Here is a 144,179-nt window from a genome sequence, read left to right as displayed (position 1 = left end):
AATGCAGGACTACAATGACGGTTTCTTTTACACCTATCATCGATTGAACTTTAAAAAATAAATTTCCAAATCGGCAACAAAAAACTATTAGACGAATTAAGTTTTGAAGAAAGATTGCATGTTTATCAAGGAAAATAATGACCTCACACAGGTCATTATTTTATGCCTTTGAGCATATTTCAATGAAACATGATATCGTCCGGGTTGATTCTGAAAAAGAATGACCTGTCGTTCTGAAAGAAAATAACTCCATATAGGTATATAATATTTAATACCGTTCTTTCGATAACCTCCTTGTTGTTTAAAGTAAATTAAAACAATTAAGTGATAAATACTCCACGTGCTTGACATAAAATGGGAAGGTTCACAATGGGAAATATTACGTCATCTTCTTGTCGAAGAGTAATTGTGTCAAAAAAATCTTACCACCTCTGTCAATGTGTACACCAAGGTTACATATGATAGTCAGAAACAGACAGATTCTTTAAGAAAACTTTGTCGAAGAGTAATTGTGTCAAATAAATCTTACCACCTCTGTCAATGTGTACACCAAGGTTACATATGATAGTCAGAAACAGATAGATTCTTTAGGAAAACTAGACAATACATCTTAATGTTGACAAATTTATTTCAGTGCAATAATTATCAACCCTATGATCATATGACATTTCCTAATCAGAAGCAATAGTCGTTGTGTAAAGATAGGCACCCATATGTTTATTTAATAAAAAAACATATACGTTAACAAATAAACTAAAACAGGTTTTATTAAGGAGATTGCCTCACTTACAATAAAGCATAATTGTATCAAAGAAACATCACAAACTACATTACACTAAAGCGATTTGTTATCTGTTTGTCTAGAGAAAAATGTAACTGCTAATTTTAATGACTTCATTTATCTCCATTATGTCTTCTGAGAAATTCTCCAAGTTCATCTTTGATGGTATGTAACACTGTCTGATTATTAACGGTGTCAAGGATTTTTCTGAGTTAAATCAATTTCAATGGATAAAATTTGAAAAATATGTATTAAAAACCCGTCTGAATCTTAATAGAATTTATAAAACAAACAGAGACTATTATTTGTGTATCAAACATCGACTCTTACAAAACAAATTAACACAAAAGAGAAAAAAGTACCCAAAAGTATAACTGAGATCATCCAAGTTTTTGAGGTTCGAGTTACTTAGCTTTTAGTTTTCTATGTTGTGTCTTGTTTACTATTTATTTTATGTGTTGTTAGATTGATCTCAGTTACTCATTGATTTAAATTCGATTATGACGTCAAATGTTCTTGCTCTAAACTTCCTTTTGTGACTTCCTGAAATAAGGAGACCATGCATGACTACGTCACATAAAAAGAATACATCTTTTTGCAGATCGAAAAAAATTATTGCGTTTGTCTACATATAGTTTAAAAATCATAAGAGAAACAGATTGCATCAACAAATCTTGTGCAAAACGATAATTATCAACTTTCGACAGTTTAGTTTTAAATTTTTATAAATGAAACTGTCTTGAGTGGATGAATATCATATCACACTCGATACAGTGGTAGAGTCTCTCTCTCTATATATATATAAACCATAAGACAAAAAAAAATTTACTAATTTTTCCATAGTCAATCATTGATAAAACCATCATTATGCATTTTAGACTCAGAAAGGTATGTTTCTTATATAACTTACCTGTTGTTAACTTTTCCTATTCAGTCTTAACGCGTAGGCATAGACTGTATTGTAGCGACAAAAAAATAACAGGAAAACAAAACCTTTTATTTAAAGGTATGCTAGTAAGTGCACATGACAAGTACTTCTGGAATAACCTTGGTCAGATGCATTTAAAACAAAAAGTGGAAGAAATACAGATGATCAGTATTTAGTTTCTTCGACTTTTTTTTTTATACAAGTAGCAATTGTGTGTATAGCAACACACAATACAGTCATCAATTCAAAGAGAAGTTAAATACTATGATGTATCGCATTGTTAGATGAAAGAGATGACAGAATATTGTGACTTGGATGAAAAGTTGTTTCATTGGCACTCATACCATATCTTCTTATATTTTCCCAACACTAAACCAAATAATTCAATTAAAATAATCTCATCATAGATACCAGGATTGAAATTTTATATTTAGTGTACCTGATAATTGGTCCTCACTCAATATAAAAAAGAAGATGTGGTATGATTGCCAATGAGACAACTATCTCTCAATGCCTATCATAAATAATGCAACATAAAAATGACTGAGGTTTCAGTGAAATGCACCTTCATACAAATAAATCGTCGTATGTAAAATATAAGACATACCAAACTTTATTACTAGATATAAGAAGATGTGGTATGAGTGCCAATAAGACAACTCTCCATCCAAGTCAGAATTTTTAAAAGTAAAAATTATAGTCAGAGTACGGTCTTTAACACGGCACCATGGCTCACACCGAACAGCATGCTATAAAAGGCCACTACAAAATACTAGAATAAAACCATTCAAACGGGAAAACCAACGGTCTAATCTATATAAAAAACGAGAAACGAAAAACACTTATGAACCACATTTTTCCCATTTCACTGCAAGGAATCATTAGTAAAACCATCATTGAAATTGATAATAACTGTGTCATTTTGGTCTCTTGTGGAGAGTTGTCTCATTGGCGATCATACCACATCTTCTTTTTTTTTATTCATCATTCCAGACACCGTTCACAATATGAAACATTAAGCATTTTTTTCGTAACGTGATTCAGTCAACGAAATATTTTCTTACTTAATCAATGTGTATATCGGGATTATAGACGTGTACCAGTGATCAATTGTAAATAAACCGCAACTTTAAGTCTGACGTGTTATACTGAAGACTTTCCGTAGTGCTCTACTAAGATCATTTCACAACGTAATCAACGTGTACACCAGGCTTAGATTTGTGAACCGGCAACCGTATAACGCTAATTCGGGATTAGGTTGTTCAAGAACATTGAGACAATCAATTCTGATATTAGCAAATAAAAACTTGTGTGACAGTAGTACACACTAGGCGACACAAATTATTATAAAACGAATTTCAAGTTGTCCTGTGATTTAGAGCATCCATCAATGAATCATATATGTAGAATCAAAAAAACACACTAGAATTTATAAAGGATATTGTCTCACTTAAAATGTAGCATAATTGTTACAAGGGAAACGTCAAAAACTACATTACACTAACGTGATTTGTTATATGATTGTCTAGAGAAAAATGTAATTGCTAATTTTAATGACTTCATTTATCTGTTATATCTTCTGAGTAATGTCTCAAGTACATTTTTGATGGTATGTATAACACTGTTCTCAGAATAAAACACGTAAATCTAACTGTTTGTCTATTAACGGTGTCAAGAATGTTTCAGAGATACATCAATTTAGATGAATATCATTTAAAAAATGTGTAATAAACGTCTGAAATTTAATAAATGTTGTAAAACAAACAGAGAACAGTTAGAGAATTAGCTAGCTTTAAAATCAGGATCAATCCACTATTTTCTATATAAAGAATGCTTGTACCAAGTAAGGAATATGACAGTTGTTATCCATTAGATGAATATCATTTGAAAAAATTGTAAAAAAAACGTCAGAAATTTAATAAAGGTTGTAAATAAGCAGAGACAGTTAGAGTTTTAGCCATCTTTAAAACCAGGTTTAATCCACTATTTTGTTCATAAAAAATGCTTGTACCAAGTAAGGAATATCACAGTTGTTATCCATTCGTTTGATATGAATGAGATTTAGATTTTGCCATTTGATTATTGACTTTTCTTTTTGAATTTTAGTATTTTTGTGATTCAATTATTTGCTTTATGTATAAAAAACCGACTCGTAAGAAAAAACCACGACAGAGAATAAAGTACTCCAAGGCTTAACTTCATTCTACATCAATAGAAAATTATACTTGGTCATTTGTCCTCACTCAATGTCTATCACAAATAATGCATCATATCAAAAGATGATGTTTCACTGAAATGTTTATCTATACAAGAATAAATTTTGTATGTGATCGGTTATTAACAGTAAGACATAAAACACGATGATTATTTTCCAAGTGAATCATTGTAAAAATCATCACAAAGCATGAAAGATGCAGTCAGCTATGTGGTGACAGAAGATACTATTTAATCACAATGAAATTATAAAAACAAATCACCTGTAGCAGAATCGTAATTATATGTTTATTTGAAAATAAACTTGTTGTTAACTTATTCTTTTCAGTCTAAATGCGGAGACTAAAGGTTGTATTGTGGCGACGGAATGAAAATAGGAAAACAAAAACCTGTAATTTAAACATATGTTAGTGAGTGCACATGACACGTTCGTCTTTGTCAAATGCACTTGAGACAAAAAGTCTAAGAAATACCATAAAAGGTTCAGTAGACGAAATAAATGCAAATTCTATGCTAAAGTATACCCTACACGGCTTTCAGCAACTCGGTGTTTTGTCAGGGTCGGAAAATCATGTATAGTTAGTTGATTGATATAACAAATAACCGAATAAGGTCAGTACCCAAAACACCTTTACATGACTATCTCCATCTTCTGTAAATTTCCAGACTAATGTTTTCCATAGACGGCTTTCGGTAACTCGTCGTTTCCTTGTCTGGATTGTGGACTAATGCTCTCGATGAGATATGACTTATACAACCTTGGCTTTCAAATGTTTGTGTTTGAGAATAACTGATGAAGGTTAACCAAGAAAAGTACTGCGGATGAGTACAATTTTAAACCTGTTTTATTGAATACATAGATGACATCTGTGTTGATATCAGAACAAGAACATTATTTGTTGTAATACTAAAATTTAATTTCAATTGCCTAAAACATTTTAAATTCACAGAATGCTTTGAATTTACGTTCTCATATACTTAATACTTTTCCAAAAAGTCGAAAGTTTTCAACTTGTAAAAAAAGATAAAAACAAGCTTTTCTATTAGCCCATGGCACTTGAAATTTAAATAAAGTTAATATCACTATAACAACATCAACTTTTCTAAATTGGTTTGCCGTTTATTTTCAAAACTTTGATATTTAAAAACAAAATATGCTATTTTCTAACAAAGTAAATGTGATTGATTGTGAAGGTGAAGATAAAAATACTTTTAATTTACTATATATTTAAATATTTTATACTATATTTTACCAAATTGAAATATGATTGAATGTAAAGGTAAAAATAAAAAAAAGTGATGAAAAGTAATTGCGTCACATTTACTTTGTGATTGTTACACTCTTTAACATAAATAACACTACAAATTACTCAACTACATATAAATAGTAACAAGTTCAGTACACTCTAAATGATCGCATATATATGTTATAGTGCAATACCTATATTTTAGTCCCAGATGGTATCACGAACTCAGTAAGAAGTTTCTCTAATATCGGTTCATCACACAGGCTGCCACAAAACTGACCGATGGTATTTTAGCTTGATAAATCGTTAAGATTGCAAAAAATGAGAGACGAAAAACGACATAACACAAACGAAAATACAAACCACAGTATAGAATTAAATTGATTTTTAGTGTTTTAACGCTACTTTTATGCACCGCATTTAGGCTATTTCGTGGCGACCAGTTGTTATTGGTGGAGGAAGCCGGACATCCGGAGTGCCTGGAGAAACCACCAACCTTCGATAGGAAAACTGACAATCCTAGTCAATTAAGATTGGAGTCGAGTGCACCCGCATGAGCGGAGTTCGAACTCATAACCTCAGTGCTGACTGGCTAGTGATTACAATAGTAACTACTTACACCACTCGGTCACCGGGGCCCCACACAGTATAGGAAATCAAAGATTCAGCAACACGAACAAATAAGAGTTAAAGAAAGAACACAAAATGTTTTTCTTTCTTTCTGAAAGTGCAATATTTTAAAATGAATTAATGGAATAACTTGATGAATTTACAACAGTAATCCACTATTTTCTACAAAGGAAAATGCCTGTACCAAGTCAAGAATATGTCAGTTGTTATCCATTCGTTTTATGTCTTTGGGCTAATGATTTTGCCATTTCATTAGAGACTTACCGTTTTGAGTTTTCCTCGGAGTTCTGTATTTTTACTTTTTAATAAAGATAAGTTCTACCTTAGATAATAACGATAGTGTTAACTATCATGAAAAAAGAAGTTTCATAATCATATTTGTGTCGGTATATTGTTTATGTAAGTAATTTCATCAATAAAAAGATATCTTAAGCGGAAATATGAAACTGAAACAGTCGGAAGTGGTTCAAATTGATATCAGACTTCAACGATATAAGCTGAAGACTGCAATATGTAATTTTGAATGAAATCCCATGAAAAATAAAATAAATAAAAAATGACAGTTTTATATTTCTGTTTATTGTAACTGTTACAGTGATACTAGGTCTTCACAATAAGCTTAAAAACATAAACCAATTTCCACAAGGTCATGGAGACACCTTGAATTCGATATGAGCATGAGGGTCGTAATGGGGTACCTTTGTAACGAATAACTGTAAACATTCTTGCCAAATCGCGTTAACGGTAATTTTTGGTGTATGACATTAAAATGTACACTTTCTTTTAGACGATAAAAGCATCGACTGATTTTGACGAATCACGTTAATTTTTTTTTACCAAAATGACGGTAACGATAATTATATGACACCTCTAACGAATGACGATCAGGAAATTTGACGATTTACCGTAAAATTTTAACCAATCTGACGCTAACGGTAACCAAAAATTACTTTTTGACGTCTGACGGTAAAAGGCATTACATCCCTCATTTCACTTGTTTACAAGTTAAAATTTTAATCAAATACACTTATAACTTAAGTTAATTGAGTTCATAATAATTTGTGTATATCAATGGTAAAATTTAGTTAAAATTCAAAGCAACTTAAGATATCGAAAAATTTAATAAAATTTTATCAAAAAGGTCGCTATGTGAAATGAAGTTGCATTGAAGCTTGTGCTAATGATGAACAAATAAACTCATCATAGATACCAGGACTAAATTTTGTATATACGCCAGACGCGCGTTTCGTCTACAAAAGACTCATCAGTGACGTTTGAATCCAAAAAAGTTAAAAAGGCCAAATAAAGTACGAAGTTGAAGAGCATTGAGGACCAAAAATCCTAAAAGTTTTGCCGAATCTAGCTAATTTAATCTATGCCTGAGGTAGAAAAGCCTTAGTATATCAAAAATTCAACAAAATGTCATGTTGCTTTAGTATTGACTTTCGATCTTATAGTTTCTCTTATAATAAAGTGTTGTTTTAATTATCTTTTATCAATTACTATGGATTCATTAATATTCGTTAGATATCAATTTTTGTTGATTTCGTGGGAGCAGGAGAACCACGAATTTAAATGTTCAACGAATAACACATTTTCTGAAGGAATGAATGAAGACTTTGCGAAAAGCACGAAATTATATATATCCACGAATATGCGAGTTTTTCTCAAACCACGAAAATTGGTATCCACAAAAATAAATGAATCCAAAGAAGATAGATAAATTGAATTGATATCAAAAGTATGAGACCGAACATAGTTTGTGTAATACAAATAAAACAATAAATTATAATGTTTGTTGTTTAAATACACAGAAAGCTTCAAACCTAAGCTCCTGTTCATTTTATAAAAAGTCGAAAATTTTGAACTTGTAGAAATAAATGAAACTAACTGCTTTTGAATAAGTTCTTTGCTATTGAAAACACAATAAAGATAATAGCACTATTATAGCGTCAACGTTTTTAGATTGTTTTGTTTCTATTTTAGAAGTTCTATTAAGATATAATTAAGACTTTTTTTCTACAAAATTGAAATAAGAATAATGTAAAGGTCAAAATAAAAAAGGGGGTGGAAAACAATTACGTTTTACATTTTTACTGTGCTTGAATATTTTAAAAGTTCAATAACACTTCGAAATTACCATACTATATAATAAAATTGAGGATGGAAATGGGGAATATGTCAAATAGATAACATCCCGACTAAAGAGCAGAAAACATATATTTGAATAGTAATACTGTTATGTTATTTTGTGTTAATGACTGTCATAGCATCGACATCCTTAGAAAAATAGAAAGTGTAAAACAGAAAAAAATCGAGAAGTTTAATAATGATATTTGGGTCGTTATATGGATTATAAAAAATAATCTAATATAGTGGAATTAAAGATATTTGTAGACGGAAAATATCAAATTGAAACAATACGGAACGATTGAAACTGCATTTGAACCCAAGCATTTAAAGCAAAGACTGCACATATAAATTTTGAATGAATTTCTCAGGAAAGTAAAAAAAAAGTGACCCAATTATATTTCTGTTTGTTGTTATGTTCTGCAGGGTCTTCACGATAAGCTTTAAAAAACATTAACCAATTTCCACAAGGTCATGGAGATATTTGAGATTCAATATGAGCATTTTATTTTTATTAGTTTACAAATTAACATTCTCATCCGATTTCATTTGTAAGTTAATTAAATCTATAATAATTTGTTTATATCGATGATTCAATTAAATTACAGTTCTAGGCAACTTATAATAACGAAATATTTAATAACATTTTATTAAATAAGTCGCTATGTGAAAAAGGGGAGCATTGATGACTGTGTTATAGGTGAACAAAATACCATGTTGTTTTAGTATTGACTTTTGATCTTATAGCTTCTCTTAATAATGTATCAGTATCATGGTGCGTCATGATATGTACTGCATCATAATACCTACCTACAATAACGTCAAATAATAATGAAATATATTAGAAACAAAATTTAGAATATTTTTGATAACAAAATTCCATAAGTGCTAGTGATACAGCAAATACCTCTGTAGGTAATTTGTTTTATTCAACATTTTAATGTTTACACTTTTAAATATTCTTATTTTTGGATATTGAAGTCACATTAAATATTAAGATTTTCCTTCAGCTTTATCCGACGTGATTTAAAAAAACTCAACATATTCCGATATGTGAGGCTTCAAACACACTTAGTGATTAATTCCCTTGCATGTAATAAAACTACTGACACATTTTATTAAAATTTATTGCACTGAACGGATTTATTCTACTGAATTCAATCTTACTAAATAAAATTGAATGATAACTGCACTAACTAGACCTTATTGTTAGAATGTTTCATTGAAATACATTTACTCGGAAAAATAATCATAAACGGTTTAGACTTTTCCTTTTCTTTTGTTGATTTACCTGTACTGGTTGATGCTGTTACGTTTGCAAGGGAAGAACAAAAAAATTGCGAAAGCAAATTTACAGATCTAACAGTGTTGGGCTGACGTTAAAAAGTAAAATCACAAAAATACTGAACTCAGAGGAAAATCAATTTGAAAAGTCCATAATCACATGGCAAAATCAAAAAACAAAACGCATTAAAAACGAATGGACAAGAACTGTCATATTCCTGACTTGGTACAGGCATTTTCAAATGTAGAAAATGGTGGATTAAACCTGGTTCTATAGCGCTAACCCTCTCACTTTAATAACAGTCTCATCAAATTCCGCTACATTTACATGATGCGTTAAATAAACAGTCACAATTAATAAAATAGTCAAAATATGGGTACATCAGTCATCATCGTATAACAACTTAACAGGACACAAAAACATCTACTATCTACGAACACATGGATTGATTTGAGTGTCTGACGTCAGAAAAATTATATACGTCACATAAATTTGTCGTTCAATGTGCATACAATAGTTATCAAAAGTACCAGGATTATAAACAATTTTAAAATTTACATAGGCAATGTACGCATACAGGGTTAAAAAATCAAAAGTATGTAAGAATAAATTACAGAAATAGACCAGATTCAAACCAGTCCAAAAGTTATACATAGAATTTATGAGAATCCAAAACTTTTAAAAGGGAACAATTTAACAGGACACAAAAACCTATCTATTAAATTGGTGCAAACTTGATAACAAAATTGTATCATAAATTTAGAGATTTATATGAAAGTTAGAATCAACCTGCAGGAATTGAATCAACGTGGTGTTTTGCGTTTATCTTTCGATATTAATAGTGTAAATAAAGCTAAAAATCGTTAATCTTCAAATCTTTCTGATGGAGTTAACATAAAAAAAACAAACACGCCGAACTTCACGGAAAATTTAAAACTCAAAGTTCCTTATCAAATGGCAAATTCAAAGCCCAAAACATCAAACAAATGGAAAATAATTGTCATATCAAAGGGTAAGAGAACATTTCATCAGGTAAAGTAGATTGAGCCGGCATTCAATAGCTGTGGATTTTTTTGTGTTTTGTTATTTTTTAGTTTGTTTGCTGTCTTATATATTTAGATACAATAATTATCATATAACTATACTTTTTGCCAATTGTGTATTATTCCTAATTTAAACATTTTGAATGAATGTATAACAATAGGCGCTTGGTCTTTTTATAGTACATGCTATTCTATTAGTTTTTTGTAACCTTAATTTTTCTTCTCAGCCGATTTATTAGATTTGAACTTCGGTGACCTACCGTTACATAAAGTTATAGCGTTATGGTCATTCCTTTATATTTTTATTTTCATATACTATATGTATTTAGACAACCAATGTCTAAAACAAATACCACAAATATTAATATACTTTAATATCGTTTTGGTAGCTTTTTTGATAGATCAGTTTGAGAATGGAAACTCATGCATAAGAAAAGCAAACATAAAGAATGAACACAATGTTGACTACTATTCCCAAATCGTTTTACATTTAAACCTATTGTGTCTGTTTGTTTTGTTCATACATTGATATCAATAGAATTATTTGCAAATGTCATACAAGTTAGAGGTTTAGCTAGCTAAAAAATAATAACAGATTCAATCCTCCATTTCTTAACAAAAGGAAATAGAAGTACCAAGTCAGGAATATGACAGTTGTTTCCCGTTGGTGTGAAGTGTTTGTACTTTTTATTTTGCCATTTGTTAAGGTAATTACCGTTTCAGTATCATGTGCCATATCCTGAATCTTGTTTAGACAAATCTTTTGAAAAAACTTATGGCTAGACATTTGTTGACTGATAGGAAACCAATGATGAAATATGTCTTCAATGTTTTCTTATTGTAACTCGTTTTTTTTATATTTAAACGTCAATTACAAAAAAATATTACATCATAAACAAATAAATATTAAAGAATATATAAGTGGCATCAGTTTCCTAAACAACAAGATTAAATATGTAAGAATCTAATTTTGTCTAAGAAAATCATGTCCTCAATATTTAATTTATTAAAAATTGTTTAAAACCTTTCAATTTACTATTTTCGCTTTGATCTAACTAATAGAAAGGTTTAAATCTTGCAGAAACAGTTATTTCATTTTTATCTTACTCATTGAGTCTTCTCGCTAAAACGATAGATATAAAAAATGAAGATGTGGTATGATTGCCAATGAGACAACTTTCCACAAGAGACCAAAATGACACAGACATTAACAACTATAGGTCATAGTACGGCCTTCAACAACGAGCAAAGCCCATACCGCATAGTCAGCTATAAAAGGCCCCGATATGACAATGTAAAACAATTCAAACGAGAAAACTAACGGCCTTGTTTGTAAAAAAAAAATGAAAGAAAAACAAATATGTAACACATAAACAAACGACAACCACTGAATTATAGCCTCCTGACTTGGGACATCCACATACATAAATTATGTGGCGGGGTCAAACATGTTAGAGTACATTCATACCTCTTATCGTCTATATTCATTTTCTTTCATAAAAGTATCGATCAATAAGGATATGTAAAAGTACAAAATCATTACAGCTTTATGGTTACATGTCATATATATAGCTGCTGATATCAAGTGGCAGTTAATGATTACTTCTGCTTACATCTGTTATCGCTGATGTACTTAATGTAAAAAAACCATAGAGGACAAAATATGAATCGAGACTAATAGAAACGTACATTATTTATGTAATCATTTCAGTAATGTTATTACTGGGGAAATTTTTACCTATTTAGTTAGGTGACTAAAATGAGAATATGAAAAATATTTGAATACTTTGATACTTGTTAAAATGAAGTCTATGTTGTTTTTCTTCATTAGCATAATAGCAAGATACGTCACTAACCCCATTTGGAAGCATACACGTTATGGAAAATATTATGAGATTGAAAGATAGAAATTACTTTTAGAAAATACAAGGAATTTGGATTAATCGATCAGGTTTTCTCTCAACGTTAAGTAGTTCGCACAAAAAAGATCTACGGTTCAATATACGATATCATAACCTCCAAACCTTATCCAATTCTTAAAATGTCTTAAAATATTAATACCTAAGGGAGAAAGTATAACTAAGACGCAACATGATTTGTTTAAAAATTGGTTTTACAAAACAATTTAATAGTTTTACTATTCCAGAGATAACCATAAATGATATGGCGTTATAACTTTTGATTTATAGTAAACGGCCTTATAGCTTATGATATTCCAGAAGGATAAAAAGTCGAAAATACAAAAATATCAGTGATGAGATCTTAATAAAAACAACAATACTACCACAACATGCACAATTACGATTTTGAAGTTTTGTCAAATAAATGTTTCTCTCGGTCTGTTTTGAAACAAAATGAAAATATGGCAGCTATTTAACGGTCGTGTTTTGAAGCCGAAGTTTACCAATTGTTCCCTAAGTAAACAATCAGCAAAGAAGTATAGTAATTGAGCTAAGCAAGCGTTTAACATGTAAATTAAATATATAGTATACAATGACGGACCGATGCGTATTGCGACCAGCGGATTTTTACGTTGAGAAAGATCACGCTGAGATCACACAAAATCATTGATACTTCCTAAAGCAAAAAGCTAGTTTTGTTGAGAAATTCAAAATTGGTTAATATGGCCGTTTCTATAGGTTGCACTATGTAAATACAGCTGTTTCTCAAAACACGCCTTTTTGGGGGAGATCTTGAATATTCATAGAAAATTAATTTTGTTTACATACTGGTTCCCAGTTATGCTCTCTGTGTTCCATCTCACAGAGACATAACATGGGAATGTTACCAGTAAATTCACATGTGCATATTTTTTACATTGAAATCTGTGGTAACCTTTCATTTGAGGTAGGGGTAGTCAAGACAATTAGTGTTAGTTTAAAATCTGAGAATTTGAGGGCATAGAAAACGTTGAAAATATGCCGCACAGCACTATATTTTGACCTTTGAAAAACATTGTGGTGCAAAACCGTGCATATGAACTTTCAATTCTAGGATAAGATTTTTTTTCAAAACTTCATAGTAAAAGTGGTACAGTTTTAGCCGTAAAAGGAGTTCCTATGGGAAATTGCATTGTAAATATTTTTACAGAATTGCAACCTATATAGGGTGAAAAAGGGGACCATTTAGAATTTAACCAAATTGCTTTATTTCACAGATTTTACATAAATTAACTCAAATAGGAAGTTTTATAAATATTTAGTGAAGATTGATAGAATCCTGGGCCTTAAATATGATGACTCAGCATAAGTTCACAGTTAACAGTGTGCATAGTTTACTTAAAGTCCTGGATACAAAAATAATTTATAATATATGCATATTTGTAAGTTAAATTGTTCGGAAGTGCTTATATTTACTCTTCGCAGTCATTGAAACTCAAAGATCCTTCCTGAATATTATTTATGGGGTGTCCTTTTGATAACCCAAAAGTAAGCCGCAACACCTAAATCTGTATTTTTTTATCACCACGGCATAATAAATACAAGCTAGAAAAACAAAAATATCTCAACATAACTTACAATAGTGTGTTCTATCCTGAATGTGTACTAAATATTCCAAATTGCTAGAAACAGCAGAATGATATAGGGAATTTGAGGCCCCAGGGGAAAAACAGAGAAAATTGCCTACCCCTTGGGTCATAAAACAAATAATTTTAGTTGTAAATGCTATAATTTTATGATTTTAAAGTTCTTGAAATAGAAAACAATAACTATGCTTGGAAGTTATGCAAAAATCAGATGTTAGCAGTCATCTCTATAACATTTTAAAGTGAATTTATATCTCAGACTGGTATCTGCATACATACAACTATTGCAAATATGGCTTTGTTGGAACACTTCTAGTATATATATTAGCTAAATTGTGTGAGATATATGGTTACAGATGATACTGTTGTGACAAGAATTCGAAATTGACCATTTGAAGCAGAAAATGTGTATTGTTTTTCTGTGTGTTACATTTTAATGTTGTGTCGTTGTTCTCCTCTAATATTTAACGCGTTTCCCTCAGTTTTAGTTTGTTACCCCGATTTTGTTTTTTTGTCCATAGATTTATGAGTTTTGAACAGCGGTATACTACTGTTGCCTTTATTTAATTGACAAATAGGCATACAGTAAGATGTGAACTGGAGACAGAGGCTGGATTGGACACTTTACATAATCTTGAATGTTGTAATGATTGACTGCTAAACATTACATTTATAGTATTCTGATATGCTTTCAATGTGTTATCAAAACAGTTTTAAAAAGGTTCAATGCATTTTTTTATCAGAAATTATGCAAATAGGGTAAGCTGGCAATAATTAAAGTCTTGTTTTCAAATTCTTTAAAATAGATTAAAACAGGGGAGGGGGTATAAAATGTACAGTAAAGAAAAAGTTAGAGTATACACAGTGCTTTCTTTAAGACTATAATTCTGATAAATGAGTATTAATGTGAGAAAAACTGAATTTAGAGAGTTTTATATTTGAATAAATGTTTGTATAGGTTGCACTATGTAAATACAGCTGTTTCTCAAAACACGCCTCTTTTGGGGAGATCTTGAATATTCATAGAAAATTAATTTTGTTCACATACTGGTTCCCAGTTATGCTCTCTGTGTTCCATTTCACAGAGACATAACTTAGGAACGTTACCAGTTAATTTACATGTGTACACGAAAAAAAAAAAGAATATAACTTAAAATTCTAAACTTGAAATTTTTCTGCCAGTATCGCTGCCTTTACATGTTGGTAAGCGAATAGATGTAAATACATGTATGTTGAGTACCACACTCTAGATATAAAACATCTCCACATGATCAATATCAAATAATCAAACGTATCACTGTTTGCTAGTCATTCTATTTTATATACCCTTGATTTAAAGATGAATCAAAAACTGGTTTCGATATAATCGTTTTGGGCATAATTGCTAAAAAGACACCACGGTGACATTGTACAGGTTGAAACAATGGTAACTTTCGAAAAAGCAGCGAAAAGGTTCAATATATAAAGACATGTTTTACTTATTCCAAATAACCTAGATAATGACGCGTACGCGACCGAGAAAAGATCCCTATTTACAGCCTATATGCAATGGAATGAATATATCAACTATCAGAAATTCGAACAGTAAGTATACAAACAAACCATATTATAAAACATTTACCACGTTCTCGATCAGTAGACCTAGGAGATTGTCTACGTATTAAATATCAGACGAATCTAAAATTGTGTTGATTAATTTATAGAACTATTTTGTCTAGAAAGTAACTTTTAAATCAATCTTTGTTTTTTCATCATCTTTAGCAATCGTCAATCGTTTAGGACAAAATATATAAACAAATGAATGAGACGAAAATTACACAGAATTCATGTTGGAATTGGGTCTTGAAATATCCTTTAAATAATTTAAGGTTTGACCGTCTAGGAAAATATACTGCCTAATTAGAAGACAATTTATAGGCTGTGAAAAATAAAACCTGATAACAAAAACATCAATTTATTCATTGATTTAATTAATTGTTTGTTTATTTTCTTATATATATCTTTTGTTTGTTTTGTAACTTCATTGTTGTTTTTACTCAAAGGAATTTGTCTAATGCTTAGTCCGTTTCTGTGTGTGTGTGTGTGTGTGTGTGTGTTACATTTTAATGTTGTGTCGTTGTTCTCTTATATTTAATGCTCTCCCTCAGTTTTAGTTTGTTACCCCTATGTTGTTATTTTTCCATGGATTTATGAGTTTTGAACAGCGGTATACTACTGTTGCCTTTATTTATTGTATTTTAAGGTGTTTTAAAAAATATGGAGTATGTTTTTTTGAAATGTTTTCTCCATAAAATTTTACTATACATTTTTGATTAAAATATAGTTAATTGAAAAATATACTTGTCCCTTACATTGAGTTTGGTCACATTTCTCTTAGTAATTTCACATTTGAAATTCATTCTTTTATTCAACATTGAAGTTTGCGAATTATAATGATAAAGCCTAATTTGGGACAGATTTTGTTGAATTTAGTTACTGCTTCAATAATTATTGCACATTTATGTGATATGGCAATTTCTATATGGTGCCTTACTGATGTGTACTTTTGGTTAAAATGTGTTGATGTGCTGCTGGTTGATTAATAACAAATCTTAAACCTTTAGGTAATATGAAACAAATAATATTATAAAAATCTAAAATTATTTATCTAAAAGTAATCTGGTAATTTTGGTTATCAATTTTATTAGCCTTGAAACACGAACAACAACATGTTTTCTATGAAACATAAACGGACAATTTGCACAGGAAAATAAGATTTAACAAGACTTTCTAAAGTGTAACAACATCAATTAATCATATATGATACTAATTAACCAGATATGCTTGCAGTCAGTTTTTCGGTTCTAATAGATGTAGAATAAGCATCCAATTCCCTAAAAATAAAATGAAAAACAACACGATATTAATTGTATGCGTCCGAAGTACTTTTCTGGATTTACCTTTATTAAGAACGCTCAAGGCCGAATATTTGAAATCCAAGGATATAAGGACTGACAACGTTGAAGAGCTATAAACCAGAAAGACCTAAAATATACATAACCAAATCCATATAAAGCCAACTTTGCCTGAGAGGGTTGAAACCGTTGTTTCGGTATAATTTAAAAATGTATAGTAATTTGTTTCGTTGATAAACTTTGAAAGTAATTCATATGGATAAGTCAATCCTGGGTATATATGTTTTGGGGTATATATGTTACAGTAAATAGGTGAAATTAGGAATTACACGTAATTACTTAACATTTCAGTAAATACCTGTAATCACTAGCCAATTTAGTAATTACATGTATTTACTAGTTGATTCAGTGATTACTGGTATTTACTGATTATTTATGTCATTTTTACAGCTATTTACTGACTAAGTGACTTGATTTTTTGTTTTAAAATTAAAGACATAATTCAAGTTACCAAACAAGAAAGTAAAGGGATAGGGATTTTTATGGCTTATACTTAAGGATCAAGGAATATAAGCATTGTTAAGGCACATCAAAAGTGCATACTCTTTAGAGTTTGTGAATCGAAACTGGAAAATGGTGGTTTAATACGTTTTGAAACTCCCTTAAAATCAGCATGCAAGACATTGATATCAATCCAAAATTTAGACAGACATTTGTGGGAAGTTTGAAGTGATATTGATTTGAAAGTTGGTAAAAAGTTTTATCCAGACAAGTTATAGATGACGTTGCAATTTTGTTTCAGGCTGATGATTTTGTGCAGAGTTGTGGTCCTTGGACTTTAAAAATTACCTACACACTTACCCCTTATGCTTGTAAATATTGATTTCAGAATTGGTATTAAGTTGACAAATTGCAGATCAAGTTCAAATTTAGTTTATATCTGATGATTTTCTACATAACTTTATATATTCCTTTTGTGGCATATATGACACAAAAAAAAGCAATGTAAAAAAACACTGATATACATTATAACTTTAAAACATAAATCATGATTGATGAATAAATTGAGTTAAAAAAAATCAGGTGAGCGATTCAGGATCTTGAGAGCCTATTGTTTATATTAATTTTGCTTTTCAAGTTGCCCAATGACAAAAGTTAAATTCCTTTTTCTAAATTGTTCATCAGTTTTCCTAGTTTCTCGTTTTTATATAGGGGAACTCTCCTTTTTTCCATTTGAATGGTTTTACACTAGTATTTTTGGGAGGCTTTTATAGCTTGCTGTTCGGTGAGTCAAGGCTAAGTATTGAAGGCCATACCTTGACATACAATGGTTTACTTTAAAAAAATATGTGTTACTTGAATTGAGAGTTTTCTCATTTGCATTCATACCACATCTTCCTATATCTATTAACTATAAAATTGAGAAAGGAAATGAGGAATGTGTCAAAGCGACAACAATGACTTATTCTGTCAGACATTTGTGATGAATCTAGTCACCTTAAAATTTCACCCCTTTTGTTGACATTATTTTCATTTTTGTCGAGCATGCATGTGACTATTATCGCAAAAACGCGAGACATAGCGAACCAACCTATGTTCCGTCATCAGCGGCTAAATTTTGATAACTTTCTTAAATTATCCTGGATTTCTACCAAACTTGAAAAGAAGCTTGTTTATGATCATAAGACAAATATTAAGAGGTAAATAAATCATGTAAAAATGAAATCCTTTTTTTCCGCATTTTATTATACATGCTATAATGAACATGTTTGTAGTTTTCATCCCATTTAACATTAACTTTTCACTATGACTGGGTTTCCATCAAACTTGGACAGAAGTTTGTTTATGATCATAAGATAATATCTTGAAGTTAAGTTTGTAAAATAATACTTTTATCGTATAATACTTATAGTTGATCTTAGTTTTTTCCAAGTTACTATTAAATTACATTCAAAGAGGTCCAATTATTAACTTTCAAGTGCACAACTTATCAACCATGTTTCTCAGCATATTTAACAAAATAGACCCAGTTAGATTGCCTGCTAAAACTGAATTCTAATTTCATTATAATTAATGACTTAACAGCACAAAAATCATATTTAATTTGCTATATATTTATATATTTCGTAGCTTATACACCAATAACAAGAAAGAACATTTTAGGTTGATCACTTTCGAATAGTATTCACTGATCTTCGAGTAGGTATTACCATAACTTTTGATCAGCTGACCATATTACAACATTGTTTTAACAGTTAGTAAATAGGTGTAAAAAATCATTTAAAAATTAGTAATTACTGGTAATAACTGGGCAGTTTTAGGAATTACTTGTATTTACTAAGTGCATCGGGAATTACATGTAATTCCTAAATTTTAGTAATTACATGTCATTCCTAATTTCACCTATTTACTGTAACATATATAAAGGCAACAGTAGTATACCGCTGTTCAAAACTCATAAATCTATGGACAAAAAACAAAAACGGGGTAACAAACTAAAACTGAGGGAAACGCATTAAATATAAGGAGAACAACGACACATCATTAAAATGTAACACACACAGCAACGGACTTAGACAAAATCCGATGAGAATAACCAATATAACATCAAAACCAAATACATGAATTTGGGATAGAATGAAAAGTACCGTGACACGTCTTATAGTAATGTGAATTCACCATCAAATATAGGAGAAAACAAACGACACAACGGAAACACAACGTAAAAATGTTACACACACAGAAACGAACTATGATATAACAATGGCCATTTTCCTGACTTGGTACAGGACATTTTTAAAGAAAAAATGGTGGGTTGAACCTGGTTTTGTGGCATGCCAAACCTCGCACTTTGGTGGCATTGTTGAATATAACATTCAAATGACAACAAAATAATACAGGACTACAATACAAATAAATAAGAGAACGTATTAGGCAAAGAAACACATGAATAATAGATAACAAAAGACATCAGGTTTAAAATTATATACGTCAAAAACGCGCCTCGACCACACAAGACTTACCAGTGACGCCCAGATATAAAAGTTCGAAAGTAAAAAAAAGGGGGTACAAAGTTGTACAGCTCAGAGGATCAAAAGTTGTAAAAGGTTGTGTCAAATACGGCTAGGGTTTTCTGCTTGTGATGAGAACATCCTAATCATATAGAACAATTTATGCTATCAATGTTCATATTTATTCTCATTATAAAAATAAGAAGATAAGGTATGGATCAATAAATGCCAATCAGACAACTTTCCATCAAATGACATAAAACAATTATGTAAACTAATTATCATTTGTGCATTTCGATTTTGTAGAATGTTTGTTGTGTTGTGTTATCTTGGTAAAAGAAATAAAAATATCATTGCGAATGCACCAAATTTTTAAATTGGAAACGATAAAAGATAAAATTTATATATGAATCGCTATTAACTTTATCTTTACAGAAATTAAAAAAACCGAGGTTAACGTCATGAGATGAAACAATCAAGTCAACGCTATGAAAGAGGCAACAGATATCATGATAGAAAACACAAGCACTGGAATATCGTATCGACTGTGATATATATAGCGCTGCTGGAATGTTGCTACATAGAAATGGAAAGTGTGCAATTGGGAAGCTTAAGTTATCTTTTTTTCCACGACGAACCAGCATTTTAAATTTCTAGATGTAAGTCAAAATATGAGACAGACTTGACTGTATCTTGTATACTTTATCTAAAGTTCGATATAAATGCACTTGAACATGTTGAAACTAACAACTAAACTAACCCTTGAATGTGTGCTCTCTTATTACCAATTGGATTTTTTTTAATGTTATCACTTAGATTAAGAGTACAAAAAATTACCATGGCTTGAAGTATTATTTTCATTTTCTAGTCCATAATTAACGTGAAGGTTTAAGTAGCTGAACATGTAGCTAAGATTTTTTTCTTCGTTATATACTGACTTTATATTATGACGTTATTCAGACTTCTTTCTTCACTAACTGACGTCACGCATTTGACTATTTTTACAGGATACCATATGTGGTAATATTTTTTCATGAACTTTAAAATTTTACGTTTATTCTATAATTTGTTAAAAAAAATAATGGCAACAGTAGTTTACCGCTGTTCAAAAGTCATTCATCGATTGAGCGAAAACAAATCCGGGTTATAAAACTAAAACCGAGGGAAACATATCAGTATTTTTTCTTTTGTTTCTGTCCAATTTTAGTCTTTTTAACTCTGTATTTGTAATTCATTATAATTCTTCTTTCCAATTCCAGTACTAATTTGTAAAATTGAAAAATTATAAGTATTTTAAAATATACGTATAAATTATAATACCGATTTCAGTGCGTAGAATATGAGTTTCTGGAATAATTTTCATTAGGATTAGAACACAAATTTTGGACTTTGATAGTCATTTTGATCTTATAACAACAAAGCAAATGTTTTAAAATATTAGTCTAGTTTATAATTAAAGAAATTTTGTGTTTTTACATATCAAAACATTATTAAGCTGACCATCGTAGCAAAACCAAAATTGATTATCTGAATTTTTGCCAATGTTAGATGCAACTCATTAAATAACTATAAAATATGTATTCTATACTGATATAAATCATTCAAATATATATGTACAATATGTTGGATAAATGCTACATATACACTAGAGAATTGACTGTGGTAGTTAAGTATACACTTGAAAAAGATTTTATTCGAAAATAAAGCATTAATATCAAGTGTATTATATACTGCGGACGTATCTATTTACTGCTCATCAGTTTTATTGCATTTATAAAAGTTAATCTAATGTATTAAAAGACGATTGACGGTTTGACGATCCAAAAAGGTTGTTTTTGTTTTACAGAAACATTGTATTAGACTTCAAGGAATTCATTTTTTAGGGGAAATTTGTTAGCTAGTTTTTTTCTGTCAACCATAATCTACCTATCTGTTTTTCGAGATTTTTAACATATCGAAAAGTACCTTTCGCATTAGTTTGCATCACAACCACACCAATACAAAAACAATTTATAATAATATATTTAGTAGATTTGATATAGGGTCAACGGTATAAAATTATCTGTGAAATCATACAAGAACATGAAAATATGGGGCTTTTTGAATGTTGGGCCTTCTATACTCCTTAAAAGAGGGGTGAAATATAACAAGGGCATTAAAACTCATAGATCGAAAATAAATTGACAACGACATAGATAAAAAAAGAAAAAGACAAACAGACAAACATAAGTTCACACGACACAACATAGAAAACTAAAGACTAAGCAACAGGAATCTCACCCAAAACTGCTGGTAGACTTTAAAACCTCGTACTTTATTTGGCATTTTGAACATTTTTGACAGGTCTGTCGTGTTTAATTTCAACCCGAGTACCTAAAGTGGTTTTATTAGTATGTACTTATTGTTTTGAGGAATCAGCCCAAAATCTAAAACAGATAAAAGGTTATATTGAAAATTGACCACAAAAAATACATTCATCGGTGTGATAGGCCAAAATTAGGTATTAGTAACACATAACTTAATAATGCCATTTCTAAGAATGCATCCAGTATTGAAAGTAAACTCAGCAGGATATACATGTAGGTATGCATATCGTTCTATAATTCAATGAAGACTTGACGATTGTACTTCAGAGTAGATTTCTACGGCAATCTATAGCTTGTATGTAACAGAATAACTGCACCTCAGCACCTGGGTTATCTTGACTGCTTTTTTTCAGTTACTACGTGTTGAGGAATTATTGTTTTGTTTGTACTTGTAAGTGTGTTTTCTATTGTACCGTTTGGTTGTAATGCTATGTAATTTTCCTGAACTGCTTCTTACTCTTTGCTCTTTTATGTACCTTTTGTTGCTATTGATAGATATTCAGGTTAGACAGTTAGATTTAAATAAATTAATTTTTCCTCACCACAAGTTCACGTTCCTGTCCAAAGTTGGATTTTTCGTTAGTTACTGTGTTTTGTGATAGCTTTCTAGAAAGTAAAATCAACAAAATACTGAACTCAGAGGAAATTGAACTGAAATGACAAACATAACGGTAAGGCAGTTGGAATAAGACGGAATCTTCTGTCCGTAATCTGTTTGGTCATTGCATTCGCTTTATTTAGGTCAAAAATACTGTTCTAACCGTACATATAATTTATGCTATGTCTTGTAAGTTTGATTGCTACAATTTGTAACTTGGTGTGTAATCTTTTTTCACGTAGAATAAATTATTCTAGCTTGAATGCATTTCTTTTATTATCCCATATTCCGTGAACTTGGGAAAATCTATTCCCGTTACATTGAGGGCTCGTCTGGTGTATTCAAAACAGAAAGTCCCTTAACAAATGGTAAAATCAAAAGCTCAAACACATCAATGTTAACTGTCATATTCCTGACTTGGTACATGCATTTCTTATGTAGAAAATGGTGGATAAAACCTAAATATAATCTAACCTCTGGTTATCTCCTTTAATTCAAGTCAAACCACTTTTAAGTTCGAGAGATTTAGAATTTGTTATTTTATTAACCCGTGCTATCGTTAAAGATAGTATGTTGGATTTTCGATTTCTTTTGATTTTATTAATGACTATTTATTTATACCTTCAATGACCTAAGTAAAACAGTCAAAATTGATTATGTTCAAATTTTTATTTAAATCATTCTAGTACTTAAGGTGTCTTCCTCCATCTTGGATTGTAAAAAACAGAGAATCAAAGGTCCAGATTTTCCATCAAGTTAGCAAAATTTGATGCTGGAATGCAGATGTTTAATGTACATTTTCATTTAAAAGTACCAATTTATAAGAATATAACTTCTAAATATTGATATTTTTGCAAATGTTAATTATTTTTGGTTGTTTTTATTTTTTTTTTAAATTGGCATTTTAAGGGGAGGTAACTCTAAAAAAGTGCATTTTCTGAAGGATTCTGTATGGAATTTTCCTATTTTGTATTTTAGCCGGAAAAAACGTACAGTGACCGTATCTTTTCTTTTGATATTCTCAAAGCAGTGTCTGAAAGCTATCTTTTCCTGAAGTATTTAACAATTCTATCATTTTGTTTAGTTTCTAATCACAAAATGGTGTTTTTTCCTGTATAATCCATACAAAATGTGTCATTTTGTCTCGTCCTGTAGCTTGAGAAAATGCGCGGTGACCTATCATTTTTATTATATTTTTCAACATGTATCAATAGATACAACGTTTTGGCAAAGTATGAACAAATTCTATCATTTTTATTTTAGACTCCCATACCACCTTAAGAACGAGTTTGGTATATGCTACCTGTACCCTCGGGAACTGATATCAGTAGTCATATAAGCACACGAAAACAGTATCAGTTTAGAATAAAACAAAAATAAAAACAGTGTACTATATCCCTTAGAATTGTTGTTTACCATTCAGTAAGTTAATCTATTGAGCAGATGTAATTTAATATACTAAAGGACGATTGACCTTTTGATGACTGCAAAAATGTTTTCGTTATATATAAACATTTTGTAAGACAAGTAGGCATTCAATTTATTTGTAAGTGGTATGACTGATTTTTCTTTTCCTGACAAAAGTAATTACTTACTTGTACTGACTAAAAGCAGAAAAACAAAAAGAAAATTGTTTTTTTGAGTTAAATCTGAAGTGTGTAAACGGCACAAGAAATTATGACACGAGCAGGAATATGAAAATAAATTGGGATACATAAAATTATGTGAACACAACTCACATTTCCTAACTACATTTGAATTAATTGCGACCAGTGAAATTACTATAGGAACAAGATAACGTCAGTAAGAAAAATAAACTTAGCTTTATATGCATGATATCTATGATAGATGACCAAAACACAGGTATAAGTGAAACTAAATAATCGACGCAAATATAAACAATATTGCGCAAAACTTAACATAGAATCGTACCAAGACTCAAATGGTGAATGCAAGTGCTTTAGAAGGGTAAGCAGGCCCTGCTCTACATTGAAAACCCATCGTATCTCTCCTATTACATATGTTGGTAAAATATATCAAGTGATTATGCGTCACAGAATACCGGTTCTTGTATATCTTTTTCACGCAACATACCGCAAAAAAAACGTAATAGCATTTAAAACTAAACCAAGAGCATTACGAATTCATTTTTTTACAAAACAAGAGTTGATCTCAGATGCTCCAGAAGAATAAACATATCCTGCTCCACATTTGGTACCCTTCGTGTAGCTCATGTTAGTACAAACCCGGTGATAAGTCTTATTTGGTAGGTAAGATTCCAGGGAAAAAGGACGGGATTGTGATTACAACAATTGGAATAGATGTGTCGTCATCCTTGAAACAGATATTCATAACGGAAAGCCAACTCTTGGTGGCGTCCGTTAAGTTTTAATTCACCACTTAAAACTTTTGGTTCAATACCTTTCGTGTTAGCAGGAACCCTCTACTCGAGAAATTGTGATAGAACTTAAAGTTCTGGAATTTTGTATCATTTGGTAGATATATATTAAACATAAAGGTGCTGCTAAAATGTTGTCACATTGTACATATTTACTTTGGTTCATATAATTTTCCCATTGGCGCCAGTTAATGTACTAACAACGAATTGATATCACTGTTGGTGAATTGTTTATCCACATGGTACTGACATGATTCTTAATAATAAGTAAAATAACAAAAAAATACCGAATTCCGAGGAAACGGCTGTTATCTAAAGGCAAAATCAACAGCTCAAACACATCAAATGAAGTGATAACAACTATCTGAAAATAATCTAATTTTGGATGTAACGCGTCTTCTGATTGGCTGACGTTATTTTGTTATCAGACCATAGACATAATTTAGTCATGTGACCGTGACGTCATCAATGTTTTTTCAAGGTATTTTACGGTTTAAAATGGAATTTAGAATCAAATTATAAGAAATGACTGTAATATTTTTTCTGTCTATTCGAAATAACATAAAAAATGTGGTGCACACTGTGTGCATCAAATTGTTTATGTTATTTCTTCATAGACAGAAAAAATATTACAGTCATTCCTTAAATATTTTTTTTTTAAATCATCTGATGATGACTTAAGAAAATATTAAGACATAAGGTTCCATCTTCCTCATGAGAAGGTGACCTTAGATGACGTTCTCTGTTTTATAAGGTCTCTTCCGGTCATATAATTCTAAACGTGTTCCGGTCTTATATCATTACACTACAAACATTTTAGTTTGAGCATGCCGGATAAGTGTTTAGTTTCAGTAATCAAATCAACAAAACAAAGTGGTTTACAAATGTTATTATTACACGTTATCTGTGGGTTTTTTTCAAAGGAATATGTTGTACATGTAGATGAAATATTTTACAATTTGCTCTTGCACATTGAAAACCACTGTGTATAATATTAATTTGTTTTCACACCATACCTTGAAAATAGGGACATCACATTTTTACATGTTGCTAAACTTTTAGAATAGTTGATAATAGTTATCAAAAGTACCAGGATTATAACTTAGCACGCCAGACGCGCGTTTCGTCTACATAAGACTCATTAGTGACGCTCAAATCGAAATATTTATAAAGCCAAACAAGTACAAAGTTGAAGAGCATTGAGGATCCAAAATTCCAAAATGTTGTGTCAAATACGGCTAAGGTAATCTATGCCTGGAATAAGAAAATCCTTAGTTTTCGAAAAATTCAAAGTTTTGTAAACTTCACGAAGGATACAAACTATTCATAAAGAGAATCTAAAATCAGTCAAGGGTTTATTAACTCTTAGTAAATTGTCATAACAAATTTGCTTAGACACAATTTATTGAAGGCAATAACAATCAAAACCAAAAAGTAAACAAAGACTCAAAAAACGAAAGGACATTTACATCAACAGTTATAAATAAGAAATAAGAAACAACACGAACTCAACTAAAAACCTGGAGTGAAATTAGGTGCTCCGGAAGAGTAAGCATTTCCTTCACCGTAATCGGCACCCGTCTAATAATTGAACAATTTCATAATGAACGTAAAACTTTACTCCAAGAATGCAATTTAGGAAAACTATAAGCTTGTATATAATTTGCAAGCTTAAATTAGAGTATTAATATCATGGTATTTGTTCGGATTCTACCTCCAATTCTTTATTTGAGTACAACGAAACCAGGGTTATTTGATATACAAAAAATACAATCACAAAAATACTGAACTTAGACGAAAATCAATTCGGAAAGTCCATAATCACATGGCAAAATCAAATAACAAAACGCATATATATTTTTGAGTGTGAATTCACATTACTATAAGACGTGTCACGGTACTTTTCTATCCCAAATTCATGTATTTGGTTTTGATGTTATATTGGTTATTCTCATCGGATGTTGTCTAATGCTTTGTCCGTTGCTGTGTGTTACATTTTAATGTTGTGTCGTTGTTCTCCTCTAATATTTAATGTGTTTCCCTCAGTTTTAGTTTGTTACCCCGATTTTGTTTTTTGTCCATAGATTTATGAGTTTTGAACAGCGGTATACTACTGTTGCCTTTATTTATGAAACTATTAATAAAAAGAATCTAAAAGCAAGCAAGGGTTTGTTAACTCTGTAAATTGTCCTATAAACTACTGCAAACTAGAGAATTCAATAGCAATAAAGGGTTTGTTATCTCTTCAATTGTCTTAAAAACTATTGATTTTAAAAACATTGTATTGACCCACTTCATAATTAACGTAAAACTAAGTTTAATAATATAATTTGTGTTTGGATATAAATAAACTCATCATAGATACCAGCACTAAATTTTGTACATACGCCAGACGCGCGTTTCGTCTACAAAAGACTCATTAGTGACGCTCGAATCCAAAAAGGTCATAAAGGCCAAATAAAGTACGAAGTTGAAGAGCATTGAGGACCACAATTCCGAAAAGTTTTGCCAAACCCAGCTAAGGTATTCTATTCCTGAGGTAGAAAAGCCTTAGTACTTCAAAAATTTAAAATTTTGTTAACAGTTAATTTATAAATATAACCATATCAATGATAATTCATGTCACAAAAGTTCTGACTACTAGGCTGGTGATACCCTCGGAGAAATAAATCTCCACCAGCAAACGAGTATCAAACTCTACGCTGATATGTAATTTGCAAGCTAAAATTATAGTATTAAAATGTTATTTGTTCGAATTCTTTCTCGAGTTCTACATTTAAGTGCAACGACGCTAAGGTTATTGGATATATGTGTATTTATAAAGACAAACACAATTACAAATTGGTTTAAAGACATAAAAAAAAGATACTGCAAGGAAAATCAAATTTATGTATGCAACAGACAACAATTTAGTCCAAAGAGGTAGGCAGTTCACAAAAAATAAGAACATAGAAATGAAGCAACACGAATCCTCCTCTCGTAGCATATTGTTCCGAAAAGGTAACTAAATCCTGCTACACAGGTTCAACACATAGTATTGTTCTTACCAAGTAAATACCCAGAGGCAAGTAGCAATTGGTGATCCTCAATATCGAGGAGAAGAAGAGGTCATAAACCTTTATACGTGTTCCGAACTTAAATATCATTATCCTTCAAATGATTTGGCTTGAGCGTTCCAGATGAGGCAAATCAAGAAAAGTGCTTCAGTTTCAGAAAATAATCAACAAAATAAAGTGTTATCTTTCAGGAATCTTTGGTACTCAATGCTCTTTAATTTCGTACTTTATTTTTTCATTTTTTAAAACATTTGTTTTATTCGAGCGTCACTGGTGAGTCTTTTGTAGACGACACGCGCGTCTTGCGTCAATATTAAATTTCAATCCTGGTATCTATGATGAGTTTCTTTGATATAACATTATTTACAAATGTTATCATTACATGGGATATGTGTGATACCATGGCACATATTATAGTTGAAAATATTATTCAATTTGTTCTTTCATAATGCAGACATATATGTAAAATAAATAATAAACCTTTTTATTCTTTTTTTTCAAACCTTAAAGTTAACTTGAAAATGGGCATTATCACAATTTACATATTGCTTTACTATAAGAAAAGTTAATAAACTTCAAGAAGGAAACAAACTATTCATAAAGAGAATCCAATAGCAGTTAAGGTGGCTCGTGGGTACAAAAATTTCAGCAAAAAGTTAAACCTTTATATTTTCATTACGAATTTTATTCATTATACTATTAGTTATTACTTTATGATATGGTACAAAAATCAACCCAAAAAATCGATTCAGTTGGCCCCCGCTGACTTTTAAAATGTTTATATCATTGAAAAAGCTCCAAATTATCTCCCTTTGGTGCAAAAATGCCATTTTTTAGCATTAAATTTGAAATATCTTTTTTAACTCATCGTTGACCTATATTTTTTATTATTGTTTTCAAATAAGCTGTACATAAACTAAATAATTGTAAAATTTAAGCGATTTCTGTAATTAGGTTATGTTTTTTATTTCGATATTACCTCTATTTCTCCTATTAGTTCAACAGAAAAAAAAAGGACATTAACAAAAATGTATGCTTCATCCGGAGGCAGATTGTGAGCTTAAATGAACGGCGACCCCAATTTTTTATTTCATTTTTCTTTTAAGTATATGATAAAGTTTATTTATGAAAAGATATAGCTAAATTTTATATTAGAAAAAAAAAAAGATTTATACCCAGGAGCCCCCTAAATGGTTTGTTAACTCTTCGTAAATTTGTATTTAAACTAAATAAAAAATTGCTTATTCACATTTTATTTACCATTTTATAGTGAATGTACTTTTTTTTTACATATTGCTTAACTATCACGAAGGATCCAAACTATTCAGCAAAAGAATCCAATTGCAATAAAGGGTTTGTTAACTCTTAGTAAATTGTCACATATACTACTGCATAGACAGATTTTATTGACTCATATAATAATGAACGTAAAAACGTAACTCCAATAATGCAATTTGTTTTAAGAAACCAGTTTTAAACTTTATGATGGTATGTAATTTGCAAGCTGAAATTAGACTTTAAGATATTATTTATTCGGATTTTCTCTCAAGTTCTACTTTGAAGTGCAACGACACCAGGGTTATTGGATATATAATGAAACAATTCATAAAGAGAATCTAATAGCAATAAAGGGTTTGTTAACTCTGTAAATTGTCAAAAAACTAGATAAAAAAAATTTGCTTAGACAGATTTTATTGACCCACTTCATTATTACTGTAAAAACTAAGTCAAATAATACAATTTGTTATAGGAATCCCAGTATTAAACTATATCATAGCATGTAATTTGCAAGCTAAAATTAGAGAATTAAAATGTTATTTGTTCGGATTCTCCCTAGTGCACATGTTAGTGCAAAGATACCAGGGTTAGTGCATCAATCTATTTTAATAGAGACGAACACAATATCAAAGGAAAAAAAAAACAAATAGATACCACAGGGAAACTCGAATCCTCCTCTATTAAATCATGATATCCCGTAATATTTGAAAAAGATAATCAATGTTTTATAAATACATAGGTTCTTCGTGCCCAGTAAATTCCCGGAGATACATGTAAGTGCAGTTGGTGATAGGCATAATCGAGTAAAGAGTAACGTTGACAAAGAAATGTCTCATACATGCAAATACCGGTCTACCAAGTCATGTTGTCAACCGAAAACTTTTTGTAGAGGTAGTTTCAATTTTACTGTTGAGAACCATTGGTCAATTGTGGACTTATAATAAGCGATTAAGAATATTCTGATAGGAAGCGCACGCTATGAACGATATCAACTTAAAATATATCGGTGAGGCTTCAGGAAATCTTTGTGGAGACCGCGTGCTGTTTCTGGGTAATTTTATTTCGTTGCGCAGAAGTATTCAACACACATAACGTGGACATATACACGGCTGGTAATCTACACACGCAGAACTTTGGTTGTGCAATGAAAACCGTGAGAGGATTTTCCGGTTATGCTTGAGTGGAGCAATTGTCACCGCTTCGAAAGGTATATACATTTCTATATCACAATTTTCTTATTCGACTGATCAAAGTATTGAAAATTGGAGAATGCTATGCTGTGGTGAATACTTAAACAAAAAGATACATGTATCATTTACTGTTGTACGTGGAGTTGAACTCCTACAAAATCAGTTGCCGCACGAGAATTTGCCTAAAAAAGTGACATTTAAATTTTAAAATGGTTCTAATTACACACCCACAAGTTCAAATTTACTTTTTATTCGGTCAATGGGTATGAATGTCGTTTTGGAAGGCGTGGACGCTGTCCGGTGTTGATCGACATCTTAATAAATCTAAAAACCTCATATTTGCATTATGACATGCGTGAGGGGATCGGTTCTGATTGAGGACATCGTAAATGCGTGAGGGGACGTGAAACCATAATATTATATCCAAACTATGAGTATTTTAAAGTTGCCTAAATGTGGTCAGATTGTTCATGAAAAAACACATTTGTGTGCATAAACAAAATTAATGAGATAGAATTTTGAAATACATTTTGGGAAGATAGGTTTTACGAACAATAAAAGGAAAAATTTTGTCAACGATTTGTTTCTAGCTACAAATAAAAGTTGAAAAATTTCTTATCAGCCCAGTATATATTTTTTACGAAAAGAGTTAACTCCCCTTGTATTGCGTATTTAAAAAAAAAATGGATCGCGAAAACACAAATTTTGATATTTAGTTGAATATTTTGATTTATACAATACATCACAAAGTTTTCTGTATATGAATAAACAGTCTTACCAATAAATTGCAAATATGTCTCCAATAAAGGCAACAGTAGTCCACCGTTGTCGAAATTCATAAATTGATTGAGAAAAAACAAATTCGGACTACAAACTAAAACTGAGGGAAACACATCAAATATAAGAGGAAAACTACGACACAACAACAACATAACTTTTAACTTTAACACACACAGAAACGAATTACAATTTAACAATAGCCATTTTCCGGACTTGGCACAGTACATTTTAAGAAAAAATGGTGGGATAAACCCGATTTTGTGGCATGCCAAACCTCCCGCTTCTTCGGCAATGGTAAATATACCAGTTAAAGACAACATTACATGACAGGACTGCAATACAAATAAATGATAGAACATATAGGACAGAGAAACACTCCAAATATAGCTAACAAAAGGTACCAGGTTTAAAAAAAAACACTTATATATCAGACGCGTCTTTCGTCAACACACGGCTTAGTAGTGACGCTCAGATGAAAAAAGTTTGAAAGCCAAGACAAGTACATTGAGGACCAAAAGTTCCAAAAAGTTGTGTCTAATACGGCTAGGGTTTCCGCCTGGAATAAGAACATCCTTGTTATTTCGAATAATTCAAAATTTTGCAACCAGTGATGTTTTATATAATGACTATAAATAGATATACATGATAAAATCGAAGTGGTGACTGACTACACAATATAAACGGATACATAAAATTACCTAAACCAGCAAATAAAAATTCACAGCCGAGATAGCCAAAACCATAAACGCCCAAAGTGACGTAATATATGAATTTCTTAAACAATATCCCAAAAATAGGATAGACAGAATTCAGGATTAGATTTGCAATACTGATTTAACATTTATCAATAACAATTAAAATTACAATATTAATTAATATCAAATTGTGGTAGTAAACTATCGATTATTTGCCCAAATCCACGAATTTGGACAAGTATTTGAAATTTATTGGTTAGACTTTTATTCATGAAAAGAAAACATGGTCATTTATTGTTATTTCAAAATTCTATCTCATAATTTTTATTTATGCACACAAATTTGTTTTTTCATAAACAATCTAACCATATTGAGGCAACTTTCAACGACTGATAGCTTGAATATAGAGAAACATGTATGATTTCAAGTCCCCTCACGCATTCACGATGTCCTCAATCAGAACCGATTCCCTCACGCATGACAAAATGAAAATATGAGGTTTTTAGATTTATTAAGATGTCTATCAACTCCAGACAGCGTCCACGCCGCCCAAAACGACATCCATACCCATTGACCGAATAAAAAGTAAATTTGAACTTGTAGGTCTGTTAATAGAACCATTTCAAAATCTAAATGTCACTTTTTTAGGCAAATTCTCGTGCGGCAACTGATTTTGTAGGAGTTCAACTCCACGTACAACAGTAAATGATACATGTATCTCTTCGTTAAAGTAATCACCACAGCATAGCATTCTCCGATTTTCAATATTTTGATCAGTCGAATAAGAAAATTGCGATTTAGAAATGTACATACCTTTTGAAGCGGTGACAATTACTCCACTCAAGCACAACCGGAAAATCCTCTCACGGTTTTCATTGCAGAACCAAATGTTCTGCGTGTGTAGATTACCAGCCGTGTATAAGAATTCTTATAGTTTTAAAATCGAATTCATCTAAACTTTGCCTGTATTTGTCAACCTATAATGAATAAAGTCATACACTATGAGAATATATGTTCATTTAAACATACTTTACATATAAACACTATGTAAATTGTAAATAAACTTGAAATTGTAATGTTGTGGCCAAACCGGTTCTTGGGGTGAACACCAAATTTTCAAAAAAATCTTGAGGCCTGCAAGACGACTAAATTTGCTTAAAATTGGTATGGACGAATACTGTTACATGTAATGCAGATGTTTATGAAGTGTCCTATATTTTGACTTTAGTGGAACCTTAAGCCTGACAATTGATATTTTAATGTGTGTTTTTCAATGTTGTGATGTTATGCTATTATTTCAGAAAAAGGGAGGAGAAGGTTTGGATCCATTAAAACGTTTTAAATCCGCTGCAAATGTTTGCACCTGTCCTAAGTCAGGAATCTGATGTACAGTAGTTGTCGTTTGTTTATGTAACTTATACGTGTTTTTCGTTTTTTATTTTATATAGATTAGACAGTTAGTTTTCCCGTTTGAATGGTTTGACACTAGTAATTTTAGGCCCTTTATAGCTTGTTGTTCGCTGTGAGCCAAGAATCCGTGTTGAAGGCCGTACATTGACCTATAATGGTTTATTTTTTAAATTATTTGGATGGAGAGTTGTCTCATTGGGACTCACACCACATCTTCCTATATCTATTAAGTTTTTTCTTTGAAGTTTTCTTTAGATTACATGTGCATAAAGACAAGTACTTGACCAGAGTTACCCATAAACTATTAAAAAGTTATTTGAAATTATATGTATGTTTAAATTTATAGTTGAACTACAGTACCATTGTAGATTCAATAACTACAAATACAACATTAAATGATTAAGCTTACACGAATTGATCGATTGTGCCACATAAGACACATCTATATTACATCGCTTGGATTAACTGACATTACGAGATTGGGTTGATTCAAGGGAGCAGTTAAAAGCGTATCGAGTATATATCAATATACATGATTAATATTTGAACTCTAGATACATTTTTTTTGGTACTCGCTTTGAACTAACTTTCAGTATCTGCGAGTTCTCTTGCATCTGTACTTTGTGTTATATTATGGATGAGAGATAGATAAATACCTGGCCAAGTCCAGTCTGTGTTTTTGTTAGATGTGTTTTTGCTTTGTATCGATCTGATGAGTTCAGCCTTTTTTCAACTGATTTTTATAGGTTGTTCTAATGAATTTTTACGCCTCTATATTGTTCGATTACAGCATTTCCCCAGGTTAGAAAGATGGTTGAACGCTCACAAACATGTTTAACTCTGCACACATTCTTTAAGTTCATGCCCCAAGTCGGGAGACTTATTCAGTGGTTGTCGGCGGTTAATTTCTGTCATATTAGTTTTTGTATAAACCCGTTAGTTTTCTCAATTGAATTCAATGACACATATTTTTCATGCCGTGGCCTTTTATAGAAGATTATATTTTTTTCTCTCATTGTTGAAGGCCGTACATGTACCTATAATTACTTCCACCCACTTCATTTGAACTTTTGTAGATAGTTGTGTCCTAGTCAACCATAACGCATCCCCTTACTTTAACAGAGAATATTTACGGAAATTTAATAAATAAAAGAGGCTAGGCTGAGTGGTTTCACCTCAGGTAAAAAGGCTTAAAACAACGGGTGAAAACGTCATATACGAATCGGTTCCGGATGAAAGCAGGTATTAGAATAATTCAGAATTATGGACTTCCCATTTTGAATTCTCGGAGTTCGGTATTTTGTGTTATTTTACTTTTTTATTGACATATTTCACAGACTTTACATCCATTCTAAGTGAAAAATATTCCTTATTTTAAACAAAGTCTTAATATTATCAATCATATTAAACAAATAAAACCGATTTCTCAATTTAGATTTTATCTATTCAAAGTGAGCACCTTTGAAATGATAATGCGAAAATATTGTGATTCTCAGGAAATTAAAGAAGAGCTTTACAAAATACGGATTTTTTTTTTGTGTTATTAAAATTTGCTGTCACAAAATGTTAGAAATTATTATAAATTAAGGAATGTATCTCCCTCATGCAAAGCTCTGATTCCTTTCACGGATTTGGCTATACTTTTTGAACCTTTTGGATTATAATAGCTCTTCATCTTTTATATAAGCTTTGGATTTCAAATATTTTGGCCACAAGCATCACTGAAGAGACATGTATTGTCGAAATGCACATCTGGTGCAGGAAAATTGGTACCGTTAATGTTATTACAACAATACTATTTTAAAAATATTATTCTCACCGATTTCACTTATTCATAGCCAGTAAATACGACGAAGAAAATCACATTAATATGTGTCATTATTTTGTGGAATTGTCTCAACCGCAACAGAAGTTTTGCAAGCTGTTGAATATATTAATACTAATGATATTTCCATAAAAAGTCGTCGCAATCCTCTTTCTTTAAATCGTGTCATTCAAAACAGAAAATAGCAACGATCGATACATTTATCAAATTTTATTGACAAATGCATCGAAGTTGTCAATTTCACTCAGGTAATTAATTTACCTTTACCATTGATTTGAAATGTAGTTTCCCCTGAATAAAAAGAAAATGATGCCCTTAAACGTGAGTTACGGGACGATTTATTTTGTATTCTGATATTAATATCGATAAGGAAATTGAAAACAAATATTGCATGTATCTAGAAATGTGATTTCATTCTATTCATTATATATAATTATTGTGACACCCACCACTGTTCTATGGTTCATTTATTTATTGAGAACTGATTAACTTATCGCTCTTTCATCTTTGCTCTGCATGGAATCTATCCAGCTGCAGTGCTGTAAAACATATTCAATAATATTCCGAGTACATTCTTACGGCTGTAGATAAAGCCTAATCTGAATTCAAAGTCATAAAATGGAGTTTTGTTGTAAACCCTACACGATACCCGCTCCACGCACTCCTGAAAGATACATTACCCATCAGACCGTAGCCATGATTGGATTTCAATCAGTTAAAATATTGACTGAATGTTAATTTCAAATATGAACAATATAGTACCTGTCATTATTGCTGAAACTGATAGGCCGATAATCCAATAATTAAGTCGGTTCGTAGGTGTAGAGAAAAATATATTCAAGTGCATGTAAATGATAAAGAAACGTTTAAATACGCTTTTGACTAACCAACAACGAGATCTTTATTGAATTATTGGTAATTTACACTTAACGATATTTGGGGTCCGGTTAGCGTTATATTATATGAACATATTGAAATATTTGCTTTCATTTGCTACAGGCTTTATATACTGCTCCGACCACACGAGGATTTTTAACAAATATCAATAATGAAGTAAAACTCTAGGAATTGGTTTTCAATTGGAAAAATATTTTATTGTTGACTTTTGTCGTATTGACAGGTGTTGCGCTATGAAACACGGAAAAATGTACTAATACTTTATACACTGAAAAATGAATTGTAAAATTGTTACTTTTAACTCTTAGAAATGATTTGTGAACTTGGATAAGGATATACATTATGAGATACTATATTTTGTGTTTACTTGTCCTATTTCAAGGTAAGTCTTTGCTCATTTTTCTTAATTTCAAAAATTGTCGACAAAATGACAAAATCGATGGATTGTTTTATGTTTTTACTTCTTTTATGTATGGTATTGCACTGAAACGTCCTATGATTCACTGAGTTTCATTAATTGCATTCAAATCATCACACCTGAAAGACTTCGCATGTGGAATTCTGAATAAATAAATTGTTTTGGAGGATATTGGAAATATTATCTATAAAATTGAACACGCAATGCAAACTTGATATTAGCTACATTGTACTCGTCTTAAATTCATGTAATAACACATATAGTTTTTAAATAGTAGCTTTGTCATACGCCACACACACACAATTCCGGGAATTTATTGACGTTTGAAGTCCAGTGGAATACCAACGTTTTTAAGTCACATTTTGATTTTTAAGGCCTCGGTGACCGACAGGTCTTATAAATTGTAGTCTATAATGTATACAGTTATCTCTTTAGGTTTGTCAACTCTGGGGTTTAGAGTTGGAACCCCGTTCGTCTCGAGTTGTGTTCGACTACGATTTTAATTGACAAAGATAGCCAGTCTTCTTGTTCAAAATCGGGGATCTTTCAAGGTACTATGGCTTCCTAATTTTACGACAAAAAATGTCCACCATGGTATTGCCGTGGTAGCTAAAAGTGCTGTCAATCACCGGCGCACACAGATATGTGTTGTAAATAATTACTTTCTAGTTCAAAGTCCACATGAGTTTCATGATAACATCTTCTAAATACACTCATAGATACCAGGATTAAAGTTTTATCTTTACGTCAGACGCGCGTTCCGTCTACAAAAGACTCACCAGTGACGCTCGAATGAAAAAATGTTAAAAGGCTAAATAGAGTACGAAATTGAAAAACATTGAGGTCCGAAAATTCCTAAAAGTTTTGCCAAATACAGCTAAGGTAATCTTTTCCTGAGGTAGAAAAGCCTTAGTTTAAAAAAAAACTGAGTTTAGAAATGACATAACGTTCAAATTATAGTCTTTCACGACAAGAACATTTTTTTTAGTTTACTCGAGTGTTACTGGTGGGTGGTTTCTAGGAAGATATGAAATGTATTTGTACTGAAAAACAGAAGAAAAGCTCGTATAGCCGTTTATACAATGTAGTTGTCTACTCTGTTTAAATATAATTTTAATCCTGCAGTGTTTCATTGAGTTAAAATATGTATTTTCCCCCAAATCAGCACGACTTTATAGAAAACCGCAATTCCAAATTGAACTGTGATGTAAACAGTAATTTGAGCATATTACGTTCGCTCATGACAGAAGCGGGATACCAGCAGACTGTGAACGTATATTTTACTTTTATCGTTCCATGCCATCTGTCACCCTGTATTTGTTCAGGAGAAAGGTCAATTGCAGGATAAAAAAAGATATCAAATAAACAAATTCAAAATCTTCCATTTGGACAATATTGAACTACTCATTGGAATTGAAAAGAAAACAAAAAACACATAAGCAAAACATGTTACCGATCCAAATACAAACTTATCATTTCGGATCAGTTACCTTTTTTTCTTAAAATGCTAGCAAATCATTGCATTACGGACAACTTTCAGAATACCACAACCATGTGGCGAAAAAAAGAACAAACTTGTAATACTTGTAAATTAAGTTGAGAGTCTAGCGCACGTACCATGTGCGGGGTTCGAACTCACAACCTTAGTGTTGATAGATGATGACCCACTTAAACCACTGCCATGTTGTTAACTTTTTTTGTTTACTATGTTTAAATAACGTGTCATTTTTTTGTAAATAGTTTGGCAACCTATTAAATAAGACGAATAAAATATTCATTTATTTTGCTATAATCTCATAAATGGTACCATTTATCACAATGTCTCAATACCCTTAAATGTGACATTGATTTGAAACATTGACTTTATGGATTCAATGCGTTTATGAAGTTAAGTATACTTCCACGGAAACGGTAAACTCATTAATACGATTTCTTATTTCTAAACTTATAAAGAACAAAATAAGGCAATTACAAATAGAATCATTGGGAACTACGTTTGAAAAATAACACTTGACCTTAAGAGTGTCTCGAACTGTTCATAAAACAAATATAAGATTCATCTACGTTTTGGAATAACTCTCCATTTTTAAGTAGGCAATTGCGAACAGATTCGTAAACTTCATTAGCAACTACGTTTGGAAAATAACACTTGACCTTAAGAGTGTCTTAAACTAATAAAAACAAAACGAACATAAGAGTCTTCTTTTGCATGATCACTGGTGTCAACGTGGTGATTGTAACTGCAATTCCGATCATCCCAATATGGCGGACCATGATTATGTAGGTGTTTCTTGTTATGATATAAATCTGAAAGTAAGTTGTTAACGTGGAGAAATTGGCCATATAAAATTTACCTGAGTTTGCGTCAAGATTCAAGATGTCAAGATTTTTTATTTCTCAAACACCATATTGGGATGCTCGTAATTGCAGTTTCGATTATCACGTTGACACCAGTGATGATGCTGTTCAATAACAACACAGTCGATGAAAAAATCATCTGCATACCATTCTTCAATCAACTGTAACAAATAGTATTAAGTCCCAAGGCAATACTTAAACGCACTAAGAAAAAAATGAAGGTATTATATATTTTATGTATTTGTTTATTTGTTGGAGCTGAATGTCATTTCGTAAAATATGGCGGTAAATTGTGCACTATGAAAAAAAATCAGATGCCTTTGTATTAAAGTTTTTTTTAAATTTATTTGTTCATTTGTATTCGTTAAATATGAGGGTATAATTTTCTAAGCGAATAAACCAGAGTGCCCAGAATATTGTTCGACCTTAAGACAGACTTAATTCTAACCTTATTGGTAAATCTTTAGTAGCTTGCCATTTTTGTAATGATCGTAGAGATAAAAGACTGGAGTTAGTTGTATACGCGTACGTAAATTAATTCATCTCCAATTACCGCGTGAACTTTGAAACCTTTGCGTATCTCTAGTCATGCTAGAGTACTCAGGAACGACAACATACATTTCAAATTATGATTATAATAATCTGATATTGCACCAAAGAAAAAAGTAAATTTAGAAGTTAAAGGATTGAAAGAGGGATTTCTAACAAACTCAGTTTACTGAAATTTTTTATTAAATATGTCCTAAACAATTAAAATGGCATAAAGCCCTCGTTCATATACAATCCAAAGTAATAATTAAAATTGAGATAACTTTTTATCATTTTGTCATAGTGAGGCCTTTTATAGCTTACTACACTCAATTGGTTTGCTCATTGTTGGAGGCCGTATGGAAACCTATAGCTTGTATACTTGCTTACACCCGCTTCAGTTGGAAATAGATAGATAGTTGTCACATTGGCAATCATACTTGTACCCCATAAATTATCCTTATTTCATACCACAGAATTGACATACCAATAAAAGGATTGACAAACACTAACCGATATAAAATAGATCTAATACTAATCTTTAAGAGTTCACCATACGGTATCCAACCGTCTATGTACAGATGTCTTTACAGTATTCCAATATAGAAACCGCATCAATAAAGCATATGTACTTAGAGCTAATTTCCTAATGCATGTAGAGTAAGACTTTGGTTAGATGACTTGTTTTCTTTGTATATCGTACAATTGTAATTTGACAAGATTCAATCAAATTCAAATATAATATTTATATACAGGTTAAACTGTCTATCTATATTATTTGAAGATGTCAATTCTTATTACGACGATTGAGCTAACGTTTATACAAACAAAGCATGCAAGCCAGCCAAAGTGTTACTCTTCAAGCATTTTGAAATTAGCTCTAAACACAGACATACCAGAATTGATCTTAAGGAGGTTTGCTACTCAGTTTCAAAATAACAAGCTTTTTATATTGAAAGGGGATTATTAAAGGAACCAAAAGAGCAAACAAAATATATTGATCACTGTGCTTGTTTTCGAGATATTAGCCATTGAAATTTTGGCGGGAAAATGTTCTCTCTTGATTTTTCATAGCTTTACCATTGATAAGTTTAAGTGCTCAAAAACTATTGAAAAATAACAAGGATGTTATTAGATTTTTTATAGATGGCTTATAATTATACATGTAAAAGATTTATAAAAAGAAAAATGGGGGTCAATGGGCTTATTTTGTAATGCACTCAAATGGTTAAAATCAGAGGATTCCGAAAATCTGACAAAAATTCCAAAGCATGACAAGCGAACATCCTTAAGTAACTTTGTACGTTGTAGCGTTCTTATGGTTTCAGCCCTTTTGACTTGTTTTTATAGTTAGCTCTTAAGTTGTACTAGTATACGACTGTATAGAAGAAGGTTGGATGCCCCCAGACACGTTTGAACCTGTCAACATTGTGTAATAGGGCATGTTCTAAGTCAAGAGCATTTAATTTAGTGGTTGTTATTTGTTTTTCATTGATTGTTGTGATAAAAAATCAGGCTGTTAGTTTTATAGTTTGAATTATTTTACCCTTGTTCTTTCAATGACTTTCTAGGCTTTATATGTGGTATTTGTCAAACAAAACATTGTTGAAGGTCTTGTCTTGACCTATAGTTGATTTAATTCTACGTCATTAGGTCTCTGGTTGAGAGTTGTCTCATTGGCTATCAAACCACATCTTATTCTGTTTTAATTACTTTTTTTGTTTTTGTTTATGTTTTTGTGACATTCTCGCAAATGAGACAAACGTAACAGACAATTCTGTAGATTCAACGCATGTCTCAGCATGAATGAATAAATCAAGATAAAACCATTCAGACTTTTATTCGTAGAGATTCGATTCTAATATTGTATTCATTTGTAGTGGGAATAGGTCAATTAAATCTGGAGAGCTAGGAATATTTTACCATGCTAAACAAACAGAAAAACACAATTAGTTTAACATGTCAAAAGATAGCATGTAAAAATCGTAATAACAAAACAAATGCGTTGTATATAGGAATCTAAGAACGGATGAAGATAATTATAGATATTCCTGTACGTAGCGTGATTTTGTGAATTTATCCAATCTACCCTAAATATAGTACATGTAACTGGCAGCGAACGCTGTTGTTCTTTTATGTTATGATAAATTATAATTTCTCTCTTTTGAAATCTATATAAAGGTTTATTCTTAGTAACAAGATGATGAAAGTTGACAAAACTTTTAGAAAGACATATATTCGTTTATAATCTGAAGACCGATTTGTCATTAACAATACAAGTAAATGGAAAAAATTCCCTTGACATTTCATAAAAGTCGATGACGGAAACGAACACGTAAATATTTCTGTAGAGTAGTTGACAGCCTTCCAATAAATATATGCCGAGTCAGACTTCAAACGAATGAGGAAACGATAAATTCGTTGCAGATCAAGCAGAAATATAATTGACTTCCATAAATAACAAAAGTTTGAAATAATCTAACATGTTATATGGTGTTTGCTTTCACTGCAACGCACATAAAAAAAAAAACCGTCAAAAATTTATAATTATAATTGCCGCCTTTTACAATTGTACTAGCTCTCCATCATTGTTAGAGGTTTTTACTTTTCGAAATAAAACTTACCACTGTCTAAACGACGTAACAGTTCCCTGGAGTATCATTTTAAAGACATATATTTAAGTGCATTTTGGGCATCCAAATTGGCAATCGCATGTATATATGCAATAACCGTAATCAGTAATATTAAAGACAAACAACTGTAGTAGCTCAGATTGTGACAGTATACACATAAAGATGTACGATGTCGATTTTAGTGCATGCGCACAACAAAGATTGAGTTCATTACAAACTGTTTTATAATTGTTTTTTTAATTACTATGATGTAATAAAATTTTTTTTTGTATAACAGACAAACAATATATATATTTTTTGAAATTTAATGGATCTTTTTGAGATCAATTTGGTAAACATACAATTACAAATTGTATGCATGCTATAAAACACTCATTACGAAGGTGAAAACAGCAAATACCATACAAAGAAAAAATCGAAATTGTTTTGTCAGTTTAATAAACAATCATGACCTCCCTTAACAGTTAATACCCAAAATTATTACTGTTTGGTTGTAAAATATTTTTTTGTCTAAATTAGAACTGGAACCTAATATCATGTAGTGATTGTTGAAACTTTCAGCAGACGACAACTTGTTATTGTTTTGAAGTGCAAAGGTGTGCCATTTTAAAAAGTGTTATCATTAAAGAGTGTAAAACTCCGAAACAGTGGATACTTTTCCTCGCTTTTTTAAAAAGTATAAATCAATCGTCACAACTCGGCCAATTCCGTATCTCCATCTAGATGAAGAGAAGCGGAATCACCCGAGGTTTGCCGATTGAAGTATCAAAGAATCGTAGCAAGGAGGACTTCATCACTGTTTCGAATTTTAATAACGTGTACGTTTCCAAACATATCTTTTGCCTACGCATAGTTTACCACAGGAAAATGGAGTTATATCTACTACGTGAACATTCCTAAACAGTTTTTTTGCACAGTTTCCCACGGGAAATAGGATACATTTTGGTGATCATTTTATTAGTGCTTACTGCTATAGTAAAATGCAATGACATAAAATCTTAAATAAACCAGTTCATAAAAAAAAACATGGTATCCCTACAGATCTTAAATTCAAATTAAAATAGGTTATCCGTGGCATCTATAAAAATATATTTACAGTTTACTTCTTAAGATTATCTATACATCTTTTATTTAGCTTAATATTTTCATGTTTTGACAGAAAAATGAAGCTAAAAACGTCAGATTAACTAAGGGATAGGTGTAAAACGAAAATGTTAAACGTTAGGGAAAATTACTTACGAAGTAGGAAGTTAATTTTCTGAGGAATTCAAAAATCAAGTACTTTCTGGTACTTTATGTTATAAACACTTTTGTGCTGTGCATGCGATTTTATTTGTCATTTCGAAAATCAAATCTTACGATGAGAGTCCTTACTTGAGCACCAACAATTTACTGTATTAACTTACTATTAACTTTTCTTGCAAGTTTTGAGTTGTTATTTTTGACGAAAAGAGCGACTGTTGCTTTTGCACATCCAAAGAGCAATTTATTAATTCTATGTAGCATGCATTGTTTGCATCTGTCCTAAGTCAGGTTCCTGATATTCAGTGGTTGTCGTTTGTTGATGTGGTTCATAAGTGTCTTGGTTCTTTTTTTTTATTTAGACTGTTGGTTTTCTGTTTGAATGATTTTACACTAGTAATTTTTGGGGCCCTTTATTCATGTAGCTTGCTGTTAGGTGTGAGCCAAGGCTCCGTGTTGACAGCTGTGCTGACCTTTTATTGTTTACTTTTTACAAATTGTGACTTCGATGAAGAGTTGTCTCATAGGCACTCATACAACTACTCTTATCTTTTTGACATTTCGAAAATCAAATCCTCACTTGATCACTAACAATTTAGTATAGAAAATTATGCTCAATTTTACTTGCAAGTGTGTTGTTGTTTTTGACGAAAAAAGCGAATGTTGCGTTTGCACATTAGAATAGTTACATTTGTATGTATTAATTTTTCGAAACACGCATTGAATAGATAATTGAACTACACCGATATATATGTCTAACTATTTTACATTCGTGACCTTTATGCAGCTTGCATTTTATCGTACAGTGTTTTTATCACTCTAATAGATATGTTCTGCCTCACGCAATATCTGCCATTACTCAAATAACAATGGCCCCATGCGACTGTTGTGCCATGCCATATATAATAAATACCAATAAAGTGTGGGTGACTCGTTAGGATAAATAAGTTTTTATTGTTGGTAAACCGAAGTGGGAAGATACTATATAATTCGAAATATAACGAAACAGTAGGAAAATTGCTTAAATGGCAGAGATTGTTTTAAACATGCATTATAAAAGTATATAAAGATGTGGTATGATTGCATGTCAATGTGGCTACAAATAAAGACCAAAGATCAAGGTTATAACAACTACCAATAACCGTACGACATTCAACAACTAACTAGCAAAGTACATATTACAAAACCAACTCGAAGTGAAAACAAACGGCCTGATTAGTTCCACTTAAATTAAAGATCAATGACAACCCGCTGTGCTATGGTTTGGTCAATGTTTTGAGTTCCTAAACTTCGCTTTTCTGTTACTGTGTAGTCTCAATATAACAGTATATAATACCACCAGCCAAAAGTGATTGTTACATGTATACATGTATGACGTCTGTATGTCAAGTGTCGTAAAATCCCTATTTCTATAAAGAATGTTGGTTACCATCGTTATTACGAACATTAGGGGCATATAGATGACTTTTAACTATCATTTACTTGAAAGCAACACACACGATGTTCATTCAGGAAAAGAAATATTACATTAAAAGACAAAATTACATTATTTAACAAAGGGACACAACTCTCACAAAATCACTACAAATTACAAACAAGCATGAGCCAAGGCTCCGTGTTGAAGGCCGTACATTGACCTATAATGGTTTACTTTTATAAATTGTTATTTGAATGGAGAGTTGTCTCATTGGCACTTGTACCACATCTTCCTATAAATATATACATGTATTAACCTCCTATACAAAAGAACATTTCCAACAAAAAAAAGTGCATGTGTTTTGTTCACTTACAATCTCAAATATTATAAATAATGCGTTTATACTTATAGCATACAATACAAAATTGATATTGAAAATACTTAAATCACTGCAATATCAGACAAAATTGTGTTTTAAACAATTCTTTGAAGTAATGTGACTAAAGCATGGGAAACTGAACATTTCAAACGTACATGCTAACATCCATTGGTTTACGAATCCGTATCTACTAAGCATGACTTGTACGTCACAATACAAAAAAATGAAATCCGAAAGTCTGCACTGGCATCTCGATCTCCCCCTCAGGTCCGTATGGTTTCATTAATTCTACCAATAACATTTTCTTCACTACTCATATGCATTTGATACTTTTACTCGTTGTCCCAAATGGATCATACACAATGTTCGAGAACATAGCCATTAATGCAGTTATATCAATAAATTGATTGATAATCATTAGAGACCTGTAAATTTTAACAATAATAAATATTACTTCATTTCATATTTTTAGCTTGTCAGTTAAAAAAATTAAACCAAATACTTCTGCCTCTCTGTCATTTTTCATATCTCAAACTCCACAGTCACTCACGCCAAAAAAAAAATGATGAAACATGCGATAATTATGAAAAGTTCCAGATATGACAGTAGCGACATATTTAGCTTTATTTACAACTTTCATAACATCGCTACTGACATTCTGCTATCCATTCACAGCTGTGAATGTGACTATTTACTTCAACTAAGTCATGTATGTACTACAAAAAGTTAAAAAAAAAAATGGAATTAATTGACTTCATAGTACAAATATAATAGTAGTAATGAAAAAAGGTTCGTGTTTTTCTTTGTATCTGGGTCCTGTACATCTAGATTAATCCCCTACATTGATTTATTGTTCCCATTCTGTGTTTGAATTTCTAACTTTTCAGAACACGAAATCTGCCCAAATTACTAAGTAACAATTTAAGAAGAGATAGGCTATGAACCTCAAAAATAATACGTGTTCTCTTCCTTCTTCCATCCTTTTAGCCGCGGTGGTCCCACCTCTTTTTTTCTTCTTTTCATTTTCGAACTTTTTCAAATACAAATTTAGTTATACGTGCCTCTCATTATACTTTGGTAACAATCTTTGAGATAATATCAAAATACCTTTTCCTTTTGCGCACTGTCTTAACGATTTGTATTGTGCTTTTCTATGGCTTTGCAAACCCGACGGACACTTCACACGGCCATACTTTACAGACGGACAAGACACATAGTATTAATTGTTTTGCTGAAGGATAAAAATGAACAAATTACGCAGACTGGATGGCTATTTATTTCTTTAAGACGAGACGACAATTCTTCAGACAGTTGTAATTTCAGAACTAATCTCTCTTTCTTAAACATTATACTTAAAAGTGTCATGTCAGCATCTTTCATTGCATTGATATTGTATTTCTACTTTCTGCAAACGTATTGATTTTACTGAAATTTACACCTGCATGTTCATGATAAAAAACAATTATTTGAAAAAGAAAAGTGCACCGAACCAAGATATTTAAAAGCATGATTTTCCATGTGGAGAAGAGATAATAGCAGGTTGTGACAAGTCGATTGATTTCTAGACATAAGCCGACATATAACACCGAACACTCAATAATATCTAAAAACAGTTGGCTACTCGTTTTTTTTTAACTTAATTCTTAAGTTGTCCTATCAAATTTGCTTCTTACATTTTCAATCAATTTTTCAATGAATAATGATCATGCAACAAACCTCCCACGCTATTTTTTTCTTCGAATTCATTTTCTTCTATAATACTAGACTTTGATTTCATGATTGTAATAATACCTGATATATTATTTAAAAGGACACTACTATTGATAATCATTTTGGATGTTTCAAGAACTACAGTGTTAATTACCACAAGAAAAGTTTTGTAATTTGGTTAGGTTTGAGCGTTTCTAATAAAGATAATTTCAGAGAGCACTTCGGACGCACAAAATTTATAAAAAAAAATATTTTTCCATTTGTAGTAGGGAAGCGTTCTTCTACGGTATAATTTATCTTAAATATCCAGATTATACCTGAATGCAAATTAAGGCAGCTACATATATAGTTAAGAGCAACTCTTAGTCATTTCAAAATTCTAGCTATTCTATTGTAAGTAGTTTGTATGTACTTTACCTGCTTGAAAAGAAGTTTTGAAAATTTTACTTTGCTATGATATTTGCCCCCCCCCCCTTTTTTTTGTTGGCATGGTATATTGATCCCCCTTTAACACCTCCAATTACGTAGACTGTTTATAATTCCCACTTATAAGTTTGCGTTATTGACGCCACCCCCCTTTTTTTTTACTTTCATGATTTGCAATTACGTCTGTCTTTGAGGGATGTTTGAGAAAAAACAACATCAGTTTTGATTGTCAAAGTCTTACAGAAAATGTCTTGCTATGGCTATGAGATTTTTGATTAATCATATATTAGTATAAAAAAGATCGGGATACTTTCAGAGTTGTTGTAATAGTCGATAAATCGGTCAAACTTTCAAAAAACTTTCCATAAACCACAACAAAAAATAATAAATGCGTTCATGTAGTATGTGTAGCAACAGTTGGACAAACCAAATAACATAAATATTTTCGTAAGTTCTTAGAAGTTGAATATGAGCGATCAATAGTTATTATTTTGTTTGTTATATTCTAACACAGTAAAATAAAAGGTGTTTTTATCCTCTTTAAGAACAACAGGTGGGCTAATCCTTATGAAGTTTAATCAATCTATATTTATAGCTATTTTCAAATTATTATTCATAAGATTGTTTTATGATAACCGTAAATCGTAGTTGTAGGTGGTACTTGAAACAAGAATGCTTGGGGTTTGATTAAATACTTCCAAAACTATTTTGAAAGAAAGAAAAAGACATTATGTTATCTGATATCCTTAAAAATACTTTTTTTTCTGCATATGAAATCAACTTTATAGGAAATGACAACTATTTATGTATTTATGAGTATGTTAAGCATATACATGTATGTATATCAACGTCATGAACAGTGCAGGAAACCTAATTTCATATCTAAATACATATAATTTGTAACAGGCGTAACACCAATTACAATATAAAAACATGTACATGTATATATTAACCGATATGATTTATCTTAGTATGTGCAAGCCTTCTGAACATAATAGTGTGTAAATGACAATGCGCAAGAGGCTGCTTTACATAGTTAAACTCAGCATAAGTTAAAACTGAGTGCATTTTTCTACATGGTTTAAAAATAACTGGGTTAAAGAAACGTTAAGAAAATATCAAGAGGCTACGTAAAAAAGATTATTAAGGGAACGGTAGACAACACCATGACGAAAAGAAAAGACAAAAGGAAAAAGAAAATAAAAAAATCGCATACTGTTGAATAGAGATATATTACTATAATTATTGTACTTCACAGATTTATTGAATGAAACTATAGACGTCTTATTTTCTCTTTTAGTACTAGACTTCATCAGACAAGCCCAATTATTGAAATAAACAATAAGAGTGGGTCTTTTATTACAGGAATATACTGCTTTTTCTTCACATGATGCATTTAGTCAACTTGAGGACGAGTATACAAATTTCTCAAAAAATTACAAATTCGTAGCCTTAATTGGAGACTTTAACGGACGAACGGCCAACGACGATGATTTTTTACATTCAAAAGAAACGCATGGAAACAATGCGGCGAATTTTTGTAGAAAACGATGTTTTAACGCTTGACTTATTGCATATACCACGAAAAAGAAATAGTTTAGACCCTATAAGAAACAGGTACGGAAACAAAATTTTAGATTTTTGCAAAGGAAATAACTTATTTATTGTAAATGGTAGAATAGGTGAAGACAGAATGACAGGAAAGTTAACATGTAAAAATGCTAGCATTGTAGATTATTGTATAAGTTCTACAAGTTTATTGAAATATTTTAGAAATTTTTCTATACTTGATTTTAGTCATTTTTATTCAGATGTTCATTGTGCACTAGCAATTTCATTGTCGGGGTTATCCCTGAAAAATGTAGAGGAAATGGGGGAGAATCGTAATGGTCAAATATTTTCTGAAAAAATTAAGAAATGGGATAATGAAAAATGTCATGAATTTAAAGATCAGATTGAACAAGGCAAAGTTGAAGAATTAAAGATACTATTAGACGAAGTAGAAAGTGGACATCTAGATTTTAGTAAAAAGTACTCGTCAGTTGATAAAACAAAAATCAATACCTTACTTGACCATTTATGTTCAATATTCTGTAAATCTGCGAAATCCACATTCGGGACATGTAAATTTTCGAATTCTAAGAAAAAAGGTAAAAAGAAACTTGGAAAATTGAAAAAAGAATGGTTTAATGACGACTGTCACTTTGAGAGACAAAATTTCAGAAAACGTAAAAGAAAATTCAAAACATGTAGAACAGATCAAAATTTTCAAGACTTGAAACAAGCTGAAAAAAGATATAAAAAGGTTATGGATCAAGCTATTCTTGATCACAAAAGAAATTTGTCAAAGAAAATTAAAAATTTAAAATCAAATAATTCACAGGAATTCTGGAAACTATTAAAAAGTGGGAAAAACCGGGAGCAACCCGACATTCCCATGGAAAAACTTTTTGAATTTTTTAAATCTTTAAACGAGGAACCAAATGACAAGCAAGACATTAACATACCATACATTGACCCTTACGATATTAATCGTCTGAACGAAAGTATAAATAAAAACATTTCAAAAGACGAGATTAAAAAATGTATTAAAAAACTAAAAAACAATAAAGCCGCGGGAGAAGATTTGATTGTAAATGAATATATCAAGTCAACAGAAACTATATTCTTAGATATTTACGAACAACTATTTAATATCATTTTTGTAACAGGTGTTGTCCCAGATGGTTGGCTGATTGGAAATATTAAACCGTTTTTCAAAAACAAAGGTGACAAAATGGACCCAAAAAATTATAGACCAATTACAATTTTAAGCTGCCTCGGGAAACTCTTTACTGCAATTTTGAGTGAACGATTAACTAAGTTCTCAGACGAATTTCTTATCTTGAACGAAAATCAATGTGGATTTCGTAAGGGCTATTCAACAATCGATAATTTGTTTATAATTTTTAACTTTTTTGAAATTCTAAAAAACAAAAAGAAAAAAATGTTTTGCGCTTTTATTGATTTTGAAAAAGCTTTCGATAAAGTTTGGCGGGATGGACTATGGTACAAGTTGCTAGTGAATAATATGAACGGTAACATGTATAATATAATTGTAAATATGTATAACGGTACAAAGTCATGTATTTCTTATAATGATTGTAAGTCAGAATTTTTCCCGTGTAGTAACGGGGTACGCCAAGGGGAAAATTTATCACCATTTCTTTTCGCCTTATTTATGAACGACCTCGAGTCATATTTATCAAACTGTAACTTAGATGGTCTTCAAACGATATCTAACGAAATTGAAATCAAACTTAATACATATTTGAAATTATTTGTAATTTTGTATGCTGATGATACTGTGCTAATGGCAGAATCAGCTGCAGATCTTCAAAAGCAACTTGACTCATTTCAAGATTACTGTACTTTATGGAAACTGAAAGTAAATGCAGATAAAAGTAAAATTATGATATTTTCTAAAGGAACACTTCCAAGAAACCTACATTTCAATTTGAACGGAACAGAATTAGAAATAGTGAATAGTATTAATTATCCAGGAATAGACTTAGCTAGAAGTGGGAATTTTAAGAAAGCGAAACAGTCCATAGCTAATAAAGCTACGAAGGCTTTCTACGAGGTTCTAAAATTAGGCAGAAACCACGGGCTTTCAATCAAAACGCAACTAGAATTATTCGATAAGATGATAAAGCCTATTTTATTATATGGGTGCGAAGTATGGGGTTTTAGCAATAATGAAATAATCGAAAAAGTCCACCTAAAATTTTGCAAATTGCTTTTACATTTAAAATCTTCTACACCATCGTATATGATATATGGCGAACTTGGAAGATATCCTCTAGAAATTGACATAAAAAATAGAATGATATCATTCTGGGGTAAAATTCTTTCTGGAAAGGAGTCAAAATTGTCAAAAGTTGTCTATAACTTGTGTTTTCAATTGTCATTTGTAAATGGAGATAAATTTTTATGGTTAGATAACATAAAAAATATTTTGAATGAATGTGGCTTAACATATATTTGGAATTCACAAACTTTTATTAATTTGAATTGGCTACGTCTTACAGTTAGTAGAAACCTTAAAGATCAATTTGAACAGAATTGGCACTTACTGTTAGAAGAATCACCAAAAGCTATAAATTACAAAGTATTTAAAGATAGTTTTAGTTCTGAAGCTTATTTAGATATTTTAGATAACAAAAATCTTGTAGAATTTTGCAGATTTAGAACGACTAATCATAAATTACCCATTGAAGCTGGTAGATGGCTAAACACCAGCAGACAAAATAGAAACTGTACTCTGTGTAAAAACAATGAACTCGGGGATGAATTTCACTTTATTTTGGAATGCAAATTTTTTGAACAGGAGAGGAAAAATTACATTGAAAAGTATAGCTACACAAAGCCAAATATTTTAAAATATAAATTATTAATGACATCAAAAAAGAAGGTTTTGTTGAGTAAACTCTGCAAATTTATCAAAATTATAAATAAATCTGTGTGAACTCCTGGCTTTATCTAGTGTGACGCCACCCTATTAATTATTTTTGTAACATGTCTTTTACTAATTGTATTTATTGAATATTGTATATATTGTAAATATTGTACATAATATTGTGTATTTCTCTATACCTTGTCAAAATGATGGTTTATTGAGAATAAAGATATATAGGAAAAGTTAAGATAAAGTTAAATTGAAACAATGATAGTGTTTGCTGAATCTAAACTATAATCACAACTATATATAATTCACTTGTCATAGGAATTTAATTGTTAACTTTCTTGATTTATGGATTTGAAACATATTTGGGTCTACTAGTACCCGAATATTTTAATCGATATATTTCGCTGATCTACGTCTTCATTAATCTCGCAAGTCGGAGAATCAATCATGGTGAGGGACTAAATCATTCGGGTTGGATTTGTTCTCCTGGAATATCCCACTCTATCCAGTTTAATAACAGTATTACACATAGCATATAAACTAAAGTCATTTTACTAGTACACATTATTGTACTTTTAATTACACCAAATATTCTTTTATACTTCATAACCCCTTTTCAGTTTTGTTGAGCATTAATGTTTTGATAATTTTTAATGTAATACAAATAATATTGCTTACAGTTGAGTAAAATTTACGACCACATGAATGAATAGATTAAAAGTAAATCATATTTGTCTTTACAAAATTTCCCTCTCTTATGGATACAGTTGAGCAAGAAGAACAATCGTTATTTTTGATACTTAAAACGTATAATAAATATCAAATTTTCAAAAGGGTACATTTTGTTAGGTTGAAATAACCTATTTAAATTTATAACAAATGGGGTTTATTCTTCGTCTTTGTGGTTTGTTCACGATCAATTTTATCGAAAAAGATAATATTATATTTTTTCTCAACAGGTATTTAATAAAATCTTTAATATGTTTTATGACACTTATACAGCAATTTTCTACGGTTTTAATGAAAGAAATCATTAAGTGGAAAAAGAAAAGATGAAAAGCTCAATACAGTCAATATACAATGGTATATTATTCATTTTTATAACCTTACGGGAAGATATTTCATCGATTAAGCATTAAGCAGTGTTAGTTTAACAAAGTATTGTCATTTTATTTAATTGAATACTGTATGCTTTATTAAATTATTGATATTTACTCGTAAACACAAGAATTAAGTAAATACTTTACATATTTCATATTTAACGGTAGTGAGAACTTAACAATATAATACCATATGCTCTCTAAGATCACACACATCAAGAAAAGGAAAGAAACGGTGCGTGAGAGGTCACAATAGGGGGTTTGTATGTTTGGGAAAATCGAGATCAATCATAATACAATATAGGGATATTGAGTATACGAGTATAGGAAAACAAACCAAGGTAACAAACCCAAATCCCCAAAAGATCATCATGCTTCGTAAAAAAGTATGGATGCCCAAATAGTGTATCGAAAGATAAAAATGGACACAGAAATAACTAAATGCGTTTTGAATATGTAACTGCGATTCTTTTAAAATTCTATTTTTTTTTTCATTTGGGAATTTAGTATAAATGATATTGCGAGATTCATTTTCAGAATTAAAATTGTCAGAATAAAGTGCTAGCTCATCATTTTCTTAATTGCGATATTATACAACTCGTTAAAAGCTGTGACATTCACAAGACTAGACTTTATTCTCGTTTATTACGTCCTACATTCTTTTTTTTTTTTATATATGTAAGATGCTTGTCCTTTTTCCGTTTCTTTTTTTTCAAACTGTTTCATATACTTTAATCCAATTTTATTCCTCAAAACATGAAAATTGTCAATGAGTGAAAATTGGCTTAAAACTAACGAGGTCTACTCGAAGATAATAATTGGTACATAAGGCAACTACTAAATTTGTATGCCAATGTACTCTTTAGAATTGTAGGAAATTCAGACATAAATATGCCTGCTGTTTGACGTATATTACAGCAGAACAGACGTAGAAGATGCTTATAAGGAAACTGTATCTACATGTATATATTAGCTTGTTTGTCTATTTCAAGTAGATTATTTACATTCAAATGAGCGTCAATCCTGATTTAGAGTAATTTCTCGCAATTTGATTGGCTGATATTGTCCTAATAGCCATGTTCAAACATTTGAATAGAAAGGGATATAGCAACAGTACCACTGAGACTCTACTATGGGGGTCTGGACGGGTTTAACAGAGAAGAGTTTAATGATTGGCAAAATAATAAAGGAAAAAAAAGAGAGAGAGAATGGAAAAAATATGCTAAAAAGAGAAATAGAAAAGAATGAGGTGGTAAAATATTGATATGTTTCGGAAAATCTGCATCGAAAAATATCAGTAATTTGGACATTGGACATTAGGACCTCTTCCGCGCTTCATACAAAATGTACTTCGGTCAACGCTTTTACACCCCAATAAATTTACAAAAAAGAGCATTCAATTCTTAAATAATATTGAGATATATGGTTTCTATGAACTTCATGGAGTGGCTTTAAAAATTGTTCTTTAAATGATATACAGATGTTGTGCAGTATTGTATGTTTGTAACTCTTTCAGTGATGCCTGACATAGTTTTGCAGTGATGTCTGACATAGTTTTGCAGTGATCTCTGACATAGATTTGCAGTGATGTCTGACATAGTTTTGCAGTGATTTCTGACATAGTTTTGATATTTCTGTTCGTATTTTCGTGGTTTAGATCCATTTTTAAGTTTTTTAACACGTGGATTCACAATTTTTCCGTATCAAGCATGCCAGGTGAAGGTTGTAATCTAGAATACTTATCGTACAAACTAATTCAAATCGGAATCATACTCTTATCTATCATATCACCAGAGCCCGCATGGCTAAATCGCAATATTTTGAAAGGTATAAATTACAGCCAGTCGTTACATTAGAAATGGTTGATTAAGTCCATATAAGGTTAACCGAACTTTAGAAGTATGTTATGAAATCTTTTTTTAATATTTCTCCTAGACGTTTACAAGACCCTGGTTTTAATTTTAATAATAAATAAACAAAAAAAACAGTCATTGAATGTGATGACCTTCAATAATTTCGGATACGTATGACCTTGAATAAATTCTGATACTAATGACCTTCAAATGTTGTTGAAATTATCCCAGTCTGCCTGTCTGATACGTAACGTATTTATTTGCTCTGTTTTGGTGGACAATAATTAACTGCCTTCGTTAAAACTGACAAGATAATGAATTAAAAGGTTCTGAGGGCAGAATGTATTGGCCATCAGTAAAAACTTAATCTAATGTTTCCTAATGTTCATGACCAGACTAACTTTTTCTCAGAAAAAGATATACACGAAGGAGAATGGTGTTTTAAGGTTTTCATAGCAGTCAATACAATGACATATCGTCCCTGTTTATGTTTTGTAATACGACGCTGTTTTTATTCTAAAAATAGCGTGTAAACATGAATGATAGTTCCTATTTAGATCTGTTGTTTTATTTTACTCAGTGGCGGATCCAGGGGGGGGGGGGGTTCCGGGGGTTGGAACCCCACCTTTTTTTTTGGCCGATCAATGCATTTGAATGGGAGCATATAGTTAGAACCCCCCTTTACTCTGGGTTGGGACCCCCCCCCCTTTTTTAAAATGGCTGGATCCGCCACTGTTACTGTAATGATATGCTCACCATATAACAACATGTTCATGATATTTGTTAAGATTAAAACAGTATGATGTGAACACTTTATGATGCTGATTTTACAAAATGATATTTTCTAAAACAAATTAAGATCAATTGCTTTAATTTTATGGTTGGCTGATTTTTGTATTTTACTTGCGAAAGCGCGTATTTTGTTGCAATGCTAGATGTATATTTAACATATACCAGAGTTGCTCAACAAAACTGGTACCATTTGCAAATACTGTACCATATTTCTGGATACAAAAAAATATATATTTTCTTAATTTCCAATAGCGGCTTTCATAAAAGACTGTACAAGTCAAGACAAGGCACATCGGACATAAATGGAAAGTTACGGTGGTGTAAATTATCGATAAGAGATAAAAATAGGTTGTTCTGTTTTTACAACTAAAACTTAAGTGTTATGTTTATTCCTCATTGAATTCAAAGTTTCAATTAGTATGAAATTCAAAACAGTGTAGCTGTGGCCATTGATTGACACATTAAAATCATTCATTGACTGGGACAATTTAGGTGAACGTTTGTATGTAACGAACAATGCTCACTATGTACTTTTTAAAGACACTTAAACTATGGGGTCACCAAAGGTTCTCAACACCTAAATAAAGTAATTCGAAAAATTAATCAGAAATAACACGATATTTTGATTTATATCAATTATATAAATCAAAACACAAAGGTTATTCCTGATTAATTTTTCGAATTATTTTATAATTAAAGGCGTTAAGAAACCTTTGTTGACCCCACAGTTTAAATGTCTATCGTAGGTACGTCATGAACAGTGGTTGTTACAGACAAACGTTCACGTAAATTGTCCCAGTCAATGGATGATTTTGATGGGTCAATCAATGGCCACAGCTACACTGTTTTGAATTTCATACTACGTGGTTTGAAATTACCAAAAAACTCAAGAAAAATTGGTTTTCACAAATAAGGGAGCAACCATTTAACATGCTTCAAAAGAGAAGGCGGGGTCATTGTTTTTTGTTGTATTCAGACAATTTTAATTAGCTTTTTAACGCTATACCAATCAAATTATTTGGTTGACAAAACAACACTATAAGGTTTGGGAAAAATCTTGATTAAAATTTTTTGTCCGCTGCTTGAAAAGATTTTTTTTCTTCATCAATGTTAGAATCAGAACATTTTTTTAAGGGAGCTCCCCTCCCCTAAAGTTAAATTGTCGTTCCCTAATGAACCCACATTGAACCCACATTTCCCAAGCATTTTTCGTGACGAAGTGCTGTTTCAGTCTGAGAATTGTTTTTATCATCACCTGTCCATTTTCCTTTATTTGTACAGATAAGAGATCTTGACGCAAAATCCATTACCATATGTGAATGCTAAGAAATTTATAGTCGATTCTGTGGTAAGGCTGATTATGTCGATATCTACAAAACTGTGGTCTGATTCAAAAATTATTTAAATTGTTGACATTTTTGAATTTCTATAGTCTTTAAAAATGTGTACTTCTGTCAGACTCTTATAAAGAGACCAAGGTCAGAATAATTGAAACCTTTTCCTAACAAGGTTAAAACTTGTAATAGTTGAAAACATTTCAAAGCAAGGGTAACACTGGGAATAATTGAAACCATATCTAAACAAGGTTAACACATCGAATAATTGAAACCATATCAATACGTCAAGATTATAACTGGAATAATTGAAACCATTTCTAAACCAGGTAAAATCTCGGCATAATTGAAACCATTTCCAAACAAAGTTAAAAACATTGGAATAATTGAAACCATTTCAAAACAGTATGATTATAGTATCAACGATTGATACCAACAAATTCTAAACGCATTCCTTCTATTATTTCATCCAATTTAAATGATTTGCATCAGTTTGTTTTTCTACTAATTTTAATGTTTGGCTTAATCAAGCTCCCGTATTGTTTAGCCACGTGGTTTAGCCGCCATTTTACTGTAATACAATCTGCTGTTCCCGTCTATGTATAATGTCGACGGCTTTTCTGCTTTAGATAGCAATGTTTATATAATTGAGTTGCTAGACATTATGTTTCTGAATTGTTTTAGTGATAACGAATTATTTGATATTTATCTAGAAAATGTAGATATACGGGAATATTATATTCCAATTAAAACATCGAATGCTATAAATGATACAATATTAATAGCATTTCTACATCGTTATATCTCAAAAAATAATATTGCCCTCAACAAAATGTATATCTAACATGAAGCCGTGAGTTTTGATATTACAGTGAAACCTGGCTAAACCGAATCCTGTATAAACCGAAAACCTGTATAAACCAAACATGTTCGTAAGCACCGTCATATCAAATTATGTGCGTTGTGAACCTCATAAAACCGAACTTCGGCCAAAACAGAACAAAACCTTAAGTCCCGAAGAGGTTCGATTTAAACAGGTTTCAAAGTACTTTGAGGCATGTACCAGAAGAACCCTGATATTTACCCTTAACATACTTCTGATTCGTTTGACATTTAACAGAAATTGGTAATTATTACAAAACTATCAAATAAGTCCTGATAACGTTTCTTTTGTAATGTCACCACAAACATAAAACACATGAAATATGATTCCAAATCGATGTGGCTTCTTAATTATTTTATCATGTTCATAAATCTCCAGATATAATGGCTAAGAATCACTTCCCACCCCACACGTGTGCAATGTTTGAAATATCCATACACCCACTAGACTTCAGATACGACATTTATCTGTGGAGTATATATATTTTAACTAAAATTCACACTTGAAAACGGCTTTTAACGAGAACTGAATATGAGTAGCAACCTTATCTAAAATGATATTTGAAACCCGAAGAATCACGAAAATTAAAAACAAAAAGCGCCATTTTTTCTTTTATAATCGATTTCTTCAGTTAACGGTATTTTCCAATTTTAAAGATCCGAAAGTGGCTTATTAGATATTGGCTTTTCGACCGTATCAAAAACATATATAATTAAATAGATTTTCAAATTAGAATATAATTGATATTTGCTTTATTAATTGTATATACATAAAAATGAGCTTTAACACATTAATTTTTTCAAACTTGAATAAACAGCTAATATTTACAATTAGAATTTGTTTCCTTTTTTTACCTGAAATGGTTTCATAGAAAATTTTGAGGAGTAGTTCGAGTATGTACACATCTCATTAAATAATGTATAACGATTAATGTTCAGGAAACGAAGCATGTGCACAGGAAGTATGCTTTTAAGTGGTAAATCGAACATCGTATCCCATAAACCTAGCATACGGATAGATCTACGTGCGTTATCAATTCTTCGAAAATAAATAACAATATTGAAAGTTTTAAGAAAACAAATTCATCTGTAAACCGACAAAACCAGGAATCGGAAACCCGTACAACTAAAAAACCGTCATTATTTAACAATTCTGACTTGGTACATGTAACAACCAGACTTTCTGTGAGATATGATATGTCTGAATATGTTTTAAGACACTTAAACTCCCAAGAGTATGAAATTCCATTACTGTTCTATCACTTCGATAATTTGTTAAACTATAAGAAAAGTTCCGGCAATACTCAAACAGCATTTGACTAAAATGACAAGGATATATATAAGTACGGAAAACAACAACAAAAAATAAGAAAGAAATATAGTTCAACAAAAAAGGAGAATAGATTAAAGCCATATTAAAAATATTCACGTACATATACAGCCTTGTTTTAAAAAAAACAGCCGTTATAAATTTTATCCACGACCATCCTGTATAACTTTTGAATCAGAATATTTCTAGAAACGTTTTTGTGGATTTCCATAAGAAAAGGCTTGAGACATTTCAGTCATAATACCTTGGCTGATTTTGTGTTTTGATCGAACGTTATTGATAACTGTTGAAGTAACAGTAGCAGCTTCAGGCATCTCACGTAGCGTATCGAATGACTTGATTGTTGTTAACACCATGGTCAATTGAACAATTTATTTAGGGCATTTGATGTCTCAATTGGAATTCAGGGACACTCGACATAAATGCAAATGACATTTTCCAGTATGTTTATATGTATAAAATTGAAGTAGTTTTGATTGAAAGTATTTACAACCTGTATTACAAGCTAACACTTGCATCATGTAATTATTAGAATTTGAAATCACAGCTTTATTTATCTGAATAAATAGGGTTGTTATTGCTTACATTCACTTCATTTGAACTCTGGTGGAAAGATATCTCATTGGCATTCATACCACATTATTTTAGTTTTATTTGTATATGAGAACAGATTCATTAACGAATCGTTATTTAAACCATTAATTAGTACAATGAACCTCTGCAAGTAAAATAAAATTATAAATAGCAATAAAAGAAGATGTTGGTTTGCACCACTAATACAGCAACGCAACATTAAAACAATCAAAAGACATCTAGAGGACAACGAACAGTTTTCATTGATGGACAGGTGACTTTAAAATCGTGTCTTAGACTAGTATATGAAGCCTGTAACAAAATAAATTGAACAAAAACTATCAAGGATTTACCATGTTAACATAAACATGAGTCGTAGAGTTCTGAAAAGGACAGATACACAGGTAACGCGCTCAACCAACGGGTTCTTCAATCATACTTTAATTCAAATATTTACCTCAACTCAACCCCCTGCATTACTGATTCGTCACATTGGACAGGCACATAAAGAATATTACGGCTATCGATATGTTTGTGAGCTCTTACAATGTATAGCTCCCTGCCCTATACTGAAACTGTGAGAAAAAACTGTAAAATCAGCTGAAAATAGTTTAACTCAGTATATCGATACGAAGCACAAAAACAATTACCATAACACTGCGCTGCTTCTGATTTTATAGGACATGTCATGCTAGTAAGTCAAAATTAGATTAGTTTTGTGAAAAGGAAGCTTAAGGTGCATACAGACATCAAGTCTTCATGACATGTTATTATCTCAGCCACTTGTGATCTCAAACGAAGACATGAACATCTGACAAGAGTATTACTCATTAGAGTCAAATATTTTCTAATGTGTCTTTAAAAAGCAATGAAATCAAATTAAATTTCGTAATATGTAGAAAGCATCATTCAAACGTTTTATTTCCAATAAAAAAATTCTTTCCTTGACATGACATTTTTGACATAACTACTTAAAGCCGTTCCGTTCAACGAACTGCAGCTGTTTCTCTAATTGTAAAAAAGTTAGATTACTAAAATGTAATAAAATTGGATTTCCTATAGTGTAAAAGTTCAAGGTAAGAATCCTTTGCCATTTATAATAGATTAACTAAATATTTAAGGACAATATGTATTAAATTATACGTTAACAAATATGTAGAATCTCTTAGTTCAATGGCAGATTCTTTGTAATACTTGCCGCTGGACTTTAAACATTTATTCTATTGAATATAGCCAGAAATATGGAACTTCTTTTATCGATGTGTTCACAATTACATGTAGGAGGACGGCGAAACAGTGCATTGTAAATTACTAGGGCGGACTTTGAATTTCTGAAACTGATCCGTTCATATATCTAACTAAAAATGAAAATAATATACTGTGGTCAACCACATATCATAAAACCGGAAGGAAATTGAAATAATTGACGAAATATAGTAAACTCCGTGTGGGACCATTTGTGTCGTCGGATTAGCATTTCAAGGCCTTCTATGGATCTCATGTCACGCGTGTCGTATCTAGTAGAAAATGTCACGATCAGCAACAGTCATGACAATATTCATTGATTGGTTGATTGGTCGATAGGGCGTTGCCCAAAGTCGATCCAGCAACAGTAAAAATCAATAATATCTGAAGAGCGCTATCGGATGTTTGAAATCTAATGTTGATTTAGTAGCGTTTACAGACCTTTTATCTTACCTCCGATACAGATACTCGATCGGTACCAAGTTCCTTAAGGATTGGATTCGTTTAAGATGCGGTGATAGAGAGAATTGAATGTGAAATATCGTATTTCTGTTTTATTAGTGCTTTTTATTCCATTCTCAATTTTATTTTGGTCTCTTGTGGAGAGGCGATTCATTGGCAATCAAATCACATCTTCCTATTTTCATATGAACGATCGCCACCTCTTTATTGTTGTCTTCATCTTATCTAAATACTAGAAGATAACATGGTGCAAATAAACAACAAACTCCAAATGAGGTATATTCAAACAAACGAAATCCATTTGCTGTCTTTTTAGTTATTTTTGTTTTAAATCTTTTTAATCAAACAAGATACCGGAAATACATGTGATTGTTTTCTAATCTATTTCGTCTTTGATCAAAATTTAAATCTAGGGTAATTAGAGAAAAAAAACATTTTTCCGTTCCATTTCTATGTAAGTTGTTGATTCAGCAGACAGAAATAGTGTTCTAATAACTGTAAAGTATAATTAATATTGATGTGACGTTATTGATTGGCATTCCTCATGTTCATTTCATACTAAATACTGAAAGGGATTTATGTTCTACAATATGACAGGTTGCACTCTTATTTCCTACTTACGATAATTTCACATTCCTGTACATTTATTACATGCATTTTTGGAATATTTGCTGTATAATTCCATTTGGTTCAGTAGTCAATTGACCTAAGAAGTAAACATACCTTGAAATAATAACGTGGCATTGTTTATTTTCTTTTTTTCTGAATATATTACACTATTACAGAGGTTTTGGTTCATTCAGTGTTATTTCTAATCTAGCTGAGACAGTGGAAGGGTTGAGGTAAAGAGAAATATCGACGCTGTATGTGTCTTTCATCTAGGTATGGTTTAACGCCGGACCTGTCGACTGAAGTCATTTGAAAACTCACAAGTTGTTGGTTAATCTAGCTGAGACAGTGGAAGGGTTGAGGTAAAGAGAAATATCGACGCTGTATGTGTCTTTCATCTAGGTATGGTTTAACGCTGGACCTGTCAACTGAAGTCATTTGAAAACGCACAAGTTGTTGGTTAATCTAGCTGAGACAGTGGAAGGGTTGAGGTAAAGAGAAATATCGACGCTGTATGTGTCTTTCATCTAGGTATGGTTTAATGCTGGACCTGTCAACTGAAGTCATTTGAAAACGCACAAGTTGTTGGTTAATCTAGCTGAGCCAGTGGGAGGGTTGAGGTAAAGAGAAATATCGACGCTATATGTGTCTTTCAACTAGGCAAGGTTTAATGCTGAACCTGTTTGGACTCATTTGAAAACGTTTGTTGATTATAAAGTTGCCAAAACTGTTTCAAAATATGCCAAAAAAGGAGGTGAAATATACCTTTGCAAAATGAAAAAAAAACAAGACAAAAAGATAGACATTATTACACATAATACAATAAGACAAATAAAGACTGAGCAACACGAACTTCACCAAAATAACCAGGATTGTCCCAGATGCTCCGGAAGGGTACATAGATTTTGCTTCACATGCGACAACCTAGAAAATTGTACTTTTTTCTATCAGATCATCGATAATTGTCTATTCCTGGGCACGCCAATTATGAATGCTATAAAAAGTCCACATATCTGTGAAGAAAGTATTTTGCATTCTATCAAGAAATCTACAGTGAAATGAAAGTTCTAAATTTTCTTTCCAAATGTAATTTTAAGCAACAACTGTCGAACTTGTCGTTTCAATGATCTTATTACTCATTTACACCAAACCGCAATTTCTAATAACTCTCTGAAAGCATGAAGAAAATGTTGTTTCCTATAGTGCATACAGTCAATAACCACATGATTATCTCTATTGTTAAACTTTTATAGCTTTCAAGAAATTAAGAAATTGCTAATGGCCTAAACAAAAATTCTTCCGTTTTCGTTTTTGTTTTTGTTTATCTTATAAAGTTCATGTGCACTTATATCTAATATAAAACAATCAACTTTAAAATTCATAAGTTATTATGGATTTTTACTTAAAGTTTTATCTTTGTAATACTTTTGATCACTGAACATGTCTAATATATGTATGTACGTATTAGCACACCAGGTTGCTGATATAAAGAACCAAAAACAGAACTGAATAAGACATAGTATTTTGTAAACTAAAAATTAAACAAAACTAACACGTAAGTCAAGAGAAAAAGGAGAGAGATTGAAAGAATAACACAGGCTTTTTCTTTTCTACCCATCTGCCACTAGAGTCAAATAAAATCTGTCTAATGCAGTTACTACGCAAAAATGACATGTACATTTCAAGAACAATTCTTCAGAGCCACCAATAAACAATCGTCTCGCCACTCTATATTTTTAACGGTCCATTCTTACAGCATAGAAATACATTGAGTTAAAATATAATATCGGGCATTAGTTTCAATTACAGAACGGGAAATTAATATCCACATTTAGTATTTTTATTGGAAATGTACAATTTTTCCACTTTATGTGCTATTACGAAAACTATTTCAATATCATATATTGGTTGCTTACATGTATTAAGCAGAGAAAAAGATACACTATGATTAACGTTCTCTTCAATCCTTAAGAGTGCGTTTGTCTCCACTTCCCTTTGTATTTGTGTTTACTCATGATATCCGATAATCAGCCTAATACTACATAAAAGAACGCATATCAAAGACCCGTACTTAACACGTACATTAGTATCGTACTGTAAAATTAAATCAGAAAACCATTTCGCTACTCATTAGATTTTTGTTTAAAAGTACTTTACATCAGAGTTTCGCCGTAGTTTGCATGCAGACATATCTATATATATTAGCTGATGTTTTTGTATTTAACCGAGTCATGCATTCTATTTGAAAAAGCTTTAATTCAAACTTCAAATTAAATTTCAGACATGTCAAAGTAGTCTAACATTCAGCGAAAATTCAAACTTATTAAACAATGTCATGCAAAATTTACTATCATTGAAACATTAAATTTTCAAGCATCAATCACTTATGAATCTATTGCAGACGAAACGCACGTCTGGGGAACAGATCTTTTAGGCTGGTACCTTAGATGAGTTTATTTACTTTTAATAATTTACCTCGCATTTAATAGATTACAAGTCCAGAAACAGGAAATAAACTATATACATATCACGCATTCCTTAATTTCAAACGAACATATATTTTATAAGTCGACCTTATTGAACTGATGAGGCGAAATTAGACTCAATTTAAAGGGATGAAATGGTTTAATTGAATAATTGCGTCTGTTGCATTGTCAAGTGCAAGAATCCCAATGGATGTTGCGTTATAATGAATCCTTTTTCAATTTCTAGTTTAATGGGTGTTTTAAATATGCTAATTAAAAAACAAAGATCGATCGGGGACTAGGTTGAACAATTATTTATTTGTAAATGAACAGTGTTTCATTGTAATTGGAAAAAAACAACATTCGACCTAGTTTACAGACTTGTCTATATTACCTTTTTATTGTATTTTAACAAGATCAAACTCGCGATTTAAGCCTTCAACCTATATAGACATACCCAGTACACATGTATATAGGTGGAATGAAGAAAAAAACCGCCAACATATTGATTGATAAATTAAGTGCAGCTTCAAACCAATTCAGCCATTTTTATGCAAGAACATCACTATCATTTTGTTATGTGGCTGGCTAAAATTCAAATGAGAAATTGTGATTCTTGTTGTTGAACTCCTCAGACATTACAAAAACCATTTTGAAATTGATTTTTGGACATATAACTTGTCTGACATACATATAACTGTGATTTTCACCCATTTTGTCTTATATCTTTTGCGGAATTCCTTTTGTAGGTGGCTGAACTAGACACAATTCAATCAATGGTTATGCTCATGTATCCCCTTAGGATCAATAAACCTGCTTTATGAATTGGTCTAAATCGGCATTATATTATCTGTTAATTTACCCTTGTCACTTTCTATATGCCGTTGAACAGCAACTTACAACATATTATTTCCGATAAATTTTAATTACATTATTGCATGGTTGTCAGGAACATCTGGGAAAAATAGAGACATCGCATGGAACATGTCATTCTAATTCCGTATAGAAAAAGACATCCAATAAAACATATGATCCCTTATGGAGACAAACGCAAATATTTATCACATGGAAATTCAAAAATGAACTAGTGTTTGGGTTACAGAATGTATTTCAGTGTTTTCATAATTTAAATGGTGCGTTAGTTAAGTCATCATGATAGTTTTCTACATAAGAAAATGCCTGCACTAAGTCAGGAATATGGCAGTTGTTATCCATTCGTTTGATGTGTTTGGGCTTTTGATTTTGCCATTTGATTAGGGACTTTACGTTTTGAATTTTCATCGGAGTTCAGTATTTTTGTGACTTTACTTTTCACCATGATAATGGTTATTGAGATGTTTCAAAACAAAACTGAGAAAAATTAAGAACAAACGGAGCATTTGGAATTTACAGTAGATTTCAGTTCATAGAAATGTTTGTACTATATCATAATTTGATTGGCAGAACGATGAATTATTTGTTTCAGTTATTTATGTTTCAAATTTAAATGAAAACAACTTTTATGTTTGAAAACATCACAAAATTAACCTGCCAAATAATTACTAGCTCCGCCCACATAATAAATGTAAAATATTTTAAAATTTTGTTCTTGCACTCTGCGCAAAATTTAATCAATTTTCAGTATGTTAAGGATGTACTAACTAAAGGTAAAATAAAATAAATCAAGAATTCAAAATTGATACTTTAAGCTTGAAAAGTATTAGTTAAGGATCAAAATAAGTTAAAATTTTTGATAGGTCATGGAGCTCTTTTTCGAGATATATGATTTATAAAATATGACGGGAAAAGGCTGACTCGGACTTTTACCTTATATTTGCATTGTTATTAATTGGGTCTCAAATCAATAGAAAGAAAATCAAGAATCTGCTTAAATTTTGTCAAATGATTTTTTAATGAGATATTAAGTCTTATGTTAAAAGATAAATAGGTGTTATGGGGCAAATTAGTTAACCTTGTATCGTATGGAAAACACCAAGGAGTCCGAATATTTGACACGTATTCAAAAACCTCACCTAAGTACATCCTTAGGTCCACAAAACAAAACATAAAGAATTAAAGACTAAGCCCCACGAATCCTACCAAAACAACGTCTGGACAAATACGGCATATAAGTTATACATTGGCCGCATTTGTCGGTCTTTTAGCTTCTTTTTTTTTTTTATGTTTTTACGTTTTGCTGACCTTATCTTTGATTTTTAGTGGTGTTATTACCAATGTTATTTCAACTGACCGGGCGGAGCTTACGATTTAATTTGCATTGGACAGTCTATTTGAAGATGTGTGCGATAAGGATGATGACCGTTACAATTATAATTGATTTCTAATCACCTATCAGTGTCACCAAACGGATATATACACACAAAATGAGTGTATTATATGGGTCGAATAACTGGACACTTCATTGATGAGTTTATCCTGACACACCGGTCTATGGATGGATTGTCTTAAATGAGCGAACCGGTTAAACCCCGCCCAGTCAAGTGAAATAAATCAAGTAATATCAATGCTGACAGTAGTTATAGAGGAAAACAATTATGGATATTACACTATTACATTTAAAATAATACCTTTATCATGCAATTATTGTGACAAGTGTTACATTTCAAAAGTATACATATGATTACAAACTTCGGACGCTGTTCACATTCTTTTAAAAGTTATTATATAGACGGAAAGATATTAGATAGCTTGTCTCAATTTTTCTCAAATTAGTTCTTCAATCCTCTCTAGAGATTTGAGTACACGATTTATCATATTAGTTACAAAAGTATATGATATAACATTGAATTCATGACGTACATGATCATTTCGTTGTAAGAAATATGATTGCTAACATCACAGTTTTCATTTCCTATTTATACATTATATATCATAACATTCATTACACATAAATGGGTACGCATATATACTCCTTGTGAAATGTTATCTAAATGAAAACTATAGCTTTTGATATGTATATAATTATCTGAATGACGATGTTCTCTCATTCATCATTAAACCTTTTGTTAGACGATACAGGAACACTTTTCAGTTGTTGAAACTATAACATGTACATAAGAAAAGGGAACTGAACATTTCCATCAAATAGTATTGCTAAGGATTATATTTATATTACTATTGATTCATTATAAATTCGTGGGGTTACGCTTTTCGTGAATTTCATTGGTAAAGGTAAACCCCATATTTAAATAATTTACAAAGAATCTATTTTTTAAGGCTTGTAATCAGAATTTGTCAAATCTACGAAATCAAATATAACCGAAGACAAAACCTCAATCCACGGAAAATTGATACCACAAAAAATATATATTGTATATAGAATCAAGACTTCAAAATATATTATCGCGCTCAATGGAAAGAAAGCTTGTAGTTTATTAATTCATTACACAACATCGCTTCACACGCGAAAACAGCAAAGGATTAACACTAGTATTAACTGTTTTTAATCGCAGGGTTACAGTGAAGTATTTTTTGTTGACTGGTATTTGTTGCAGTAACAACTGACCACATTGTTGCGCATCTGAAAAAATTTGGTTCGTTTACGATAATTACAAAAAATGTACCACCTTTGCAATTTACTTTGGAACACCTCTAATTTAACAATAACTATAATGGGATTGTTACTAACAAAGTTCACATAATCCAAATATTTCTTTGATCACGTAAACTTGGTCCAAGTCATCTATTGCCACTTTCAAAGTGTTTCATCTAAAACTTGGTAAAAAAAAACTACGCTGTGATTATATAATTCATGTCCAACTACATCCAAGTTTCAATAAATATAGGACGAGTTTCTATTCTAACGTACGAAGTCGGATAATGTGTTTGCTCAAAGTTTTCTTTGACGATTTTACTACAAAATATCCATCAAAAAGTTTGATCAAGAAAACTTGTGCAAGAAAAACTTTGATAGTGTTATTATTGTTAGAACTATAATATAGAAGTTACCATCTTGACAAAATATTAATAAACAAATTTAAAGAACTGGTTGCATTATCGTTTTTTATTGTTCACTTCAGTGTGTCTGCTGTTTCGTTGTTTTCCTCTTATAGTTGATGTGTTCCTCTCAGTTTTAATTTGTAACAGGATTTATTTTCTCTCAATTGATTTATGAATTTTGAACAGCGGTATACTTCTGTTGCCTTTATTTATGAAAGTAATGTGACATTCACATGAAGGTGAACTGTAGAATAGTAGAAATATGTAAATTTATACATTATTGACTTTCACAATTTTTGTTTGGGTCGTTTTTTATGAAGGTTAAATAAAAAAGCGCTTTTGACTTATAAAGTTTAGTGAAAGTTATTTATGTTTACTTGACTTTTATTACCTATTAATTAATGCCAGCTATACAATACTAACTGTAACAGACGATACCTTTGGCCTTGCAAAGGTGTGTTTATCCATTTGAATGAACACGTGGTTTGGAAATATACAAGCATGAATCAGACATTGATTTCAGTTCGTACGGTAACGTTCCCATAATGCATTAAAATGTAAGAAACCTACTATTTTTTTCGTGACGAACCTGCAGCAGGTTGTAAAGACGCAATAATACTGTCTATGCATGCATTTATGTATTAATCATTGTTATGGTAGATCTATATAGATTCTTCATGATTGAATCTAATGTTTTATGGTTCCATTAAATATTTTATTAACCTGGTTACCTACTTTTAAAAATGATCACTCTGCGGATTAGTTATCACGATTCAATTGATTTTCATTCATGTTTCATATAAGTATTAATGTATGGACTGTATTACTTTAATGTTGTATTTTTTTTTTTTACCGGAAACATGAATTATTTAACAAATATATGCTTTGTATTATTACACAATACATTTTTGAAGTGTTTTTCTTAAATAAAATGTATATCAATTAAGTACAATCAAACTAATGCTACCGTAATTTACCGATGTGTAAATATCATAGAAGGATCAGGAACACAAACTATGTTCTAATTCATAAATTATTTACAAAATAACTCTACGGCCCTACATTGACCTATAATGGTTCACTTTTATAAATTGTTATTTGGATGGAGAGTTGTCTCATTGGCACTCACACCACATCTGCCTTTATCTATCTACACCTTTGTATATGATCAGCTCGTCTGACAGTGTGCAGCAAAGCTTTAATTTTATTAAAGAAAAATGTAAAATAAAGTTCATCTGGTACTATCTACCTATGCCGTTGCAGGTAACAAACTCAAACAAATCAATCTACAAAAAATACTGTTTTATTATGAATCAAATTAGAGATTCTTTTCTTGCACACATCACCTTTAACATTAATCAAAAATAGCATAAGAAAAAATCATTTTTATCGGATGGGAGGGTTAGAAACTTTTCTGCACCAAAAGCGAACCTCGAATGACAATATCTTATTTTCACACAACCGCCAAAAGTATAGGACGAAATATTTGAATTGATTTTATTCAAATATTATGGTCAGTTCTAACTCTACCAATTGAGTGTCTCATGTTCCATGTATACATGTCTGTTGTTATATGTATGCATACACCATTTACACTCAGCAAAGGCCAAAATGTCTCAATCAGAACAAAAACCATCATGGACAATGTTTCTGCATTATAAATTCCAGGTTAATATTGCCACCTTATTTGTACCTTTAGATAAATTAATGTTGTTTATTTTACTCGCCTACTATCTATCCTTTTTGGTTATTTTTGTATGACCAACAGTTTTGTTTTTGTATGGCACACCTTTTTGGAATTTTGAATCCTCAATGCTCTTCAACTTTGTACTTGTTTGGCTTTATAACTATTTTGATATGAGCGTCACTGATGAGTCTTTTGTAGACGAAACGCGCGTCTGGCGTACTAAATTATAATCCTGGTACCTTTGATAACATTTTTTTTTCACTGATACTAAAGACACCTTAACAACTTTTTAAAATCCTTTGAAAGGAAACTTCATACAGTAAAACAATGCTAATTACTGTTATTTAAGGATACTTTTCCCTCCATCTCGGAAAGAAGACGTTCTATGTACATCATTAGTGATGAACATTCATTGATCTTTTAATGTGTTTAGGACAATAAATATTTCATCAGATGATGATTTGGATGCCTTTGATGGTTTTATATGTGCTATCAAGAGTCATTACAAAAGCTATGATTACATTCATGTTGGCACTCAAGCCACATCATCTTTTATCTATTAAAGACTTTTGACCTAAAGATCAAATTATTGTTCTTTAATTGTCTGGATTATTAAGATCTAGCGAAATTAAGTGCTTAATAAATTGAACTTAATATATAAAGTCAAGTATCGAGTTAACTTTTTGTAATTATGTTCTTACTTCTTACTAGGTTTAGATGAAGCTTAATCGTAGCCTAGACTGAGGAAAAAATTGTCAAGACACTTACTACTTTTTCAAAGTAGAATCGTGACAAATTTATTTTTATATACATGCTAAAAAGCAAATACGCACAATTTATTTTAAAAATAAAGCTCAAAGAGAGTTAATTTAACACAAGTAAGAAAAAAAATATTTATAAGTTATGATGGGGAAATATTTTTCTTGACATAAAATTGAGAATGGAAATGGGGAATGTGCCAAAGAGACAACAACCCGACCATAGAGCAGACAACAACAGAAGGTCACCAACAGGTCTTCAATGCAACGAGAAATTCTCGCACCCGGAGGCGTCCTTCAGCTGGCCCCTAGACAAATATATTCTGGTTCAGTGATAATGAACACATATTTACAATCTGGAATATTTGCGATTTTATAAAATTACAGTACACATCCATTAAATTTATTTCATATTATTTAATCACAAATTTCGAATCATTAATGTACACAACTACAAAATCCCTCTTCCTCTTCACGAACTTGATTTCTTTTTGACATACAAATATCTGCGCTCTGGCTTTACAATGTGGGAAGTAAATTAGAATTCAATACTTGTCATAATTCAGACAGATGATTGTTAATTATTTGTATCTATTCTTATTTATTTGCAGGTGCTCAGTGTTTGTACTTTAAGCAATACAGATACAAGTTTTGTAATTCCGTGTCGAATCAAGTTCTAGTAGACAGTTCTCTGTGTGTTCCAGGATCTCTGAAATATACTGTTTCCCGAAATGCTTTCACCATAAATTCTAATGGTTTGGTGACTACATTTAATGCCAAACAAGGTAATTATGTTTATGCTTTCCTATAAAAAAAGAAAAAAAGTTATCAATGACATACTGTACCAGAAGCAAAAGATGAAAACACACATATGTGGGTAAAGTATTTATAGCAATAAAAACTTTATGCCACATATAAGTCCACCATATGATTCGAAGCACTTTAGATAAGTATTTATAAATTTACTGTTTACATATAAAATTGAGAATGGAAATGGGGAATGTGCCAAAGAGACAACAACCCGACCATAGAAAAATACAACAGCAGAAGGTCACCAACAGGTCTTCAATGTAGCGAGAAATTCCCGCACTTGGAGGCGTTCTTCAACTGGCCCCTAAACAATATATACTAGTTCAGTGATAATGAACGCCATACTAATTTCCAAATTGTACACAAGAAACTAAAATTAAAATAATACAAGACTAACAAAGGCCAGAGGCTCCTGACTTGGGACAGGCGCAAAAATGCGGCGGGGTTAAACATGTTTGTGAGATCTCAACCCTCCCCCTATACCTCTAGCCAATGTAGAAAAGTAAACTCATAACAATACGCACATTAAAATTCAGTTCAAGAGAAGTCCGAGTCTGATGTCAGAAGATGTAACCAAAGAAAATAAACAAAATGACAATAATACATAAATAACAACAGACTACTAGCAGTTAACTGACATGCCAGCTCCAGACTTCAATTAAACTGACTGAAAGATTATGATTTCATCTTATGAACATCAGGCACAATCCTTTCCGTGAGGGGTTTAGTATAATACCATCATAACATATATGAGAAGAACATAACCCGTGTCATGCCAACAACTGGTTTTTGAATAAATGTGTTTAGTTCCGATGCAAAGACCCTATAAGTGAATCAATATTAACGCCAAAATATGCAACCTTTAATGACCTGACAACAGTATCGTAACTATATCCCTTCTTAATAAGTCTATATGTTTGAATTTTTTGAAAAACTAAGGCTTTTTTGCCTCAGACATAGATTACCTTAGCTGTATTTAGCAAAACTTTTAGGAATTTTGGTCCTCAATGCTCTTAACTTCGTACTTTATTTGGCCTTTTAAACTTTTTTGGATTCGAGCGTCACTGATGAGTTTTTTTGTGGACGAAACGCGCGTCTGGCGTATAAACTAAATTTAGTCCTGGTATATATGATGAGTTTATTTAATTCTAATTCTTTTGTATTATTAATTGCTTGTTTTAATTTATATCTATTTTTTTGCTATTGTCACTTGATGCTAGATCAATTTCAAATTTAAACACATAATTATATTATATGTTAACTAAAGAAAAAAGGTAATTGGCTTTTTATATAGCTTTGATATTGTTGTCCATGGTTAAATACATATACAAAATGTAGCCGTATCACTTCATTATTTTGATATAAACAGTGGACATGGTAGATGATAAAGTTTCTGGCGACAAGAAACAAAATATCTCTTTTAAATGCTTGTAGTGAGGTTGACAAGGATACTATTTACAAATAATATGCAGTAACGAGACAATAAGTCACCATTTTGAAGGCTTGAAACGTTATTCGCAGATCTTTATGTCATACAGCATATGAACTTATTATAACAAAAAACATAAAAATTGTACATAGTATATCCATGTATTCCACGCACAATCGAAACGTTTCATTATTTTGTTTCACTTTGCATGCTCAATTGCTGAGAAAATTGAGCTTATCAAAAATTACTCAGCTTAGAAAGGAATATGCTACAGCTTCAATGCATTTTTTGAGAAAATATCCATTTGTCAAATACTGTCAGATTACAAAAATTATAAAGAATTAAGACTGTTTACCTAGACTGTTGAATGATTAATTTTGAACATTTGTTCTTCAATTGTAAAAAAATGACCTTATCTTTGTTTTAGGGATTAATGATTTAATAGTCAAAGCAACATGCACAGAAGATGGACTTAAAAAGGAAACAACTGCTCTTGCTGATGTGATTACTAACTGTGACCCTTCTTCAGTGTCTCCAGATCAAAAGAACCTTTTGTGCTTTGACGGAACTCTTATGAAGTTTACGATTACAGAAAACGTTTTGAAGTCCGTATTAGGAAAGTTATCTGTATATTCAGGAATAAATAACGGATTCACAAGAGAGTACATTTTAGTAAACAGTAAGTAAGCAGCTTATGAAAATGTTAAATTTGTTATTTAGCATTTATTGCTTAATCATAATGGACGATGTAATTTGGATTGGAGACCTTGATACAGGAAACGAAACAGCAATAAAATATTACTTAATGCTAGTATATGATTAAGTGCAAGTCAATAGATGCAGTTGCAATTGATATCTAGGGACGATATGATTTTAATTTCTTATGAATTTCCAAAAGTTGTAGATAACAGTTTAGCTGTCACAAATACATGCTCTGAAACTCGCGGCTATCTATGAAACATTAATGTGTCCTAAGGGAACATGTCACATATCAATGATTTGAAGCATGCAATGTGTGAGGAAAAAATTCATCTGAAACATCCCAATTACACCTTATATCAATTTATAGATTATTAAATTTAGTGGAATGCACCGGAAAAGCACGATGCATCTTGAAGCATTAGTAGTCTAATGCCCAAAATTCAATGCAAATCAAATGTCATTAAACCCTACATTGATCATGTGTTGATGAAAACATGGACAAAATTGCGCCACAAAAAAAATAATAATATTATTACATCAAGTTTTACTGTTGAAAATTTCCCATGTTCAACTTTCCGTTTTTATATAGCATTGAGAGTTGTTAAAAAAATATGAGCTATGTAGGTATAAGCGTTCTCGTCGAAAGATTAATTATGACGTAGATAATAGTTATAAAAGGTACCAGGATTATAATTTAATACGCCAGACGCGCGTTTCGTCTACATAAGACTCATCAGTGACGCTCAGATCAAAACTTAACCGTTACAAAATAACGTTTCACAAATAATCATTTATTGGATCCTTTTGTTACAATTTCCTTCGTATTTAATTATGACACATTACTCGATATTATAGAAATACTGACTTTGTCGGAGATTATGCTATAAACCTGGTTTTGCATGTGAGATTTATTTCCCAAAGGGTATCACCAGCCCAGTAGTCAGCACTTCTGTGTTGACTTGATAACATGGATATGCTCATAATTATAAACTAACTGTTATCAAAACTTTGAATTTGTGAAAATACAGCTAAGGCTTTTCCACCATAGGAATAGATAACCTTAGCTGTATTTGGCAAAACGTTTAGGAATTTTTGGTCCTAAATGCTCTTCAACTTTGTACTTTATTTGGCCTTTTATAACATTTTTGATTCGAGCGTCACTGATGAGTCTTTTGTAGACGAAACGCGCGTCTGGCGTAAATATTAAATTGTGTTCCTGGTATCAATGATGAATTTATCGCACAGTTGATATGTTTCTCTTCTTTTATTTGATTGGTGTGTCGTTCCTTCTTTTACTAGATATATGATACTGAAAGATTTTACATATCTCCCATTGTATTGTCTTGTTCTTAAATGATAAGGATTATCACGAAAAATCAGATGTCACACTCATAATATTGCAATTTTACTTAGAAAATGTATAAGTTCCAATGTATTATTTCATCATTTATCTTTTGAGAAATGGATGTTGTGAAATGAGCATCAGATATTTGGTCGTTTAGTGAACCAATCAACAACATGTCGAGATTAAAAGAAGTTAGGAGCTTATGCTAAAGCGACTTCTGAGTTTGATTGTAGTTTTTGTATGGCAATAAAACTAATAACACCGACACTAAGAACTTATATGAATGCCTGTTCGTTTTTAAGGCAATTGTTACTTCATCTACTTTAACTAACAATACTCACACTTTTGATAGACGAAATATGATAAATGGATTGGTTGGTCTTTTCGCACAGGTTATCTTTCCCCCTCTCTTACACTAGCAAGAGTCTGATTAAAATAGATGTGAGATATGTGATTTGATACTTAATTATGTAAATTTGAGGAACACATTTGCGGGTAAGATGGATAGGAAACCGTTGCGTTCAAGGTAATTTGACTATCACGGTGCATTATCGATCTGCTTCAAGTAATGTGAAGCGAGGATCGCATTATTTATACTGGAATTAGCCAAACTTAATATTTGTGATGAAATGAAACAAACAAAAAATAAACAGATTTAACATTAGCTCTACACAATTGCAAACATATTACAAGCTTTAAAGAAAGTTTAAAAAAAAAATTACGACATTTCCCGTCAAACCCTTTTTGAAAATATGGTATTATATCCTCTTTCCAAGTAGGAATAAATAAAGGTTATTTATTTTAGTATCAAATTTTATCTTTTATTGTTTATCCCTTATTTTGCTTTAAATAAAAAAAAAGTCATTTGATTATTTTATATATTAATGGAATTTTAAAGTTATTATTTTTTAATTAAATGAGTTTTTAATTCTTTATCATTAACATGATTAATTTGATTTTACAAATGACAAGCTATAATGGAACCATATATTCGGCTTTTGGGTAATTCAGCCTAATTGCGTGGTAAATATATATGATGGCATCATAACATTGTCACGCATACTGGAGTTAATTTAATTAGTATTAAGTTAGTAAATCCTTTTAATGTCATCAGTAAACGTTATGATGGTGTATTTGTTTATACAATTCTGTGGTAATGATATAAAGAATGAAGATACGTTTTCTGTTTTTTTGTTGTTGTTGCACGTCAGTGTTTCTGTTGTTGCAATGTTTTTCTCTTATAGTTGACGTGTTCCCTCGGTTTTAGTTTGTAATCCGGATTTGTTTTTTCTCAATCGATTTATGTCTCTTGAACAGCGGTATACTACTGTTGCTTTCAATTCTGATTTTTGACTATTGAACAGCGGTATACTACTATTTATAAAAAAGAAGATGTGGTATGATTGCCAATGAGACAACTATCCACAAGAGACCAAAATGACACAGACATTAACAACTATAGGTCACTGTACGGCCTTCAACAATGAGCAAAGCCCATACCGCATAGTCATCTATAAAAGGCCCCGATAAGACAATATAAAACAATTCAAACGAGAAAACTAACGGCCTTATTGCCTTTATTTATATTTGTTGTGGGTTAATAATTGTATTACTTGTTAGCACACTTTAAGTTCGAAAATTGGGAACATTTTTTAAAGAACTCTAAAAAACTCATCAGAGGTAGAAACTGGCTTTTAAGATGATATGATATGATAAACACGCTGAAAATAACGAAATCTTGAAATAAACGATATGATCCTGTTGCCCTCGTAAATGTATATGTATTTTTGTGAAGTAGAAATTTAATAACTAATTAGAGCCGATTTATGATTTTCCACAAGATATTAAGACAATTTAATGTAGTTGCCAGTCTTAAATATTCAATAGGTTATCAAAGGTACCAGGATTATAATTCAATACGCCAGACGCGCGTTTCGTCTCATAAGATTCATCAGTGACGCTCAGATCAAAAAAGTTATAAAGCCAAACAAGTACAAAGTTGGAGAGCATTGAGGACCCAAATTCCAAAAAGTTGTGCCAAATACGGCTAAGGTAATCTATTCCTGGGTTATCCTTAGTTTTTCGAAAATTTCAAAATTAATAGGCCAGGATACGTGAATGTTCTGATTGCTCAAGGTAACGTCACAGAGGCTTATAATATGAGGTTATTGTTTTCATTCTTCAAAAGGAGCATTGGTGGCGGGATAGTATACACGTGCTTTTTATATTGTCATCCCCGAGGTTTGCCAATTTCCCCCTGCGATCGCGAGCGCTGGTCAGTGGTTCACTCCGACTTCCTATACAATTTAAAGCGTGCCACCACAATGTAGCAAACAGTGACGAAATCGGCGTTAAATTCACAAGCCAATTAACTTTCGTTTAAATTACCATCATTCGGTCGGTATCGATATTATTTGATTGTTGTCACCAGCGGTATCATTCGACTCGTAAAAAGTGGTTTGGTTCGGACAGTATCGAAATTTGTACGTTCAAAATATCTATCTAATTTACGTTTTTGTGATAGGTTATTACAATGTACCTATGAATACCTTTCAAAATATGCGTATAAGACTTTCTATGGAAAATTGTACCCTATGACATATTAAGTTATAGAGTATGTGCCTTTGAATTGATTTACGGATTTCCGACACTTGAGTTCCGGCATGCAAATAAATCTTTTATTAATTAGAATATTTAAAAAGTCTGTAAATTACGTAATATTTGAAACACGATAGAAATTCGATTGATAAGAGTACTTAGCTCTATCTTTGTATTTAAACATGCTTTGATTTTAGAATATTAATGGCTACTGAAACCATATCTATTTCTTATGATTATGTCAAATCATAATTTTACATTCCCTTTACCCTTTTCTTAGAAAATATCATATCTCAGATATTTATATTAATGACAGAGCAACCGGATCATAGTCACGAAAGGGAAACAATAGACAAAGAAGTGGATGAAAGCGCATCTAACTAGAACTTGAAAACAATCTGTAATCTTATGAAACTATTATTATCGTTTATGGCAGCATACGTGCAAGTTCTTAAAATGAAATGCAAAACACTAGCATTTCTAATATAGAACTGATTTGTGATTTTGCATACCCATCATTGATTGATCATTATGGTTTGCTTCATGTTTTTTTTAAGCACGATACATTTATTACGGAATTTGTTTATCATAGCAATATAAGTCTTTCTTTTAAATGTTCATGTCTAAACTCTACAAATGAAGATGAATCGAAAAGGTGTGGCGGCTGCACGAATTCACAAAACATATACAATCTAACCTGTATTAAACTGGGGACCAGAAAAATGTTTGATGAAGCAGGTTGTCGGAATACTCAGGTTTTTATGCAATGATAGTCATGTTTTGGGACTGGAAAAATGTGTCGGTTAAAGCAGGATGTTGGAATACTCAGGTGTCGGATTAGGCAGTTCACACTGTATAGTGTTTATTTCGTTTGCAATAACTACCTTATATTCTAAAATATATACAATTATATGATACTGACCATATCAACAATTTTTGTCCTTGCACTTTATGATACATATATTTGAATTATCGATAGGAATTATTTTCCGTTACTTATATCGAACCACGTTTTCTATACTTTTAACGTAATGAACGACCTTTTAAATATGATCCAATGAATTCAGTATTTTAAGATCAGTCATTGCATGTAAGTTAACAAAGAAGTATATAATTCGTTTTACTGGTTACTTATCATGCAAACTGGAAGAATTTTTATTACATGTTAAAAGAGATTTAGATAAATCGAAGTTTAGGATATTGATACACGATAAACTTTACATTTGATCTTTTTCACAAGAAAAAGCAACGGAGTTCAAAACATTTAGGCCGTATCTTAGTATGTGTATATATGTTACTTATCCAACCAAATCAAATGTCTCTCCTGGGAGTCCAGAACGACATTTCCAATCCGAAAAATTAGATGCGAAACTAATTATTGTTAAATAAGAACTACATTTCAATTTTTAATGATGTTTATTTTTGTTGTCTATTTACGATATAAATATATGGCCACAGTTTTGTCGGCTGTTTTTAAATATAAATTTCTTATTTTTCTTGTACCCGAGAGCATTTTCCTTGAATCAGTTATATCAAACAATAGTAGATCATTGTATGTATCGTTCAAAAGATGTGTTGTGTATTTGATCACTGTTTTCTGTATTTGTAATTAATGTGCGTACTTTTACTTTCAAACTTGTATTATGTTGTTCCTTTAATAGTTCTTTTTCGATGTTATTCAGAAAACCATATTCGATACAATAAAGTGTTGAGAGAAATACTGTAAACCTGTCAATGTTTTTTTAAAGCGCATTATGAAAAAATATAGGCGTCTTTCCTGAAAACTGTAATTATATTTCATTGCATAACAGTAAACAATATTTTGAAAAACCATTTATCCGTTTTTTTTGCAGGAAATCTCTTTCAAACTGTTCGAAGCTGACAAAATACTAATCAGATAATGGTCATTTTATTATTATGTTCAGTCAATATAAATGTGTTGGTATGAATTGAGCAAAATATGAAATAAAGGGTCTCAAGATAAAGAATAAAAGAAAATACCACCAACCCGTAAAAAAGAGAGAATGATTGTTACTTAATATTATGAAAAGAGACAATAAGAAAACAATTAAAAAAAGGGAAAAATTGCCAACCAAATTAAAGAATTCAAAAATGCTGAATCCCTATTCAGACCCCCGTAAGTGCATACAATGTAGCATCTTAAAACCTATTATGCCACATAGATTACTTATTCTAATACCTTTATGCACTGGAAATGCATGTGAAGGTATTATAGGGATTTAAAAAATGAAAGATTGAAAAGCAATTTGATAAACAGATGGATACAAATAATCCTCTTCAAATTGATTACATTCGATTTAATAATATATATGTCTGAGGTCAGACATATCACAACTGAAGAACAATTTATACTTAAACTTAAGGCGACACTGAGTAGCAGTTAACCTGCACTTGTTGCATATTAACTTTTTTAAACTCTCAGTACGTTTTTCTATTGAAAGAAGAATATACATACAAATATATGTACTATATGTAATATATTTAATCAAGTTTTCAAATCATTTCACCTAAAACAGATTAACAATTTCACGTACAAATGTATACAATGATTAGCATTAAAACTCCAGCATGATTACAAAGAAAATCTCGGTTTCTTGTCCAATAAGATACATTTTAATTTTGCATCGATCCTACATATTCACTCAATCGTCTCACGTAATGACATTGTTTACTGTTGTGGGATATTACTCACATGAGAGGAGGTGCTTGCTTAGCAGAAGACGTTTTCCTCGTCTACTCACTAGGTATTACTATAATTTGACCAATAAGTTATGACGAACTATAATAAGATACTGGAATAGTGGTCAGGTCTGTGATTTTACAAATTGTGTTCTATTCCTTATTTGTAACAATTTGATAGTATGTTGATTCGATGATTGATTATGTGTTAGTTTTTAACGCTACTTTTAGCAGACTTCGTGATATCCCTTGTTATTGATTGAGGCAACCGGAATTAAGGAAGAGACCTAACTCATGAAACCTGGCACCACACGTCAATAAAAATCAGATTGAACGCACTTGCCACATGCGTTATTTCGCACTCACAACTTAAGTGTTAACAGGCTAGTGATTGCTGTAATTTTTTTTAGATGAACTGCTTTGACCACTCGGCTATCATATTTCGTGTAGATCCCTTTAGCAGATGATGCATAGAAAGTAGGTGACGCTTTATCTATAAACCGACAGAGTTTCGCCCCTATTGGAGTTTATGCAGCTTTCTCGGTTTTTTTTACCCTCTTTTTTTTCTTATTATTTGAGATATGCAATTAGTTAAACACTGTTGCCTCTAATTTACTGAAATTGAAAAGACTTTAATGTAAATATTTTGCACTTAACAGTGCCACAGAAAATGCTTAACTTATGGTATCATTTGGAAAACAACAACGTTTGAACAATCCAGTTCTTCGCTTTGTTCGTCAAATTATTACGTGGAGAAACTAATAATAAATAAACTCGACCTTGTTGATGTGATTATTGTAGTCTGTTTATCACTATAATTTAGAATTGCGGTCTGTTTTATTTGAATAATTCATAACTGCAACTTAATTATCTAATTCACATTCATTTCAGATGTCGTGGTCAATAAAGTCTTTACAATCAAAACTACTAGTTGGTTTGATTAACAGGACTAGACTAAAAGGAATTTTATACACAAAAGGCTATTACGATATTTAACAAGATAACACATTTTGATAGCTGGGTATAGTAAGAACTTTACAAATATGCAATTCTATTAGTGGATAGCTAAGGTCCTTTACCATGTCAGGACTATGGCAGTTGTTTTAAAATAGTTCGTTTATATGTATGTTTGCGTTTGTTTGATTTTTTAGCTGTTAAGTGTTTCTGTTGTTCCGTTCTTTTTCTCTGATAAATGATGTGTTGCCCTCGGTTTTGGTTTGTGACCAGGATCCGGATTTTTTTCAGTTAAGTCAATTAATGACGTTTGAACAGCAGTCAACACTATTGCCTTTATTCATCGCGCGTCTGGCGTATATATGAAAATTCAATCCTGGTATCTATAATGAGTTTATTATTAGCTATTACAAACAAAGTCTAGATACTAGAAGTATGATATATATTCTGAAGAACATGTATATGAAAAGTTTAAAATCAGTAAGTGGCATGCCTGCACCTTACTTAACTATAGCATTAAAATTAACTTGTAAAATGTGATTGTTTTAATCACATCATAAGAGAGAGTTGACAAGGTCCTCGAATGAAATAAAATTACACTAACGACTGTACATATACTGACTTAGTAGTTTTACCTGTCTGTACCTTTTCTACACATTTTATCAATATAGCGAGAAATTAATTAACTCCTGTTTTACATTTTACAATATGTTTTTTATAATTTCATTGAAATCATTTTACTTTATATACCATTTTGAAAGTACAAAAGTGCATTTTGTTAATTGATTTACTGATGTAACGAGCCGTATCAATTTAATATATTCACAGGAGTGTTTATAGTAGAAGTAAAACAGTAGGATGAAATTGTCATTACGCCTATTTTCCATTCTTCATTTTTGTATCACTATTTGTTATTTGCATTTTAAATGGATAAGCAGTGTAAGCGTTGTGCGAGACACATTGTAACAAAAAACATTTCAGATACATTTTTTTTTAATAATTCTGAATGTAAACAGACAGATTACTGTTCGAAAACATTTTAACATTCAATATAAACCACGCGTTTGAAATTTTATTATCATTCTCATTGGATGAGCACGTTTGGTTATACTTTCACAATGGGCCTCGGTGGCCGAGTGGTCTAAGTAATACTACTACTGTTATCACTAGCCAGTCAACACTGAGGTTGTCAGTTCCAACCCCGCTCGTGTGGCTGCACTCGACTCCAAACATAATTGACTAGGATTGTCAGTTTTCCTATCGAAGATCGGTGGTTTTCTTCGAGCAATCCGGTTTCCTCCACCAATAAAATCTGACCTTCACGAAATAGTCCAACAGCACTGCTTAAAAGTGGCGTTTAATCACCAAAAATCAAAATCATATTTTCACATTAGGCAGTATAACTTAGATGAATTAGGTACGTCAGTTCGGTCGTTCAAAATATAAAACTCCAAGGAAATTGAAAATGGAAAGTTCCTTGTAAATAAACTCATCATAGATACCAGGATTAAATTTTGTATTTACGCCAGACGCGCGTTTCGTCTACAAAAGACTCAACAGTGACGCCCGAATCCAAAGTAGTTGAGAACATGATGAAAGGCAAAATGTCTGTCCATATCAACTTACCCTCATTTTTTTCCTCTGGTGCTGTATCCGCCAACTATACAGATTGACCATCGGAATAGATTATCATAATACGGTACTTGTTTACCTTAACTATTGTGTCTGTATTTATATTGTATGTTTCTCTGTAAACTTGTATCTAGTTTTTAGAGAATAAAGTATCTATCTGTCTATCTAATAAACTTTTCTTCGTTCTGGATATTCAGGAGATATTTTTCACTAAGCGTTGAACAAGAACAAAAAAATCTAAATTTTCACCGGTATTATGTCTGTTTGTTTAGTTCACACACAGTTGTCAATAAAATGGAATTTTATGCGACTGTCATACAAGTGAAAGGTTTAGATATCAGTTAAACCATGTTTAATCTATAATTTAAACATGAGACAATGCATGTACCATGTCAGGAATATGACAGTTGTTATCCATTCCTTTGATGTGTTTGAGCTTTTGATTTGTTCAGACACTTTCCGTTTAGAATTTTCCTCAGAATTCGGTAGTTTTGTTATTTTATGGGTTTTTTTATGTGAGTATTTTGGGGTTATTAAATGTTGTATTATGCACATCCTTTTTTTTTAAATTCTTTTGACGCAGCTTTAGGTTCGATGTAAATATCATTTCATAAAATAAATTTTGTTACTCTCTTTTGATTTGTTGACGACTTTTTTTGATTGCCTTTATAATATAGTTGTTTTGTTCTTTCATGAAACAATAAACTTTCACTCTTGATGTCAACCGCTGCATTTGTATTATTCACTATAAGTTAAATACTGCAATGCGACATGAGCTTTAATCAGGGCACTTCTATAATTCAAGAAAAAAAGAGATGAAGTGCCGGAGCATTTATGAAAAGAGTTTGTTAAACCTTTATTGATGGTAAATGATTTTGAAGAGATTGTCTGTCAATTAAAATAGAATCAGTTATGTATAGAAACTGACATCTTCAAGTGCCAAAACAAGTTATCAGTTGTCTCCATGCCCTTTAGAAAAGATTGAATGTTATTGGAGACAGATTAAGCATTAATGTTTGCATCTTTGTATCTCCCTCATGCAAAGCTCTGATTGCTTTCACGGATTTGGCTATACTTTTTGGACCTTTTTGATTATAGCTCTTCATCTTTTATATAAGCTTTGGTTTCAAATATTTTGGCCACGAGCATCACTGAAGAGACATGTATTGTCGAAATGCGCATCTGGTGCAAGCAAATTGGTACCGTTAATTGTATTGCACTCACGTTTTTCTCGATTTTAACTATACATTCAAAGATTGATAAATAATCAACGAAAGAACTGTTGATTTTCCAGAGCATCTATGTTCATGAACGGATTTGGATGGGTTTGTTTTGCTCAGACTTTAGAATTCTGTGTAGTGTTTTAAAAAAATGGTCCAATGGTGTTTTCGTGGTTTTTCATATGATCAGGATGGTGTCGGTTGTTCTAGATAACATAGGTGTACTACAATCCTGACAAAAATGGCATTAGACGATTTCGGTTATTCTGTGCATTCCCCTTTCGGCTCCGATCAATATCTTTGAATATTATACTAATTTGGCTTCTCTTACTTTCAGATTTGATCAAAACCATGCTAATAATCATTTCACATAAATATGCCCTTAACACTGAATTTGCTATAATTTTGTTTTTACATAATATGAAATTAAAAGGTTTACCAACAAATCTCCCGTTCCCATTCAACGAAATCTTATATGTTCAAAGTAATGAGAAACTAAAATTAGATTATTAACTGAATATTATTAGAAATGGATAAGGCCTTGTTTATATACTGTCTGTTCACGTTAAACAAGATTTGTGTTGGATTCTTTGTTAAATTAAGGATGGTTATGAAGTTCTAAAAGTGATTACACAGCTAGTTAGTAACCTAATTTAAGATGTCCTTTCTGATAGATTACTTAATTACATCCGTTTTGTTGATTGAAAAATTCATTCATATACAATATGTTGATAGACTATTGACCTTCATGCTTGTAAGATGATTCTTTTCTCCGTCGTTTAGAAATGTATGAGCTAACTATATTTTGATTCACTGATTGAAACCTTCATTCACATAAAGTATTCCTAAAAACTATTGAAATGAATGATTATGAGTTGACACATTTTGTCCGTTAAAGCTTTTTTTGGACAATATTAGAAATAGATGATCGCAACTACATGTAGATTCTGTTTTGTTGATTGAAAAAAAAAATCATAATTATACAGTATGCTGATACACTTTTTGACATTAATGTTTATAAGTTGACTCTTTGTTTCCGTGTAAGCTATTTTTTTTACAACATTAGAAATGGATTCTGTTTTATTGATTGAAAAATTCTTTCATGTACTGTATATTGACCTAATTGTTATCAGATGATTGTTTTTCACTAAAGCTTAGTCTTTTACAACATTATTATGATTGAAACTAGATTCTGTTAAAGCTTAGTTTTAACAGTATGAGAAATGTGTCAGCTAAAGTTATTGACAGATTCTTTCAGTTGCAGTATGTTAATAGACTTTAACCCTCGGCTGATGCTTATCAGAGGACTCTTCTTTCCGTCAAATCTTTTCTATTATTTTTTTATAATTATAGAATTTTTTCAGCTAAACTAGATTTTTTTTTGTTGATTGAAAAATTCATTCTTATACAGTATTCTAATAGACTTTTGATCATAATACTTATCAGATGACTGTTTTTTGCCAAAGCTCTTTTTCAATATTAGAAATGTTTTAGCTGTCCTAAAGTTTCTGTTCTTGATTGAATTATTCATTTATATACAATAGGTCCATAGACTGTTAACCTAAATGCCTAAATTCGTCAAAGTAACATATGAAAATAACCTCATCAAAGATACCAGGTTTGAAATTTTGCATATGCAGCAGACGCGCGTTTCGTCTATAAAAGACTAATCAGTGACGCTCAAATCTAAAAAAGTGAAAAAGGCCAAAAAGTTGAAGAGCATTGAATGTATGAGCTAAACTTGATTCTGTTTTGTTGATTGAAAAAAGCATTCATAATAGTATGTTTAGAGACTTTTGATCCGGGGGACAGAGAAGTGGTGCTTGTGATATTGCATATTCTGTTGAATAGATATAGGAAGATACGGTGTAAGTGCCAATGAGACAACTCTCCATTCAAATAACAATTTCTAAAAGTAAACCATTATAGGTCAATGTACGGCCTTCAACACGGAGCCTTTGGTTAACACCGAACAACAAGCTATAAAGGGCCCCAAAATTACTAGTGTAAAACCATTCAAACGGGGAAGTCTAATCTATATAAAAAACGAGAAACGAGAAACACGTATAAATTACATAAACAAACGACAACTACTGTACACAAGTTGTGCTAAGGAGATCATGTTTTTATTGTGTAACAATGTAAATTTACTTGCATATTTAAGCTTTAAACATTATGTGATTGCCAAGAAAGAAACGATTTCTGTTTGATGTTTAGGTCTGATAAATGCTTACTTTTAATTGAATTTCAAAATATAGTCTTTATTCATTAAAGAACCAGATAAAAAAAAGTTTGAATACTAAAATGTCAAGAACTACTTGATCTATATACAACAAAGGACATTTCTTTTTATGAAAAAAAAGTTTGTTTAAACAAAATTGTTATTCGAGCACCTAATCATACTTCAACAGTTTAACCAGTTTAGTATGTTATTCTGTTTGTACTTTACACAAAATAATAATACGGAGGTATTGACAAAATAACCAATTAAAATGTTTTAATAGGTATCTGTTATAATAACATTCTTAAAAGAGGCAATTGAAAGCATATTCTAAGATACTTAATATTTTATCAATGAATATGTACACATATAAATAAACTCATCATAGATACCAGCATTGAAATTTTATATTAAAGCCAGATGCATATATGTGAAGATATATTTGGTACCAATGAAAAGGTTCATAATTGTGGTTTATAGATAAATATCAAAGGGAATTAAAGGTCGTTCATAAACCCCCTCGTCGTTATTGTTCAGTAGTAGGGTTTGGTATTTATGTGATGAAAAGTCGCTCGTTTGACAAGAAGTCGTAAGACATAAATCGATCTAAAGCTATACTAAAATGTAAATAAGGTGTTTTTTTGCGAAATCAGTTGCTGACTATTATTGACAAACGTAGAGTGATCGTTGAACTCTAGATGTCTACATGTGGATCATAGATGTCTACATGTTGACCTAGATATATCTATATGTTGAGCTGTTGATTATATGATTGTATTTCTAACCTTTTCTTTAATTTATACAAGGAAGCACCAGCTATTTTTATGTTAAAGCAGCTATCTTCAATCAAATTTAATTGTAATATTTTGCTGTTATTACGTTGGTAAACGCGGAGAGTTGTCAATCATACCATATACTTTTTTTTTTTAAAGATAACGTTATTCACTAGAGACTGCAGTACTCTGAACCAGCAACCTTATTTAGTAAAATAACTAAGTTTCCACGTTATATGATTTTTATGCTCTGGAAACCAAACAAGTATTTGACATGTTTATTTACTTAAGGGAAACAGATTATTTCTTTCAACATCATTTTAATAATGTATTCATATATTAACATGCATATTGTATATCGAATGTCTCGCGGTAGCTCATAAAATATGTTTCATATAATAACGTGAGTTGTTATGCCATAGCTTCATTAGTTTAATATTGTCAGGTTATTAGGGACTCATCTTTATGACAGATGACAACATTAACTTCACTATAAGTAATATCGTGCAAGTGTGTCCCTTGTGTTTGCTGTTAACATATTACAGTTGACTCGCTCCCAGAGAAAGATTGCTTTGACGGTAAAATTATTGTTTCAGAAACTAATCAGTCAAGGTTATGTTCAGTTATAAGCTGCAATGGGCGTGTTCAATAAATGTCGTACAGTATACACACCTACATATAGTGATAATAAAGCGACTCTGACATATTTACATGTAGCAGTAGACTCTCAGCATGCATACACATGCACTTAACTATGTATTGCGTGTTTTGTATATAATATGTAGAAAAAGTCACAAAGCGGTTAAAGTAGCATATTGTGTTACAAGTAGCAACTCAAGTTTATACAATATACAAACAGCTTTTAACAGTGATGACATATGAAGTGTCAGACATTGCTTTTTTAATTTACTTTGTAACTGTCGTTCAAATTATCTTACGTGTACAGGATAGAATATAAAATCATTTATCACTGTTTTGTGCATTTTTCTTTTGATCTTTTTTTGTGATAATTTTCATATCATGCTTTTCGCTTGAGATGGAAAAATTATCGCTAGAAACTAAGGAGGCCACGTGGCGTTGCTAACGAAATTGACATTGAAATTGACAACGTCGTCATAGGTAAAATAGCGATAAACAGATTATCATTGGTCATCTCAACTCGATTGCTTTTCTCACTTTCGCTGTACCAGCTCAAGCGAGAAAATCAATCTCGTTGAGATGATCAACGATAATCTATAAATATCGTGTCATATAACTTCGTTAGATTATGTTTTGTTTTTGTTTTGTTGTTTTGTTTTGTTGTTTTGTTTTGTTCTAGAAAAGATGTATAAATACTTTCACCTTTATAATAATCATGTAATCTTGATCTACAGTGTGTGTTATATATGTAACGTTTTATCTTTCTTTCATTTCAGAAGATCAACAGATTTTAAAGTTTTTTGGGATTAATTCAACAACATCAGAATTTTCTGTTTTGTCACCATTAGACTTTGAATTAAAAACTACCTGGAACTTAAAAGTCATATGTCAGCTGACACAAGGAAAGACAAGTAGAAACTATACTGCCAACTTAAATGTCATAGTTCAAGACCAGAATGACAGTCCGCCACTTTTTCAAGACGGATCAAATCAGATCAAATCAGTTCTTGTGACAAACGACAAAAAGGTATTTCTTAATATTAACATATCGTTAAATTATATTGAGTTTAAGAATACCATTGAAACTACAATTACAGATTAGTGCAGGTATTTGTACTTTTCACCACACGATAAGATACAAGGATTATTGTCTAATGGTTTGACATGTCTTCCACAGAGCTGCCTTTGATGTCGAATACAAAAACCCCTCAATTTCCCCAGGATGGTATTTAAAAAAAAATGTTTAAAATTGAGAAAAATGCCTTTTAGAGTGCATTTAAGGTGGTACCTAACACTACAGGGAGATAACTCTGTAAAATCAGCTAAACGTTTTAATTACTTTGTGTTGTAAATGAAATATTTAGCTTCTCAATGATCAAACTTGATGTTTGTCAAACTGCTATATAACCAGTGTAACTTTTCTGACAAAACGGTTGGTTCAAAATTCTTAAAATTTATATATTTTTGTTCGAGGATCAAAGTAAATATTTTGACTAAATTTTATGAAAATTAAACGAGCCAAATCAATTTTAGTGAAAGTGTTGGGTACCACCTTAAACTCTATGATCTTGAAATTAAAAACATCTTTTGAAACGCATTGTAAAGATAAAACTTATTAAGCATACTAATAGCTTATTGCGAGATCATCGGACGACAAAAGTACAAATGTTTTGTTGGACATTAACTGTGTGATAAAAATAAAATTGATATTTTCAAATGAGTATAATCTATTAATATTAACAATGATGGTTACTCTCATTAAATATGAACAATTATTTTTATGTTTCCTTCAGTTAAGATATCACTTGATTATTTAGATTTCATTGAAATCTTGATTAAAATACAATGTTAAAGCTTCCTCATACCCTTTCCAGAAATCCCTTAAAATTTCATGGCATCATTATTGTACTTTCAAACTAAAAACTCAAGTATAAAAAAAGTCTACAACTGTAAATTGACATTGCGATAAGACGTGTCACGGTACTTGTCTATCCCAAATTCATGTATTTGGTTTTGATGTTATATTTGTTATTCTCGTGGGATTTTGTCTGATGCTTGGTCCGTTTCTGTGTGTGTTAGTTACATTGTAGTGTTGTGTCGTTGTTCTCCTCTTATATTTATGCGTTTCCCTCAGTTCTAGTTTGTTACCCCGATTTTGTTTTTTGTCCATGGATTTATGAGTTTGAACAGCGGTATACTACTGTTGCCTTTATTTATCTACCATCATTCCAGTCTTTGTGATTTTGTTAATTTTTGAATATTTTGATGTTAGTTTTCAATTCCTTGTTCATCAGCAATTTATTTTATCAGGTAATTTTACGAAACGTTTTGAATTAGTTTCGGAAATATTCTCAATCCATTTCTCTAATATCAGTCTATTGTTACTTAACCAAATTCTTAAATGCCAGTCTATTGTTACTTAACCAAATTCCTAAATGCCAGTCTATTGTTCAAATTATAAAGGGAAACACAATTAAAACAAAATAAATATGTCAGAACGTGCATAAGTACTAGTTTGAAAATGTTTGAGTGAACCGTGTGATATTTGATTTGATAATGCAGACAATTTAACTGAGTTGCCAATCTGCATTTTATGTCTATACTCCAAGCAATTAATTGCACAATGCTTAAATATTTCTATTCTAATCAGAATAACCTATTTAGTGAAATAAAGAGATGCTGTATGATTGTCAATGAGACAACTACGTGAACCCACCAAAGACCTAATGACCTTAAGCATCCATCCATCCATTTTAATGACGTGGATGTTACTAACTATATGTAACTGTATGTTCTTCAGCAATGAGCAAAACCCATTCCGTATAGTCAGATATGAAGGGCACCGACATATGATATAGAGTTAAACAATCAAAATTTACTTTCTTAAGAAAAATAGTGCTCACATTCACATATTCCGAAGCAAAGAGGAAATTATTAAAAGAAATTAAACGCTAGTATGTTTAACAAGTTAGGAAAGATGCCAGTTGTTTGCATATTCAAGTAAAGATTCCCAAAATTTCAATAAAGAGGCGCTCAGGTTTTTTTCCTATAATCTAGAAATGTTAACGAGTATATTAAACCTAGTAAATGTCTGCTTAATGAACTAGCTATCAAATAGTCAAGTTATTATCCACCAATTGAACGTAAAATCATTCCAGTTGAAAAAGTACCTTTAATGTCACATTGTCGAATGTCCTATAATTTACGATTTTTATTATGTGTCAACACATGATATAACAACAAACCGGATGTAACGATTAAAAATTATGCTGGAAAACATTTGCTCATGGTGTGAAAGCAGTAAAATTGTCTTCCATTTCATAATGACATTGATTTTTTTCACAAAAATAATATATGAAGATAGTTATAATTTCATAATTGATTAAGTTTACATCTTAGCAACAGCATGAACATTGAGAGGCGTGCTGTGATATATGATGCAACTTCCGGTGGTATGACGTAGGTGAATGTTATAGACAATCAAAATAAACCCCATCAAGTTTTATAGGTCGTTACAATAACCTTGCATCTTCGTTATCTTTTTTAGAGAACTATATGTACTTTTAGATCTACATTGATTTTTTTTAGACTTTAAATTTTTCATTTTCATACATGTATATGTAAAATGCACTCAAAAACATAATTAATCTTTAGCTCCGGATCTGCTTCATGCCAATTGTGATGTTGTCCTCGCAGGTAGATCAACAAACAATAGTTCTTGTGTGTAAATGAAGGAATTAGGTATTGGCCTAAAATAGTAAAATGCCCTAATATCTTGCTTTAGGAAGGAATATATTATCCTATCGAAATAGACACTCTGATTAAAACAAAAGATAAACCGAAACTGACTTTATCGTAATGCTAGATTTCTTGATTCTTTCTTAGCTTTGGGAGCTAAGTTTTTTTTTAAATATTCGGCACTCCCATGATAACCAGCTGTACTCTTCTACTTTCATATTAGATTAACTCCAAACAAAAGCTTAATTTCTATGAGAAATAAAAAGAGGCATTATATGGCAATCATTAAATAACTGCAAGCTCCGCTACATGTATATATATAATTTTTCTCAACTTTGCTTTTACAGAGAATTGAAGTTATCGTGACAGATAAAGATGATTTTGACTGTTCAAAGTTTTCTGTACAAGTATTTGGAGACTCTCTGGGCATATGTCACGCTATATCACCACTTGGTTTCCGGGTACCAAACGTAACAATTTGTAGATTAAGTAAGTGTATCTGTGATTTGAATAACAGTTTGCATAATGATAAAGTGGTATTTTAAATTTTTCTACATGAATGAAACACTTTTTTTTTGCGATATCGAAAAAATTAAAATAGCATTTTAGTCTAATATGATAAAATTGCAATAATAAAAGCACGTAATAAGTTCTGAATTTACAGTATTCAATAATTAATGCATTTTTCTTTAATTATATGTCAGAAAACGTTACATGAATAAATAAAAGGTGAAGCTTAAATTCAAATAGTGTAGGAATGCAATATTAACCATAATGTAAAACAATATCGTACTTGGAAATAAGATACCCATGCTATGCTTAACAATTAATGTTGAAATCGTGGGTCAATACGATCTGACAGACAACCTAAGTAAAGTTTTAAGCACTTCGGTGTTTATATGAATATCAATTATATGATCACTTTTATAATTTCCTTTTACAAAACTTTGATTTTTTTCGAAAAACTAAGGATTTTCTCATCCCAGTAATAGATTAACTTAGCCGTATTTGGCATCATTTTTTTGAATTTTGGGTCCTCAATGCTCTTCATCTTTGTACTTGTTTGGCTTTATAACTATTTTATTTGAGCGTCACTGATGATATAAAAAGAAGATGTGGTACGATTGCCAATGAAACACCTGTCAATAACAGACCAAAATGACACAGACATTAACAACTATAGGTCACCGTACGCCCTTCAACAATGAGCAAAACCCATACCGCATAGTCAGCTTTAAAAGGCCTCGATATAACAATTCAAACGAGAAAACTAACGGCCTTATTTATATATAAAAAAATGAACTAAAAACAAATATGTAACACATAAACAAACGACAACCATTGAATTACAGGCTCCTGATTTGGGACAGGCACATATTTGAATAATTTGGCGGGTTTAAACATGTTAGCGGGATCCCAACCCTCCCCTAACCTTGGACATCCCGACAACTAAACCTTTCAATATGATTTCATTTGACATGAGTATACGATGCCTTCTCGTTGGGCGTCACTGATGAGTCTTGTGTATTAAATTATAATCCTGGTACCTTTGATAAATAATTAAACTTCATATGCTATCGTAGCTGTTTAGTTCAAATACACTAATGGCAGATACCAGAATTATTTTTTTTTAATAGCGTCTGACGCGGGTTTCGTTTTTAAAAGACTTTTCGGTGACGCCCAAAGAGAGGGCATCGTATACTCATGTCAAATGAAGTCATATTAAAAGGTTTAGTCTTAGATGCATGATTATTTTTGGGAATTATTTTGTTTATTCCAAGGTTTTCATTGCTTTATTGTCACCTGTGAACACAATAACCACTTTATTATCTGAAAAATAAGACTAATAAAAACTGGATTTACTATATCCGAATCATCTTAACTATAAGGAAAATGTAATTTGTCTTGGGTGTGATATACGTAGCAAAATGCATCGTAAACATCTATTAACCAAAGTGTTAACTAGTATACTATAAAGATGTAATTCTGTAGTTAACATCGACTTATTGATAATGTCCACTTTTAATTCCAGTCGTTAACATTAATAATACCAGGCCTAAAGTACCACTTCCGGAGGATTACACGTGTAATGTTGCTTTTATCGATGAAGGATATATGCTGTCATCAAATGAGACAAGATCTGATAGAGTAAGTTCCATATGCGATTATCTTTCGGAAAGAAAGTTGAGCTACCAGGAAAAGCTAATAGTTCGCTAAAAGAAAGTAAATAAAACAAGTAGTAAAAATGTTGTGCTGAGTTTAATTGATGTTGACGTCATTCCCGGTATATGATATTGGTCATTGATTCAAAGTTATATGATTTACAATTCATTGACGAATCAAACAAACTTTTAAAGTAAACAACAACGGACATTTTGTATTTGAGTAGATTTAAAAATAACATAAAACAAACCTGAATCCGATCATCTGAAACATGTATCGTTATTTAGAACAAAAACAAGGAAACAAAAACAAAACATAACTAATCAAATAGGAAGATAACAACAAAAACAACAAAACCTTCAAATTGATTAACTTAAAATGACAATAAAATGAAAGTGAAATGAACACACTATATTAGGCAGCAACCATTTGATTTTCTGGGGGGGGGGGGGGGGGGGGGAGAAAAAAAATTGTTTGTTGCACCCTCAGCTGCCACTATATGTAATGCTAAAATTGAAAGAAAAAAATTGTTTTTGACTTGTCGTGAAAAAAATTGATTGTTTTTCGCCGCAGGCGAAAAAAATAATTTGTCCAGAAAAAAAAAACATAGCCCCCCCCCCCCCCCCCCCCCAGAAAATCAAATGGTTGCTGCCTTATGTACTTGAAAACCTGCAACAAGAACACAGAAATAATCCACGATTATATAATTTGGACTTCATGGGTGAGTACATGAAGCAAAACTCATACATCAGGGTAATGACGGAGAACGACTAAATTCTATAACACTAGAAATGTTGTAGACCAACACAGTGTATCTGTTTCAATTCACGAGAGTGTTTTTTTCCAGAGCTCATGCGTTTGTTATTTATGAAGGTAACTAATACCTCTTCCCTAGTTTGTGTATTTAAAATAACTTTATAGCATACGTTTATCGAACATCGGTTTAATACTGATGCGTGTTATTTATTTAAGAATACAAGAAGAAAAAACACAGGCATAGTAACCTTGCAGTTATATTTTATTAAGATATAGGACATAATTTGTAAATGTGACCTACCGAATTAGACTATTTACCGGATTTGTTATCACATAAGCAACACGACGGATGCACATGTGGAGCAGGATCTGCTTACCCTTCCCGAGCACCTGCGATCACCCCTAGTTTTTTGGTGGGGTTCGTGTTGTTTATTCTTTAGTTTTCTATGTTGTGTCATGTGTGCTGTTGTTTGTTTATCTTTTTCATTTTTAGCCATGGCGTTGTCAGTTTTTTTTTAGATTTATGAGTTTGACTGTCTCTTTGGTATCTTTCGTCCTTCTTTTTGAATACAGGATGTATCATTTATTTTATAGGTAATTTTAGAATTACGTTGGCAGAAAGGTACAAAGGCAGTTAACGATAATAGCAAAATGATTCAGCTGCGAATAAATAGAAGTGCAAGTCAGTTTACTCAGGTACAATTTTTTTTAAAGTTATTATTTTAGCTTTGTTTATAAATGTTCTTGTTTATTACTTTGAATTAAATGAATCTTATTTAGTAATTTGAACATTCCTTTTTTTCATTTTGTAAATTTAAAAGGATATTGTCGGTTAAAACTATAGATACTTTCTGACACCAATACAACCAATACAAGCAGGAGTTAACATAAACGATGCGATTGCTTGTCAATGAATCAGCTACTCATCTAAGACTAACGGAATGAACGAACAATATGCAGGTGGAAATTTGCAGGTTTCTGTGGTACTTTCCTTTACAATTATCCATTCTATATGCTTGAACAGATCCGATTGATTGAATGTTTTTTTTACAAATACTTTGTTCTTCAAACCGGATTTGTTATGTCTGTTGTTCAGTGATATTACACATTGGAAAATGTCCCGGAAGCTCATTTTACCATCTGAACTGTGTATATAAAAATATTTTATCCGGTCAATTACTCTGAACTTTTCTTAAATGTAATTAGTTATCATTTATACTTCAAATAAAACATACATAGGATACAGGAAAATGTTTTTCCTTTGCTGAGTAATGGACAACACTACTCGATGATCGATAAAATAGAATATTTAAAAATAAGAAATAAAAATAAAAAAAAAATAAAACAAGACACGGTGTGGTCGTGACAATGTTAAATACAAAACCATCTGACATTTTCTGTCGTGGAAAACATGTCTTCAGTTTAACTCTAAAACACACTACTGTGGTATATTATTCGTTGTACTTATGCGAAACAATTTTATTTTCAATTAATAAAATGTATGCTCATTGCAGGTGTACAAGTTTCCTGAACATATTAATAAGACTGTATATGTAATGAATCCACCAAAACATGCCTTTGATATAACAAGTGGTATAGTTTATGTTTCTAATGCGGATACGTTACGACAGAGTGATATTGGTGTTAAAGTCACTGTTATCTCACATCCGGATAACTTCCAAACAGATTTGTTTATCTCTGTTATAGGACAATATCATGTCTTGAAGACTGATAAGCCTTGTAGTGAGTATAAACGTTTTCTGCAAATGCTGTCAAGGTACATCTACATTCATTTGATCATGTATTTCACAAATTCTAATTAAAAATTAATCAAAATATGTAAAAAAGAAAAAGCACTTAATTGAAACTAGCACACACAAATAGAAACCAAGGTAATAATGAAATAATGTCTGAAGTAATTACCAAGGTTTATGAGTTTAAACCATCTAAAATTTAGTGCAATACCAAACACAATATGACAAACAACGTTGCTTATAAATATGAAATGACACACAATATTCAACACCTCATTTCATAAAAAAATAAAGAATCGAATCGAAAGGAAAGGAAAGGGAGACAACATTAAATGAAACCGTTTTTTCTTGGCTTGATGGCTTCTTGACTTTGTACATGAAACATTTAACATGCATTTTAGTTTTTAAATATATTAATTTCAAATATAATTATAAGGTTTTTTTTTATAGATGAGTCTTGTTCCCGCTTTATGTATAAGCAATATTGTGAAACTGGTTGTGGCCTTGGTGCACCAAACGGGAAATGTGTATGGCGTCAAGGAAATGATGGAGGTGGTCTTGAATCTAAATATTCAACATGTACTCCAGATTTACATACGTGTCCTGATCAAGTCTGTGACCCCTTAGAAAGGGCTTTTCATTTATTGTGTCCACAAGATTGTACAAGTAAGCCAACTATTCGTTATTGTCTAGATTTTCAATATATGAATTACAAACGTGACCAACAAACATATTAGAAAAGTGCTATGAAGTATCCATGTTTGTTTTCGACCTGAATTATATAATATCAAATGCTGTTGTTAGTGAAGGAAATATTGGAAAACAATTAAATAATGAAAGCTTTAGTTAGTAGAAAACTGTCATAATATCGTTGATGTATATTCTAAAGATTTCTTTAGTATGGAATATAATTAAACATAATAAAGATTGTCAACGTTTGAACTAAATGATTTGCAGTCTCGAAACATGTGATTTATGTACAACCAATTATTTGACTTTAGATATTATGCAAATAAGGAGATTAAGATCGTTCTAATTCGTGACTAGCATATTTGGAAACGTTTCCACGAGCTACATTGAAATGGAAACAAAACACAATAGTTCTAATGTTTGTGACGTCATAAAATAAAATGAAAACAACACGTTATAAAAGTGCATGCGTCCGAAGCGCTTTTCTAGATTTAACTTCATCAAGGACGCTCAGAGCCGAATTTTCGATAGCCACTGATGTATATGGACCGAACACTTGACGATTTATAAACAACATGAACAAAACAAAAAAAAGCAAAATTGCAGTGTTTTATTCTATTTGAATTCATATATAGTTTTATTTTATAGCTGAAGCTGTTGGAATTGTGAAGCAGGACCCCCTGACAGGGCGAGGTATTTTACAAGCTACTGGACCTTGTTGGTGTGATTATAATGGGAAATGTTCTTGCTTTGAACCCCCTCCTTTCAAGTCAACTACGCCACTTTCGGTCATATACAAACCTGGCGGACATAATAGTAGTACAAAAGATAGGAACCAAACCATAGAAAATGTTAGGGTTGATCCAGTTTTGGATGGTAGGTATTTTCATGGTGGTATCGACAGTCTGATATATATTATTTTTCTATCTAGTTTGCCGTACCTAACTTAAAATATTTTATATATGATAATATAAAAGAATATACTGTTAAAACTTTTAATCTAATGAGTAAAAGTTTGAAAATTCAAAATGAATACATACAGGAACGGATGATAAAGCGGTTGGCTGTGTTGGATTTCAATTCCATTAAACGAGTTTATCAATTAGTTAATCACCAGTTTTGAAAATCTTGTTCCATCATATTTCTTAAACATTATGAGAAATTAAAAAAACAACAAATAAAATTGTGACTGGAAATGGGGAATATGTCAAAGATACAACAATCCGACCAAAGAGCAGATAACAGCTGAAGGACACCAATAGGTCTTCAACGCAGTAAGAAAATCCCGCAGTCAGCTAGCTCTTAAATAGGAGTAAAAAAAACTACAACGGATAGAGGTTCCTTGCTTTGGACATGCGCAAAAATGCGATAATTGTCGAAGGACTCGACTTTATTTACCTTTCATTTACAATTCTTATGTTTAATAACTGATATTTTCTTCTTATTAGATAAATGTATTATCATAAAATTCATATAATGTCATAAATCTGTCAATCTTTTGCAGACAAACTTAATAACAGTGATCATACTATCTGTGATATAGACTGTAAAATAACAATAGCAACGATATGTGGATGCATCAGCGCGCTTGCATGCTTGTTTGTTCTTGTATGGAAAACAAGAAGATTTAAGTGCCAGAGGAATAAAACACTCAAACATGTCGGAAGTGTCGCATCAATGTCTGTTATACCATCGGACTATTTTGACGATAGGGATTACAGGACACAACACTCTTCCCCACAGTATGGTCCATATTACAAAGAGTCGTACAATAGCAGCGTGGTAATATTTTTAACATATCACGCTTTTTGTTTCTTGATCAAAATGTCAATGTCAGCTCTTAAAAGTTGGTTGAAAGCATGTACAAATAAACATGATAAACTCACCGTTTCTAAAATTTTAAACGCCAGAAACGGGTTACGTCTATCAAAAGACTCATCAGGGAAAAAGAAAAAGTAAAAAAAGGCAAAATAAAGAACGATTTTGAAAAGCATTGAGAACCAAAAGATCCAAATAGTTTCGCTATATACAGCTAATCAGAGATCTTGGGTTTATATTGGTGTCTTGGGTTGATATGGATGTGTTATTTAAAAAAGATATATAATATTCTCTATATATTGAATATATGCTTTAGATCGATGCAAACACCCCCTATGTTGAATATGTGTTATTGAAACCAAAGGATAAAGTGTCACTCTGTACACAGATGTCATATATTCATAATATATTGTCTAAGAATTTTATTCGCCTTTTTTTGCTCTTTGTCCTAAGTTTTTTTTATAAATTTGAATGAACACCTGATCCTATGACATAACTACAATTGATATTGTTTAATGATTTTTTCCGTGGTTTTTATGAAATCAAATGTCTTAAAATATGATGTGATTCGGTGTAAAATTAAAAAAATACCATGATCATAGATCACGACGTTGAAATTTATTGACTTTTTCTTTACACCTTTTAACCCTTAAAGGATAGGACGCATTATCTATTTTGCTTTACTTTATTTGTGGCAAGTTTTAAAAAAAGGTTAAAGCGAAGATAACAATATGAATTAATTCTTCCAACTCATTTTTTCTTTTTTAAACTGGAATATGAAGGACGCAAACATTACCTTTCGTCGAGATAATGCTTGACAAATAAAACATATTTGCATTTTCTAAGAATCCAAATTATACGAAACGTTACTTTTAGTTATTGTTTTTTCAATACTAAGTTGTGACCAGATTGAGTCACACACTTGGCTTGATAAATACAATGTTGGAAAAAAACAGGAAAGGTTTAATTTGTGCAACATTGGTTAATCCAAATGCCTTTTTAAATTGCTGCAAAATTGTATATTCCATATCAATATTTAGAATTTTTCTTCTTTCTATTGTAGTCCCCAGAAGATGCAAAGTGGGAATTTGAGAGGGAACATCTACAATTAGACACAACTCTTGGTGAAGGAGAATTCGGGAAAGTTGTAAAAGCTAAAGCCTACAACTTAGACGGAAAACAAAATTATACTGAAGTAGCAGTAAAAATGCTCAAAAGTAAACATTTGCTTATATGCTTAAGGTAGCACATTCAATAAAAAGATTTTATAACTCTAACTCCCAAGTTTTAAAATGCTGTAACTTTCTTAATAATGCTTGGAAATTTATAAAAGTGGTAGTTATGGATAGCTAACAGATTAATCTTTCAAAATAATGCAATGTTAGTATTAGGCAACTATTATGTAACCAATTAAAATGGTAACTGTGTCTAAAATATTTTTCACCAAATTTCCACTTTCAATTGAAATTAGCTTCTGCAGAGGTATTCCTATAGGTCTAGTTTTATTATATGTTGTTCCTATGGCCATTATCTACAAAAGGTGTCTCTGATTTCAGATAGAATGTATAGAACAAATTTTACACCTAATTGAACATTATCTTCTTTTATGTGGTAATGATGTTTACAATAATTAGAGATTTATGAGAGAATGGAATGCCATAGACACCCTTTTGAAGCCCATGACGTGTTGATTAAGAATTATTGCATTCAAAAATATAAGCTAATCTATAAGTTTTTAAATTTTTAGATTGTGCCTCTGGGGTTGAACAACAAGCATTATGGTCGGAGTTTAATTTACTGAAAGATGTTCAACATCCTAATGTAATACGATTACTGGGTGCATGCACTCAAAATGGTGAGTAATTCACTAATAACAGGAAACAAACACAGCGAATCGGAAGCATGATTACATAACAACGTTGCACCATCAATATACAATTATCGGATACTCGACTATAATCAAGATTTCAAATTTGTAAACATCTTTGATGAGCTTTTTAAACACAGTAGATTTGCATAAACATTTCAAGATTGAATGTTTTTTCCTTTAGTAACATTGGATTTTGTGCAAACTCTAAAAATATAATAGGGCAAACCGGCGCAGGGTAAAATAAAAAGTGCTGTGTAAAAATGTATAAAAGTTTAGCTCTGCCTTTTCATATTGATTTCGGATGTCAGTCTTGCTTTAGCAAACACTTACACACAAACAGCAAGCAACCAAACTAAACATTTAACTTGCTAGCATTAGTTAACAGCTGTAATCGTTATTTTTTCCTTTAAACAGGTCCAACGTATCTGATAGTGGAGTACTGTGAACACGGATCTCTACTTAGTTACTTACGAAATTCTAGACTTGAAGAAAACGGTTATGTTAATCAGCGGTATAAACCATCAAAACATATATCAAATCCAAAAGAACCACCCGAACTTCTCACAATTCGGGACTTGCTTTCCTTTGGTTGGCAGATTGCAAAAGGGATGAAATATCTGAGCGAAATCAAAGTAAGTCAATAATGGAGGGCAAATACATTATGGTCATTTTAATATTGGTTTGTTTGTTTTGAGCAATTTGAGAAAAATATCTAACAGTATTTTGTTATTGATTCTCGTCTGTTTTCTCCTTTTTTTCAGATATTGCATATTCATATTTTTAACATATTTTGGTATATGTATAGTATTGGTGTCGGAATTTAGTATAACAGTCATTATCACTGAACGAGTACATTTGTTTAGGGGTCAGCTGAAGCACGCCTCCGGGTGCTCGGGTGTGGGATTTTCTCGCTGTATTGAAGACCCATCCGTGGCCTTCGGCTGTTTTCTGCTCTTTGGTCGGGTTGGTGTCACTTTGACACATTCCCCATTTTTATTCTAAATTTTTTTGGTTGTATTAAATGAAAAAAGTGCAAAATTCTGTTAATTAGAGAAGTGAAAATTGTATTTTAAGTATGGAATCAATAATTTTGTACAGTGAAACCTGGGTAAACCGAACCCTGATAAAACCGAATTTCAGTTTAAACCGAACAATTTTCAAAGTCCCACAAAATTTCCCTATCAATTAACGTTAATCTAACCTGGAAAAACCGAACCCTGTCAACACCGAATTCCGAACGCTTTTTGAAGGCTCGTTAGTAAGTATGTATCTAAAAATTACCTGTCAAAATCGATCGATAGCAATCAAAACAATAAAGTATTTTTAATTATTTGCATGATTTAATTAAACAAACACAGGATGACAGAATATCCCCGAGGGTAATTGAGGTTTAATGAACTGGTGAGTTGTTATTACAAACTAATCAGCTAACTAGCATGTTTGTGTCTTTGTATTCAGTGATCAAATGATTTGTTTGTAAAGAAACGTTAAACTGGTCAGCTGCCCTATCGCCGAAAAGGACAAGAATGGATCTTTTCCTTTGATCAATTAAATGCTCATTGCTCAAATATTTACGGTCATAAATTGGTAACTGTCATTAAGTAGCTAACCTGTTTAATTAAACAATAGTTTTAAAGCTTTTCGCTGGATTAAGAAGTCGTGCAAGACTTCCGAATTATATTTACGGGATGCCGGATTCGCTATTGAGGCCCTATTTATATAATTCATGCTCCTCCTCCGTTATCTATTTGTCAACGATAAAGTCCGAGAATAAACTGGACCCCTGCTGTTGTTTCGCTCTTATCTTGTGGCAAAGTATCGATCAGGGGGTGACCAGTTTAGTCCAAGAACTCGTGTGTTAAGATTATTGAAAATGACGATATCGATTCAACAACGGAATCGTCTTTTGGCAGTGACTGAGAATCTGAATTGGTCACTGAATTAATGGATTAGAAAATAATTATAAAAAGCACATTCGCTCCACGTCGGACATTATTGAACGATTTATACCTTTACACAACGAGGATTGTGATTGACGGAGCGGCGTTTGATTTATATCAAAAAAGGAAAATACGTCTATCTTCATCTATCTAAATTTTTACATTTACATCATGAAAATAAATGGTCGTCTGTTGTGTCATCTATCGTGCCTTGTCAGTAAGTGCCAAATTATTTTTGGTGTTGACTTCCGTTTACCTCTTCAATCCGAACACCTGTGAAAACCGAACAAAACGCAAAGTCCCGTAGGTGTTCGGTTTGGACAGGTTTCACTGTAGTATATTACTTATTTCAGATTATTAGACATTAAATGTATATTCTTCTATTGAAGCTTGTACACAGAGATTTAGCAGCTAGAAATGTTCTAGTTGGTTCAGGCAAAGTGTTAAAGATATCAGACTTTGGTTTAACTAGAGATGTTTATGAAGCTGATACATATCTTAAACAAAGCAAGGTAGATACAATTCACTTTTTATCGTTTTATTAGAGCGTACATGCATATGGCTGTATATGTTTTCTTTTTAGGACATGTTTAAACAGTGTGATATCTAGATCAAACATTAGTTATACTGAATAAATTAAAAATCATAATACTTTTACACGTTCAAATCTTTTGCACACTGAAGTGGTAAAAATTTCATAAATATCTGCAGACATTTGATAAAACAAAATACATTGTAAAAATAACCATTGTATAATACTTGAAAAGAGAGTAAACATAACGTTTATAATATAAAAATACACTTAAATTGCCGCTATATAGCCTTTTATGCTTGAAAGGTGTAAAGCAAACATAAATCAATCAACGATAAAGTTAAAATATAGTTATACTCTAATGCTCATATATAACTGATTAAAAAATATACTTAAATCATGATTTTTCCAATTTAAGTTTTTTTTATTGAATCAAGGAACTTTATCATATTCGCTTTGTTTAATGTGTGTACTCAGATGTGATATATTTTGAAAAAAACATATTTTATTTCTTAAATCTATTTTAGGGAAGGATTCCAGTAAAATGGTTAGCACCTGAGTCACTATATGCACAAATATATACCACACAAAGTGATGTGTAAGTATATACAAGTCACTATAAAAAGGCAACAGTAGTATACCGATGTTCAATAGTCATAATTTGATTACTAGTAAGAAATAAAATGTGGGTAACAAACTTAAGCCAAAGGAAATGCATAAAAAAGTGTAAATATCAAATTTAAATCAAATCCGTAAATGGAAAAGGATCGACAGGTTTATTAAAGAGGAATAAAATAGAAATATCTAAGTGAAATGCAATTTAATTTACGAAAGACAGAAACAACAGTCATTTTAATAGAAGTATAATAACAATAAACAGAATAGGAAACAACAACCTACAAATACAAAATTCTAGTTTAGTTTAGTTAAACATATTTATTTATAGTGGATTGAGAAACAAGTTTTGCAACTATTGATATTAATCCCTTTCCACTTTGCGGGTGCGAGTGCTGCCTTGTAGCGGCATTAGCCTTCTCTTTTTCGAAATCTACAAGGGTGTCTTTAACGTGCAAGATATATGGCTCTCTCTTAACACGGGTCAGCCATTTATCGTCCCCTTTCGACGGACTATCATCGTTTCCTCAAGACCATACTCGCAGATGGTGTCAAGGGAAAGCCGAAAATTGAGTTCCCGAAATTTTCATCCCAAACGGGAATCGAACCAGAAACCTTTGTGTTAGTAGTCCGATGCACTAACCACTACACCACGGCTCTCTTTACAAAATGCTGCATTAATATAACTGATGCCATATACAGGCTTACAACCTATACCCATAGTGATAATCATATTTGCATTTATTTTTAAGATGGTCCTTTGGTATTGTTTTATGGGAAGTTGTTACTCTCGGTAAGTGTTAAACGTAGAATATTTGTATCAAAATAACATGTAATTTACAATGAAATATGAACAGTACAACAAGTAGAATGCTTCAAGCAACAAATCGATGATAATACTTCATAAAATCAAATAAAAGATTTTCTTGGCGGACTAAATGCATTGAAAATTTAAACAACAAAAAACTGAAATTCCTGGAAAATTTAGAACGGATCTCTTTTCAGATTCCAAAATTAAGAGCATTAAACGAATGAAAAACAACCGTATAGGCTTCAAATTAAGTTATTGGTCCACAAAATTGACATATAAGCACGTTTACATCCATGGTACATTGTATTACATTTACATTTTGATGTTGAGACTAACTGTCTAGGCATTTCTGACGATATTAAATCTATAATTGCTTATCAAACAAAGCACACTTTCACATCACTTTTCGATTAAATTTGATCGGATTTCAAGTTTTAAAATAAATAAATCTACTTCGTAAATTATTATATTTTGTAGAACATTTCACCTGTAACAATAAACTGTATATAAATTATTATCGTTAAACATATGATTTATCAGCTTGGTCTTTGTTTTTTTATATCAGGTGCACCGCCATATCCGGGTGTTCCACCAGAGCGTCTTTATAACCTATTATTGGCAGGCTATCGTATGGACAGACCTGAAAATTGTTCTGATGAGCTGTAAGTCAAATTAACCAGTAGTAGTTCACCCATGTTCAAATCTTATAAATCGATTAGAAAATAACAATCAGGTTACAAACATAAACTGATAGAATCGCTAGTATTCTGAATATCAAGCAAATGTAAATTTCAATTGGTTATTTTTATTTTCATGACATTCTCAAATAAAATTAGAATATGAAATTACATTTAGAAGAAAACCAATCCTTTTACTTCATTTTAGTTACAAAAGATTTTATTTTAGTTTTCTAATTACTTTGTAATCAGCAGAGACACGTTTTTGTCGTCAAAAATGTGATCGTCTCCACAAATAGACCCATTCTAAGATAATGTAATGTGTTTTAAATAACTCCCAGATATAAACTAGAAACAATCCTATATCAAATTGCTAATTTTTCAATTTTATGGCACCATCAATTCAATTTAGGTGAAAAAGTATGTCTCATTAGATTTGTTCAGTTTGCTCATTTGTATTCTTAAAAGACAATTGTAAAGTTATAAAGCTGTAAACATGTCAAAACAACATGTTTTGCGACGGAACAGTTTTGAGTTTCTAACATAGATACTAGTTCAAGGTGAAATGGCATCAAGGTCATTTGTATGTTTTAAATCGAAAAACCAACTTGAGTGAAATATTTTGAACATTTTTTTCACACTGATGTGTTAAATACTCCTAGTTGTAAGAATAACAAAAATCACGAACTATGAATAAATAAACTTATCATATTGAATATGAACGTAATAGTATAGAATAATGACAAGTTGTCCGAGTTTGTCATACTTTTGGTCGGCGTTACATTTGCGCGAATTGTCCTATGTTTGCACTACCAAACACATTTCACTTCCGAAAAGATAAAATTTAATAAAAATAATAATGATAAAAAATGAAATGACATTGTCAGAATGACATTCAAGAGGGAGTTTACAATTACAGAGACATTTTAAGGGAAACATCCTTGAATTTCGATACTCTTTCCGTGTAGATATATAAATAAATATGCAATGTAAGAACTGATCGCGAATACAAAGTTTTGATTTAGGGAAAACAATGAGCACAATAGTGAAATTAACGATCGTAGATGACAACAAATCATCCTGCTTGTTATTCTTCAAGTTAATTTTACTACGTATATTAAAATACGCTGTAGCAATACTCTATTTAGTGAGAGGTAAACATTAAGGTGAGTTCGGGCAAACGTCAAACCATATGTTCGCGCCAATGTAACATCTGTTCAAATTCAAATTGTACAAAGTCCAAGAATATAGATTTAATAAAAATTTAATTTATTGATTGTAGATATGCTGTGATGCAGAAATGTTGGAAAACAGACCCACAGGATAGACCAACATTTTCAAAACTTGCAGATATATTTGATAGAATGTTGCAGCAAAGAACGGTACTATTTAATAAATATATGTATATAAAGTATATACAATATCAATACCAAATAAATTATAGCAAGCATACATGTGTCCATTGAACTATAATATAATAATAGAATTTCAAGATGAACTGTCTTACTTTTTTATTCAATCAAAACTGCATTTCTGTCAATTTTGCTAAGTAAACGGATTGTTTATATAAAAACTTACCGACTGGAGCTGTAAATAAATGTTATGATAGTTACACTAAATCGCCGGATGTGACGATTCCAGAGCAATGCGCATCAATTGGAGGAGCACATCTGAACATTCCTCATATTTGTTTGGACTGTGCTGTGACGATTCCAGAGTAATGCACATCAATTGGAGGAGCACATCTGAACATTCCTCATATTTGTTTGGACCATGCTGCTATTTTTTTTATTTCAACAATAGATTTTATGAATTTCTATTTGTCCTTTCATGTTATTGTTTTCTTCACGGTTGTCTCTCTTTAGTTATCTTTTTTTTTTTATTTTTTGACATTCAAAATTAAGAATAGTAAAATATCACTTGTGCTGTCACAAACATGAAAATACGGATGTTTTGTGTTATTAAAATTTGCTGTTACTAAATGATAGAAATTATTATAATTTAAGGAATGTATCTCCCTCATGCAGAGCTCTGATTCCTTTCACGGATTTGACTATACTTTTTGGACCTTTTGGATAATAGCTCTTCATCTTTTATATAAGCTTTGGATTTCAAATTTTTTGGCCACGAGCATCACTGAAGAGACATGTATTGTCGAAATGCGCATCTGGTGCAAGAAAATTGGTATCGTTAATTTTATTATAGACATTGTCTCTAATTACATATACGATATGCAATAATATAATACCAAACTTTTGCATGGCTTTAGCCTGGTACACCCTTGAAATCAGTTACCCTCAGAGAGTTCTCATATTATACCAATCTCAGTTTTGAAAAGACTGCTTTAACTATGTAAATAAACTATAAAAAAAAACATTTGATAGAGCTAAAAACTTTTACAGGAGTATCTAGAACTGACGGGTGGTTTTGAAGATGATACATCAGACCTCTTTGGCAGTCGATATGCTCCATCAGTATCGGGTAAGTAAAGTGTTTAATTTGTTGAATTTAGCAGTTGTATTTTACATTTGTATCAGCGTTAATTTGATTGATTAAGATCAGATTTTACCAAGATTTTCGCTCTATTCTCTTTTCAGAAAGTAGAACCCTATCATTACACCAAAGACATATCATTTATAACTTATATGACTAATACATCAGAAAAAAACTGTTTGCTCTTGTCAGCAACAGTTGTTTGCAACAGTGAATGACTTTGAGATAACTATGACTTATTAGTATATTCTACTTTTATTTCCAAATTCTCCGTCCGTGCAGTATAAACAGTACAGGTACTTAAGGTGGTACCTAACACTACAGGGAGATAACTCTGTAAAATCAGCAGAACGTTTTAATGACGTTGTGTTCTTAAGGGAATATTAAGCTTCTCAATGATCAAAATTGTAGTTTGTCAAAATGCTATATAACCAGTGTAATTTTTCTGATTAAACGGTTGGTTCAAAGTTTTTGAAATTCTTATATTTTTGTTAAAGGGTCAAAGTAAATACTTTGACAAAATTCAATGAAAATTAAACGAGCCAAATTAATTTTAGTTAAAGTGTTGGGTACCACCTTAAGAAATGATTAAGAGCTAATTTTTTTTTTATCGCTGTCGTATTCATCGGGTCTAGATATGTTTGTATTCTATGTAATATGTTCTGTTGGTTATTATATTATAAACCGTCAAGTACAAAAATTAAAAAAGTCTTCAGAAAGCCATTTTGACTTGGTTGTGCGTTATGCAATATCGATATTACAGGATATGTTCCATTTGTTTGAAGCATAATCCCGTCCAATTTTGTTCGATTTAAACATCATCTAATTTTATCACCGAATATGTACTTACCTTGAGCAATACGTCGGGTGCCACTTGAGCACGGTATAATAACCCTTCCGGAGAAGCTGAGATCAACGCAGGTTCGTGGTGGCGTTCATATTGTCCTGTCTTTAGTTTTCTATGTATTTTATGTTGGTCTGTATGCATTTTTCTCTAAAGTTATGCTTTTATATTTAATAGTATTTGTTTTATTTTCAGGGATTTCTATACTTGGTAGTCGGCCTTTACCTGTACATTCCGAACCTACACCTATGGACAATAGGAACAGTGGAAGTTCATATCTTACGCCAGCATTAACTAACCCTATTGATACAAACACTAGATTTTCAGACTCTACGTTGTCAAAACGTGAACAAAGTGAAACTTCAGAGATGGCGTCTTTACTGATTGACAATAGAAGTAAAAACCCTTTTATTAATGAAGGTCTAGTCAGTCCCAAAGCGGAACAAACGGTTGTGTGAACTAATTTATATTGTTATGTGTACATATTGAAATTGTTTAATTGATCTAGTCATGCTTTTCTGTGATGGAGTCCATATATACATTATAACCTATATATAATTATGCAATGAACTTCAAACAAATATTTGTCTATGTAGATATTCTTATATATTATCTGAATATTTGATATGAAAATGTATAAAATATGCTTGAGCTGTGGTTTCTGTTATTAAGTAATTACATTGAATAGGTCATATAGATCAAACTAAATCTCAAGGAAAAAAAGGAACATGTACATGTATGTACATGTATTTTCATGTGTATCTGTACATACGTATTATTTGTATCATAATCAGAATTTCCTTTTGGTATGATACCAACCTTTGCCTATAGTATAACTTGTACCAAAATATATTTGATAAATTGTAGCCTTAAATTGTTCATTCTGAGCGCAATCACAGTACATTGTTGGTGCAAAAGGAAGTCAATTACGGCCCAAAGTTAAAATGGTTTTATTAATAGTTTTCTGTCATTAATATTTGATGTTATACGGTCAAATTTCCGCTTCTTGTGACACAATGCCAAACAGCATATACAATAAAACTTGTATATATATATATATATATGAATATAAATAATGATCATTAAATGTAATGTAAATAAATGTATTTGTCTAATGATTAAGACGATAAAGATATATTATTTAACTTGATGTATACTACTCGGCTTGGGTAGCTGCTTTGTGAATTAAAAGCTACAATTATTTATAAAATCAAATGTCTGTCAAGCCTTAACAGCAGCCAAAGTAAAGAAGAGTGCCATTATTTATCAAATGTGCGTTCATCATTTTCGAAATAAGGTCACAAATTGGGTACAAAAATTGCAGACAGTATATTCTGCATACATGTAACCATATTTATAACTGTCAAAACTTTTTTATTATGTCTGATAAAATATTGTGATATTAGTTCCATGAACAGTGTGACTTAATAGAAACGGGTATGTAGATGATTAGTTCTAAAAATCATTATATTTTAGAGATTTTGGTTCTTTTTCTGGTAGTGAATATATGATGGATGATATTGACAGTCATTATCATATCGTTTAATAAAGTTAATGTTATTACTATATGTATTTCCAATAACTGGTCATGGCTTTAATTGCAACGCGAGAATTGACTCAAGTGTAGACTTTTCCTAAATTACATTTTACATGTAAAAAATACGAAATAAAGTTGTTAGGAATTTTAAGAACAGTTTTTTTTAAATAAAAACCTTATTATATAAAAAAATTTGAAGCATTTCTGCCTTTCGTTTACTTAATTTCTTGGACATAGTGTGAAAAAATATGAGATTATTTACCTTCACTCTTTAGCCTCTTTGACTATCCCTTCATTTAGAATATGAAGAAAAGAAATTGGCACTACCTTTTTAACCTCTTTGACTTTCCAATAGCATAGTTTTGATAATTTTGCATTTTAGTTTTTATTTAAACTATACTGTCTTAAGAAATCAAAATGTCGAACTCTATTTTTATACATGGTACATTTGCTTACAATTTTACGGGTATCGGTACATTCCAGTTATTTTGTTAACTATCTGTTTGAAAAAAAGATACCTGCTAGCAACTGCACCAATTGTATTTAATTAATTAGGATGTAGAGAAAGATAACTCAAGAAAAATTATTTGACATTTTGGATGAAACTAGATTAAAAATAACAATAATGTTGGTGCATTTCCGTTTCTACAGCAGCGATAAGGCGTACATATTAATGGCTTTCATTTGTATGGAAAGATTTTTCTTTTTCATTTTTACATCATTGTTTTCATAAATCAAGCCCATATGTGCAACATTCTCAGACAAAACAAGTTTGTTTGAATTTAACTCAAGTTTATGCATAAATAGTATCATGTATGCAAACTATTAACACAAACAAAAATCACAAATTAATCATACAGTTTATAGTGTTGTTATTTTGAGTTGTAAATTGGAATGGGTTTGCTTTACCGTGTAATGGAAATGTATATTAATATCTTACATTTGTTGTCAATGATTTGAATAAATGCAGTATTTCTGACAATTCTATCTTTTGTTTTTATTCCGCTATATTGATTTATTAACTATTGTTCGTAGATATAAGAAGATGTGATATGAGTGGCAATGAGACAACTCTGCATCAACGGCACAATTTGTAAAAAGTAAACCATTATAAGTCAAAGTACGGCGTTAAAAAAGAGGGACAAAAGATATCAAAGGGAGAGTCAAACTCATAAATCTAAAACAAACTGACAACGCCATGGCTAAAAATGAAAAAGACAAACAACAGCACACATGACACAACATAGAAAACTAAAGAATAAACAACACGAACTCCACCAAAAAACTAGGGGTGATCTCAGGTGCTCCGGAAGTAAACTATTGTTACCTATTTCTGTATTCACTTTAATATTGTGTGCTCCAAAAAAGTGTCATTGAATACTAAGGAAGCAATCAAAAACCGTCATTCAAAGGAAAGAAGGAAAATATACCATGGCTAAAATGAAAAGCAACAAAAAGACAGTTTAATAGAAAACTACTAAGACAACGCAAGATTTCAAATCAGAAACAAGAACCAGTGTGAACTATTGCGTTCAAAAGAGTTTGCAATTACCGCTCTATTGCTCTATATGCATGTTACTCGTGTCGGCTAAAAGCTATACAGTGCTTATGTTTGAAATGTTCATGTAACTGACATAAAAACAAAATTGTCTATTATATTCTCATAGCAAGTAAACATTCAGTATTAAGTTGTTCTGGTTGATATTACATTTGAGGAATAGAGTGTCGGATTTTGACTATGAAAAGTGGAATATGACGACGGTCATATGTGACATCGATATATATCAATGGTCAATTACATCATAATGGCGATCGCAAAACGTTCGATGGAATTATTTTAACTTTAACATTGGATCCCCAAGTTTAATGGCTTTCTTGAAAAGTAGCAACTCGCTATCATGGCTGGAACCGTATAGCCTTAAACCAGCATAAAGACATATGCAGCTTCATCCTTGTATCAATTCTGATTTTTCGCAAATCATCGATGCGTTTGTAAAAAATTCGCAGCGATTGCTTCCCCTTTACAGTGAACACGTTTTAACTATGTACGTGCCTTTCAGAAATCATGATAGACATTCATTTGGAAATTTATACTCCTTATACAAGGTTCCCCGACTTTGTGAATTGTAATGCCATTAAAGAAAGGTGTTATCTTTACTAATTTTAACAAACTAACTTGAATAAAAATTTCAGAAAGTATCTTTTACCTGACTGTGTCGGTACGGTGTGATTTATGTGTACACATATGCATGTATGCATCTTGACTGTATAAAAAAATCCTGTTTTTCTTCAAACTGCAATAGAGCATGTTGCACAATGGTAACCTCAAGAAACAATGTTATTTATCCTAAAATAAATTTAAAATAATTTGAAATCTGGATGATAACAACTGAAAGAGGGTATAATTCTTTAAAATTACACGAAGCACAAACCATTGAAAACCATTGAAAAGGACTTGACTCATCAAAAGAAGACAAAACTAAAACTGACATAAATACTGCGGATCTTAGAGGGACAAAAAACGTGTTTGAAGCCAAGAACAATTAATAAAAAATCATTTTATCCTAGACAAAACTATACTCATTACGTGCAAACTGGCAAACAATAAAGGAGGTTGAATTAAGGATAGATAGCAATTTTTATACATGTTATAGTGAAGCAAGTGTCGCAGAGTAAGAAACGCAAGCATTACTAGCAATATCAAACTTGAGGTCATCAATGCTCTTTAACATTGTACTTTATAAGCCTTGTATCGTTGATGTTTTTTTTATATCCATTGAGTGGATGTAACTGTTGGTGGATATTCCATCTCCCTCTATAGTACCATTGCCAAAAAGTCGGTATTTCAGCATTGAGGGGATTTATCATTCAGTTTGATATGGTAATATTAATAGATCAACCCTTTACAAAACTTTCAATTGTTCGAAATATTTCAATGAGTATTTGAGATTCGAGTGTCACTGAATAGTCTTTGCAGATGAAACGCATGTCTGGCATGTCTTACTACATTTCAGGAAGTCAATTTTCGACTCTCCCTTGACATTATCTGCGAGTATGTTCTTGAGGAAACGATGATAGTCCGACGGAAGGGGACGATAAATGGCTGACCCGTGTTAAGAGAAAGCCATATCTCTTGCACGTTAAAGACACCCTTGTAGATTTCGAAAAAGAGTAGGCTAATGCCGCTACAAGGCAGCACTCGCACCCGCAAAGTGGAAAGGGATTAATATAAGTTGCAAAACTTGTTTCCCAATGCACTATAAATGAATATGTTTAAACTAAACTTACAATTAGAGTAAGGTATGTTTGGTGTTGTTTTTTTTTTAACAAGCACTGGGTCGGTGGTTCATTCCCGATGGCATCGTTACAAGCCTAGTAATCAGCATTATGGTGTAGACATGATTTATTATAGATATTGAGATTTATGAATTAGCCAATTATAAAACAATAAGTTGTTCGCTACAATACGATCGCTTCCTCAGGAAATTTTTACCTTAGATGCATTTGGTAATTCTTTTTGGAACTTTTGGTCGTCGTACTTTGTGCCATTTGACGTTTTTGAATGAATGTAACTTCTGTGTCCTTTGCAGACGAAACGCGATTCTGACGTACAAAATTATAAGCCTGGTATCTTCGGTAAGATTTGTTTAAATTGTTTTCAGATAGACAACTCAGTCATACTATTGCCTTTCCATATCTTGCGCTAAGATAGTGGAATAATATAGCACTTTTCAGCAATAATTCAATCATTATTGCTGATTGTTAAGCTGTTTCAAGATTTAAATCCATTAAGGTCCAGTGATTTGTATATTCTTTATATATGTTTATAAAGTTCTCAAGAAACGACGGAGTAAATCTGTTATACATATCAAAAATGTGCTATGGGTGAATAGCTTGTTTAAAGACGCCTTCCTTTCAGCCTGTGAATAATTCAATTTGATATAGCGGAAAAGGGGAGGTAATCGAAATCTGAAAAATAGACTTATAAAAGTTGTACATCAACAGAATTGGTTCAATGATAAAACATGAACCTTTTTTGAATTAGTTGACAATTGAATTTTGATGTTGATATATTTTTTAAAAATGACCAACATATGGTCAACCGTCTACAATACTGTTGATAACGATGAATAATAATTTTAAAAAAGGGCGAATTTGTGCTTGTTTACGTCAATGATACAGCAACTTGACAAAGCATGAAAAGAAATATGTCCTTTAATCTGTGTATCTTTTTGACGTGAAGGGCTGAATTGATACATGTGCAATGAATGGATATAGTCCTTCGTAGTATTACTAGTACTAGATTTTTTTTAGTGGTTGAAGACTATAAACCTTAGTTATCACACACAAAAAATTATCAATTTTCGAAGATATGCATTTTAATCATCCAACTTGAAAGACTGTCGTCAAGTACTTTTAGTAAAAAAAATAGCTATTCGAACACACCTACTCTGTTTTATGATTCATTAGATAGGTATTTCACCTGACCCATGTATTTCATCTTTTAGTACCGTGATTTTTTAGTTTATAAAGTCAACCTGTAACTTTGATATATAAGAATGATGAGATGATGTATCAAATATTCTTGCTTTGTACGTTTTCAAGACAAAATATTCAACTCAGACACGCCCTAACATAAAAAGGTGCACTCGATTTTCTCTTTTCGATACAATTGTTATCCATTTTTTTAGATTTTTTTCTTGAGTCATATAATGGAAGGGCAGCCAGACACGAAAATTACTGAACTTATAGATTGATATGTTCTCCGTCCGTGGTATTTAAAAAAAAAAATCGGAAGTCAGAGGCGGATCCAGGGGGTGGTCACCAGGTGCCGGTGACCACCAACTGGGTTTGTAACAAGAGGCTCTCAAGAGCCTGAATCGCTCACCTGGTAAACAATGCCTTATTGAACATATTGAACCATGCCAGGCAAACATGTACAGCTAACAATTCTTCAATATTACAAATATATATGACTTACTGTTTATAAATAAAGAAAATGAGACCAAAACACAAACACTTAAAACTTAGCAATGGACTGTGAAAATGAGGTCAAGTTCAAATAAAACCTGCGTAACCGACATATAGATCATAAAATATTTTCATACACCAAATATAGTTGACCTAATGCATAAAGTATTAAAAAAATAGACCAAAACTAAAAAAGTTAACTTTGACCACTGAATTATGAAAATGAGGTCAAGGTTAGATGACACCTGTCAGCTAGACATGTACACCTTACAATCATTCTATACACCAATTTTAGTAGACCTATTGCATATAGTATAAGAAAAACAGACCAAAACACAAAAACTTAACTATAACCACTGAACCATGAAAATGAGGTCAAGGTGAGATGACACCTGCCAGTTGGACATGTACACTTTACAGTTCTTCTATACACCAAATCTACTAGACTTATTGCTTATAGTATCTGAGATATGGACTTGACCACGAAAATTTAACGTTGTTCACTGATCCATGAAATGAGGTCGAGGTCAAGTGAAAACTGTCCGACAGGCATGAGGACCTTGCAAGGAACGCACGTACCAAATATAGTTATTCCATGTCAGATTTGCTCTAAATGCTTTCGTTTTTGAGATATAAGCCAAAAACTGCATTTGACCCCTATGTTCTATTTAAAGTAAGGGCGGCCATGTTTTTTGACGGATCAAAAATCGAAGCACACACTTTGTGCAGGATAATCTAAGGAACTATCATGCTAAGTTTCATCCAAATCCATTCAGTAGTTTCAGAGGAGAAGATTTTTTAAAGTTAGCAAATATGATGAGCAAATTGTGAAAAATTGTCATTAAAGGACATTTACACCTTAAGGGGTCAATTGACAATTTTGGTCATATTAACCTATTTGTAGATCTTACTTTGCTGATCATTTTTGCTGTTTACAGTTTATCTTCATCTATAATAATATTCAAGATAATGACCAAAAACTGCAAAATTTCCTTAAAATTACCAATTAAGTGGCAGCAACCCAACAATGGTTTGTTTGATTCATCTGAAAATTTCTGGGCTGATAGATCTTGACCTAATGAACATTTTTACCCCTTGTCAGATTTGCTCTAAATGCTTCCGTTTTTGAGATATAAGCCAAAAACTGCATTTGACCCCTATGTTCTATTTTAAGTAACGGCGGCCATGTTTTTTGACGGATCAAAAATCGAAGCACACACTTTGTGCAGGATAATCTAAGGAACAATCATTTTAAGTTTCATTCAAATCCATTCATTAGTTTCAGAGGAGAAGATGTTTGAAAAATTGTTAACGACGACGACGACGACGACGTCGACGACGGACGCCAAGTGATGAGAAAAGCTCACATGGCCTTTTAGGCCAGGTGAGCTAAAAATGGTGCACCATGTACCAAAGTGGTGCACCTTGAACATTTTGAAAAATAAATTCTTAACCTGAATACAGTCGTTATATTAGATCACTACGATCACTCAATTAATGCACTGATGCACGTGCATTACAATTTAGATTTAGAACTTGATGTGATCGTTGACATGTTTGCATCCAAGAAAAATGAAATTGGAATCATTTTTATATATCTGTGTATTCTATATTGTTGTAACTATTTTCATGATATCGATAAAAATAAAATCGAAAGGTGACCACCCACTGACAAATTCCTGGATCCGCCCCTGGAAGTTATGCATTTTCTACATCCAACTTGATAGATACCCATGTAGTCGACTTGATGTCAAATTGTTCTGCTTAACTATGTAATAGATAAATTGAAACCTTATGCAAATGGCGTTTTTAAAATAGACTTTTTCGTTATTGAGAAGAAAATTGGCATTTTATTTGTTTCTATTTACTTTAAAAAATTTTGTTACTATAGTAGATATTGCAGTAAGCATTTATCGCCTTCTCTAACAAAGAGCTTCGATTCTTTTGTTCTATTTCAACCGGGTTTCCGCCTGCAGTTTCAGCTTTGTAACCGACATTTTGTTAATAACATCATGCTGATCACATGCGCAATAATCTCCAACTGATTTGTCGAATGCATGGATCCAAATGAAGTAGAATACAATGTAATTGTCTTGCAAGAAAGTAATGTATCATCAAAGTTTTGTTTATTTGTGACAAATTGAACCATTTTTGAAAGTCACTGCTAGTTATTGACGAATTATCATTCAATATGTCATTTATGTCCATGTTTTCAACTTTAATAGTCAAAATCAAAGTTAATATATATATATATCGCTTTAATATTACCACAAAATACTATCAGTCGTACTAACAGTGCACCTCTTAAGAGTATTTCAAGTAGGGTTTGTGATCATAAGATTAATGCCACTTCAACAAATGTATGCTGAAAGGAACTGTTTATATTAATTTGAATTTCACAATCTTCCCTGTTTATTTGTTTATTTCAAGTAGTTTCCTTCTTCCTTGAATTGTGAAAATTCTAACACTATAGGGAGATAATTCTATAAGAATCAGCTGCACGTTTTTTAAAATCACATTCTATGATAAGCGAAATATTATAAGTTCCTCAATGATCAAAATTATTGTTTGTCTAGCTGTTACATATCCAACGTTTTTTTCTGGTATGTGTTCATGTTTTGGGAAATTTTTATTTTTTTGTTAAAGGGTCAAAGTAAATATTTTGTCAAAATTTTATGAAAATTAAATTTCCATTATTTTCGCGTTTCTGAATACTATGAACATACGTCTACTAGATTTAAAGTGTATTTGCTATTAGCTATCAATTTCTTCTCCTAGACGATCGCTGCTATATTATTTGGAGAGTCTCTATCAAAGAAATAATTATTGTCCTGTCCCCAAGTACTCTTATTAAATGTATGTGCTAATTTAAAATCGGAAGTCCTGTTTGACTTAAAAGCGAAATCGCGGACATTTTAAGCTTAGTTGAAAGTATGTTAGCTATTTTAGGATGAATTTTTGTAAAAGATTTTATATCTTGAGAATTTAAGAAATGATATCAGAAGTCATACAGGTGCATGGAGACAGGACAATATTTTTAAGGCCTCTCTCTCTTTCAAAGTCTGTTATTATTTTTTTTCCGTTATATTCCATTATTTTCGCATGTCTGTATACTTTGAACAAACGTATCTATATTAGAAATATTAAAGTGTATTTAATTTTCTAACTATCAATTCAAAGTTTCTTCTCCATGGCCATCACTGCTATATTATGTAGAGACTCTCTAAATATTATAGTATCATATTATTAATTCGTATATTTTAACAAATTTGATTCGTTTAGGGATAGTCACATGTTAAACTATATTTTCGAAGGTAGAGAGAAAACGGCGGATAGCAAAAAGCATATTGATCGGCAAAAAGCATATTGCACGGTTATTTTTAGAATATCTAAAAACCGATATACTTTGTGACGTCATGTAATGAATTTCAGGATATTGTTAACGTTTTGAAACAAATGATATCTGTGATCGATTATTTGACAAAAAAAAATCTTTAAATACATAAGATGTCCAAAAAAAAAAGTAAATGAAATAACAACTAATATGTTGTTATTGTCAAGGAGACAATGTAATATCTATAAAGTTCCAACAAACCTAAATGACGATTTTGATACATATATATGGTCGGAAATTAATAATATAACAAATATAGCCTTTGTATGAGGTCAATACAGGATATATCGACCCAAAGAAGTATATCGACCTCGGACTTCGTCCTCAGTCAATATACTTCTTTCGGGTCAATATATCCTTATATTATTAATTCGTATATTTTAACAAATTTGATTCGTTTAGGGATAGTCACATGTTAAACTATATTTTCGAAGGTAGAGAGAAAACGGCGGATAGCAAAAAGCATATTGACCGGCAAAAAGCATATTGCACGGTTATTTTTAGAATATCTAAAAACCGATATACTTTGTGACGTCATGTAATGAATTTCAGGATATTGTTAACGTTTTGAAACAAATGATATCTGTGATCGATTATTTGACGAAAAAAAATCTTTAAATACATAAGATGTCCAAAAAAAAAAGTAAATGAAATAACAACTAATATGTTGTTATTGTCAAGGAGACAATGTAATATCTATAAAGTTCCAACAAACCTAAATGACGATTTTGATACATATATATGGTCGGAAATTAATAATATAACAAATATAGCCTTTGTATGAGGTCAATACAGGATATATCGACCCAAAGAAGTATATCGACCTCGGACTTCGTCCTCAGTCAATATACTTCTTTCGGGTCAATATATCCTTGTATCGACCTCATTCAAAGGCTATATTTGTATAGTATCGACCTCATTCAAAGGCTATATTTGTATAGTATCGACCTCATTCAAAGGCTATATTTGTATAATATTTATCACAGTATAAACGCGAAAATAATTGTCCTGTCCCCGTCCGAGTATATGAAAATTATGTATATATGTCTTTTTGATATGGTTTTTTTTTGGAAATTTAAAGGGGCAAGGCTTTAACAAATGCATTTGTTAATTGGAACAAAATTCAGCGTAAGTTTTTAAATACGATAAACATATAAGCAGACCGAACTTATCAATAGATCTTGTATAAGCATACAAAAGCAAAGTTTTGGTGAATGTAAACAATTAGATAGATATTGTCAATGATACTTATCAAACTGCATGTTAAAAGGTTTTTATGTGTGAAAAACTGTAAAAAAAAAATTTAAAATTTAAAATACCCTCGTTAACAATTTATTTTTAAAACAAATGAGCATTCGTCACCCACAGATGAATATCACAATCATATCCAAATATCAGAAAATCCGTCCGTAAAATAGAATGCTAAGAACGTCTTTTGGCACTGACATCAAAGCTTCATTTAAATAATCATTTCGATAGTGTCTACATGAAATTACCTTTCGCCAACATGCGCTAAGATGATGGAATAATATGGCACTTGTATGCAACAATTCATACAGTATAGCAAGTAATCAATTGCTGATTGTTAATCCATTTTAGGGCTCTAAGAAAAAGAAAAAAAAACCACTCTAAATTTAAAATACCCTCTTTAACAATTTATTTAAACAATTTATTTATAAGAAATGATTCATGAACTACTGATATAGAATCAATGGAAAGCATTCTTTACCCACAGATGACTATCACAATCATATCCGAATATCACACAATCCGTCCGTAAAATAGCATGTAACCGCCTTAGAACGTCTTTTGGCACTGACATAAATGCATCCTGTAAATAATCATTTCGATATTGTCTAGATTTTACCTTGTCATTCGATTCTTTAACAGCTTGTTGTAAAGCTTTTATATATTTTTCCTTCGTTAAACTTACACTTTCACTTTCTTGAAATGGAAACTCTGCATATTTACTTATTAAGCCTCTTGATTTAAACTTTGTCCACATTCGCTTTTGGTTTTCATAAATACTTAAACAGTTTTTAGTTCTGGCAAAAGAGCCAAATAATATTTTTGTTTGGTCGATGAAAGAATCATCACGAGTATCTTCGGTAAATTGTTGTGCAAGAGTATCATGCAGATCTGTCATATTTAATATCTTCAGCACGCTCAATGTGTCTTTTGACATGGATTCCATTTTGGCAATGATATCGTATTTAATTTCACACGGACGACAATGGTCATACATTGGCAGAAAATGTCCGTCTCGTCTTTTATTATAAGTTTCCGAATGAATGAAATATTTAATGAATTCTGTAAACGTCAAATCATGTCCACATTTTTTACTAATATTTGAAGGTTTATCTCGAAAGTTTTCCACACCAAATTTTCCTATGCTCTCCCAGAACATAAGATTCGCTGAGAAAAGTTTATCCATGTATCCCGAATACAGACGTGCGTATGGATCCCTAACAATTATAAACTTTTTCGATGAACCTAGAGCTGAATGAATGTCATCAAATGATAATGATTTGAAAGTTTCTTGATGCCCTCCCAGGGCTGCACCTGGAGGAATATCAAATGGACTCTTTTTCTTCGATGAACCAGAAATAATCTGTAAATACACGAAATTATTAATAAATGATCAGGTCGAATACATGTGTATGTGCATGTACTCTATGTGAATCGTATTGTTTTCATATGTTATCCCGTTACCTTTCCTTTGACCCTTACTGTTGGAATAAGTTCTCGCCTAGGGACCCTCGGTTTTTGGTGGGTTTCGTGTTGCTTAGTCTTTAGTTTTCTATTTTGTGTCTTGTGTACTATTTGTCTGTTTGTCTTTTAATTTTTAAGCCATGGCGTTTTCATTTTATTTTCGATCTATGAGATTGTCCTTTTGGTATCTTTCGCCCCTCTTTTGTACATACACATGTACAATGTATATAAACACAAACAAGTTAATCTGTATTATAAAGTACGTTGTAGTCATCATTCTAGCACAAATGTGTTCGTCCATATAAGGCTAAATGTATACAAGACGGACTTTTTATAACCAGTCAATGGTCCTAAATTTGAACAACAGGGAAAGCACTCCAAGCTTGCTTTCAGCGATCATTTTAATATACAGCGTTACACTATGGTTGTTTAGTTTTGTAGTCTTTTGCTATATCGATATCATAATAGTTTCAAGTGTTTTTCCTGCTATATCGATATCATAATAGTTTCAAGTGTTTTTCCTGCTATATCGATATCATAATAGTTTCAAGTGTTTTTCCTGCTATATCGATATCATAATAGTTTCAAGTGTTTTTCCTGCTATATCGATATCATAATAGTTTCAAGTGTTTTTCCTGTACAATTTTTTTCCTCTTCTTTTTTATGAGTTAATCCACTGATAATGGATTATAAATGGAAATAGTTGAAATGTTTAAAAACTAATTTATCTTCACCTAATGCTTATATGTATTTACTTGTGACACGTCGAGAACCTTACCAAGGGTTGCATTGTCTTTTGTTAAATCTAAATGTTGGGTTTTTTGTTGTTTTTTTTTGTTGATTTTTTTTTTTTACTTTCAATATATTGGGAGTACTCGGATATTCATGACTTTTTAAACTGGCTGCGATTTATAGTCTCCATTTTTATATTGTTGAAAACTTTCAAATGACGTGTCGTGTTACTTGTAGCTGGTTTGTTGTGTTTTTCCTTATATTAAATTTCTACTTGATGGTTTATTACCTGAAAAAGTCGTCTCCAGAACGTCGAACCTATTTTTTCCATTGCACAATATATAAATTTATGGTTTCTGTCTATAACAAAATGACTCCTAAGAGTGCCTTCGGTATTCTTAACTGTATAGCTTTCATTACTACTGCAGGCATTTATCATTGTATTACGTCTATCGTTGAATACTTTCAAGTTAGGATCTTCTATAATCTGAAAAATAGAATAAAAAAAGTTAGGTAACATGATATTCAATCTTTTGAAAGATTTCTTTTCAATTATGGTTCAACGTTCTATATCAAGGACATGCTAAATTATTATGAAACTTTTTGCGGATGGTCGAAATCAGATAAAGAACATAAAAGGTTTCCCATATCATCGGGCATAAATAGTTCCGTATTGAATAGACAGATAATTTAATTTACAAACTAGTTCAAATGTGGTACATCATGATTGTAAATTTTGCTTTATATTAAATTATATGTTATTATCCATAAGTAAGGTCGTAATTCCGTCTGGTTATATTAGATTTTTATAAACAGTTAGAGACAATCGGCACTCCTCGATAGACTTCGTTACCTTACATCTATAATTTTAGATTGTTGAATCTCCCGAAGTGTGTCGAATGCGACAATTAAGACTGATTTTTTTTTTATGTATTTGAGACCAAATGTAAAGCACCTGGGTCATTTCCAAAAAATGTCGAATTTTGAAATTAAAATTTTTATTAAAAGTTACTTATTCAAACAACCCTCTACATAAGCAAATCAAAACAAACAGTTACTGTACTTTAAGAACAACATATTAAAAGATGCAATCTTAATGATGTCATACAAAATATCTTGAAACATTTTTTGATCGGTGGTACAATATTTTGTCTATCCTGTTACCATTTTCAAAAGAAATTTTGGGTTATTAAGAAAAGGTTTAGATAAAATGTTAAGCTTGTTTTACGTTACCAATTAGATAGTTTTCAAGAGAATAAACTTCTATATATATTCATTCTGTAAAATAAAAGATTATTTGCCAATTTTCTACGTTGTACTGAAAAATGGCTCTAAAAATTGGTTTTCAAAGGTTGTAAAAATTACCACCAGTAATGCAAGTCTAAGATAACAATTTATATTGTTCGGCCTTTTTTCACCCTTTCAAATAAACCCAACATCAAGTAAATCCCTGATAAGTTAATTTACTTTTCCGTTTATGGTAACAGGAACGTACGTTTCTGATATATCACTATATAAAAGTCTATCCTGTTACCTTTTTGTCTATCCTGTTACCGATATCAGTATTGCACCTGCAAATGCTTAATTGGGAAGATTAAGACGTTATAACCTTAAGATGAGTTCAAACAATGAAATATTTCATTCGTTTCCCACCTACATGTTAAGATAAAAAATTTAACGACGTTTTTGTCTATAATTGTCTATCCTGTTACCGTAACCATAGCAACCATAGTAACAGGATAGACATAACAGGATAGACAAATTTTTTCGTTTTTGATTGCTGTTGTGAAATAACTACTCCCTTTGGTGAAGTGATTATGGTTTTCTATTGTGAATTTGGTTTCCAACACGTTATTGCACTTTTTACAACCATACTGTTAGTGTAATAATCAAAATGGTTGATAACAGCATAGACATGAAAAAAAGTACGCTCTATTTTTTTCACTAAATGTCTTGAAATTTCTTTTCTATACACTGTCGTTCAAGAAACGAGGTGTTTTAAATGTAAAGATTACTTTGGATTTTTGAAATCAACACTGACTGATTCAATATTTATAGGGAGAATAATTTAACGACTGATTTAAGTAGCGGTAACAGGATAGACATGAACCTCCTGTACGCTGATTGAATTTAGTTTGTAGATAATCTGTTACATACAATGATAAAGAAGCTACGATTTTTCGTTAGAATCATAATTAACGTTCTTAAAAAGTCCCTTTTGCAGATATCAAGGCGATCAGAAAATCGGAAAAAAAATCATTTGAAATGTGTTTTTCTGATAATGTACGCACACAAATACTCCCAAAATCGGACTTAAATGCAGTTTAATCTTATCAAAATAGATGTAAGGTGTGTTTATTATTAATGTTCTGAATCACAAATCCGACAAGCTTTCATTTAAACCCTTACAACTGAAATTTCCATTAGAAATAAAAAAAAAATTAGCATGGGTGTACTGAAAATTCGACATTTTTGAAAATGACCCACCTAATAAATTCGATGGTAGTTTATAACGATACATTCAAAAGTATGTATGATAACCACTTAACCAGTTGGCTGATGAGAATTAACTTCCATGTACACCGAGGTCATTGTCAAACCTGTTCCAAAAAGTATCAACTGCTCAGTACAATCGGCAATCCTCGGGGGACTCCGCTAATCTCCCTCTAGGTGAAGGTACTGAATCGGCCGAGTTGTGACGAATGCTGCTCAGTACAATCGGCAATCCTCGGGGGACTCCGCTACTCTCCCTTTAGGTGAAGGTACTGAATCGGCCGAGTTGTGACGAATGCTGCTCAGTACAATCGGCAATCCTCGGGGGACTCCGCTACTCTCCCTCTAGGTGAAGGTACTGAATCGGCCGAGTTGTGACGAATGCTGCTCAGTACAATCGGCAATCCTCGGGGGACTCCGCTACTCTCCCTCTAGGTGAAGGTACTGAATCGGCCGAGTTGTGACGAATGCTGCTCAGTACAATCGGCAATCCTCGGGGGACTCCGCTACTCTCCCTCTAGATGAAGGTACTGAATCGGCCGAGTTGTGACGAATGCTGCTCAGTACAATCGGCAATCCTTGGGGGACTCCGCTACTCTCCCTCTAGATGAAGGTACTAAATCGGCCGAGTTGTGACGAATGCTGCTCAGTACAATCGGCAATCCTCGGGGGACTCCGCTACTCTCCCTCTAGGTGAAGGTACTGAATCGGCCGAGTTGTGACGAATGCTGCTCAGTACAATCGGCAATCCTCGGGGGACTCCGCTACTCTCCCTCTAGGTGAAGGTACTGAATCGGCCGAGTTGTGACGAATGCTGCTCAGTACAATCAGCAATCCTCGGGGGACTTCGCTACTCTCCCTCTAGGTGAAGGTACTGAATCGTCCGAGTTGTGACGAATGCTGCTCAGTACAATCGGCAATCCTCGGGAGACTCCGCTACTCTCCCTCTAGGTGAAGGTACTGAATCGGCCGAGTTGTGACGAATGCTGCTCAGTACAATCGGCAATCCTCGGGAGACTCCGCTACTCTACCTCTAGGTGAAGGTACTGAATCGGCCGAGTTGTGACGAATGCTGCTCAGTACAATCGGCAATCCTCGGGAGACTCCGCTACTCTCCCTCTAGGTGAAGGTACTGAATCGGCCGAGTTGTGACGAATGCTGCTTAGTACATTTGGTCCTCTCATGATTTTAATGACACACATCTTAATTACGAATTTTCAGTTTGTTTATTGTGTTTTTGTTATGAAACTAAGTAAACATAGATTTTCATTCTGATTACTTGCGCAAGAGTCGATTCGATAGATTAATAAACTCTGCTTTACGTTCAATATAAGCCGAATGTCTTTGATTGTCCATAAAACATGTTTGTCCATTGAGAAATAATGGGTCGATGTGAAGCTTTAGGTCTTTGTGTTAACTAATGAGTTTTCAATAATAGCGAAAAGTAAGATCATGTTATACAATTTGAGTGCTGATCCTTCATCCAAAACCATAAACACAGCATTTCTGATTGATTGATTGTCTGTTTAAATTATCACAAGTTTTGTTTTTACATGTAAACATATATGTCTATAGACATTCGGATTTATATACTGTGTAGTGGTTCTTGATTCTAAAAAAGACCTTGTGACATGTCAGTTAATGATCATGCATCTGTTACTGAACTAGCATAATAAGCCGCAAATGTGTTTTCGTTGAAGCGCGTTCATCTCGAGTGCGTAAGGTCTTTGGTTCAATCACCGGTCGGATCAGACCGAAGACTTGTGAAAATTGATATGTGTTGCGTCAAGTTAAGCATACGAAATAACTGAACGACTTAAAGTCAAAATAAAGTGTCCGGGAACTATGATGACATGTCTAACTGTGAATTTTTTTTCTCGTGCAATAAGCACATTAGAAATCCAGCTCTGCATTTTGGACAAGTTCATACATTTGTAGCATGGCTTAAAGTCTTTCGCATGTTGATGTGCTGAATCGCAGGTACTCTTTGCCGCTGGACAATGCACCAGGTCTCGCTCATTTTTGAAATTCTATCAGTTTTTGTGCTTTATTTTTAACTCGGTATAAATTAAAGGTTACATGTAGTATTTTATCGATGTTAAAATCCATTTTTACGATTTCAGGATCTTTTTAATGGGTTTGAATATCGGTAAATTCCTGTTACCTATAATAACTCATACTATATTGTACAATACATATTATTGTTATGTCTCGACATTGATTTTGAAATTAATTATAATGTCAATTTACGGAAGTTTCTTATAACAAATTAATGCAGTGTCAAAAGTTCAAAATCCTGTTATTATGTTCTAGTACAGATCAATCACTTTAATGATCAAATTAAGTGGGGGATAATCACGTAATATTGTTAAGGAGTAATTGTGAAAATTGTTAAAACTAATTTAATACCGCCACATATTTACGAACTACGTCATTGATTTTTGCTGTCTCTACATGTTAAATGTATTTTTACTCCGAAGAACTTTGGTTTACATGTCATATATTGGTCGCTTTTTATTTATTCAAAACCAGTTTTCTTCTTAAATGAATATTACTATATACAGACGATATGATTGTTTGGCCAACGGTTGCCACGATATCGTATGTGTGACAACGTTGTTGCTACTGGAATGTTTGATACGATACAGTGCAACTGAGGTTCTGTTGCTGAAACTGGCGAAGATGCCGAACGAATGACATTGACCGAAGACTGGTCCCCTGTCTATTGAACATACATCCACTGGGGGAACTAACTCACAGACTGGTAGAGCGAATAGAAACGAAGACTTTCAGTACGGATTTTATTTTCACTTTAATTAACGGATGGTGTCAGTTCAAAAGGCTGACTCCGACTGAAGACTTAACTTCAGCCGACACATTATAAAGATAGACAATGTTTACAGGTTGCCAAAGAATTAAGATTTAATTTACATAATAATAAAGTGAAAGTGTTAAAGTAACAATAGACCGTAATTGAAAAACGGATTAATGTCATTGTTATCATACAAAGTAACAATTGTTATTTTGTATTGACTTGCCGTGTTTGCCTGAGGGTTTTAGAAGTAAAAAACATAAATCATTAAAACTTACTAGGGCCAATATCACCGGGGATAAAAAAAATCTTCAGATATTTTATTGCAAATACAACGCAATAGAAAAGGTTATAAATTAAAATGTTACTACCAAAGAGTGTAATTTTACATGTAACTAAGTACAGCAATACTAACCTTCAAGTTTTTAAGATCATATATAATAACCAAAAAAAACGACGAAACAGTAAAGAGGGTCTGAATGGGGCAAAATAGTTAATAGTTGTCAAAAAGAAGGAAAAAAATAGCAAAAATACATAAAATAAAGAATATTTGAGTGACTTGTAGTTGTTAATTTCTGTGTCATCTGGTTTCTTGTAATGAGTTGTCTCATCATTAACAATCATACCACATCTTCTTTTTTTTTATTTACGTGTTACTTTTCAAGATGGAAAAAACTGCTTTAAACTGTTCTAAAATAAGAAGTTCCAGTAACTGATCCCCATCCATACCACCACACCGGCGACTGAAAGAGAGACTTTAACATAGTTCAAATGATTTATCAATACTCTGCAACTATAAATCTTTTTTTTTACTTTAAATGATAAATCAATATAAAGATAAATTTTACCTTTTCATCTGTGTGTTGAATCAGCATGTCACCTAAAAGGAAAACAAAAGAAAGATATAATCCTTAAGTCGAAGATATATGTTTTGAATTCTTTACACACAAGTGTTTGAATGGTTGACAATTTCTAACAATAAACAAAATATCCCGTATGTCTGCTAACCTAAACATTCTGCTTGTGTGTTAGTATAACAATTGTTTTTTAAGTATATACACATCTTATACAGATATTAGAAGATGTGGTATGAGTCCCAATGAGGCAACTCTCCGTCTAAGTCAAAATTTGTAAAAGTAAACCATTAAACGTCAAAGTACAGTCTTCAAAACGAAGCATTGGCTCACATCAAACAGCAAGCTATAAAGGGCCCCAAAAATGACTAGACTAAGTGTAAAACCATTTAAACGGGAAAACCATGGTATAATCTATATGCGTGTTCATTTAAGATCATTTCAGAGAGAGAAATTTATCTCTAACATCTAGAAATAATTGTTACTGGGGGTTAAGCAACCAACAATAAATCAATCAGTGGAAGAATTGGCATTCATTAGGTATAGGAAGATGTGGTGTGAGTGCCAATGAGACAACTCTCCATCCAAATAACAATTTATAAAAGTAAACCATTAAAGGTCAATGTACAATTCAGTCTATATTTGATAAATAAGTCGATTTATACTAATATGTACATTGTAAGGTACATTCAATAGATCATGCAACATCCCAACAACTCAAATCAATCATTATGCTAGATAAATGGTCAACATATAATTCAAAATAGTATTTTTAGCTAAAAATCGCAAAAATTGAACATGCTAGTTATGAACAAGTCGGTCGGACCATTTACTTAAATGGTTTCATTTATAGAGTCAAATTCAAAAAGTTCTACACAGTTATGCTAAAAATTTGTTTAACATGTTTTTCATATCCTTAAAATTAAAATAGATATTCAGTCCTACACATTTCTGGTAAACAAGCCAATAAAACTGACATGTTATGGCTTCTAGAGTTTTGGACAGGAAAACACCTGTGACCAAAATGAGTTTGCACCTGATAAAGCACTTCGGAAACACAAAAATTTCAAAATACATTTGTACTTATTTTATTTCATAGCATGCAAAATTTGATTTGAAATTCACAAATTTTCATTTAAAAATCAAATCTCGAATGATGCCAAAGTTGACTATTGGGACTGAAGTTTGTGCAATCTATGATCATACGGTATTCTATAATTTGGCTTAGTTCAAGAAAATAAAAATCCTTGCATTATATATAAGAGTTAAGGAAACTTTGACAATTACCCTGCTACGAAATAAATACAAGGGAAGTCGGCCTTACAATGGAACACAGATATTACATTTTCACAGATTTGTACATAATGAATATATTTTCAGGTTGTTTTTTGTTTTGTTTTACGGTTTTGTAACACTCACTATCCCCGGTTATGGGACAGTTTAGCTCTCCTTAATCTAATACATTTAACCTTGCCATATTCCTAAAGTGTCTGTCCAAAATCGGGACCCTGCAATTCAGTGGTTGTCGTCGGTTGCTTACTGTCATATTTTTTCGTACATTGTTTAACTAGTTATCAAAGGTACCAGGATTATAATTTAAGTTTAAGTTTAAGGTGGTACCCAACACTTTTGCTAAAATTAATTTGGCTCATTTAATTTTCATAAAATTTTGAGAAAGTATTTACTTTGACCCTTTAAACCAACCGTTTTGTCAGAAAAATTACACTGGTTATATAGTAGTTTGACAAACACCAATTTTGATCATTGAGAAGCTTAATGTTCCCTTAACAACACAACGTAATTAAAACGTTTAGCTGATTTTACAGAGTTATAGCCCTGTAGTGTTAGGTACCACCTTAAGCACAAACCAGACTATGGATTGTTTCACTTTTTTTCATGTCAGGGACTTAAGAGTACTTCTCGAAACGGTATTGGATTTGCTCATTTTTTAAGGTCATTCAGTGAACAATACATGTAGTTGTTAATATGTTCATTCTTTGTAATCTCTAACGGAAATATTTTTTATTGGCAACCATAAGTAAGTGATTGAATGTTGATTTCTTAACGTCCCTAAATGTTTATGAACATTAGAGGAAATGCATTTGATAAAGATTTTATATTGTGCTTCTGAAGCTCTTTTATTAAGTGCAAATACATTTATTTTTTTTATCATTTGTCGCCAGTTTATCTTAGACTTGTGAGTTTGAATGTCGATGTCCCTTTGGTATATTTCGCCTCCATCATGCATCGATTACAAACGAAAGTCTATACTATAAGTAATGTTCCAAACTTGTTTGTGGAAAATCATACCCTTAAATTTCCTGATAGCGTTGCTATTACGCAAATAAAACAGTTTTATTTTGTGCGATTACAAATGTAAGAGGGGTGTGGTATGAGTTAATCAAAAACCGTTACAACAATTTAACTGAGTGTGTCTTTATTCAATTTGTCAATGGAGTTTCACAACAACACCCTCATCATTATCCGGGTCATTAAATTCCGATCGTATTCGGTTGAATACGTACGGTCTCTCGATTTAAATTTAGCCAAATCAGTACATAGACACACATTGTAAAATAATACTAAGGTTTAAATTTTAATATTCTACTTTTAAAATAAGATCCATATCGATTCAGGTATTTAAGTCTTATTTGCGAATTGTGATGAGTGTTTTACACACTCAAATTGTTTACATTCGTCCAACAAAGGTCGAAGTGTTTCTCCTATCTTCAATTTATTATTGGTTGGATTATCATAAAGTGAAAATTAATAAATAATTGAATCAAGAGAAGACGTATGCCATCTTGTAATAAGACTGAAACCACAAAAATGTTAACACACCTTTACCCTCAGTCTGATTCATGATACAGGTCCGAGTACACAGTTATCGTCCTTTGATTTTCGATGTCCACGAATAATAGTCCTTAGTGTGGACAGTGTGTTACTTGCCAATTTTTGTTATACCCCTTCCAAATTTATTTCTCCATGTTTTATGCCTCATATAGCAAGTTGGGGGTGAAATGACACTGTAAAAAAAATTGGGTCATAAATATTAATGTAAAGTAGTGATTAGGTCCTGGACCAGCTGAAAAAAGGTAAAAAATTAGCACTTCGGAAGCTGTCAAAAGATTTCAAGACCCCCTTAACATAAAATTGTCCATATTTTGAGTTAGAGCTGATGAAGTTTTCTATAATTTTGATATAATTTGTCCCAAAAGTAGTACAACACACTGTAAAAATATTATTGAGAAAGCGCAGTTGGGATTTTTAAAATTTTCATTTATTGTCTAAAAGAAATGCACTACGAAATAACTGTGTACTCGGACCTAAGGATACAGGCAGATTTCAGTGGAGAAATCTGATATGTCTAAACCACCACAAACAGCCATGATCACTATAAACAGCAGTGAGACCATAAAGTGTAAATACATGTACACATGAACTTGTTCGGTGTGAGCTAAGGCTTCGTGTTGAATGCCCTTCTTTGATTTATAATAGTTTACAAATAGTGACTTGGATGAAGAGTTGTCTCATTGACACTTATACCACATCGTTTTATATCTACATAAAACGTATGGGAGTACAATGTAACAAAATGAAAAATGATTTCAACAATTAATTTACTCATCACAACATTGTAGCTCAATTACACATTTCACCTTCTTTCAAAATTAAAAAAATATTATTTATAAATTTCTTTTTTACAAACCTGTTTCTGAACCAGAGTTATTCTGTGTTACCATGTTTCCATGTAGAGATACTGATATTAAAATTATGGTCGTCATAAGTAACACGAAGAAAACATATCGTTTTATCATATATAGTCGCATCTTTATAAGTATTTCTACACTTCCAAAGTTCCATCAGGAAAGGGTGTTATCGATTTAAATCATTGGATTCGTCAGATATATCCTGAAAGAAAAAAAATCCATGAATCCATTGATCAGTCGGGAAACTACGCCCTAGTTTAAATCACAGCTTCGTTTAAAAAATGTATCGGTTCGTTGCCTTAGTAAACAAAGTACACGTATAGAAATTATTTTTGATGTATTTACTTACGGGTAGCGAAGCAAATCGACCAAAAAAGAAGTATTTCTATGTAGTAGTATGTATACTTTTTAATCCAGTCAAATAAATACACGTATTTTAATTCTGTAATCTATTTCAAACAGTTTATTCGCTATACCATTAAACTGTCTTATCAATTTTTGAATAGATTCTATCTTAAATCGTTAAATATTAGTACTTATTAACTGGCATTTAAGTTTGAAATATCAATATTTGCTTTGAATTTGATTGTATTAAAACTATTTTAGAAATAAGAACTTTAATAGTAATAAGACAACAGTATATTTTTACATAATTAACTCTAAAAATATCAAATTCAAACTGAATACCATAAAACAAAATCGATCTAATTATTTATTTATTTCCTATTGTTTGTCATGTTTGTATGGTAAATGTTTTATGATCTACGCATGTCCATGTGCATGCGAAACGTTAAAGAAACGGGTCAGTCGTTGTCTTTTAGAATTAGCATTCACACACTCGAAAAGTAGCTGAAAATAAAAAGATATGTATTTATAGTTTCAGTGGCGGATCCAGACATGTTCATAAAGAGGGGCCCACATGACTCCAATAATAGGGGCCCCACTCCAGTTATTCACAAAACAATCATCAGTTTTCTTCCCCACAAACGACCACCTTGGTACCCCTCTAAATTTATCTTTAAAGATATTTTTTGTTAAAATCATTCAAACTTTTTAGATTCATGTCATTTAGAGATTGCCAAATTGCAGATACATTTTGTACTTGTCTAAAGAAAATAAACAGCTGCACAACGAGCACATGATACGCCCTTCGTCTTCTGTGTGAAGTTTTATGCAATAATCATAAATAGTTTCTGCGATACGATGTGACATGTTAAAACCTCCTTTTTTGTTTACAAAAAACTCAATAACTCTAAAACAAAATTTTGAATCATCACCAAAAATTTACAGATCTTTAAATTAATATAACTAAGAAGTGTGTAAAGTTTTAAGCAATAATCATAAATCGTTTTTTTATATACGGCGCGACATGTGACCCCCCTCTTTTTTTTTTTACAAAAAACTCAATAACTCTCAAATAAAATTTTGAATAATCACCAAAAAGTACAAACGTCTTAAGATTATTACATCTAAGAAGTGTGTAAAGATTTTAGCAATAATCATAAAATCGTTTTGAGATACAGCGCGACATGTGAAAAAAACACACCCCTGTTTTAGTTATAAAGTCTCGCAACTCAAAAACTTTAAATCTTATTTCCCCCAAAAACTATACAGATCGTTTGAACATCAAAAGAAACAACTATGTCAAGTTTCATGAAATTCGAATAAGCGGTTCTTAAGTTACGGTGCGACATGTGGACGCCGGACAGACAGACAGACATACAAACGGACAGACAGACGGACGGACGCCGGACATTTGTACACCATAATACGTCCCGTGAAAATTTTGACAGGCGTATAAAAATCATGTTGCTGAACTTTAAGGTGTCTTTTTCGTGTCGTGGGTTTACTGCCTGATTGGTTGTTATCCTCACTTTTTCTTTTAGCCAATATTAGTAGAAATGTCAATTGTTTTTCATATCAGCGTAACATCTTATAGAAGTGATAAGAGAAATGTAAGTTAGTCTGAGATATTCATCATTATCTTCCTTGTTCACATTATCTTATAACACAAAATATGAAAATACGGAATAAAATATTTTCCCGAACGGATGTTAATGTATTTTATTATACACAGCCTCAAGGTAAAATGTATGTCGTTTCTACGACTTAATAAAAAAAAAAAAAAAGAGGACCCATTTATTCATGGGTTTAACATACATGTAGAGAAATAAAACAATGAATTGTTCAAATATTAATTATTTTATGTCAAATTTTATTTGTATACATTTATAATGTAGTAGAACAACTTAAAATATTAATAAAGTAATAAAATATTCATAAAAACATAAATTGAAGGGATATGAATTTTCAGTCAAATACAAACATTTTACTCAGTGACAAAATACTTATTTTACATATTAAATTTAAATACAATTCAGGTTTATAAGATTTTTTATTCAACATTAAAATATTTAAAATGTACCTTTTACATTTAAATCACAAGACCGACAATTTATATGGAGCGAATAACAAACACTGTGTTGACCATTAAACCCCAACCAATGTAGAGGGAATGGTCAAACTCAACTAACTTCATCCATATCAATAATATTAAATTATTAAACTTGTTTGATATAATATTATATACTTTTACTTACAATAACAGATTCTGTTTCACAACCGATAGCTTACAATGTATATTCCATTGTTCGGCATGTCATACCTGTTTTTTTAAATAATGAAAGAAAATCTATATTACTTACTTCAAAGCGATATTTCATTACTATCTTAATAATTATGCTTCCACACGCTACCCTAACATGGTCAATATATAGTTTGTTAAAAAATAGTGTATCTACCTTGATATTGATTTATATACAAACAACGGTGTCTAGTAAACATTTCTATAACTCATGGTGTTTAATTGTATCTGTTAAAAATGTTTTTGTCTCCATTGAACTATCATCTAAGTTTTGACACGCAGTCAGTGTGACATTCGGATGATTCCCCTCGATCAATAATTTCGTACATGTATACATTTAAATAAAACAACATACATTTATTTATTTCCCTTCATTTCTTGGAAAGACATTAATTATAGTTTTGAGAATAAGACAGAATTAAATGAAGCTGTTAAAATGTATTTTTCTAAGTTAAACACTTGTATTTATCAAATTATAAACAGTACAATTTAATAATTATTGTCACTGTATGTGTCAGTTTCAATATTAGGAAAAGAATTAATTTATTAAAATACAATCGCTAATTGGGATTATGATGAATTGTTGTTTACGTTGTTATGGTGACATATTTACCTGGTTTGTAACCGGTTTGTGATCGATCGATGGTCGAATCCTTTCTGCAATCTTGATTTCTTAAGATACAAAAACATACTGAACGCAGTTTATTTACAAATTGAACGATTCACTTATCAAATACAATGACATTATATTTAGTGCAGTGTATGTAAAAAAAAATTGCATAACATAACGTTATTCTGGTTATACTTAGAATTTTATATAAAATAACTTCAAGCGAGGATTTTGATAGCCATACAAATCACTGCAAATTGTTGATAACGCATATTAAGAAATGTCCTTTCGGAATTTCTTAGCTTTAATTTTGAAGGATCTTTTACGTGCCAAATGTATTACCGACGAATTGACGCAGACTCAGTAACATTACTAAAATGTTGACTAAAATTACCTTTTGATAACTGAATATGCTGAGCACATGGAAAAACCAATCTCACACACAAAAAGTGGAATTCAAAAATCGGTTGCGTGCACATCGACCCAGATGAGGACGAATCATTGTCTTGCAATACAATAATATATCAGCGATATCTATTTGCTTATATTCACAAAATTGAATCAAAGTGGCTGCATTTAGCGAATAATTAATATCAATTCTCCGCTTTTTTATTGCTGTTTGAATAAAAAAAAATGTCATTTGTGATAATCGTAGAAAATGTCCATTTAACATAATATTTAACGTTTATTGTTTTACAGAAGGGTATTATAATTATAGGAGTTGTCCTACATTTTGTCTTTCTAGAATAATCCGTATTAAAAAAATTGCAATTACTATCATGGAAGACGAACAAACATACATGTGAATTACGGTTATACTTTAGTCTGGATATTGCATGAATATTGGTGAAGTATTGTCCCAAGTTTTATTTTTAGATTGAGCTTGCAAGTTCATTATATAATATTCTATATATGGGCTTTTCAACTTAGAGACAAAACTATTTAATTTCATATTTCATACTTTATTATAATAAAAAGTACACTGTTTGACATACTTTGAGTGGTTTATGACATAATTGTTATCAGGAAATTTCGTTGACATTTCGATCAATATGAATATGGAAGTAGTTAATATTCAAACAATCTAGAATATCTTGAAAAGAATGTTTAGTTTATTTAAAGTTTCTGTACTTCAATAATACCTAAAACGCGCTCTAGGTAAACCTTATAGTCAAAATGTATACTACTCAAAGAAAATTTGCAACACTCCCATTCAGATAAATAGTGCCCGAACTGTGAGCGCATATATGATTGTAGACAATGCACAACATGATCTGAAATTTACGACATTGAGTAAATAAAAACACTTCAAGTTTTAAAATATGGTAAACATTTTGGGGGTGTAAAAAATCCCTCCAAATTATTCTTCGTTTCTTAACTAGGGAAACATAAGTTTCTGTACAAATTGATAATGCAATCATATGCACTTTGTCAGTTTTTTGCATTGTATGCATTTTTTTCTATCTATACCATGTGCCAAAACCTGCTATTTTCGTGACATTCAGCTATGACCTGGTCCATGGAAGTTTGCAAACAATGCAACTGTCTGAATTTTAACATAACTGAACTACTTATGATTTCACAATCAATTGAAGCTTTATTCTCATTATGACGGATTATCTTTATCCTTCATAAAAATGAAGTTAATACATTAAATATTGTCTTAAAATATGTGGATTTTCAGAAAACTTAAAACGTTATGTCATGACTAACATAATAACATAAGAAATCATGTCACATTTCGATTATTATACATTCAACAACCTTTTTGTGTGAATTTTGAATTGGCTCAATATTCTAAGTTTGAGCAGTAGTAGATACACAGTATTTTTATTTCGATCATATATAGACTGCATAAAGAAAGGTAACTCAAACTCAAACTACGTCTGGAACTTTCTGACGACTCACAAACACCCTTTATAAAAATGAAGGTTATAAATTAAATAGGCTCTCAATCTATGTGGATGTTTTGAAAACTTAAACATAGTGTAATGTTTGACTTTATATCATATGCAATCATGTCCCATTGAGACAATGAAACATTCAGCAACCTTTTTGTGCAAATTTAAAAATGGCACATTCTTTATTCATCATTCTAAGATCTACAAAAAGACTGCCCAAAGAAAAGTAACTCAAATCCAAACTGCGACTGGAACTTCACGAAGTTCATGCTAATAAAGTATTTACAATAAATAAACAGTGCCGCATTTGAATACATTCAATATGAAACAATACATCCATCTATGAACGAGTACAAGTTATAAGAGAATTAAGGTCAAATTTTGTACAAAGTCAAAATACAAATTATTATTTGTACAAAATGATAACTTGCACACAACATATATAATATATATATATATTATATATATATGATAAAAAGTAAAATAACAAAAATACTGAACTCTGGGGAAAATTTAAAACGGAAAGTTCGTAATCAATTGGCAAAATCAACAGATCAAACACGTCAAACGTATGGATAACATATTATATTCCCGACTTTGTACAGGGGTTTTCAAATGTAGAAGATGATTGAAGTAACTGGTTTTAAAGATTACTACCTTTCACTTGTGTAACAGTCGCAAAAAAAAAACATTATTTTGACAACAATGTGTGAACAAGGCAAACACATAATACTAGTAGGTAAAATGTTAAAAATAGGGGTACAGCAGTCAACATTGTGTTATAATCTTAATCACCATAAAACAAAGAAATATATCAACCAGGAAAAACACAAATGCATATCGAAAACGCACATACGCAAAAACGAATCACAATTTTACAAAAATTTACCATAGCACAATAACACAACGCCGAGATGTACAAGTACCAAACCACGTCAAATGGATGTTACCAAAAATAGACTAAACCGTAAAAGTAATAATTTAACAAAGACACATAGACCACTATAACACTTTATTACGATGATAATCAACGCCAATACGTATAATCTGTATTTCAAGATCATCGTGTATTATTTGTGAAGTTGATACGGAATATATTCAGCAAGTTCTTAGTATCTTCCGATGAACGTTTATAGAAAAGGACGAGCCGTTCTTTGACATAACTATGGATCATGATTTTTTGGCTCAGATTTGCGTAGTATAAAGTCTGAGTAGTAGTTGCAAGCTCTTGAATACCGAAGAAGTTGCAATTGGGAAATGTATAATATCCCATATGCAGGTGGTTTTTGTATATTTCTACTAAGGTAAAAGGAAATTTAAAATTAAATCATCTCATTTGTCATAGATTCCGGTACTTAGATGACCGTTTAGGTCAAATTGAGGCAGGGGAAGCTGTGTCTCTTGTTTCTTTAATTTCAAGTTCAGGAGGATATGTTTATGGAATCCAATCAGAAAAGCTTAGATTGTTAATGGAAAGAACATTATCAATATGTCGGATTGTGAAATTGAATGATCCAGCTTCTTTGATCTTCTTGTTTTTGACAAGTGTCTGAAGGAACTCTAACTCATAATATAAGAAAAGGTCAGCAAAGGGAGGCGCACGTTCCCATATGAATGCTGATAATATTTTGAAAAGTTTACCTCTAGAATTCAACAAATATGCTGCCAATAAGAAACTCCAGCATACTGATAATTTTTTTCCTCTGTAAAGCACGTTTTACCTTTTTGCTCACTTTCAAAAAAAATTATTTGTATGCTATCCCAAAGTATTAAATTTATAGCGTATTCTTCCACTTTAAATGAAAATTATAAATGTATATGTGGGACATATTTACGACACATGTTATAAATTGGATAACAGTATTACATATTACAATTGATATATACTTGGTCCGAAATTTAGCAAAACAAAGTAAAAACTTTTGTGTAATCAAATATTTCTTATCCCCTCTGCGGAATTTGATACCCTGCTTCTATAACATCGTGTGAACACTGCATACACTTTGTCCAATACCCTAGACCTGGTTGTAAAATAAAACTTTAGTCGAGTAATGATTTTCCTGGTCAAATATGGTTGTAACACTGTACTTCAATCTTATTTCTCCATCATTGAAGCAGGATTGTGGCCATACTAAGATCTGATATAGATCACAGATGTGAAGACCTATTTAAAAAATCAAAATGGTACTTGTGACAAATGTGAAGTATGGCTTTCAACAAAATAAAATCAATATTTCATTAAACACTCTTAAGTGTGTATAAATGCTTTTTGATAACAAAATCTCTATAAATTATTTTACAAGTTATAAGTGAATTTTAGTCACATTATGTACAAATTATAGCAATCAACATTGAGTTATAATCTTAAGCACTAGTCTATATAAAACAAATAACCATTTAAACATAGAAATACAAAAAGGCATATAGACACTCCACAGACAAAGGACATAAGCAAAACTGAAAGACAAGAATACAAAAAGGACCATATCACAATAAGTGAATGGTGAGATGTATAAGTAACGAGAAACGCAAATAGTATATTACTAAAAATGGACTAAACAGTAAATGTTAAATAGCTATCAAAGGTACCAGGATTATAATTTAATACGCCAGACGCGCATTTCGTCTACATAAGACTCATCAGTGACGCTCGTATCAAAACAGTTATAAAGCCAAACAAGTACAAAGTTGAAGAGCATTGAGGACCCGAAATTCCAAAAAGTTGTGCCAAATACGGCTAAGGTAATATATTCCTGGAATAAGAAAATCCTTAGTTTTTCAAAAAATTCAAAGTTTTGTAACAGGAAATTTAAAAAAATGACCATATAATTGTTATTCATGTCAACACCGGAGTGCTGACTACTTGGCTGGTGATACCCTCGGGGACAATACGTCCACCAGCAGTGGCATCGACCCAGTCGATAAAAATATACAAAAAAAACATTTAAAGTAAACACTATGAGATGATCAACAACGTATGTACATAGGATTTATATTTCAAGACCGTCATGTATTATTTTTGAAGTTGATACTTTATCAACATGGTCTTGGTATCTTCCGATGATTTTTTTAAGGACAAGATGTTCCTAAACATGATTAAACCTGGTTCATCAACTACTGCTCAGACGATGGTGACATTTTATTTTAGTGTGAGTCTTGGATACCATAGGAGTAGGAAAGAATGCATCCAATATGCAGGCGAAGGCAGTATATTGCTGCTAAGGTGTGGGAAATTTATAATTTCAAAAATAAAATCGTCTGGTTTGTTACATAGATTCTAGAACAAAGATGACCGCTTATGTCAAATTTGAGGTATAAGTCTAAAAATGAGGCAGAGGGAGCTGTGTCTGTTGTTCCTAAAAGTTTTAGTTCTAGAGGATACATTAATGGGTAAGGAGAAGTCCACAGTATTTTCCAATGGAATGTCGACAATTTGTTAAAGTTTCTACCTCGAAATATGTTTTCCATTAGAAAGTCCAGCATTATGATCACTTGCTCCTATGTGTAGCAAGTTTTACTTTTTGTTCACTATTAACAAAATACGACGTATAGTATCCGTAATAAAAAAAACCTGATAGCGTATGCTACCAATTTTATTACCGATATTAAGGCGAGTAAACATTAAAATGTCACAATCGAAATCGTCTCGTTTCTCATTGATTCTCAGGTACTGATATGATTTCTTTTGACAAATTTGAGTTAACTGTCTAGAAATGATACAGAAAAGGCTATGTTTTTGGTTTATATATTAATGGGCCACAATCATGTTTGTTATGAGAAGAACATCATGAATATATTTGTATGTGAACTTAAATGAATGGCTTCTTTGATCGTCTTGGTTTTTACAGGTGTTTGATAGAAATCTGACCCACAAAAAAATAAGAAAGGGTAGGCCAGAACAGGTGCACCACAGTTGGTTCTGACAACTTGCTTGAAAATTCTACCTCCAAAGTCAACAAAGATGTTGTCAAAGAAAATTCCAACTTACTAATCACTTGTTCATTTGTGTAGCATGGTTTCAATGAGAGTTCATTTACAAAATACAATGTATACACAATGGTTCCCAAAATAATAAATTTGTAGCATATGGTTCTGTTTTGATTGAGGAAAGCACTGTAGATCATTTCTTTAAGACGGGTTTTCAGTTTTTCATATGGTATCATGGTGGTGAAAAGAGTGTGAAATCGAAGGTTTTTGTTTGTATTTGTTACAGAGAATTACAGAGATATTAAAATTTCCAGAAGTTCTTACAGTTAATAACTACGCGAATAAACATCATACAATTTCTGCAACCCCTCTTTAACTGCAACTTTAATACTGTTGTTTTTACAAAGCTTTGTGATGTTAAGCTTAAGGTATCTAATACAAACAAGGTAGGTTCTCATATTTGTTGTTCATGGGAATATTTAAAGAGGTAATGAAGGACATGTGGTTGGTTTGCCAAGATCTCATCCGTATTAAAGGTTTTTTGTGTGTTAGGTCACCCGAGTGTAAAACCTGTTCCCCCTAATTCTTTGATAAGACACTTGTAGAAGGAGGATTTATTGACAAAACAATATTGTTTGAAGCTTTTTCGTTAAGACACAGCCCCTTTGTCTTTAAAATTCGATAAACATATAAAACCATATATGTAAAGAATTTGTTCAGTCGCTTGATACACATAAGTGAAGTGGTAAATATCTATGTAAACTAAGTAAATTAACAGTTGGTTACATTTAAATTTTTTAATACTGTCAAACTTTAACATTTCCTCCCTGTCTTGGCACTGTTGTGTTGTTGCCAACACAATGAAATTAAAGAACGCAAGAGAGGTCATTAGACAGTTTGAATCTAACATAAACAAGCTCTGTTGGAATTTGGTCATGTAACTATTTGACTTCAATTTCTAAAACATAATAATAAAGTACTACTTCCACACATAACCTGTTTTGTCCAGTTTTTTATTATAAAAGGTAGAAAAATATTGAAAATTTTAGCATTGTCGCTTATGAAAGAATAAACAATACCGTTTTCCCTGTCGAATTATTATGATTTATTTTAAAAATGACGTTGTTACCGGTGACGGACAATTCCGGGTCGTTGTGCCTTTTGTACTAATTGGGTTATCAATGTACGGATATTCATTTGTCACAACTGACAATTATGTGTAGGTCAATGATAATGTATGAATAAATATTACCTAGTAAATCTTTGCCATTCAAATTCATCTTTCAAGTTTGTATACATTTACCAGAGATGTCAAAATAATATCAGAACTTTTTACACATGATAAATTGTTAAAATATGGCTTAATACTTATTGGAAAATGTTGTGAAAAGATGGAAATTGTCTGAAATTTTCCCTTTTGTTTAATCCTATGCGACAGTTTTATTTTTTGAAAACGAACGATAAATACCAAGAGTTACTTCCAGTACATCATGGATTTTAGGACTAATTATAGTTTATGTAGTGGTACATATTTTTGTAAGCTTTTGTTTCATCAGATAAACAGTAAACCAACGGAAAATCAATGAAAATCCAAGCCTTTCTCCTAAACATTGACTAAAATGATATGTGGAATGCACACGCTTTTGTCTTCGTTTTTTTACATGATTAAAATCTTTACCTGCAGGTTTCCAATTAATGATCACAATTTATACATTAGACTTTGTCCGGAATTTAACCTAAAAATGTTAGATCTGCAAATATGTATAATTTTAAATAGATCTGTGCATTTATTTTATAAATTTGAACGACAACAACGAATATTTTTTTTATATATAAGTAAACACACCTTGTTCGGCAATTACCCTGTCCCATTGGTACATGCATTACGCAATGCTTTACATAGTATGACCTCACTAACACTTTCAATCGGTCAGAATACATATTATGCAGAATAGTCGAATCGATGGTGAAGGAGTATTCAGAAAAAATACAAATATCATATAATAAATTAAATGATACATTCACGGAAGTGAAGTGAAATCCTATTTTTTAAAGCTTGTCTTTTAATATAAATTCCCTGATGGAGATTTAATGATAAAGTTTAAATACTCCATCGATCTTAGTCGATTCTTAAATTGAGGGGTGGTAACTGCAATGGAAAAATTGTTGTCGTCTGCAACGGTCAAATGTTCTACCTGGATGGAAAATTTCGAAAATTTTACCTTTTTGGTCAAACGAATATTTCTTTTGTTTATATTGTTGTTTATGATGAGATGCGATCATTTACAAATGAATTATATGAATGTATTTAGGTGTACTTATGTTGTTAAGTTCAAGGTGTTATGCAGATACTCCCATTTTTATTTTTTTTGCTAAAGAGGCTCTTAAACGAAAGTGGGTGTTGCTAAACGGCGGAAACGTCGAAAAAAATGAATCATGCATCTTCAACAACAATAGGCACAGTCGAACTTGAATAGATTCATGACAAAATTCTCTTTTTTTTTTATCGTACATGCTGACCATTTTCTGTTTACTGTTTCTCTATATCTTCTTCAGCTTTTACCCAAGATACAAAAGAAGGTAAAAAAATGTCGTCAGTTATGGGCAATCACTCTTACGGACTTTCCGTTTTGAATTTTCTTCGAAGTTCGATATTTTTGTTTTTCCTATCAAGAGTTAACTTAATATTTTGGCAAAAATACATTAAAACTATATAATTAATTTGAACAAAGTCCTAAAAACCTAATTTTGTATCGCTTAATTCTATGATAGACGAGATGTACTTTGTTGAGCGTTATGATGAAACCCAGGGTGCATACTATGAGCAAACCATTCATCATCTCAAACCAATCAAGCAATAACTTATCTTTATATCCATATGCATGCTTTTGATCTGCGTTATGATAGTTATTACAGTGTATGGTTAGTGCACCCTGTTGACCAAATTTGGAGTTGACAGGTCCATCATACCAACAGAGGTTCAGTATACCAGAATACATGCCTTCTAATATTAACAAAACTCACGATACATATACAGCATAGTCTGGACCTTTTAATAATACTGATGCTACTTTTTATCTTTCACATGTGCCTTTTTTTCACTTCCTCCGGCCTATAATCCAGTTCTTCGCTTCTATTCTTTAAAAAAAAATTGAAAAAAAAAACATATTAGATATATCACCTACGTACACTATATACACGTACATAACTTTCGTCACCCTATGTCAAGACAATGCCTTTAAAGAAGGCAGGGATCATGCGGTCCCTCTCCTGTTCTTATTTAAATAATCGGACAGGTTAACTAGTGTATCCACATTTGGAATTACGTCATGAATAATTGTCAGATCTCAAACATCCTCATCTGCGGTCATCAGGGTTTCCCAATCATG

General features: G+C 31.5%; 2 protein-coding genes across 4 annotated transcripts; one reads left to right on the top strand and one right to left on the bottom strand.

The window, feature by feature from the left end:
* Window positions 1-35,735: 35,735 nt before the first annotated feature.
* On the top strand, window positions 35,736-111,012 carry LOC139488621 (proto-oncogene tyrosine-protein kinase receptor Ret-like). Its single transcript, XM_071274353.1, has 21 exons — window positions 35,736-36,564; window positions 71,381-71,554; window positions 73,436-73,687; window positions 88,569-88,819; window positions 91,878-92,019; window positions 93,563-93,678; window positions 95,044-95,145; window positions 95,964-96,192; window positions 96,654-96,869; window positions 97,542-97,769; window positions 98,398-98,675; window positions 99,775-99,928; window positions 100,459-100,566; window positions 100,996-101,213; window positions 102,911-103,033; window positions 103,581-103,651; window positions 104,421-104,461; window positions 105,045-105,141; window positions 106,439-106,538; window positions 107,559-107,637; window positions 108,689-111,012. Exons 1-21 carry the CDS (start codon window positions 36,525-36,527, stop codon window positions 108,949-108,951), a joined length of 3,282 nt encoding a protein of 1,093 aa, XP_071130454.1. The 5' UTR covers window positions 35,736-36,524; the 3' UTR covers window positions 108,952-111,012.
* Window positions 111,013-119,719: 8,707 nt separating this feature from the next.
* LOC139488620 (carbohydrate sulfotransferase 11-like) lies at window positions 119,720-135,020 on the bottom strand. Of its 3 annotated transcripts, XM_071274351.1 has the most exons (6): window positions 134,966-135,020; window positions 134,309-134,373; window positions 131,708-131,910; window positions 127,993-128,024; window positions 122,129-122,326; window positions 119,720-121,006 (listed from the first exon to the last, which is right to left on the bottom strand). In XM_071274351.1, exons 3-6 carry the CDS (start codon window positions 131,826-131,828, stop codon window positions 120,104-120,106), a joined length of 1,254 nt encoding a protein of 417 aa, XP_071130452.1. In that variant the 5' UTR covers window positions 131,829-131,910; window positions 134,309-134,373; window positions 134,966-135,020; the 3' UTR covers window positions 119,720-120,103. The 3 variants fall into 3 exon arrangements, with proteins under 3 accessions (XP_071130452.1, XP_071130453.1, XP_071130451.1); XM_071274352.1 differs by lacking the exons at window positions 134,309-134,373; window positions 134,966-135,020 and adding an exon at window positions 134,414-134,488; XM_071274350.1 differs by lacking the exons at window positions 134,309-134,373; window positions 134,966-135,020 and having other exon boundaries at window positions 131,708-132,020.
* Window positions 135,021-144,179: the final 9,159 nt, after the last annotated feature.

The sequence above is a fragment of the Mytilus edulis genome, chromosome 9 (assembly GCF_963676685.1).
Source record: "Mytilus edulis chromosome 9, xbMytEdul2.2, whole genome shotgun sequence".
NCBI lineage: Eukaryota > Metazoa > Mollusca > Bivalvia > Mytilida > Mytilidae > Mytilus > Mytilus edulis.
Note: the sequence above shows the minus strand (reverse complement) of the source record. Positions and strands in the feature narration are given on the sequence as shown.

Excerpts from the sequence above, each read along its gene's own strand:
- LOC139488621 (XM_071274353.1), top strand. The coding sequence starts at position 36,525 with ATGAGATACTATATTTTGTGTTTACTTGTCCTATTTCAAG. Across the intron at positions 92,020-93,562 it reads CGTAACAATTTGTAGATTAA|TCGTTAACATTAATAATACC; the intron begins GTAAGTGTATCT and ends TTTTAATTCCAG. Across the intron at positions 96,193-96,653 it reads GAAGACTGATAAGCCTTGTA|ATGAGTCTTGTTCCCGCTTT; the intron begins GTGAGTATAAAC and ends TTTTTTTTATAG.
- LOC139488620 (XM_071274351.1), bottom strand. The coding sequence starts at position 131,828 with ATGCGACTATATATGATAAAACGATATGTTTTCTTCGTGTTACTTATG. Across the intron at positions 128,025-131,707 it reads TAACTCTGGTTCAGAAACAG|GTGACATGCTGATTCAACAC; the intron begins GTTTGTAAAAAA and ends TTTTCCTTTTAG. Across the intron at positions 122,327-127,992 it reads TTCAACACACAGATGAAAAG|ATTATAGAAGATCCTAACTT; the intron begins GTAAAATTTATC and ends TCTATTTTTCAG.